Here is a 137,374-nt window from a genome sequence, read left to right as displayed (position 1 = left end):
GCAGTTATCAGATGCTCTTTCTTGGACTCAAGATTGTTGAACCCATGGCAGAAACAACAGCAAAGACTGAAAGATGTATACTGCAGGGATGGTGTGCCCTTCTCACTGTTCTGCTTTGTGACAAGGGCCAGGATTCCTAATGCCCAGCGCTCCACAACCCCCTTGATTCCTGCCCATTTCCAGGTCTTTGTCTACCAGCTCCCATTACTCTGTATGCTTCGTAACCATCTTCCAATAATTCCTTTCTCCTTAAGATAGCTCAAGTCAATATCTGTGGTCTTGTCTGCTTACAACTTTGTAAAACAGTTAAGTCAGACTAGCGTGGTGTCAGAAACAAAACTATACATCCTCCCATCCCATTACCAGAGAATAAACTTGAGCATTAAGGAGAAACACTTAAATCCTAGCTTTAGTTAGTCATGTGGCTTAAGCAGAGCGATGTGCAGTTAACCTGAGGGTCCTCGAAATGAAAACCAGAAAAAGAAAGGGGCAAATGTCAGTAGGAAGATTAGATGTTTCTAATGTGGATTAGATTGGGTAGTCCTAGAATAGAAATCAATCCTCATAATACCGTACTAATTTGAGGTATTTTAGGAGAAAACCAGCTGCAGCTGGGAAGCACTCAATGGATTCCCCTGCTCTTCCCCACTTTACAGAACCTCTCTGCCTGCAGAGACATGGTGGAGAAAAGTGGCACCACATGTATACACACAGTGAGTAGATTAAGCAAGAGAATTTATGAGACACAAAAGAAACTACGGCTTAAAACTTCTTTACTCTGGATTGTGCTGGGGAAGATGTAGCGGCCTCTTCTCCGAGCCATCCCTTTGCCTCCGGACTTCTCTGGGGCCAGCAGCCACCCGACCAGGGGCCCGGGGCCGCGGGCTCAGCCGACTACCATGGGCTCTGTGTCAAACCAGCAGTTTGCAGGTGGCTGCGCCAAGGTGCCGGAGGAGGCGCAGGAGGACGCCGCAGCTGCTGCACGGTGCCGGCATCTGTAAGTGGTTCAACGTGCGCATGGGGTTCGGCTTCCTATTGACCCCCCGGTGGATGTCTTTGTGCACCAGAGCAAGCTGCACATGGAGGGCTTCCGGAGCCTGAAGGAGGGTGAGGCAGTGGAGTTCACCTTTAAGAAGTCTGCTAAGGGCCTAGAATCGATCAGGGTCACCGGCCCTGGTGGGGTGTTTTGTATTGGGAGTGAGAGGCGGCCCAAAGGGAAGAACATGCAGAAGCGCAGATCAAAGGGAGACAGGTGCTACAACTGTGGAGGTCCAGACCACCATGCCAAGGAATGCAAGCTGCCACCTCAGCCCAAGAAGTGCCACTTCTGCCAAAGCATCAGCCATACGGTGGCCTCGTGTCCCCTGAAGGCCCAGCAGGCCCCCAGCTCACAGGGAAAGCCTGCCTACTTTCGGGAGGAAGAAGAAGAAGAGATCCATAGCCCTGCCCTGCTCCCAGAGGCCCAGAATTGAGCTACAGTGGGTGGGGGCAATTTTTTTTGCTATCAGGAAGTTTTGAGGAGGAGGCAGCAATCGGCAGAGTGGAGAAAGTGGGGGGCAGGGCGGGTAGGGGGCAGCTGGCTCTGCCGTGCATCTCAGGCCGGGGTCCACAGCATCACCCCCTCTTCCCTCTTGGCGCAGGGTAGGGGGGAAGGGGTGAGGCCAATGAACTCCAACCGCGCTCTATCCAGATGCTCTCGAGGGTTTTGGAGAAAATCCCTCCCTTGTGTGCTTTATCTGAGTGTCCACCCCCGGATCTCCAGCTTTTGAACATGGCCTGGAGAGGGAAATGGTTTTCCTTTTGAAGAAGGAGATGTAATAGTAATTTTTCCCATGCCAGAATGTAGAGATTAAGCATGAGACCAGATTGATGGGCCCAACCCACGAACCACTACATTCTGTGGGCAGGAGTCTCTCGGGGGTAAGGCAGGGTTTTTCCACATCTTGTCTCGTAACCCACTGTTGGGATATAGGGTGCTGAGGACTGTCTCAAGCAGTGGGTTGTGATAGTAGCCACAGGATGGTTGGGGGATCGGCTACAGACCTACTGTTCCTAAGCTGACTCCCGCCCCATTCTGGGCCAATAGAATTTTATTTATTTGCTCCCGTGGATAAGCGCACCTTGGGCCCCACTTTCTCCAGGATGCCAACTGCACTAGCTGTGTGCAAATGACGTATCTTGTGCATTTTAACTTTGTTTTCGTAATATAAATATTCTGGTTTTGTATTTTTGTGTATTTTAATCTTAAGGCCCTCATTCCTGCACTGTGTTCTCAGGTACATGAGCGATCTCAGGGATAAGTCGGCAGCAGCTCCGGGTCTACACAGCAGGAATGTTTGCTGTTTGAGTACCGGGGCGAACATCTAGTTGGAGTGCATAGCCTATTGAACTACCTCAGTTTTGGCAATTAAAGCTGGCTTTTCTGCCATAGTGTTCTCTTGAAACCCCTCTACCTTCAGTGATCCGTGGGAGACTAGGTTTTAACACCGTTTCCCCATGACTTGACCTCCTACTGAAAGATTGGGAAATTGGTCTGAACAGGAAAAGATGGTCCAGGAAGTAGTACTAGGAGAGGCTGCACCCGCTGAAAGGTGCCGAGGGGGAGCCCAGGTTAGTTGTCTATACGTGTAATAAGGGATTCCTGTTCCAGATTTCTAACCCCAGGGCACAGGACTCACTTTACATACCAGATCCATCCTCCACTGGATTGGGGCTAGGCCTACCATGCACAACAGGGTGTATGTGTGTGAGTGTGTGTGTGCATGTGCGTGTTTTAAAATGAGTTGGTAAGTTTGGGTTTAAGAAGAACAACTCTGGACCCATCTTGAGCTGCCCAGGGATGGGTGTATGAAACAAAGGCTAAATTTCTTAACCTTTATAAATTCTGGGCTTTTCTCGTTGGCTTCCAGAGAGTCCATAAGCCATGGCTTCTTCGAGGTGCCCAGAGCCAGTGCCCTGCTGTAGCAGTGATTAGTGTCGTGGTAGCTAAAGGAGAAACTTTCTATTTACATGCTGTGAGATCACCACAAACCTACCTCACTGTTCAAACGGGGCAAATGCAATAAAACGCATTGGGTGATGTGTGTCTGATCCTGGGTTCTTGTCTCCCCTGCTCGTTGCCCTCCCCTAGTTACCTTATCTGTCTGGGTTTCGTAGGACTTCACAAATAGCAGAATGGGCGATTGCTAGGTGGCCTGGTTTGTGTAAATAGAATGTGTTGGTCTTCTCCATGTTCTTTGGGGGTTTTATTGTTTACAAACTTCTCTTTGTATTGAGAAAAATAGCCAAAGCATCTTTGACAAAAGTTCTGCACCAGGAAAAGAATCTGGAACATTGCTTGGTGACCCTCTGCAAGTGTGGCAGTCTTGAGCCAGCCTTTCTTTTGTGTTCCCTTCCCCTATTTCCTATTTTGGGCCAGATCTTCTGTCCTAAAAACCTGACTCCTACCCTACCCCTCATTTATCTCCCCTCCCCGCAAAAAGCCTCCACACATACACATTTCCATCTGGTAGAAGTGAAGAACACTTTCTCCCTCGTTTCCAATCTCCTGTGCCAAAACCATTCCTTGATGTGATTCATATTAATATGCTTGTATTTGGTTGGAATAAACCTACTTGAATCTCCAGTCTTAGGGTAGAGAGCAGCAGAAGCAATGAAGGGTGGGGGCCTTCCATGTAGAAAGTAGGGTTGGGAGACCAAGAAAGGGAAGATGAATGTATATCCAAGTCACTCAGGAACTTTTATGCAGGTGCAAGAAACTAATGTCAAAGCGGCCACAAGATTGTTTAATAGGAGACGGACGAATGTAACTCCATGTTTACTGCTAGAAACCAAAGCTTTGTGTGAAATCTTGAATTTTGAATTTATGGGGGGGGTGGTAGGAAAGCTGTACCTATCTGTTCTTTCCCTGATCCCTTCCCCTCTTTCCTGAACTACAGGAGACTGAGCCCCCTGGGGCTTTAGTGACTCCATCTCTGGGGAGTGTTGATTTGATGGTTGATTTTGCTGTGCCAGGTAATTCCTTTCCCACTTGCTGTTGTTTTGTAACACACATGCTGACCCTTTTCCCTTCTCTCTTTACCCTGGGAAAATACAATGAATAAATAAAAACTTATTGGTACTGAAAAAAAAAAAACAAAAACAAAAACAAAAACTTCTTTACTCTGTGGATTGAAGAGTGGCTTGTTCAAAAGACAAAGAAACAAGGAGAATCTCTCAGATATTGTCACTTTATGGCTTATGCAGTTAGGTCTAGCTCTGCTTTTATATAGGGCAAGGGAAAGAGTTAACTAGACCAAAAGCCTAATGCTTGCTCCCTGCCTATGGACTCCATATGACTTTGAAACAGTAAATTAACCTGTTAGTAAAGAACAATGTAAAGTTCTGCAAAGATCTAATGTGTACTCGGAAAGAAGAGTATATTTAGTATAAGGAAACAGAACACTACTCCATGACTGCTGACAGCTTATCAAGGCTTTCTTTCATGGATCATGCTTTTGGTGTATCTAAAAATTTACTGCCATACCTAAGGTTATTGAGATTTTCTCCTATGTTGTCTTCTAGAAATTTCACAGTTTCATACTTCATATTCAGATCTATTATCCATTTTAGGTTAATTTTTGTATTGTGTATAAAGTCTGTGTCTAGATTATTTTTTGTGGGTGAAAGAGCAGTTGTTTTGGCACCATTTGCTGAAGGAACTATCTTTGCTACATTGTATTGCCTTCACTCCTTTGCCAAAGATCAGTTGACTGTATTTATGTGGGTCTATTTGTGGGCTCTCTATTCTGTCTCACTGATCTATTTGTCTGTTCTTTGCCCCATATCACACTGTCTTGATTGCTATAGCTTTATAGTTAAGTCTTGGAGTTGGACACTATTGGTCCTCCAACTTTGTTCTTTTTTTATATTGAATTGGCTCTTCTGGGTCTTTTGCCTCTTCATATGGACTTTAGAATCAGTTTGTTCATATCCATAAAATTACCTGTTAGTATTTTAATGGGATTGCATTAAATCAATAGATCAAGTTAGGAAGAACTGACATCTTGACAACATTGTATCATCCCATCCATGAATATCCTGTTCCCTTCCCATTTCCGTTTTTTTGTCTTACTGAAATAACTAGGACTTCCAGTATAATTGAAAGGAGTGGTGAGAGAAGACATCTTGTTTTATTCCTAATCTTAGCAGGAATACTTCTGGTTTTCTACCACCAAATACGATATTAACTGTAGGGTCCTTGTAGGTGTTCTTTATCAAGCTGAGGATGTTCCTCTCTATTCTTAGTTTGCTGAGAATTATTATTATGAATATGTGTCAAATTTTGTCAAATTTTTTTCTACTGAAATCATTATGTGATTTTTTTCTTCTTTAGCCTATTGATGTGATGGTTTATATCACCTGATTTTCAAATATTAACCAGCCTTAAATACCTGGCTTAAATCCCACATGGTCATGGCATATAATTCTTTTTATACATTGTTGAATTCATTTGCTAATATTTTTTGAGGATTTTTATATCTGTGTTCATGAGAGATGTTGATCTGTAGTGTCTTTTGATGTCTTTGTCTGGTGTTAGGATGATGCTGGCCTCAGAATGAGGAAGTATCCCCCTACTTCTATTTTCTTGAAGAGAGTGTAGATAATCAGTATAATTTCTTCATTAATTATTCTGTTGCAGTACTCACCAGTGAACTCAGTAGGCCTGGCACTTTCTGTTTTGGAAGATTATTAATAATTTACTTTCTTTAATAGATACAGACCTATCCAGACTGTCTTTTCTTCCTTCTTCTTTTTTCCAAATTAACTCCCAAGTTTTGAAGGGTTTTTATCTACCACTATCTTTTCCATTTTTCTCAAACCCCAAGTACACATACCACAGAAGGAAATAAAATTCCAAACAAGAAATACATATTATAGTTATCCTAAGCAACCTCATTATTTATGCAATTTTCCTTTAAAAGTACAATACATACCTAGTATTCAAATAGTTATTAGTCATTGCAGCATCCAAAAGAAGGCCAGAAGTATGACAATTTGATTGTTCTTTGAAGCTGTGATATGATGGTAGGTCACTTAACCGATGTGTGACCCTGGCTGATATTCCACCTGGTAGATTTTCATAATCTGATTCTGAAACTAAGTGAACATTTAGTATATGAGTTTTGTGTAAATTAACTCACTTGTACCTTGCAATGAGCCTCTAAGGTAGATACTGTTGTTAACTTCACTTTAGAGATGAGAAAACTAAGACACAGAGAGGCAAAGTAAGTTGATAAAATCACATCAGTAAGTAAATGGTAAATCCAGGTTTGGAACCCCAGTTATGTGGCTCTAGAGGCCTTACCTTGACCACTCTATGTGATTCAGTTTTACTCTTCTCTATACGCTCTTGCAAAAACAATACAAAAACCAAAAACACAACTTTGTGTCTTTGGGAAAATAAAGTCAACTGCTAATTGCGATCTAAGAAAAGTGTGGTTCCCGGTTGGAAAATATTAGGTTTTTTATCAACCAAATACAGAAAAGTTGAATCTGGTGATGGCTCAGACATCTAATACATTATTAGTCCACAATGGGTTCTAAATGGGAAAAAAGGAACGGTAGGTCCTGACACTGTTTCAATGAGTGTTTAAGCTAGAACATGTATATATGTAAGTGTATTTAATTTCACATTTAAACTTATTGCCTGACAGTGGCAATTAAATTTCTCTTTCATCTTTGCATTTGCCAAAGGGAAATTAAAATGGAGTTTTATAGTCAAATAATCTAGAAAAACATCAAGTTAAACAAATTTTAAAAGGTTTCTTTACTGAGGATTTTGCAGAGCCTTCAGTATGTAAATACATAGTACCATGAATTTTTAGAGGTGGGAAGATTATGCTGTGTTTCTTGAACTATTTGATCACAGAAGCTTTTCTTCACGGCATCTAGCAGACTTAGTGTTTTATGGCATGCATATTGAAAAACATATGATGACATATTCAATAAATTCATATTCATATTTCATATGATACTCATATATCATATCCAAGAAATTGGGAATAAACTGAGGTCTTAGAAAGTATCATTCCCTAGTAAAACAAAGCTCCAAACACCTCTCATACCTCAATTTCTTCCTTTGTGGATCCTCTAAAACTCTAACGTTGGAAGCTACAAGGAAAGCTTAATCAGGGAAGCACTTACATCTCCACAAAGTATAGTGCTCTCATATCTTGTTCAGCCTTTCAAAAAAAAAAAAAATTCTATTGAGCATCTACTATTTGCTAACAATTAAAAAGATAGTCCCTGCCCTCAGAAGTTGACTATCAGGCTAAAAAGACAAGTAAATTGGCAATAACAATTTAGCATGATTGGATGCCACAGAATGCAATAGGAGAAAAGAGAGGGAAAAACTCTCTGTTCTTCAGAGGGCTTCTCAGGGGGAAGGGAGTTCAAAGCTGAGACCTAAGGAGGGATTATAGGAACAAAGGGAATGGAAGAAGAGCATACCATGCAGAACAGAAAACACACACAAAGACCTCTTCAAACCACACAGACATGGAATATGAGCAGGTTGGTGTGGGGAAGATGAGTATTAGGAAATAAAGCTGAAGGGGTAAGGAGCATCTGTAAGGATTCCCTACTTCGTTCTGAAATCAAAAAATTGAAGTATATTAAGCCAGGGATTGAGATGATCAGATTTACATATCAAAAAGATCCCTCCAACTGCAGTATGGCAAAAAGATTAGAGCAAGGAAGGATTAAAAGCAGCAAAGGGACTCTTTCAGAGACTCTTTCAAGGAAGGACTAAACTCTTCTATTCAAAATGTTGTCAGCGGGGGCATCTGGGTGGCTCAGTGGGTTAAAGCCTCTGCTTTCAGTTCAGATCATGGTCCCAGGGTCCTGGGATCGAGCCCCACATCGGGCTCCCTGCTCAGTGGGGAGTCTGCTTCTCCCTCTCCCACTCTCCCTGCTTGTGTTCCATCTCTCACTGTGTCTCTCTCTGTCAAATAAATAAATAAAATCTTAAAAAAAAAAAGAAGGGTAAAGAAGCCTGATAGAAATTAATGGAATTTCCTAAGATAAGGGACACTGTGAACAGAGAGGCAGAGGGAAGAGATGAGTTCTTTTTTGTATATAGCTGATTCTTGAACAACATGGGTTTTAACTGTGCAGATCCATTTATATATGGGTTTTTAAAATAAAGAGTACAGTGCCACAAATCTAATTTCCCTATGATTTTTCTCATGATTTTCTTGATAAATTTTCTTTTCTCTAGCTTACTCTAAGAATATAGTATATAATACATATAATGAACAAAATATGTGTTAATCAATTGTTGACTGTAAGGCTTCCAGTCAATAGTAGGCTATTAGTAGTTAAGTTTTGGGGGAGTCAAAATTTATAAGTTTTTTACTTATATTTGACTGAAGGGAGGGGGTCTGACACCCCTTACCCCTGCATTATTCCAGGGTCAACTATCTACTGATTTTTAAGTTCATATAGGACATGAAGCTTTTCAGGAAATGGCTGAAAATAAAACTCTGGTGTTGAGAAAAGAGATCTGGAGTCATCAAAATGTGTTGAAATGATCTAATGATCTAATGATCTAATGATCTAATGATCTAAATGATCTAATGATCATTCTAGAGTGGCACTTTCTAATATGGCAGCCTCTAGCCTTATGTGAGGACATGAAATGGGATTACTGTGACTGAGAAACTGAATCTTAAACTTTTATTTATTTTAAATTAATTTAAATTTAAAAGTTGGGGCACCTGGGTAGCACAGTCAGTTAAGCATCTGACTCTTGGTTTCAGCTTAGGTCAAGATCTCAGTGTCATGAGATCAAGTCCCAAGTCAGGCTCCTTCCTCAGTGGGGAGCCTGCTTCTCCCTCTGTCTGCGGCTTGCCCTCTCTCTCCCTCTCAAATAAATAAATAAGATCTTTAAAAAATAAAAATAAATTTACATCCAAATTGAGATGAGCTGTAAGCATAAAAACCAGATTTTGAAGACTTAGTACAAAAAAAGTAGAGTATTTCTTTTTTATTTTTAAAGATTTTATTTACTTGAGAGAGAGAGTATAAGCAGGGGGAGCAGCAGAGGGAGAGGGAGAAGCAGACTCCCCTCTGAGTAAGGAGCTTGACGCTGGGCTTGATCCCAAGATCCTGAGATCATGACCTGAGCTGAAGGTAGACACTTAACTAACTGAGCCACCCAGGCTCCCCTAAAAGTAGAATATTTCATTATTTTTTATTAATTAAATGTTGAAATGATAATATTTTACATATATTGGGTTAAAACATATTATTAAAATTAGCTTTACCTGCTTTTTAAATTTTTTTAATGTGGCTACTAGAAAAAAATTTAATTATATATAGGGCTCACATTATACTTATACAGGAAAGCACTGCTTTAGTAGTATGCAGTGAGAAACATAGGGGGACTAGGATAACATTCATGGGATGCCATAGATAGACATGCCCTTAAAAAGAGAGACAGAGAAGGTCGTATGGCACATTATGGTAGTCAAGACAAAGCTTAGTCATTTTAAGAGGACTATGATTAAACATGCAATGCTAAGTAATAGAAAGATTGAAGTTCCAAAGAAGCCAAAGATGACTTCATAGATTAGTTTAAATTAAATGTGCAGACTCAAGTCAGATTGAGAAGGCTGAGGAGTCAATAAATTGTAAGGAAGTGGAGACAACAATTCCATCGAGAAATCTTTGAAGAAGAGTGGACCAAGAGAGGGCAGGGGCAAGTTATAGAGGGGCTTTTTGTTTAAGAGAGGAAAGACGTGGGGCACCTGGGCGGCTAAGTCAGTTAAGTGTCTGCCTTTGGCACAAGTTCATGATTCCAGGGTCCTGGGATTGAGTCCTACATTGGGCTCCCTGCCTAGTGGGGTTTCTGCTTCTCCCTCTCACTCTGCCTACTGCTCCCCTTGCTTGGGCTCATGCTAATAAATAAATCCTTTTAAAAAGGGGGGGGGGTGAGAGAGAGAGGAAAAATGTATCTATTTAATTATTACTGGGAAGAGGCCAAAAGAGGGATAAGATATGCTATTTAAAGGGAACTTTGATACAGGGAGAATCCCTGAGAAGTTAAATCAGGATGGGCTTTGGAATGAAGATGAGCCTTGGACAGGTAGAGAGAGTACCTCCATCCACAGTGATAGAAGAATGGAGAAAAGGATAGGTACAGACGTTGGGCTGCAGAAAGTAGCAACCATTCCCGTCTGATAACATCTACTTTCTCAGAAAAGTGAACAGTTGTCAGCTGATGAGAGGGATGTAATGAGTAGGAAATATACAAAGAGAGCAGGAGAATTTTAAAAATTGTCATGGGACTTCTGGTGTCCTTTTAGGGATGCAACCAAATTTACCATGAGCAAACAACAAACAATAAATTCAGAACTTTCTTTAATCCATCCAAGTGCTGAGGTTGCAGGGTAACCAACAGAGAGACAAGACATGGTACTGGCTTATCTAGACAAAGCTGAACAAGAAGAGAAGTTCAGCTAAGATGATTGGTTGGAAAGAGTGAAGCCTCTGGAGCTGCAAACACGGGGAGTCTCAATACTGTTACGAGCTTTGCCTCCATGAACTACACTGGGCGGTCACACAAAAGATTTGGAGAATACTGGGAAAGTCTCCTTATTGTGCAAAACTTGAGAGAGGGAACAGCAGCCCCTGCTGGAGGGCTTGTTGCAATAGCTTGATAGGACTTCCCACTCTCTTTGAGGGAACAAAAGCCTTAATTTATGGCAGACAAAAACTGTCACTCTTAGGACACTTGTAAAAGCCCACTGCAGCCAAGAGAGGAGAATAGGAGGGGGGGGGGAATCTGTCCCAGATACAGAGGCAGAAAAATGTGTTGGTCTCAGAACTATGCCAGTGGAGGCAGGAGCACTGAGAAAGTCACATACCTAAGAGTCAGGGATGGTGACTGCCTAAGAGTGAGTCTTAATTAGAACAGAGAACTTCTCCACCCCAACTCCCCATCCCCACTGTCAGTTAACTAGCCTCAAGCAATAAGTAACCTGTAAGACTTTCTTGGCAGTGCAACAGAAACTGAAAATCTAAATATAAGAATTGAGGAAAGTAAACCTCTGGTAAACTACCTCCCCCCCCGCCCCCATAACACAAAGTAGGGCCAGAGAAATTTTAAGCTTGTGGTACACTGACAGTAATCTCAAACCCAGCCCAACTACTAACTCTACACTAAATGCCTAGTAGAAGAACAGGTGTCCCTATTCCCAGGTTCACGAATTATTTATCTCAGTATCTAGTCCTACCGAAGATGCCTGGCTTTCAATAAAAAAATGACAAAGAATACAAAAGGTGAAGAAAAAAACAATACCTCCCTAAGAGACAAAGTAATCATTAGAACTAGTGTCAAGATAGAGGAATGGATAAAGAAAATGTGATATACAGATTAGATAGATAGATAATAGATGGAATATATATAAAGGGAATGATTGAGATATATACATATATATACATATATAGTGGAATATTATGCAGCCATCAAAAAAGAAATCTTGCCACTTGCAACGATGTGGACAAAAGTACAGGATATTATGCAAAGTGAAATAAGTCAATCAGAGAAGGACAATTATCTTGTGATTTCACTGATATGTGGAATTTAAGAAATAAGGCAGAGGATCGTTGGGGAGGAGAGGAAAAAATGAAACAAGAAGAAACCAGAGAGGGAGACAAATCATAAGCAATTCTTAATCTTAGGAAACAAACTGAGGGTTGCTGGAGAGGAAGGGGGTGGAGGGGTGGGTGATGGACACTGGGGAGGGTATGTGTTGTAATAAGCACTGGGTATTATGTAAGGCTGATGAATCAGACCTGTACCCCTGAAACAAATAATACATTATGTTAATTTTAAAAAAGAACTAGAGTCAGATATGACATATATGTTGGAACTGATAGAAAATTAAAAGTAAGTATGATTAGGGGCTCCTGGCTGGCTCAGTGGGTTAAAGCCTCTGCCTTTGGCTCAGGTCATGATCCCAGGGTCCTGGAATCAAGCCCCGTGTCGGGCTCTCTGCTCAGCAGTGAGCCTGCTTCCCTTCCTCTCTCTCTGCCTGCCTCTCTGCCTACTTGTGATCTCTGTCAAATAAATAAATAAAATCTTTTTAAAAAAAAAGTAAGTATGATTAATACGTTAAGTCTCCAACAGAAGAGATGGACAACACACAAGATCAGTTAGGTAATTTCAACAGAGAGATGGAAACTAAAGGAAAAAACTGAATGAAAATACTAGAGAGGGGCCCTGGATGGCATAGTTGGTTAAATGTCCAACTCTTGGTTTTGGCTCTAGTTGTGAGCTCAGAGTTGTGAGATTGAGCCATATGTTGGGCTCCATGCTCAGCAGGGAGTCCGCTTGAGATTCTTTCTCCCTCTCCCTTTGCCCCGACCATCTGCTCTCACACATGCTCTCTCTAAAACAAGTACATAAATCTTTAAAAAAGAAAATACTAGAAATTTAAAACTCAGTCATAGAGATGAAGAATGCCTTCACCAGCTTCCTTGACAAGCCAAGGAAAAATTTAGCAAACGTGAATACAGGTCTGTTGAAAATAACAAAATTGAAACACAAAGAGAGAAAAACGTGAAAATAAACAGAAACGGGCTATGAGACAGTATCAGTGGTCTAACACACACATAGCTAGAATCATAGAAAGAATGAGACAGGGACGTCTGGATGGCACAGATGCTTAAGCATCTGCCTTTGGTCATGATCCCACGGTCCTGGAATTGAGTCCCATATCCGGCTCCCTACTCAGCAGGAAGCCTGCTTCTCCCTCTGCCCACCATTCCCCCTGCCTGTGTTCTCTCTCTCTGACAAATAAATAAATAAAATCTTTTTTAAAAAAAGAAAAGAAAGAAAGAGCAAGACAGAAAAAATTGGAAACCAATAACAACAAGAATTTTCCAAAATTAATTACAAACATCAAATCACAGATTTAAGATGCTCAGAAAACACTAAGCAGGATGAAAAAAAAAAAAAAACAAAATAAAAAACAACTTAGGCAAACCATTTGAAAACTGTTGTAAACAAAAGACCAACAGAAAATCTTAAAAGCAGCCAGAGGATAAAATAATGGTTGTGGTGAATGAGATAAGAGTTTAACAAAAAATGCTAAGTTTAAGATTGTAGTTACAGGTTTTCTTATGCAACACTTTAAAAAAAAAAGAAAGAAAGAAAGACACATATATTGGACTTATTCAGAATTCAGGTTGATAGGTGATAGAAGGTGAGAGAAAAGGAATGGGACAACAGTACTGAGATACTGAATATGCCAAATGATCAGCTGAAGTAAAAACTGTCTGAAAATATCTAACTCTACAGGCTACAAATGCAATGCAAACTATTATCCCACTATACTTTCAAGAAACAGTATTTTTAGTGAGATTAATTTTTTTTATTTCCTTTTAATGCTGAACAAAAAAGGATGCAATACATGGTAAATAGTGAAGGAAGATCACAGTCTGTGGTTTTTCCAAAGACTAATTAAAGAGTTTAGAGTGATTTCAATATTTAAGTGATGAAAGGATCTTTTAAGCCATACAAAATTGGTAAGCAGCAGACATGACAATTCTGCCAGCATAATAAGCCTCTTTAAACATAGCCACCATTGAATAATAGTCCTTCTCTCCATGTCCATTAATGCAGGCCAGATATCAAGAAGATAAAGTACATAAGCCCAACAAATTTCACATGCTTTAGTCTAGATTTAATACATGACTCTTGTAATGATCACAGGAAAAGCCAGAAATCAACATGAACTAGCTTCAATAACAAAACCAATCTCAGTTAAGAAAAATATAATCTATAAAGGGAAAATTGCACATAATGAAACCAAACAAGGTATTTTCAAATGTCACCAACAAATGTTTACAATTCCAAGACCTGATGCATCATTAAGATACCACTAAAAATCCAAACTAAGACTAAAATAATACCCAACAAAATATGCTAAAGACAACCACCCTAACTTATGCAATAAATGTATTAGTCTATATATATCATCTTTTTAAACTATGGATATTTTCTTGGAACTACTGAGAATTCTAACAGAAACTTCAACTTGCAAAACATATATACATGATTCTCAAGAGATAAACTGTATCAAAACTTAACATGCAAAACAAACCATCTAAGCTTATACAGACCTATATATTCTAAGATAAGACCTCAAACAAACTGGTATAACATTAACTATAACTGTGTTCATGTGTTCTAAAGACCACTGACTTTTTCTTCCTCCAAATTTGTATTTGAATTCCAGTTAGTTAAGATACGGTATATTAGTTTCAGGGATAAAGTTTTGTGATTCATCACTTACATACAACATTCTAAAGACCACTGACTGTTTCAACAATGTGTTCTTGCCAAGAGAATCCAAGACTAACTCCAGCTACCAAAACCCCTTCCCAATTCTTCCCATTTGAGATGCACTACTGTTCTCTTAATGTGCACTCTTCCTTACTATGGCACCCTAATAAACCTAAGTTCGTTTGAATCAGAGTTTATGCCTAGTGGTCTTTGTATTATAGACTTTAATGGGTTTAGAGTTCCCCTGAGATCCTTGGTATCGTGATGTGGACTATCAACGGGATAATAGCAAATCCACTGAATCCTCTTTACCTTCCACTTGCTCAGAGTCAATCTTGTGCTGAAATTGCATTCCATTATTTCAGTGAGTTCTTCAGCGTTGGGTTTTTGGGGTTTGTGCTGGGAAGAAATTCTCCTGGGAATCCTTGGCTAGCTAAACAGGTATTTAATCATTTTTCTTGGTAGAGGTCTGACAAATCTTTGATTTACCATTAGCCATTTTGCCTGTCTATTGTCTATAGTTCTGCTGCATGTCCAAAATAGAAGTTTACAGAGGTCAGTTAAAGACCCATTAAATCTGTCTTCCAAACTTCCCTCCAAAGGACTCGTGAATTCACAAGGTCTTAATAATCTGGCATCATTTAGGCAAACTTTTTAAAATTTAACCCTTTTAAGCCCATATAAGAATGCCCTAATTAAGTCTTGTCTGTGTATGAAAAATTGGCTTTAGGAAAGAATTCTCTTAATATTCCATTGTCAGGAAGCTGCTGAGTAATGACCCTAGAGACTCACACAAGCAATACTTTCCCTTTCAACCTAAGTCAGCCTGGTTGTCTAATTGCTCATCTGCAAAACACTTGGGTAGGCTACCTCTTGGCAGAATTCTGACCTCTATTTTCTCATTTTTGCACATACCTTTCTCAAAGACAAATTCATATGCAATTTGGAATTATAAATGGCCACTTAGGGTTTTGACATGAATAAAATTGTTTCGGAAGCATCCTAAATCAGAAAAGGAATGAATCAGATAATAAGGGATTTTTTTAAATAATCTACAGAAGCTCCTGCGCTAATTGATTTATGAGTTAATAATATTCTAGTTGGGGGGGAGGCGCTGGGATGGCTCAGTTGGTTAAGGGACTGAGGTCATGGTCTCAGGATTCTGGGATGGAGTCCTGAGTTGAGCTCCCTCCTCAGCAGTGAGTCTGCTTCTCCCTCTGCTCCTCCCCCGCTCATGCTCGTTCTCACTCTCTCTCAAATAAATAAAATCTTTAAAAAATCTATTCTAGTTGGTACAAGCTTAGGATCCCCCCCATAGTTAAAAGTGCCTATTATATTTATTATATAGGCTTATTATTTATACATATTATTTATAAATTTATTAAATAGGTTATATGGGTTAACATTGCTTCCACAATTCACTTAAATTACAAAAAACTTAAGTTGTGACTAACAAAATGAAATTATATAAGTCTTTTTAGAGATTTTAAGTTTATGGAATTCTTACACTACAACCAAAGGGACTTCCTCCAGTAGCTTAAAATTTGTGATTTCCATGGTTAGTTAAGAGTATAAACATTTATTTAATAAGTAATCTTTAGCAACTAGGCAATATAATTATGCCAAACATGTGCTCTTGTTTATAAATTTATTTGTTTATTTACTTATTTGAAAGAGAGTACTCAAGCAGTGGGGTGGGGGGAGGAGTAGAGGAGTGAGGTTGGGGGGTAGAATATCAAGCAGACTCTGCACCAAGCATGGAGTCCAAAGCAGGGCTCAATCCCATGAAGCTGAGATCATGACCTGAGCCAAAACCAAGAGTCAGCCGCCCAACCAACTGAGCCACCCAGGTGCCCCACATGTGCCTTTATTTAATAAATGGAGTAGAAGCCTTTAGATTATGTTGGTATGCATGTTCATTGTGAAGGAATGTAATGGAATTTGTGTAGCAGGGATGCTCAGGTCATGATCCCAGGCTTGTGAATACATCCATTATATTTAACCAACTTTATCAAAAGTTTTAACACAGTCATTGATCCTTTCCAAACTATTACTTGTATCTTATTATAAACTCAGATTAAATTTACCCCTCAAATCTTCTGCACGTTCTGTACACTCTTAAATTTGTCTTTCAAAAAAGTATTTTTTTTCTTTAGATTTTTTTTTATTTTTTCATTTGAGAGAGAGGCGGGGAGAAAGCATGTAAGCAGGGAGACAAGGCAGAGGGAGAGGGAGAAGACTCCCTGCTGAGCAGGGAGCCCAATGTGGGGTTCAATCCCAAGACCTGGAGATCACGACCTGAGCCAAAAGGCAGACACTCAACCATCTAAGCCACCCTGGTGCCCAAAAAAGTACTTTTATAACCTCACACAACCAGACACTTTTTAAGATAAAGTAATTTTTTTATCTAGGTAGAAAAATTGTTCATTACTACTCTACATGTACATTCTCTTACCTACACAAATTCTTATGGTTTTTTAAAAGATTTTATTTGTCCAAGACAGAGAGAGCACAACAAGGGGAGTGGCGGCAGAGGGAGAAGCAGGCTCCCAGGAGCCTGATGCAGGACTGGATCCCAGGACCCTGGGATCATGACCTGAGCTGAAAGCAGATGTTCAACTGATGGAGCCACCCAGGCACCACCTCCCACAAAAATTCTTCACAACAAGCTCATGAAGCCATTACTAGGTGTTGTTAAAAAATAATAATAAAATGAGTAAAACTATAATTTGAATTATATTTCTTGTAAAACACCAAAGCTATCACTGTGCTGAGATTAATGAGGTTTCTTTTATCTAAATATTCTATAACCATTTTGATATACAGTTAAGTCATTTTTGGAAAAAGCTACCCACTTTTGAAAAGATTAAAAGTTCCTGATAATCCTAGTTACCTATTTTTTCCACCTTTTATGCTTGTGCACCAAAATTAGCAAAAGTAAACAGTGGTATTAGGACAAACGGATATCCACCTGCAAAAGAGCGAACTTGGAGCCCTAACCAACACCATTCATAAATATTAACTCAAAATGGGTTCAAAGACATAACTGAAGAGCTGAAACTATACAACAATTATAAGATAACAGAGGAATAAATCATTACAACTGTGGGTAAGGCACTGGTTTCTTCAATATTACACCAAAAGCGTAAGTGACAAAAGAAAAAAGAAAAATTGGTCTATATCAAAACTAAAAGCTTCTGTGCTACAACTAATATTCTCATCAAGAAAATGAAGACAATCCATAAAATGGGAGGTGATATATGCAAATCATATATCTGACAAGGGATTTGTGTCCAGAATATATAACTCAACAGTAAGAAAGCAAATAATCCAATTTAAAAATGGGATACCACTTCACACCCACTAGAATGGCCACAATCAAAAGCGATAATAACAGTGTTGACAGGATGTAGAGATATCAAAATCCTTATACATTTCTCATGGGAATGTAAAATGGTACAAATGCTCTGAAAAAAGGTCTTTTAAAAAAGGTCCTCAAAATAAAATTAAACAAAGTTACCATATAAGCCAGTAACTCCACTTTTTTTTTTAATCCACTCCTCCATATCCAAGAGAAATGAAAGCATAAATCCACATAAGAACTCTAGATGAGGGCACCTGGATGGCTCAACTGGTTAAATGTCTGCACTCAGGTTCCAATCTCAGGCTCTCTGCTCAGTGGGAAGACTGCTTCTCCCTCTGTCTCTGCCCCCTCTGTGTGCTCTCTCTCTCTCTCAAATAAATAAAATCTTAGAAAAGGAAAAAAACTTGGTAGATGAATGTTCATAGCAGCACTGTTCATAGCCAAAAAATGGAAGGGAGGGGGACGTGGCCGGTAATGTCCATCAATTGACATATGGATTAAATGTGTATATTCATACAATGGAGCAATATCAGCAATAAAATGGAAATAAATACTGACATACTGTAACATGGATGTATCTACTGATGGGTATGGAACTTCTAAGGAAGATGAAAATGTTCTAAAATTAGATTGATGGTGGTTGCACAAATATGCGAATATACTATAAAACACTGAATTGCATACTTTGAGTGAATCTGATGGTACATGAATTATATCTCGATAAAGCTTTTTTAAAATAGGCAAATGCTGAAAGTAAATGTATCCACAAAAGTAAAGAGAGAAATAGAAGAAACAGAATGAAAAATTATTTGATCATTCTAACATGTAGTTATAAATCTAAAAATGAAAATGTCTTACAGCTATGGAGCTAAGAAGACAGCCACTCTCTTTACAACAAAATTATTTGCTGTCAGTTTTCAATTAATTCTTCAAGTATTTGCATTTTGCAGATTTAAGTACAAGAACCAGAAAGTAATGTTAAAGTAGACCCTATTAGAGATGCATTTGAAATCTAAACTCAACATTTACAAGATGGACACGTTCCAGGTTCATACATGACAACTGATAATTACATTTAGAAGACAATGCTCTTGGGGCGCCTGGGTGGCTCAGTGGGTTAAAGCCTCCGCCTTTGGCTCAGGTCATGATCCCAGTGTCCCGAGGTCAAGCCCCACATCCGGGCTCTCTGCTCAGCGGGGGGCCTGCTTCCTCCTCTCTCTGCCTGCCTCTTTGCCTATGTGTGATCTCTGTCTGTCAAATAAATAAATAAAATCTTAAAAAAAAAAAAGACAATGCTCTTATCAGGTACATATGTCATCAAATCTATGAAAATGTGAAACATAGTTTGCTTTCTCATTACTTAAAATTCTGATTAAGTTGTTTACTATCCTTTTACTTGTTCACATGACTTAGAAGCATTTAGAAAAAACAGATCCATGGGGCACAGATGGTAAATGGTATTACTTTTTTTCCTAGTATACTGAATATAGATATTGGCTGAGATTATTTCTTGCCTTTGGATATTTTTGATTCATGTTTGTATCTTGTCTCCTCTGACATCTCTTTATGATTTTGCCCTTCCCAAATTGAGGCATAATAAGATTGTTAAGACGTCTTTTTTGTCTGAAATCTTTGGGTTTCCTTCACTTTATAGAAGAATAGGAAAAATTAAGTTTATTTGACATTCTCCAAATTTTAATTAACTCAAAACTATTGTTAGGAGTTTTTAAAAATCAAAAGAAAAAAACTTGGAAAATCAAAAGTTCAGCCTGCCTAGATTAAATTATGCATAAGTAAAATGTGTTAATAAAAACGTTTCAATGTTTCTTATGCCATTCAAGTTGCTGTAATAAAATACCAGAGTTTAGGTAGTTTATTACCAACAAAAATTTGTTTCTCACAGTTCTGGAGGCTGGAAGCCCAAGATCAAGTGCCCAGTGTGGTCAGATGAAGGCCCTCTTGCAGGTCACAGACTTTTCTACATATCCTCACACAGTGGATGGGGCATAGGAGCTCTCTGGGATCTTTCTTGTAAGGGCATTAATCTCATGACCTAAGCACTTGACAAAGGCCCTAATACTATCACACTGGGCATTAGGATTTCAACATAAATATTTTGCAAGAACATTCAGACCACAGCAAATGACTGTGTACATTTCAAGTAAAAAAGAAATATACTCTGCTTACATAAAGACTAGTAACTGTCTCCAAAAAATATATACTTTATGGGATAAATTACAGACCTAGAAAATTGTCACTGTCCATAATACCTTTGTCATCTAATAATAATTTATAATAATCTTATAATTGTGCTATACTTCGACAGTGAATTCAACTCTCCTCCATTCTACAAAAACATCAATGTTGGTAACATTCTCAATCTTAGGCAAATATAGTCTTTTGGAAGAGACATCAGAGAAATGAAAATTGCCTTCAATGAAAAATAAGCTTATCAGATACTGTAACTAGCATGGTGGTGAAAGTCCAAGACTCATGGATTCCTGTTTCCCAACTAAATGACAGATATCTTCTCCAAACAGCTGGACTACCACTCTTGTCAGGAGACTTTCAGCCAGTGATTCTCAGGGATTCTCCAAAAGCCATTACCTTTTTTTTCTTCCAAATTTTTATTTAAATTCTAGTTAGTTAACATATAGTGTAAAATTGGTTTCAGGAGCAGAATTTGGCGATTCATCATTTACAGATAAGACTCAGTGCTCATAACAAGTGTCCTCCTTACAGAAGCCATTATCTTTGAAGCTAATCAAACCCACAGGTTGAGCAGATGACAACAGAAAATGAACTGCCTCTGCCCAAGACAAAAAACATGATTTAGTTTTCTGATACCTTTGCTCTTTAACCCCCTTTTGTTTATCATAGATTAGCACCTCCTAGAGATAATCCTAAGGGTTTCTCAGTATGTTCTTACATATCTGTATCATTAAAGGATTTTATTCTTAATCCTCTATGGTCTTTTTTGGTCACCTTAAGAAATGCAAAACTTTTCCATTTTCTCAGACCACAGCTACCCTTTGAAACTGTCAAATTCCACTATAAAAGATGTAGTATCTGTCCCTTTAAACTCCTAAGACCAATTTCCTCCCAAATATCTCTTCTGATTTTTCCTTTTTTTTTTTTTAAAGATTTTATTTATTTATTCGACAGACAGAGATCACAAGTAGGCAGAGAGGCAGGCAGAGAGAGAGAGGAGGAAGCAGGCTCCCCGCAGAGCGGAGAGCCCGATGCGGGGCTCGATCCCAGGACCCTGGGATCATGACCTGAGCAGAAGGCAGAGGCTTTAACCCACTGAGCCACCCAGGCGCCCCACCCCAGCCTTCATTCGTGTAAAAACGGAAAAGTTTTCTCCAAGTCAACAAAATGCTTCTACTATAATCGTAACAGCATTGTCACCAGAACCAGATTCACCAGGGAAAAGAACAAATGCCAGAGCTATTCTCACTGCACTTGTCATTTTCTCCAAATATCTCCCAAACTTCTATGCAGGAACTAAACTCCACTGGCAATGTGTTCAGCTCAAGGAAACAATTGCTGGCTCATTTCTGTTGTAATATCATTTATATTCCTAATATTATCTATAACTCACCAGGGATTATTTAGGTCTACATCATGCTTTTACCTGCCTCCTAAACCCAAACCTATCTTGTGTACAGAATAATTGTTAAGAAGCTTTCAGATATTTAAAGCCTGTTTCTGGGACGCCTGGGTGGCTCAGTGGGTTAAGCCTCTGCCTTCAGCTCAGGTCATGGTCTCAGGGTCCTGGGATCGAGCCCCACATCCGGCTCTCTGCTCTGCAGGGAGCCTGCTTCCCCCTCTCTCTGCCTTCCTCTCTGCCTACTTGTGATCTCTCTCTGTCAAATAAATAAAAATTTAAAAAAAAAAAAGCCGTTTCTATTCCCTGTAGCATGTTTCCTTGGGAAGGATAACCAGAGACTTCCAAAATGAAGCAGGAATTGGCTACAAAGGAGAGTTCTCAAAAGTGTTAATTCTTGAATTCAAATTTTGAGGCATGCTGTGTAAGTCCAACAAACCAGTTTAAATTCACTACCCAGGATTGTCATGGCAATGGCATAGTCTTCTATATTCTCTTGGCAAGCCAAAGGGCAGTTCGCATTTATTATATGTAAAGGTCTATAAAAATCACTTGACAGGTACAACAGTCTTTGACCAAGCTAAAGTCTTTCACGGACTCTATAGAATAGACCCACCTGGACTTTGGGATATGTTTTTGTAGCTTGGGTTTTGTAACCTAGGCTCTCGGCTTTGCGTTCTAGTAGAATACTCATTTTGCTTGAGAATTTTATTACAGTTGGCAGAAGGTTTCTGTTCTGAGCCTTAAATCCTGTTGTATAGCCACTGTCAAGTCACATGATTCAACTACAGTCAACAATTATTAACATGAAGACCTGAGACTATGTTAGAACTACCACTGGATACTTGATATATAATTATAACCCAGTGAAGAGCAATACTAACCTGGCTTGATCACAACTCCAAAAGACAATGGCTGATCCTTCAACACAGACTAAGAAAGACCAGAAGAGAATTGAGAAGTGAAAAAGAAACTATAATTTGCAAAAACGTACAGCTTGCAAAATGCCAAAGTCTACCAAACTTTGACAACACAACAAATTGCCTAAGCTCAAACTCTTACTGCTAGCTCAATCAGATACGTTTCAAGATAAAACCATAAACTGATGCATTGATAATCCTGCATAGGCTCATGTGTTTTAATGACATTAACTGCACTAGCAACTCTCTAGTTTCCAAATTTTCACCAATCCTTGCCAAAATGTTTCAAAACTAATCAGAGGCCCCAAACTCCTATATGTACCCTTCCTTTGGAGATACCCCACAGTTCCTCCGGTATTTGTACTCACTTGGTGCAGCAAGCTAATAAGCCTAGCTTTGCTTACTTGGTTTTTTTGGTCAATGGATGTCACTAGTATAAATGAGTCAAGGACTCCCTTCTGAATGAGACACAATGGCTTCAACTTAATAAGCAAATGTACTAAATCCTATATTCTACACACAAATGCCTCAGAACATTACCACATTACCAGAATTAAATAAAACCGCATCAGTATTTAACCATGGCAATTTTGTCAAACAAGTAATTATGTACGAATTTGCAGATATAGAACTGACAGCCAACCTGTGTTAATGGAAAAACTTGTAATCTTAAGAAATACAAACTGAAAATAATCTTTCTGTACATAAAAATGTATATTTGATAAATAAAAATAAAAAAAATGTATATTTGATATGTTTTTCAAAAAGTCCCCAAATTTTGATATAGCTGATTTTAAGTTAATTACTCTAGCAAACCACTATAATACTAAACGAAATATTATGAATACAATGGCATTTGGCACACTATTGTTGTGAATATGCTTTATTTTTAAGTAAAAAATGAATCCTATCCAAAACAAAGTGTTTTGCCTCTGACTATTTTAAGCTTGAGGGAGAAAAACTCATTAATAAGGAACATATTTTCATTTTTCCATGTTTTTAATTTTTTATGAAGATTTTCATTAAGCTTCAGTCAATAAGCAGTTTTTAAACTTAGGCTTCATGATCCTTTTGACTTCGTACTTTTAAATGGAGGCATTTCTCTTCAAAACATGACAAATTTCAGAATCCATTAAAAATTATTTTATTCAAATTATGTTTTCCAAAAGAGAGGGTTCTGTGCTAGTCGTCTTTGAAAGTTTTCATACCTACAAAAGAAAAAAACATATTTTTACAAGAAAATTATATCTTTCATAATCTACCAAATGACTTAGCAAAAAGCAAACAACTTTAAGTATCACTTCTAAAAATCTCAGATGAAAAATTAAAAAGTTAATCTCATAGATGAGTAGATGAGAGAAATTTGCTCAAGGTCACATACCTACATTTTAACAAAGCTCAAACCTAATACCTTCCAGAGCTATCCATGCTACATCATGCTACCACTGCTCAACAAATTCTCATGTATCGCCCACCACTGGAATATTCAACGTGACAAGAATACCCATAAAACAGAATCATGGGAAAGCTAGGGAAATCAATTTTCTTAACCATTTAAGTATAGGGTGCAGTAAAAATCATCCTGACACCTTATGCATATCTACTTCAGACCAAGACTTTCTAAACTTACGAAAAAATTGCTTTGTATTTCAAGACTCATATATAGTTACTAATAAATAAAAATATTTTAAAATTTACAGCCTTAATTGTGGTCCCTACACATAGGCAATTGTATTTTCTTGTCTTTATAAATTCAAAATAGCTATTACATAACAGAGTATTTAGGGTAAAAACATTCCCTGATGTGAACTCCATAGTATACTTTTTAATGGCATGCCACTGTTAATGTATGCTGATGTTCACAATAAAAGAGTATGTTTAAATGTCAAAGAAATACATTTACCAGCAAAAAATATGCATGTTACTAAAAGCCTTAATATTAGAGATACAAAATGTCCCATACCATTTCAGAACCACATTTGCTGGAATGAACATTTCAGATGGACTTGGTGTCATCTGGGCCTGAGAGACAGCAAATGATGAAGCAAAATTGTAGAAGTTGTCCAACATCTTTTGTGTGAACTGGAAAGTTAATAATGAATAGAGTAATGAGTTATACTGAGTATTCCACTTACACCTTAGTATTTTAAATTAAAAATGTTCCTGCAGTGTACTTGGTTTTAAGTACTATGAGTTTTAAACAGTCTAATGCTGTAAGTTAAAGAAAGTCATAAAATGACACTGTGGCATAAAATCTTAACAAACTGCCTTTAGTACTTTCTTCATATCTCAAAGAATTTCTGTGGTTTTTAAATTTCAATTTCCTAAGATAATTCACTTTGGGGGGTGAAAAAAGAAGAAAATGTTTTTCCTTCAAATATTCTCTTTTCTCTCTCCCTCACCATCTACTATGCCCCTCTCCTCAAATTCCAGCCTACTTTCTCATATAAAATAGTAAGAAGCCTTTTTCTTGCCAGAAAGATAAAAGCCCAAATACAATGAGAGGAAATGTCTTATTAGCTTTTATCTTTTTGCTTAATAATATCAAGGTAGTTTAATCCAGGAGGCTACCATTAAGATACTTGGACTAAAATCCAGAGTTCAGTAAAATCACTAACTAAAAAATCAGTATCAGAAAGAACAAAAATCAACAGCAACCCTTAACATTAACAACAAAATTTTAAAATGCAACTTTTTATTTAAAAGATTTAATTCAGAGGGATGCGTGGGTGGCTCAGTTAAGTGTCTACCTTCGGCTCAGGTCATGATCCCAGGGTCCTGGGATGGAGCCCAGGGTCCTGAGATGGAGCCCTGCAACAGGCTCTCTGCTCAGCAGGGAGCCTGCTTCCCCCCTCTCTCTCTGCCTGCCTTTCTGCCTACTTGTGATCTCTTGTCTGTCAAATAAATAAAATCTTAAAAAAAAACAAAAAAAACAACTATAAGACTAATGTTATTTTCAACAAAATCCAATGAAGTTTTTCATAAAACTCAATAACCTGACACTAAAATTAGTATGCAGAATACATAAGCTTATGTTCGTAAGTAAGAGGAGGGACTTAGGCCTAGCAGATATCAGTAAGACTTTTACTGGCAAAGGGACAGGCAAACTAATTGGAATAGAAGAGAGAAACCAGAAACAAGTCTAAACATATGTGACAACATGATATATAACAAAGATGTTATTAACTCAGAGTTTAAAAAAGAAAAAAGGCTAGCTTTCAATTAAAGCTTTAGTAACTATGAGAACATAACACCTTCACACATTAGGTAACATAGGAACGACTTCGCCAATGCAAAAAATAGTAATAATAATAATAATAAAAGAAACAACTGATTGTCTACACAAAAATATAATGTCTGCATGCAAAAGATACCAAAAACAACATTAAAAGACAAGCAACATGCTAGGAGAATTACAACATCTGGAACAGAAGACTATTACCCAGAATACATAAAGGCCTCTTCCCAGAAAGTTAAAATTAAAAAGTGCCCAAAAATACAATAGAAAGTTGGACAAAATATATAAATGGTCAATTCCAATTAAAAAAAAAATACAAATGAGGTCCCAGAAAAGATGCTCAACTTCACCAGTCACCAAGAAATACAACCCAAAACAACAGTAACATTCAAATTTCACCCAACAGTTCAGCAAAAATTTAAGGTCTTAAAACAAATATTAGTGAGAATATCTATTAATATGGAAATGAAAAAACTCTCATTCATACAATGACATACTATACAACTATACAAGTCTATTAAAATAGACTAGATTTATTCTATGTATCAAGACAGGTAAGTCTTAAAAATAATGCTGAGTGAACAATACCAAGTTGTAGAAATCTGTACAGTATACCATTTATAAGCATTTTAAAAACATGCAAAGGGGTAGTAAGTCAACAAGAATGGAAAATAGAAGAAACAAAAAAAGGACTGCAACAGAGAAAAGTAATGAAAAGAATTTCTACAATAATGGTTAAAGAAAAGAATACCTTGACTACAATTATGCAAAAGACCCAGAAAATAATCAATCCACAGAAGAACAAAGAAGAGTTTCTAGAGCGATGTTTCCAAAACAAATTTAAAATTGCTTTTTAAAAAAAATTCAGTATGAACAGGAATTTATACTTGGCAGAGTTTGGGCATAAATGAGATGTGGATATAGCAATCGACACAAAGGAAAAAAATGAAGCATTTATTAACCAAGGAAAATAAAAAGTCATTCTAGAAAGGAAATGTAACCATAGTACTACACCTGGCTCAGTTCTGAAAAATATTTACCTGATCATAATACTGAAAACTCTAAATATTAATTTAGTGAAAATCTATAATAAAAAGGTGTGGGGACACCTGGCTGGCTCAGTGGGTAGAACATGCAACTCCAGGTTGTGAGCTCAAGCATCACAATGGGTGTAGAGGTTACTTAAAAATAAAACCTTTTAGGGGCACCTCGGTGGCACAGTCAGTCAGGTGTCCGAGTCTCGGTTTCAGCTCAGGTTGTGACCTTGGGATCATGGCACCGAGCTCCCCATCAAGCTCTGCCCTAGGCCTGCTTGAGATTCTGTCTCTCTCTTCCCTCTCCCTCCCTATCATTCCCTCTCTAAAATAAATAAAGAAAATCTTTTTAAAAAATAAGATCTTTAAAAAAAAAAGGTAGGGAGAAAAGACAACTCTGAATGCTGGAAAGCAGAGGAGTGAGAGCACTAAATCACATTAGGTATGGGGAAGTCGATGGAAAACATCTATAGCAAATAAACTGGTTAAAAAGAGATTAATAAGCAAGTTTCTTCTGACACATGGAAGTAAACACAAGAAGAAATGGGTAAAGAAAAAAAAAGTGGGAGAGGCTGAAAGTGACTGCTTTTGAGGAACAAAGAGCAGAATATACGAAGTATTAACAGGACAACTGTTCTGCATGTAAAACCATCTGATGTTTTAAGCCATGTACATGTACTATTAATAAAAACTAAATGAAGTAATGAGTAACTAAGAGTATATATTAGAAACATGTTTTAACAAATAATGCCATACATATTTTGTGGATACTTATGAATGTTTCTTTTAAAGTACTAACATAGGACGGCAAAGATAATTTGGTTAGAAGAGTAGCTAACTGGGGAAGAACTGGAAGAAGAGAAACACGCCAGCAAGCTGCATCAGAAATACTTTTTTTTTTCATTAGTAGCAAATATGGCAAGTATCAATTAAATCTATGTAGAAGACACTCAGAAGTCTTCATATATACTGCATTATAAAGAGGGCTCTACAAGGATAGCTATTATTTTGTCTAGCTATTTGTATTTGTTCATGCTTGGAAAACTCCTGGCACACAGTAGGCATACAATAAATACTGGAGGAATGTACTTTCCTACATATGTAAAATATTTCATAATAAAATGTTTAATAAAAATATGTATGATTTTAAAAGCTCAAATAGGGGGCGCCTGGGTGGCTCAGGTCATGATCCCAGGGTTCTGGGATGGAGCCCCACATCGGGCTCTCTGCTCTGCAGGGAGCCTGCTTCCTCCTCTCTCTCTGCTTGCCTCTCTGCCTACTTGTAATCTCTGTCTGTCAAATAAATAAATAAATCTAAAAAAAAAAAAAAAAGCTCAAATAGGGGCACCTGGGTGGCTCAGTGGGTTAAGCCTCTGCCTTCAGCTCAGGTCATGGTCTCAAAGTCCTGGGATCGAGCCCCACATCGGGCTCTCTGCTCGGCGGGGAGCCTGCTTCCCCCTCTCTCTCTGCCTGCCTCTCTGCCTACTTGTGATCTCTCTCTCTCTCTCTCTCTGTGTCAAATAAATAAATAAATACTTTAAAAAAATTGAAAAAAAAAATTAAAGCTCAAATAACTTACATATATAGAGAATTAAAAAGTCTCCTTGCCCCTTTCCAGGGATAACATCACTTTGACAGTCTATATGGGGTACTACTAACTCCTGCTTTACAACTTGCTTTTTCAGCATAGCAGTTTATTTTTTTAATTACTGGAGAGAAAAAAGAATTAAGACCCAGACTCTGTCATTCTTAACTCAGCCTGTTCTCAAGAAATCCATGTGAGAAGTCTGACTTCAAATTCATGGCCACCAACCCTCAAGAGTATGCTGCCCAGCAAACTCATAAGGGGTTCCCTAGTCCCTTCACCCTCCTACTCTCCTAGAGGACCTGGTTAATAATCCTTTTCTTTAAATTTCCAATACTCCTTTCCCCTCAACCTTAGCTAATGACCTTGTTTCCTGTTTCACTGAGCAAAGTGAAGGTATCAAGAGAAAACGTGCACAAGTTCTCATCACATTTAACAACCCTCCCGCATCTGTATTCATATAGCCATTAGCATGAATACTATGCATTATCCAATCTAATGTGCTCTCATTTCTATTTAAGGAGTTCAGCAACTCTCTCCACTCTCCTGTAACATCAGCTTTAATGTTTCATTCTCATCAAACATGATGTAATATCTCCCACTAAAAACAGTAAAAACAAAAACAAAAAAAAAATAGTAAAAACAAAAAAAAATCCTTGTCTACTGCCCCCTCAAGCAACCAAACCATTTATCTGCTACCCTCTGTAACCACACTCATCAAGAGTCATCTATATTCACTGTTCCCACTTCCTCCTTTCCAACTCACTCCAAACTCCCTTTCTACCCTCTGAACTCTTTTCTAACTTTTTAATGACTTCCATCTTGCTGAGTCCACTGGATACTTCTTAGCCCTCATCTTAATCAGCAGTGTGATACTATTGAGGCTTCTTGCTTCTTAAAAACCAGTCTTTGCTTGGCTTCCAAAACACCACCTTCTGGGTCTCCTACTTCAGGCTGCTCTTTTTCTTTGTCTCTTAAGCTTCTCAAATTTGAAATGGCCCCGGAGCTCAGTCAATAGCCAACTTTTCCATTTAATTACCTCCCTAGTAATCATATGCCCTTCAAAACTTTGGATATTACTGTTACACTGATGACTCCCAAATTTTTTTCCATATCCCAGAACTCTCTCTTGAACTCTACACTTGTCATCTCCAGCTGGGTATCTAACAGGTATCCAAACATAGTACAACCAAAATCCAACTCCTGATTCCACTCCCAGCCCATACTTGCTCTTTTCATAATATTCCTGTGTTCAAATTCCTCAAGCCAATATCCTTGGGCTATAATTGATGTGTCTCTTTAATCCCAGACTTTCAATGTGATCCACATCATGAAAACACTACTGGCTCCATCTTCACATTAGTTCCAGAAATCAATTACAGGCATACCTCGGACATATTGCAGTTCAGTTCCAGACCACTGCAATAGAGTGAGTCAAATGAATTTTTTGGTTTCCTAGTGTACATAAAAATTTTGTTTACACTATACTGTAGTCTACTAGGTGTGTAAATAGCATTATGTCTTTTAAAAATGTACATACCTTCATTAAAAAATACTTTATTGCTAAAAAATGCTATATATCATCTGAGCTTTCAGCGAGTCGTAATCTTTTTGCTGGTAGAGCGTCTTGCCTTGATGTTGATGGCTGCTGACTGATCAGGGTGGTAGTTTCTGAAGGTTGGGGTGGCTGTGGTAATTTCTTAAAATAAGACAACAATGAAATTTGCCTCATGGATTGACTCCTCCTTTTACTTGAACCCTTAGAGGCCATTATAGGATAATTAATTGGCCTAATTTCAATATTGTTGTGTCTCGGGAAAAAGGCCCAAGAAGAGGGAGAAAAACGCAGAACAGCTGGTAGGTGGAGCAGTCAGAAAACACACTTATCGATTAAGTTCTTCATCTTATATGGGCAGTCTGTGGTGCCCCAAAACAATCACAATAGTATTAAAAGATCACCGATCACAGATCACCGTACAAATACAATGAAGGAGTTTGAAATGTTCCAAGAATTACCAAAACATGACAAAGAGACACAAAGTGGGCAAATGCTGCTGGAAAAATGGCACCAACAGATTTGCTCCATGCAGGGTTGCCACAAACCTTCAGTATGTAAAAAACACAATACCAGCAACACGCAATAAAGTGAAGCGCAATAAAACGAGGTACGCCAGTACTTTTAATTACCTTCACTTCCACCTCCCCAAACTTCCCTGGTTCAAGTCATTATCATCTGTCATCTAATGTTCACAAGAGCCTCCTGACTTCTTCCTTCCTGCAACAGTGTCTACCCAAAATGCGAAAGTGATCTTTTAGAAATATAAGTTAGATCCTATTACTCTGCTCAAAACTCTCTTATTTCTTCTCTTCCAAACAGAATTTGAGTCGAAGTTCTTATAGGGGACCCTGGGTGGCTAAGTCATTTAAACGTCTGCCTTCGGCGCAGGTCATGATCCCAGGGTCCTGGGATCAAGCCTGGCATTTGGTTCCCTGCTTAGTGGGAAGGCTGCTTGTCTCTCTCCCTTTGCCCCTCCTGCTGCTTTCATGTGCACATGCTCGCTCATAAATAAATAAAATCTTTTTAAAAAATTAATTATCAGAATCCTTATAAAAGCCAATGAGAGGGGCGCCTGGGTGGCTCAGTGGATTAAGCCGCTGCCTTCGGCTCAGGTCATGATCTCAGGGTCCTGGGATCGAGCCCCGCATCGGGCTCTCTGCTCAGCAGGGAGCCTGCTTCCTCCTCTCTCTCTGCCTGCCTCTCTGCATACTTGTGATCTCTCTCTCTGTCAAATAAATAAATAAAATCTTTAAAAAAAAAAAAAAGCCAATGAGGTACCATATGATCTTATCCTGTAGCTCCCTCCCCATTATCTCCCATTTCTCACCCTTGCTCACTCTACTCCAGTCACAAAGACCTTCATATTATTCTTCAGATTTCTACCTTAGAGACTCTGCATTAGCTACACCTCTACCTCCATTATTCTCCTGTTCAGGCCTTTGCCTTAAAGAGGTTAAAAGTCAACCATCATGGAATTATGTCACTTTAAGCTCCATGAAGACAAGGATCTTGCTTATCTGGTTCACAACTGTATACCCACAGCCTAGCATACTAACTGGGAGGGAATAAAAAAAGGCTAATATTTAATCCCATTTTTAAATCACTTTGGACTATTTCATCAGTATAAAAACAAGTCTCATCAAAGCATTTACAAATTTTAAAATACCTATAGAAGAAAGCAGGCAAACTTAAATTATCCATGGAAGCCAATAATTTATATCATACATGTTTACCTTCATTTTTACATGTTTTCAACCACCAGGTTAGTTTTTAAAGTACAGAATTTGGAGGGCACCTGGGTAGCTCCACTGGTAGGTGTTTACCTTCAACTCAGGTCATGATCCCAGGGTCCTGAGATTAGTCCTGTATCAGGTTCCCTGCTCAGGGGGAGCCTGCTTCCTGCCCCTTCCCCCTGCTCGTGCTCTCTCTCGCTCAAATAAATTTAAAAAAGGTCTTTAAAAACTATATAGAATTTGGTTTAAAAATTTTTTTGGAAAATAATGTGTATTGCGTTACCTGAGTGAATGAGTCAACTGAGGATACAGCAGCATTGCCTACTGGAGTCTGCTGAGCCAAATTGTCCAATAATTCCACTGAAATTCCAATCTGAGCAACAGATGGAGTCCGGACAATATTCATGGCTCCAAAAGGGTGCTGGCTTCCTTCTCCTGAAAAGAATTAACATGTACCACAAATTTCAAATTTAACTTGTAGCCATAAAAATTCCTTTCTAAGTATGTGGAAAACCTCTGATCTACATTCACTAAAAAATTGTTATATGAACATTTGTCACTTTTCAAAAAAATGTAAAAGGCTAGTTTTTATCACATTAACAAAGAATAAGAAAACTAAAATTTTCCCCATCAGAAAAACAGCTGTTACTTTTCAAAAACATAATACAATTAATGTAGGTAGAAACAGAAAGTAACAGAATAAGAAAAATAAATGAATAAGCATTAATTACATTTAAAAATTATCAAGCTAACTCCAAAGAAAGGATATTTTTAAAGATTTTTTAAACTAGTTTTAGCATTTTCTCATTATTCCACTAAAGAAAGATCTTAAATTACTACTATTACTGATAAATAATATGGCATATCTTACTAAATGTCATGAATACCCCATATAACAACTGATGTTATCAAACAGGCAATAAAAAAGCTTATCACAGAAAATACTTAAGTAACTTTTTCCCTTTAAAAATCAGTGTGGGGCGCCTGGGTGGCTCAGTGGGGTTTCGGCTCAGGTCATGATCCCAGGGTCCTGGGATCGAGTCCCGCATGGGACTCTCTGCTCAGCATGAGCCTGCTTCCCTTCCTCTCGCTGCCCGCCTCTCTGCCTACTTGTGATCTCTGTCAAATAAATAAATCTTAAAAAAAAAAATAATAATAAAAATCAGTGTGTCATTAAGTATACACCTGAGCCTATAAATGCCATCTAATTTCTATGGGGAAATTAGAGGCCAATTTCTTTAATCTACATAACAATCAGAAAAGTTAGTCTGAAGGAAAAAAAAAAAATCATACAATAGATTTTTGCTTATCTGCTGTTTTCACAGGACTATAAAATGTTTAGCCAAATACAGAAGAATAAAAACCTGGAGCAACACATATTCCTAATAACTAGAATACTCCTTACAAATATCAAAACTCTCCTTAAACTTTCAAGCATATGAATAAAAACTTACTATTTATTCTTCTGTGATTTAAAAATACACACACACCTGTCACTAAATAGGACAAGTTTAAAATAGTTTTAATATTTTTTAAATTAACTGGGGCGCCTGGGTGTCTCAGTGGGATAAAGCCTCTGCCTTAGGCTCAGGTCATGATCTCAGGGTCCTAGGATCGAGCCCCACATCGGGCTCTCTGCTCAGCAGGGAGCCTGCTTCCTCCTCTCTCTCTGCCTGCGTCTCTGCCTACTTGTGATCTCTATCTGTCAAATAAATAAATAAATCTTTAAAATATATATATATATTTTTTAATTAACTGTTTTATTATATTTCCATATATTTATGAATTTTCCAGATTTGTTATTTCTATCATTGTGGTCAGAGAACATACTTTATATGATTTCAGTCTTTAAATAAACTGAGACTTGTTTTACAGTAACCTAACATATGTTCTATCCAAGAAAATGCTCCATGTGCACTTGAGTGCACTTGTGTTCTGTTGTTGGGTAGAAAGTTCTATGTAAGTCTGTTAGGTCTGGGTGGTTTATAGAGTTCAGGTCTTTTTTTTTTTTTTGGAAGATTGTGTTTATTTGATAGAGACAGAGCAAGAGAGGGAACACAAGCAGGGGTAGTGAGAGAGGGAAAAGCCTGGCAGGGAGCCCTATGCAGAGCTCAATCCCAGGACCCAGGGATCACCTGAGGCAAAGGCAGACACTTAACGACTGAGCCACCAGGTGCCCCTCTAGTCTTCTATTTCCTTGATGACCTTCTGTCTAGTCATTCTATCCATTACTGAAAGGAGGGAATTGAAGTTTCCAACAATTATTGTTCAACTATTTTCTTCCTTCAATTCTGCCAAGTTTTGCTTCATGTATTTTGAGGTTCTGTTGGTAGGTGCAAACAAGTTTATAACTGTTATTAACTTTCTGATAGACTGACCCTTTTATCATTATATAATGTCTTTATTGCACATAATTTTTGTCATACATCTATTTAGTCTGACTTTAGTCCATCCACTCAAGCTCTCTTTTAGTTACTGTTTGTATCTTTTTTCATCCTTTACTTTCAACTATTTTGTGTCTCAATCAATAGTTGGATTATGTTTTTTTATCCATTCTGCAAATTTCTGCCTTTTAATTGGCGAATTTAGTTTTGTGTTAAATAGACACTTGCTAGTGTACCATTTTAATTCTACCATTTCTTTTACTATATATTTTTTGTTATCCCCTTAATGGCTACAGTAGGGATTAGTACAAATTTCTTAATTATAACAACCTAGTTTGGATTAATGCTAACTTAGTATCAGTAGTAGACAAAAACTTTGCTATGTAATTTCTCTCCCTATGTGTTGCCATAAATTGTTTCTTTATACATAGCATGCCCATAAACATAGGTTTACAGTTTCCATTTTCTAAGGTTTTATTTGAGAGAGAACAGAGCCAGTGAGCGAGAGTGAGAGAGCAGGAGTGGGAGGAAGGGCAGAGGGAGAAGCAGACTTCCCACTGGGCAAGCAGGGAGCCCAATGCCGGGCTTGATCCCAGGATCCTGGCATCATTGACTTGAGCCAAAGGCAGATACTTAACCAACTGAGTCACCCAGGCACCCTACAGTTTCCATTTTACGAAGTTGTTTTTTACATCAAATAGGGAGGGAAAGAGTTACAAACAAAATGTACAATACTGATTTTTATGATTAACTAGTTACCTTTACCTGTGTTCCTTTTTCCTTCATGGGAATTCAAATACTGTCTCATACCCTCTCTTTTCAGTCTGAAGAGCTGTCTTTAGTCTCTCTTGTAGGCTAAGTCTTGGAGTAATGATTTTCACAGTTTATCTGAGAATGTCTTCGTTGTTTTTTTTTAAGATTTTATTTGAGAGAGAGCACATACACACATGTGGCAGGAGGGGCAGAGAGAGAGGGGGAAGGAGAATCTCAAGCAGACTCCGAGCTAAGCATGGAGCTCAATGCAGGGCTGGATCTCATGACCCTGAGATCATGACCTGAGCCAAAATCAAGAATTAGACGTTTAAATGACTGAGCCACCCAGGAACCCTTCTTCATTTCTGATGGATACTTTCAAAAGAGAATTCTTGACAGTTTTTCTTCCAGCGCTTTATACCATCCCACTGTTTTTGGACTCCACTGTTAATGGAAACCAGTTGTTAATCTTACTAAAAATCTTGTCATTTGATGAGTTGCTTCTCTTGCCATTTTCTCTTTATGATATGTTTTGGTATGGAGCTTATTCTACATGGAGTTTACTTAAATTCTTAAGTGTGTAATGTTTCTCATCAAATTCAGAAAGCTTTAGGGCACTGGTTCTTCAAGTACTCTTTCCACCCCATCTCTCTCCTCCTTCTGGGACTGCTAATGTGCTTATGTTAGTATACGTGACGGTGTCTCGTATTTCTTCTTTTTCTTTCAGCTTTTCAAGTTGAAAAGTTCAAGTTCTTCAAGTTCACGGATTCTTTCATCAGCCTACTCAAATCTATTGAAAACCTGCAGTGAACTCCATTTGCTACTGTACTTTTCAGCTCTATCACTTATGTTTAGTTCCTTTTTATAATTTCTCTATTAATATTTTCTATTTGATGGCATGTTATTCTCCTGGTTTCCTTTAACTCTCAGTAAATCCAATGTTATACGTTTCCTAGGGACAGATTCTGTTCATTTCTTCTCTGAAAGGGCCCTATATTCTTATTTCTTTGCATACTTCCTTTTTGTTGAAAACAGGATGCTGAATATTATAATTCAGCAAATCTAGAAATCAGGTTCCCCCCCCTCAGGGTTTATTGTTAATATTTGTTGTTTCCTTAATAACTTCTAAACCAATACTGCGAAGTCTGTATTTTTTGTCATGTGCAACAAGTGAGTGACATTTCTATTGGCTTAGTGGTCAGCTGGTGATTAGAAAGATAGTTCCTTAAAAGTGTGGAACCCTGGGCACCTGGGTGGCTCAGTGGGTTAAAGCCTCTGCCTTCAGCTCGGGTCATGATCCTAGGGTCCTGGGATCAAGCCTCACATCGGGCTCTCTGCTCAGCAGGGAGCCTGCTTCCTCCTCTCTCTCTGCCTGCCTCTCTGCCTACTTGTGATCTCTGTCTGTCAAATGAATAGGTAAGATCTTTAAAAAAAAAAAAAAAAAGTGTGGAACCCAAAAATTTTCCCAGTCTTTGCAGATGGGTTCTGTGTTTGGGACATCCCTTTAATACTAGCCAGGTAGTTTTTCAACTCTGCCTTAGCCTTCACTTCCTACTTATGTATAGCCCCAAAGTTAGCCAGAAGTGAAAACTTAGAACCTTTTTAGCTCTTTCCTGAGCATGTGCACAGCCCTAACTGTATACTGTCTTTGAGGTTTCCAAAAATTTCCAGGTCCAAGAACTCAAAGCCTTTATTCCAGGGTACCTGGGTGGCTCAGTCGGTTAGGCATCTGCCTTCAGCTCGGGTCATGATCTCAGGGTCCTGGGATCAAGTCCCCCATTGGGCTCCCTGCTCAGTGATGGGTCTGCTTCTCCCTCTGCCCCTCCTCCCTGCTCATGTACTCTCTCTCCCACTCTCAAATAAATAAATAACCTTAAAAAAAAAAAAAGCACAAAGTATTTTATTCCCAGCCTTTCCTCCCAAGCTTTGTAGTCAGCATATTTTTGCCTCATTCGTTGTCAGTGCATTAGGCAGCAAGGACAGGTACTTTTTTTTTTTTAAGATTTTATTTATTTATTTGACACAGAGAGACACAGAGAGAGGGGGAACACAAGCAGGAGGAGTGGAAGAGGGAGAAGCAGACTTCCTGCTTAGCAGGGAGCCCAATGTGGGGCTCGATCCCAGGACCCTGGGATCATGATCTGAGCCGAAGGCAGATGCCTAACGACTGAGCCACCCAGGAGCCCCAAGGACAGGTACTTTTGCAGGTAAATATTTTTGACAAATACTCCCAGACTGTCAACTCTACTGAGATAAAGTAAAGTCTTTTCAATTACTCTCCAAGGGACTGTGCTTCTCCCTCTCTTTGACCCTTCCCGTTCAAACTCCCCTCCACCCAGCTTATGCTCACTCTTTCTCAAATATTTTTTTTTAAGTGTGCCAACCTCTGCTCTAAGTAATTCCATCACTCTTCCATTTTATTATTTCAAATTTTTTTTTTTTTGCATGGTTGAGAGCAATTGATGAGTAATGATGAAATAATTCCTTGGATGAAAAAGCAAAATGCTTCACAATATAGGAAAAACAAGATCACCAGTATCATCAAATGCATCTTAGATTTGTAAGATGGTCCGGCAGATTCATATAGTAATTGCAAGATAGAATGACTTTTTAAAAATATACAAGCAAATGTGGTCTCTATTCTTTAGAGTACTTCTACAAAAGAATAAAACTAAAAAACTAAAAGGAAATCCACTGGTAAAGATATTGTATGTGTGCATGGCAACAGAGAAGACTAAAGAAAACACTATGACAAAAATAAGTATTCACTCTAAAGTGGCATTTGAACATGACATATGCTAAAAAGCATAAAACAGCTTAACTACGCCTGCATAAAAGGCTTCTTGGTATTAAATTAGAAATCAAATATATATTTCTAAAACCTCTTTACTTCATTTCTATTGATAGCATGACAAGCCTGAAATTACATTTTTCACTCATGCATAGTTCAAGAGCAATGTAACTACCAAAGGTTAATCAACAATAAATATTTTAAACCAGAGAAAGCTGCTAATGTATCTGACATTACACTATGTCTTGAATTTGAATGTCTAAAATGTACTTAAACAAGCAATATTTCCCAAGTATCTAAGTCTGTCACTGTGCTCTATACATTCTAAAGAACACACAGTAAAAGATACAAACAGTCCCTATCTCAAGGAGCTTAAATTCTAATGGGAAAAGTAACAGTTAAACTTTCTGAGTAGATTTCATTTTCTTCATTAGATCTTTCTATGATTTTTACAAAAACATACTAAATATTCCTTGAGTACAAACTATATGCCAGGCACTATTATACATTTTGCATTTGTTATTTCTAACGCTTGCAAAAACATTTGCACTATAGGAATGAAATCCATTTTACCTGAAATCCCAAGGTGAAATAACACAGCTAGTAACTGAGATTCAAAATGAGTCTATCAAGCTCTAAAGCTGAAGCTCATTCTAGTTCATTATCCCACCTGTTTATACCAAATTCCATGATATGAACTCTTCACTGATTTTTATGCATTACTTACTTCACAATAAGCCACTCAAGAAAGCAAGCCAAGAAATGTCAGGAAGTAAACGGTTCCCTCCCATTCTGGCTCACTAGCTCTATTTTCATGTGAATAGGCTGAGTAGCATTTTGAACTCTTGTTGTCCTTCCTAATTCCCTTGACAAGCTCAACCCAATTTTAAAACAAAAACTAGAGTAAGTTTAAAAATTTCTTCCTGGCAACTGAGTCACATGAAATTAGAGGAGACTATATATGTCATGTGCACAGAAAGCCGAAGTGATTACATTAAAATATGGCGGCAAGCCCGAAAAGAAAAGAGCAGAAGTATATAGAAGAAATTCAAATGATGATTTACAAGAAACTCTAATTTTAACATTTCTTAAAAATTCTTCTTGGGTGCTAAGTCTTTTTATATGGTTATTTTTAATGTCACTGTCATAACAAAGAAAGGCTAAGCAACTATGCCAGATTTAAAGACTAAAGACAGTTAAATGTAATGCACAATCCTAACAATCCTAGATGGAGGGAATAATGCCTGTTACTAATGGCATTATTAAGAAAATTGGCAAAATTTTAATGTATATTGTATATTAGACAAGAGTATTATATTAACACTAAGTTTGCTGAATTTGATAGTGATACTACGATTATATACGAGAATATCTTAGTTCAACAAACATTCTGATGTAGTTAGGAGTAATGGAGCATCATGTCTACAACTTATTCTCAAAGTTTCAGGAAAAAACATATACACACACATGCTCATAGACAGATCTCGGAGAGTAATAAATAAAATGTAGCAAAACTGATGAATGTGGGAGAATTTAAGAATTCTTCATACTATTCTTGTCATTTTTCTCTAATGTTAAAATTATTTCTAAATAAGTAAATAAAATTATTTCAAAGTAAAGTTGTTTTAAAGAGCATTTTTTAATATTTGAATAGGGATACTTCTAAAATTTCACTCCAAACTAACAATACCTCAAAGTATGGCCAGGGTAAGAGAAAGAAAAGAAAGGGGGAGAAGGAAAGAAAGAGGATAAAACCCTACCATACGGTGCCCAATTTACTCTGAAGGCCTGAAACATTAAACTACCTTTTTCCCTAACAAGAGTATTCTACGAAGTTCTACTACATTCAATACTCTGTTTTATTCATATAAATATATGATCTCTCTTCTTTATACCACAGGGGATTTGAACAACTATTTCTTATTCTTCTATTAAGTATAATCACATGTTAAAGTGCTACAAACACAATAAAAAAATACTTGTCAAGTTCCATGTAAGTTTTTATTATATCTGACCTAATGTCCTACTCCCCCACCTGCTCTTCCAATCTTGGCCTCTTCTGTTTCCCATTCTCCATATATTTCTCCACTGCAGATGTCACTGGAATTCTCCCTGACTGAGGCATTGAACCATTTCCTCATTGTCTCGTGAAACACTTTACAAATAGTTAACCTACAGAGAAAAGGAAGGTTTTAAGTTGAACTCTGTGTGTATGAGAGTATGTGGATGTGGCTAAACAAACTCTTCAAATAGATATGAGCGCCACAAATATTTACCTTTGACAGACATATGTATATAACTGTGCATAAATATGCATAATACAAGTTCAGTTACATATTTTTTGGTAAGAAAAACTGCTTTCACCTTCTAAATTTGGAATCAAAATTTTAAACCTTTATTTAAACACTGTACTCATGTTCCTTATATACTGTGAACCAAAACTTCTTAAAGTTAACATTACATGGCATCTCATTATTCACACTTTTAACAGGTTTTAACAGATGCTTAAATCATTATAAATGGACACAAGCACATACTACGTGAATGCTGAGTTTTCTTAGTCATCTTACGATTTAAGGATCCTATTAAGGCTACGCTTTCAGAATTCAAGTAAAACAATTTAAGAAAAAAAATTCTAAAAAGCACTGTAAAATCTGACAATATTAATACAGAACTAGAAAGAAATACTTTAGTATATGTGGAAAATGAGATTTCCAATGAAACGGACACACATCAAAAACATAAAAATTAAAACAGCCTATCTTTCAAAAGACTACACTGAGATGAAGTCTACTGAAAATTTTTCCAATATTGCATTATATGCTAACTACTAGAATTTTTTTTTTTAATTTGGAGGGGAAACAAAAAAAAGGAAAACTTCCCAGTGAAACCTAGATTTAATCATGAAATACTTTTCTCAACCAGATTAAGTCCAAGCAAAGGTGAGTAAATATCCTGTTTGCCTCTGCTATTTGACTCTGAAAAATGTGAAAATTCTGAACTCTGGGGGAAATGTACAGAGTATTTACAATAGACCTTTGGGTTTCCAATTATCCAGATCTGACTCACATGTTATTAAGAGCTGCAATGTTGGGGATGCCTGGGTGACTCAGTTGGTTAAGCGCCTGCCTTTGGCTCAGGTCATGATCCCGGGGTCCTGGGACTGAATTCCGCATCAGGCTCCCTACAGAGGGAGCCTGCTTCTCCCTGGGCCTGCCACTCGGCCCTGTTCCTGTTTTCTCTCTCTGACAAATAAATAAGTAAATCTTAAAAAAAAAAAAAAAAAAGTTATAATGTTGAACTGTGGTATGAAGATGATAAAAATGGGAGATAAATATCTTTAATTCAAAATAAACCACCAAGGGGCACCTGAGTGGCTCAGTCATTTAAGCTTCTGACTTGGGCTCAGGTCCTGATCTCATGGGTTGAGGGACTGAGCTCTGCTCAGCAGGAGTCTTCTTGTATATTCTCTCCCTCTGCTCCTTCCTTCCCTGAAATCCCTGCCCAAGTAAATAAAATCTTAAAAAAAAATCACCAGGGGGGCGCCTGGGTGGCTCAGCGGGTTAAAGCCTCTGCATTCGGCTCAGGTCATGATCCCAGGGTCCTGGGATCGAGCCCCACATCGGGCTCTCTGCTTGGCTAGGAGCCTGCTTCCTCCTCTTTCTCTCTCTGCCTGCCTCTCTGCCTACTTGTAATCTCTATCTGTCAAAAAAATAAATCTTTAAAAAAAAAAAAATCACCAAAATATGATTTTTGCCATATGCTTTTTATCATTATATTCAGAATTTCACTAATTAGACCAATATAGCAAGGAAAACTGGAGATGAAGCCCTATAAAAATGGCCAGATCCAGTTTCATAGTTGTCAAATTATAGATGTCAAATTATATTAACTGATGGTACACTGTGAAAAATTAACAACCTATATCATAATCCCTAAAGGAAGCACAAAGAAACTAATACACGTAGGGCACCTGGGTGGCTTAGTCAGTTAAGCATCTGCCTTCAGCTCAGGTCATGACCTTGGGGTCCTGGGACTAAGTCCATGCCCTGCTCCTTGCTCAGTGGGGAGTCTCTCCTCCCTCTGCTCTTCCCTGCCTCTCATGCTCTCTCTACCTCCCCCCAACAATAAGTAAATAAAATCTTTAAAAAAGAAAGAAACTAATACACCTTTGCAAAAAACCAACATAAGAAATATGGATTTAAAAAAAAAAAAAAAAAGGCCAAAAAAACTCCAAAGAGCAAGGTAAAAATTTAAACCTAGCATATCTGTAACATTAAATATTAATGGACGAAGCATCTCATTTTTTAAAAGATTTTATTTATTATTCTTTGACAGAGAGAAACATCAAGAGAGGGAACACAAGCAGGAGGAGTGGGAAAGGGAGAAGCAGGCTCTTTGTAGAGCAGGGAGCCCGATGCAGGGCTCAATCCCAGGACCCTGGGAATCATGACCTGACCCGAAGACAGATGCTTAATAACTGAGCCACCCAGGTGCCCCGTAAGCATCTCATTTTAAAGGCAGAGAGTGAAAGAACAAGTTTTCAAAAAGCAGCACCTAACTATATACTCTTTACAAGGGGCACACAGATGTATGTCAAAAAGTAAAAAATGTAGAAAAAATAAAGCATGTGAACACTAACCATGACAAAGTCAGGAAAGTTATATAAATTTTAGACAAAATAGACTTCAAGAGAGTAGCATTACTAGAGATAAAGGGTATTTTATATATATGAACCAATTCACCAATCTTACACACTCATAAAACAGAAGAAGAGAGAACAATTGTTATACCTTTTATTTCTTTCTCTTGTCTTGCTGCGCTCTTTACTGCCTGTATTTAACACGGTGCCTGGGAAATGCAGCAAGGCAATAAAAAGAAATAAAAGGTATCAAAATTGGAAGGAAAGAAATAAAAACTCTTTTTCAAAGGTATCATCTATACAGAAAATCCTGGGCAGCACTAGAATAAGGGAGTTTAGCAAGATAGTCGATATATGTTACCCTTTCCTTCCCCCTTCAGGATACAAAGTCAATGTACAAAAATCAGTTGTGTGACAACGTGAAATGCTGTTGAGTATGAGCAGCAACAGAAACTCATTCCTTGTTGGTGGGAATGTAAACACATAAAGCCACTTTGGAAGAGAGTTTAGCAGTTTCTTACAAAACTAAACACACTCTTACCACAAGATCCAGCAATCACACTCTTTGGTATTCATGCAAAAGAGATGGAAACTTCAATGCACATAAAAACCTACACATGGATGTTTAAAGCAGCTTTATGCATAACTGCCGAATATTGAAAGCACCAAGATATCCCTCAGTAGATAAATGAATAAAATGTGATACATCCAGACCATGGAGTATCATTCAGTACTACAAAGAAATGAGCTATTGGGCGCCTGGGTGGCTCAGTGGTTTAAGCCGCTGCCTTCGGCTCAGGTCATGATCTCGGGGTCCTGGGATCAAGTCCCACGTCCGGCTCTCTGCTCTGAAGGGAGCCTGCTTCCTCCTCTCTCTGCCTGCCTCTCTGCCTACCTGTGATCTCTCTCTGTCAAATAAATAAATAAAATCTTTAAAAAAAAAAAAAAAAGAAATGAGCTATTAAGTGAAAGAAGCCAATCTATATACTGTACTGATGCCAACTACATGACACTGAGGAAAAGGCAAAATCAGAGACACAATAAAAATTCAGTGGCTTCCCAAAATTGGGGGTTAAGGGGAGTGTAAGACGGCAGAGAAGAATAAGCAGATTTTCAAGGCAGTGAAATGTATGAAAGTATAACTATAGATACAGGTCATTAAACATTTATCCAAACCCAAAGAATGTACAACACCAAGAGTGAACCCTAAGGCAAACTGGACCTTGAGTGATTATGGTTGATTATCATTTGTCTGTGTAAGTTCATCCTTGGTTTTTTAAAAAAAAAAAAAAAAAAAAAAACATTCTGGTGAATGATGTTGAAATGGGATAGGCTACATCTGTGTGGGGACAGGGGTAGATGGGAAATCGGTGTACCTTCCTCTCAATTTTGTTGTAATCCTAGAACTGCTCTAAAAAATAAAGTCTTTTTAAAAAGTCAGCTGTACTTCCATATACTAGCAATAAAACAACTGAAAATTTACAGGATGTTCAGAGGCTTATAAAAAAAAAAAGCCAACATGTCCAACAAGGTATAAGTAATAATAAATAATCAAACCATAATTTATCAACAAAAAATAATACTATACTATCACTCAAAACACATAAAAAAAAAAACTCTACATCAGTGTTTCTGAGAGTCTTTTAACTCATGTCACCTTATCCCTTTAAAGAAACAAAAAATTTCATCTTGTTACCAGTCCAGCCCATCTGAAGATCAGAATATGTCTGTTTCTCACTTTACCTGGTTAATAGGGAAAAAAGAATGTAAAAGAAGGAAAAACTCGGGGCGCCTGTAAAATTTCTAAATCTCAAAATTTTCAACAGCAAAATTAAGTAGATTAATTTTTTTTTTTTAAGCAGGCTCCATGCCCAGTGTGGAGCCCAATAAGGAGCTTGAATTCACAACCCCGAGATTAAGACCTAAACTGAGATCGAGTCTGATGCTTACTGATTAAGCCACCTAGACGCCCCAAATTAAATTATTTTTAGGGCCTTCCATTCTAATACCCCATGGCTTACTCTGTTACGATACTTGACCAGGATATGTTCCCTTAGTTTTTTTATGTAGTACCAAGTACACTGTACCTTTATTATGACTTTCTAAAAACTGCCATGAAAATTATGATCCATTACCCACATTCAGTTCCCTTTCCCCAGGCCTCCTATCTCATTTGTTTTAAAGGCCATTCTAATCCAGGAATTCAGTTCCACTTCTAGGAGTTTCTTCTACAGAAATACAGTGCTAGAAAATATGTATAAAGATATGTGTAAGAATATATACTGTAGCAGTGGTAGTAAAACAACTTAAAACAATGGAAACAACCCATATTTCCATCCACTGAGAATTAAACAAACGATGGTATTGCCATGCAACACTCAACTGTTTCAAAGAAGCTGATCTACACATAATACATAAGTTAACAGACTCTCTTCTCTGAGCAAAATATTGTAACTTCTCCGAAATCCAGCCTCTTAAATACCAGACACTAATAAAACCCTCTTCTAGGCTTTCACGTGTACCAGCTATTTAAACACATCAAAGCCTAGTACAATGCACTGCACAAGCAGATATTCAGTATTCAGTATATGTTACCCTTTCCTTTATCTTTATCCTTCAATCATTATAAAATCCTCCTAACTGGATTCTCTGGCTCTAATCTTAACAGATTCTCCAAGCCATTCTGGACAATAATTTTCCTAAAACATCATTTTAAATAGTATCACTCTCTTGCTCAAACACTTGCCTACCAGGAAAAATTTTTAACCATCACACAACAGCTCCATTTAACTTTTAAAAACCTTACCCCTCCATAGCTCTCAAATAGGAGCCTATGATGCCGCCCTTAAAAGTCTGCCTCCTCACTGCCATTTAGAGACAGAATACACATTACCTTTATGACTCTGATCATTTCCAAATGCAATTCTCATCCTCCCACTGCCAACCCATCCAAATCTATTCATACTTCAAATACATACTGCAGACTAACCTTCCACAAAGCCATTTTAAAATATCTCAGTTTACTAATCTGTTCCCTTTGAATACTGTCTTGGAGTGACTTTAATATCCACATGTACGTACACATACACACACACACACACTCATCATCGACTTTGACACTCTGCTAAGAGTGAAGTCAATTTTCAGTAATTAGTTGAGAATGGGATAAACAACAAGGTCTAAACTACATAAGCAGGTACTTTTCTGTAATTCATTAATAGAAATACCTAAAATAACTCCCGGTATATTTCCCAAGCTTTCACAATGTAAACAGACAAGTTGAAAACTACGGTATAGAATTATTGACAATATAGTCCTTACCCTGTACTTTTCATCTCTGTGACCTACCTAATTTATAACCGGAAGTACGTACTCTTAATCCCTTTTATCCGTTTTGCATATCCCTCCACCCACCTCCTCTCTAGTAACCACCAGTTTGTTCTCTGTATTTAAGAAACCATTTTGTTTGTTCAGTTGTGTGCTTTTTTAAGATTCCACATACTAGTGAAATCATATTGTATTTGTCTTTCTCAATCTTACTTCACTTAGCAAAATACCCTCTAGGTTCATCCATGTTTTCACAAATGGCAAGATCTTTTTTTTTTTTATAGCTGAGCATTACTCCATTGTGTGTGTATACACACACACATCTTTATCTATTGATCGACACTTGGGCTGCTTCCATAAGAAGCTTCTAGATGAAAAGTACAGCACAGGAAATATAGTCAGTAATGTATGGTATAGTAACATTGTATTGTGATAGCTGGTGACTGCACTTATGGTGAGTACTGAGTAGTGTGTAGAATTGTCAAATCACTAAGTTGTACACCTAAAACAAGTACAGTATTCAATAAAAAGAAAAAAAAGAATATAAGACAGTCTCTGAAAAAGGAATTGAGAGCCACAGTGTGAAATGCAAAACAAAAGGAGCAGCAGCTATCTTAAGCCTAGACATCTATAGAATTTGAAGGGGAAGGGGGCAAAGATTGATTCAACCCCTAAGATGAATGAACAGTTTAGATTAGTTAGAACACTACTTCATTTGATGTTATACTTTGGTTTGATTTACAGTGTTTGGTTTCTGTTCACCAGGGAACTTCTGTTCACAATCTGAAATATTTTATTCAGTCAGTATTGCCGGTGGGATGGGGGGCATGATTAAAGAGATAGGAGGTGCCAAAGAGGAACAATAATAGAAAAAATAACACTAGGAAATGCTTTTTAAGTTTATACTGCACATATATAACCAACAGTTCATTGAACCCTCAAAGCAATATATGGAAATAGGGGAAAAAATCATGGCATAGGGGTGCCTGGGGGGCTCAGTGGGTTAAGCCTCTGCCATCAGCTCAGGTCATGATCCCGGGGTCCTGAGATGGAGCCCCGCACTGGGCTCCCCGCTCAGCAGGGAGGCTGATTCTCCCACACCGCCCCCACCCCCGCATCTGCCTGCTTGTTTGTGATCTCTCTTGTCAAATAAATAAAATCTTTAAAAAAAAAAAAATCATGGTATAGCAAAAGACTTTTATATCTATAGCTACCCACTTTTAATATAAGTTCCATAAAACAAGTTTTAATTTTGTTAATATTCCTTTGTGTTAATTTGAGTGGACATATACTTCCTACTAAAAAGAAGAATCTCTTTACACAGAACTCCCAGTATTTCATAATTTTTACTAACTGTTTGGTTAAATATCTCTTCCACATTATGAAGACCAAGGATAGGACCTGAAGACGAAATTTCAATAGACTCATTTAAATAAACTTCTTAAATTCTCCAATTCTTCAACCACCAACTTGTATCTCCTAAACCTGTGGGGTTTTTTTCAGGATTTCTGTTAACACATGTAGGTAGGAATGAAAGGAGGAAGAAAGAAAAGGAAGAACCTTTTTGTTTCTTAATACCAACCCTTCATTTCATATTTTCAAGTTTAGTCCTATCCTAATTGTTAACCATCATCCCCAGATTGTTCCAGCATCAGCTTAAAAATGTATTCACCATATAACTAACACCTTTCAGGTTCCAAAAGTCACAAAGCATCTTCTCTCAATCAAAATAAAACTCTCAGTAACTAGCTTCAAGACTCCCTATCAACTATGATTCTCCCAAAAGAGCTCTCTTAACCTTCCCCAACCAAAACTGTTCTTTGAAAGTAATCTCTCATCATCTAGCAGAGAACTGCTAAAACACTGCCAAAAGTTCTTAAAATGAAATCTGTTTCACTTGAACTAATTTTCTACCCTCCTTGCTTCCATACAATTCTACTTCTTCTCAGTTCAATCACAACTGCCCAGAGTTGCTTCAACAAGTCGTTCTCCCACCCTCAGGTGCTCCTTAGATAGGTTTGCCCAACATAATAAAACTTACATCCTTAAGGCTTCTCAAAGGTTCAAAAATATACACCCATTAAAAGTCAATCTATTCCGGGGCGCCTGGGTGGCTCAGTGGGTTAAAGCCTCTGCCTTCAGCTCAGGTCATGATCCCAGGGTCCTGGGATCGAGCCCCGCATTGGGCTCTCTGCTTGGCAGGGAACCTGCTTCCTCCTCTCTCTCTCTCTGCCTGCCTCTCTCCCTACTTGTGATCTCTATCTGTCAAATAAATAAATAAAATCTTTAAAAAAAAAAAAAGTCAATCTATTCCTATACTTTAATATTACACTATTCTCTAATATTAACATTTATATATATAAAGTAAGAATTCTAATACTTTAGGACTGACAAGAGTCCAAGATGGCAGAGGAGTGGGAGACCTTGATTTCATCTGGTCCCAGGAATTCAGCTAGACAGCTTATGAAAACATTCTGAACACCTGTGAACTCAACCAGAGACTGAAGGAAAGAATAGGTGCAACTCTATGAACAGAAAAGCAACCACATTCCACAAGGTAGGAAGTACAAAGAAGTGAATCCGAGGCGACAGACAGGAAGACAGACTGCAAAGCTGGGGGGCAGAACCTTCACTGGGACACCGTGGTCTCAGACCCCTCAGGGTCATAGGCAGACTGGGAGTGCCTGAGTGCCACAAAGCTCCCAGGTATCAGAGCAGGGAAGGTGGCTGTGAAGAGTGACCTGAGGAGTGGGCTCTCAGCACAGGACTGCCAAAAACTGTGACCCGCAGCAGTCCGACCACTGCTCTTCAAGCAGGGACCCAGCAAGCAGAAGCACAAAGACTCCCCTTCCTCTCCCAGGAGGAATGGAGTGGGTGCGCACAAGAAACTGCTGGGTTTGGAGACTCCAAACTGGGTCCTGTGTCTGAGAGAAACAGTCACAGGCTGGTAAGCACGGAGTGGGTGGAGACCACAAAGACCAGAGTGACTGACTGCTTTTCTCTGAGGGCACACTGCAGAGTGGGACCCCAAGCTATCAGCTCCGGGTCAGAGACTGGGAGGCCACCAATTTCATTCTCATCCTCTAAATCTGCTCAGGAAGCCTTCAGGGAACAAAAGATACATAGAGCAAACCCGAGCAGATTACTTAGCCTGACCCCCTGGCAAGGGCAATGCAATTTCACCAGGAGCAAAGACATCTGAGAATCAACCCAACATGCCTCTCCTCCAGAAGATCAACAAGAACATCCAGCCAAGATCAAATATCGATCAATGAGAACTGCAAAACTCCAGCACTAGAGAATTACAGCACACAGAATTCATGGCTTTTCAAAATATGGAAAGAGCCCAATGTCCATCGACAGATAAATGGATAAAAAAGAGGTGGGTGGGTGGGTGGGGGGTGTGTGTGTGTGTGTGTGTGTGCGCATACATACATACACAATGGAATATAATGCAGCCATCAAAAAATGAAATCTTGCCATCTGCAACGACATGGATGGAACTAGAGGTATTATACTAAGTGAAATAAGTCAATCAGAGAAAGACAATTATCATACCATCTCACTGGTAAGTGGAATTTAAGAAACAAGGCAGAAGGTCATAAGAGAAGAGAGGGAAAAATCAAACAAGACAAAACCACAGAAGGAGACAAACCATATGAGACTCTTAATCTCAGGAAACAAACTGAGGGTTGCTGGAGTGGAGGGGGTGGGATGGGGTAGCTGGGTGATAGACATTGGCGGGTATGCGTAGTGATGAGCGCTGGGTGTTTTGTAAGACTGATGAATCACAGACCTGTACCCGTGAATCAAATAATACATTATATGTTAATTTAAAAGAATAGTAATTAAAGAAATAAGAATTCTGGTACTTTAGACATCCAAAAAGTGCTTTTCCAAACTTACCACTAAAAAACCAACCAAAACATTTAACATTTTATCATTTGCTTAATGCTGATATGTACTAAGTCTCTAAACATTTTAAGCTGCTTTATTTTTCTTTAATAAAACATTGTGCTTCACCCATCATAAATACTGCCTTGAAAATGTTTTAATGGATAAAATTATCAATAGTCATATGTTATAATGGAAATGATGACAAATCATTTATTTTTAAAAAGGCAGGATGAATACAGAACTAATCTTATTATCATAATGGTAATACATCCATTTCCTTGTACTGAATCAGGTATTACTCTGGGATTGAGTTTTAGACTATTTTACCTAACGCCACAGAACAGAAAATATATCTCACTGAGTTATTATTGTTCCAGTTATAGCAAATGGATTAACCCATTTTGGACAGCTGAATATTCTCCAAATTCAATGAAATAACATATTAAGGAAATATCTGGGTTCTCATGACCCCAAATGCCAATCTCACCCCAAGCTCCAAACTACTGTGTATCACAAGAGAAAAGGGAAAAGAAAGTCAAAGGCAATGTGGAAAGGAAAGAAGAAATCACTCTTCACTATTCCCAAAACCATGTCCTGCAAGGAATATAGTGACGGTCACAAATGGAAAAAAAAAAACAACAGTATGTTGGCAAAATTGGGGCAAAGAGAAGAAACAAAAAGGTGGGCATTAAATTGACAAGATAATTGGTATGTCTCCAAAATAAACAATGTGTCCTGGTGTACTGGCTGGTGACTAAAATTTACCTTAATCGATGCCTAAGAGTCTGCATACAAAATAAACCTGCACTCTACAACTATGCAAACAGTTAACAGTTAGCTGGCTACTAGCCTATTGCTATACAAACAAAACCTACCACTTTATATTTGAGGCACTGCTATCATGCCCAGAGGCTCCTCAAACCCAAACCAAAAATATCACCTCTCTTCCCCCTCAATTAGCTGCTCCTCTTCCTATATTGCTAAATATTTACCAGCACCCATCTTATCTTCTAGCATGTCTTCAAACTAGTAATTTATTGTTAAAAAAAAAAAATAGTATATTTCCATCTCTTTATCTTTTTAAATCAATATAAAAATATTCATTTATATATGTTTATATTTTAAAATGGAGTACTTTGGGAGCCCCCAAATGAATACCAAAGTGAACGAGCTTGATAATAGATGCAGAAAAATGTGCCATTACTTTGTCTTTTCAACAAATGGTTTTAGAACAGCTGGCTATCCATTTGAAAACAAAAAACTGAACTCCAATCTGAACCTTGCACTAAATACAAAATTAATTCAAACTGGATCCCAGAGAGAAGCATAAAATCTGACACTAAAAAGGAAGAGAAAACCTTGCTGACCTTGGATAAGGCAAAGACTTCTTAGGCTTAGTACCAAAAGCATAATCCATAAAACAATAAATTGAAAAACTGTCGACTTTATCAAAATTAAAAACTTCTGCTCTATCAAAGATACTGTTACGAAAAAAGACTAGTCAAAGACTGGGAAAAAACATTTTCAAATAACGTATCTGATAAAGAACTTGTATCAAGAATATATACAGAACTCTCAAAACTCAATAATGAAACAACCCAGTAAAAAAACCAGACAAAAGACTTAAACAGACATTTCAACAAGGAACATACAGATATGCAAATAACCACATGAAAAAAATGCTCAACATCCTTAGTCACTAGGGAAATGCAAATTTAAAACACAGTGTATACCTCCACACACCTATTAGAATGCATAAACTGACCAAACTAAGCGTTAGCAAGGATGTGGAGAAACTAGAACTTTCAAACACGGCTGGTTGAATGTAAAATGGAACATCCATATTAGAAAATAAAACTGACAAATATAAGTTTGTCAGTTTTTTAAAAACTTCAACATACAAGTACCATATGATCCAGCCATTCCACTCCTAGACATCTACCCAAGAGAAAGGGGGGCATGTGTCCACACAAAGACTTGCATACAAATGTTTACACATCAGTTTTATTTTTAAGAATCAAAACCCCTGGGGCGCCTGGGTGGCTCAGTGGGTTAAGCCGCTGCCTTCGGCTCAGGTCATGATCTCAGGGTCCTGGGATCGAGTCCCGCATCGGGCTCTCTGCTCGGCAGTGAGCCTGCTTCCCTCCCTCTCTCTCTGCCTGCCTCTCTGTCTACTTGTGATCTCTCTCTGTCAAATAAATAAAAAATTTAAAAAAAAATTAAAAAAAAAAAAGAATCAAAACCCCTACACAACCCAGATATCCGTCAATAGGTGAATGGATGAACAAACAGTGGTACGTTCATACTATGGAATACTACACAGAAATAAAAAGGAATGAACTACTGATACATACTACAACATGATGATTCTACGAGACAGGCCCTACTAAACATGATGATTCTAAAAATAATAACTCAGCTGAATGAAAGAAGCTAGGCAAAAAAGCACGCTGTATGTTTTCATTTATATAAAACTCCAGAAACGCAAACTATTTTTTAGTGAAACAAACTAGATCAGTAGGTGCCTAGGGTAGGAGAGGAGACAAGAGGAAGGATTAAAACGAACACTAGGAAACTTGAGGGGTGGAAAGTTCATTATCTTCAGTATGGAGTTTCACAGGTGTGTATACATATATAAAAATTCATCAAACTGCACCTTTTAAATATGTGCAATTTATTGTATGTTAATTGTATCTCAATAAATTATTAAAATTGTTAACAAAAATTGTTAACAAATTTTCTGTTCTTTAGAAGATTTCTTAAGAAAGGATAAAAATTACAAAGTCAGCATTTGCCTAAAAAAGAAAATGAAAAATTAAAATTAGGGGCACTGAGCAGCCCAGCAGGTGCAGCATGCAACTCGATGCTGGAGTTCTAAGTTTAAGCCCCACACTGGATGTAGAGATTACTTTAAAAAAAAAAATCTTAAGGGCACTGGAGTGGCTCAGTCAGTTAAGTGTCTATCTTCGGCTCGGGTCTTGATCCCAGAGTCCTGGGATGGAGCCCCATGTGGGTCTGATTAGTGGGGAGTCTGCTTTTCCCTCTCACTCTTGCTGTGTTCTCCCTCTCTCTGTCTCAAATAAATAAAATCTTACAAAAAAATCTTTTGATTAGGTCCAGTGGATTCTGAGGGTATACAAATAGTTAGAACACATCAAATGTAAACAAATACATACAGACATAGCTCCAAGATTTTAGAATCCTTTAAAAAGAACTTACTACCTTATGCGAATGTTAGGAAATCAACTCTTTTCTGTACCTTGGTATATGAAGACGAACAATCAAGCATTATCATGCGTTTCCTATGACCCTACCTCTAGGTGACCAATAGTATATTCAAGAGTCTCTTTATAGCTAATAAATAACAATTAGAATGTGATCATTCAAACCCCTATTGAATTAACAAATATAACATGGCATATATATGGCTGCTAATTTCACAAAAAGAGACAAATATATACATATATTTCCTGATCAAAGAACATACCATTATCTGTAATAATCCCACCAAATTTTTTTTCAAAATAAACTCAAATGAAGTCTGACCAAATCTCTAAGTCCAACTAATTTACTGGAAATAGAACAGAGAATACACTATACCTTTAATTTTTATGAAAGATAACTTGAGACATCAATCAATTGCAATATTGACTGAAAGTACTTGAACTTTCAAATATATAAACAAAAAATTCAGATTACTGGAAATCTGAACACTAATCAGACATTCAATTCCTAAGGAATTGTTTGCTTTTTGATGTGATAACAACATTATAGTTATGTTTAAAAAAGCAGAGAGGGGTGCCTGGGTGGCTCAGTGGCTTAAAGCCTCTGCCTTCAGCTCAGGTCATGGTCTCAGAGTCCTGGGATCAAGTCCCCATCAGGCTCTCTGCTCAGCAGGGAGCTTGCTTCCTCCTCTCTCTCTGCCTGCCTCTCTGCCTACTTGTGATCTCTGTCAAATAAATAAATAAATAAATAACATCTTTTAAAAAAAGGCCTTGTCTTTTAAAGACACTAATGTATTTATGAATTACATGTTATGATTCTGGAATCTGTTTCCAAATAATACAAGAAGGGAGAAGTGAGTAGGAATATAAAAGAAGTAAAACTGGCATGCCTGGGTGGCTCAGTCAGTTAACTGTCCGACTCTTCATTTCAGCTCAGGTCATGATCTCAGGGTCGTGAGCCCTGCCCTGGGCTCCACAATAGCTCAAAGTTTCTTAGGATTCTCTCTCCCTCTGCCCCTCTCCTGCTTGTGCATATGCTCACTCTAAAATAAACAAACAGGGGTGCCTGGGCGGTTCAGTCAGTTAAGCCTCTGCCTTTGGCTCAGGTCATAATCTCAGAGTCCTGGGATGGAGCCCCACATCAGGCTCCCTGCTTCTCCCTCTCCCTCTCCCTCTGCCCCTCCCCAATGTGCTTTCTCTCGCTCTCTAATAAAATCTTTTACAAAGTAACAAATAAATAAAATTAAGGAGAGAAATAAAATGTCTTTAAAAAACAACACTATCCATGAGTTGGTAATTTTGAGTGATGAGTAGAGAACGGTTCAATATCCCATTTGGTCTGCTTTTGTATATACTTGAATTTTGTATAATGAAAAATAATAAAAAATAAGGTACCTTTTATTTACTTTGTAACTATTTCATGTACATCAATATAAAAATCTTAAATAAAATTGGCATGGGTCAACTTTCTTCTCTTATATTGTCCTTGTCCTTTCTGATATGAAGATTGTATTAATTTAGAAATATAATCTGGGTAACTGTCTTCCACTCTCTATAAATTTAGATAAGATATGAACAATTTGTTTCATAGAAGTTTAGTTGAGCTTTGTTAAACCATCTGGGCCTGACAGCTACACGTTGAAGGGAGGATTCCTACACAGAGTAACGTTTTATCTTTTGACTTTAAATTACACAGCACCAAAGGCTGCATATTGACTATTTGCCATTTACTGCAACTTGCTTCATGACTTGGTATGTGGTCAAATTTCATAAATGTTCTGTGTACTTAAAAATGTATATGATCAGGGCACCTGGGTGGCTCAGTGGCTTAAAGCCTGAGCCTGCCTTTGGCTCAGGTCATGATTCCAGGTCCTGGGATCGAACCCCACATCGGGCTCTCTGCTCAACGGGGAGCCTGCTTCCCCCTCTCTCTCTGCCTGCCTCTCTGCCTACTTGTGATCTCTGTCAAATAAATAAATAAAAAATCTTAAAAAAAAAATGTATATGATCTAGGGCGCCAGGGTGGCTCAGTTGGTTGAGCATCTGCCTTAGCTCAGATCATGATCCCAGGGTCCTCGATCAGGTCCTGCATCAGGTTCCCTGCTCAGCAGTTCCTTGCTTCTCCCTCTGCCTGCTGCTTCCCCTGCTTGTGTGCTGTCTCTCTCTCGCTGTCAAATAAATAAAAATCTGCCTGCGTGGCTCAGTGGGTTGGGCCGCTGCCTTTGGCTCGGGTCGTGGTCTCGGGGTCCTGGGATCGAGCCCCGCATCGGGCTCTCTGCTCGGCGGGGAGCCTGCTTCCCTCTCTCTCTCTTTGTCTGCCTGTCTGTCAAATAAATAAATAAAATCTCTAAAAATAAATAAATAAATAAATAAATAAAATAAATGTTTAAAAAATGTGTATGATCTAATAATTACATGCAGGTTCTCTAAATGTCCATTGGCTCAAGCTTGTTAACTCTTTTATCCAAATTCCATTTTACTAATATTTATTTAAGTGTATTATCAAGAGGTAAATAAAATATTAATTGCATTTATCATTCTAAATGTCAATTTTAAATATATGTTGAAGTTATATATACACACAAATTCATGACTTATCTTTTCCCAGAAATACTTGTTTTCCCAATGGATTATCTGAATGAATTTCTCAATCCCTGTTAATGTTTTTGTCTTAGTCTAAATTTTCTTAAAACTAATACCTATAACAGCTATTTTTTGGTTGCTTGTGTTAAAATGTTTTAGACCCTTACTCATAAGCAACAATGTAATTATTCATTTGCTCTCTTTTAAAGAAATCCTATCCTGGAGTTTTCTCTGGCAAATGTATTCTGTTTACATTTCTCCTGATAACTGATATAGTTGAAGTTATTTTCACCATTTTATTTTTAATATGCTATGCCTATATACTATGACTTCACTTTTCCTTTTTAACTCTTCCTTAAACTTTTAACAAGATTACCTGAAAGTAGAATCAGTATCACTATTCTCTTTCTAAATACTAAGACCTCAGAAAGCTTTAACTCTGATCAGTACCATTCCTGAATTATGCATTATTTTCTAGTACAATATTTAATTCTTGTGCATTTAAGTTATTTATTGTGTGCATTTAATTTATTTGTTGTGTTTTTTTATAAAGCAGATAGCCAGATTAGGATACATGTTGACTTTATTTATTTATTTTGAGAGAGAGCACAAGAAGGGGGAGAGGAAGAAGCAGGCTCCCCTCAACGAGGAGCTCAATCCCAGAACCCTGGAATCATGACCTAAGCCAAAGGCAGACGCTTCATTGACTGAGCCACCCAGGTGTCCCATGTTTACCAATTCTTTAACTTTGCATCTTGCATGCTCTTTCATATCCTGGGTTCAATTTCCTCTTACAAAGTATAACTACCGGGGCACCTGGGTGGCTCAGTGGGTTAAGCCGCTGCCTTCGGCTCAGGTCATGATCTCGGGGTCCTGGGATCGAGTCCCACATCGGGCTCTCTGCTCACCAGGGAGTCTGCTTCCCTCTCTCTCTCTCTCTCTGCCTGCCTCTCTATCTACTTGTGATCTCTCTCTGTCAAATAAATAAATAAAATCTTTAAAAAAAAAAAAACAAAAAAAAAACACAAAGTATAACTACCTTCAGTAGTTCTTTCAGTAATAGTCTATGAGTAGTAAACTTCCCATCTCCATCTGCAAAATATATTTATTTCTCCATCACTTTTTATTTTTCCTTGAAGATATTAATATATTGGTTTTGACCTCTATTCATCCTCATGCTATAGCTGCCACCAAGTTCTAATTGAGTTGTCTTTCTCTCTGGCTCCTTTATTACTCTCTCTTTACATTAAATGCCCAGCATTTTCACTAGAACGTATTGAATTGTCCATTTATATTCCTTTTACTTATAGATTGCTTATTTATTTATTTTTAGGCACAGTCACATAAAAGAGAAAACATGGTCTGAGAATGACTATTTTCTTAATTCTCTCAAAGATTATTCAAAACTAACTCCATACTAAATGTGTGAGACATTAATTCATTACATGCAGTGGATGCCCTAGGGTAGTGGCTGCCAAACCCGAGTACGCAAAACACCTGGGGAACTAGACTCCACCCACGGTTTCTGATCCAGTAAGTCTGGCGTCTTGCCATGAATCTGCATTTCTAACAAGTTCCCAGGGGATGCTAATGCTAATTCTGGTGGTCACATAATCATACTTTAAGAATCACTGTTGTGAGACACCTGGGTGGCTCAGCGGGTTGTGTCTGCCCTCGGCTCAGGTCATGATCCGGCTCAAGTCATGATGTGGTCCTACGATCAAGACCAGAATCAGGCTCCCTGCTCAGTGCGGAGTCTTCTCCCTCTCCCTCTGCTCTATCCCCAGTTGTGCTTGCTCTCTCTTCCTCATTTTCTCTCCCTCAAATGAATAAATTAAATCTTTAAAAAGAAAGAAAGAAACACTGTCTCAGGGATTAGGGATAATTACTTCATGGAACCCCAGTTGATAAGGACCACAGGGATCTGCCCTGCTTCTTAAATCTAGAGATTAGTATTTCTCATCAAGTCAAAACAGAATTTAGCTTTAAATACTACTCTCTTCTGTTTCTTCTTCTAGAATTCCAACTACATAACATAACAATGATTAACAGTCCATCATCCAGCCGGAACTGCTCCAGTTCATTCTTCACACAGCTCTCAGGCTAAAATCAAAACTTGTTCATATCACCTCCGCTACCCAGAACTGTTGTTTACTGGCTCCTCTACACCCACAGTTCTTTATGAGGAAGGATACATGGATGTGCTTTAGAGGACATGCAAACTTTTGAGTATTTACATTATGTTACACTTATTTTATTTTTTTTTTTTTAAGATTTTATTTATTTGACAGCGAGAGAGAGAGATTGCAAGTAGGCAGAGAAGCAGGCAGAGAGAAAGAGAGGGAAGCAGGCTCCCTGCCGAGCAGAGAGCAGAGAGCCCGATGTGGGACTCGATCCCAGGACCCTGAGATCATGACCTGAGCCGAAGGCAGAGGCTTAACCCACTGAGCCACCCAGGCGCCCCTGTTACACTTATTTTTTTATAATACCATCTAATAAGTCTGTGAACTCACTTATCTAAGTACATTAAAAATCACTAACTTAAATTCAAATGAGTCGGTATGGCACATTAACCTTTTCCTGATCCACGCCTGCCCTACCTTACACCATCCTATGGAGGCCATGCTTTCAAAATTTCTTCACTGTACACATACCACCTCCACCTAGAAAAGAATGCCCAATAGGCCTCTCACGGCCAAATTAACTTCTCTTCCCAAGAGTTCCAATATCACCTCCTCCAGGAAACCTCAACCTACTTGAGTTAGTTGCTCCCCTTTCTAGTCTCTCAGCATCTTGTACAAACATCCACTATGACCTTTCACCCTTGGAATTAGTGGTCTACAAAACTACCTTCCTTTATCAGAATATCAGTTATCTCCAACAAGAACTTAATCGTTATCTTTAAATCCTCATAGTAGATACATTATCATGTCTGTTTTCATGTAGATTTTCAAGGGAACCAGAGATTCATTGGCAGTAAATGGCCATCTATCTAGTTTTGTCTCACATTTCTCCACAAAATACTTCAAAGTATCAAAGCAAGGATTATGCCCCTGTAGGTCTGACGCCTGCACTATCAATACAACCAAGAGAAAAACATCAGAGGGATAATCAAATCTAAGAGTTCAAAAACACTGGAGGGGTAATCAAATCTGTTCAAAAACCTTCATTTAAAAAAAAAAAGGGCTCTCATTTTAATTCCTATACAAGTCTACTTGCTTTATATGATTACTTAATACACAAATGTGCACATTACAAATTCTGAGACGATTCCTTGTTATTATTTGTTAAAACACATAATAAAATCCCTTTACAAAAGTATACAAAATCCCTAAAGTAAATGGCTCTTTCCAGGGACAGAGGGTGGAAATGTGAGGAGCCAAGGAGGTCTTTTGCTTATTACTTTTCAAGTCTATCAGTTTATATCAGTTTACCATCTGCACTTTTTTAAAAATAATGTATCACTTTAGAAACCAGTAAAACAATGGAAAGTTAAAAAAAAAAAAAAGAGCTACATCCTATGTACGCTATTAAGAAAAGAGCTTAATTATGTAATCATTTTAATATTATTTCTTACCAGATTTCAGACCTGAAATTTTGAAGATGGCACTTGGTTTCCCATTTGTGACAAATCCTAGGAGTTGCCATACAGGCATTCCATTTGAATCAGGATAGGAAAAGTAGACAGATCCTCCCATTCCCTCAGGAAATGGGACTGTTCCCAGCATAAAAACCACAACATGGTTGATACTTTCATAATCAGGCAAGTCAAAAACAAATTTATCCTCTGCCACTTGCTGTGCAGCTGTTTGCACCTAGAAAATAAGAGATGCATCTTAGGTTAATAGTTTGAGGAGTTTCTACAACCCTTATAGTATTTCTGTAAGCTGTTATCAAGTCAATTATATATATTATAGTCAATTATAATGATTAAACACAGTATAACTTTGGGTTAATCTGATAGTCTATGCGGAATTTCCAAATATTTGAGTGTTAAATTTAAAAAAGAAAATCCAAATATATACATATTCAGCCTTAAAATAATCATTTAATGAATGCAACCTTTAAAAAATAGAACTAAATTATTTAAGAAGTGCCCTGAAAAGAATTTACTTACATAAGTAAATCACTACAGCTTTAGAATATTAAAGAAATTAAAGGTTGTTCAAAATACCACATCACCAAAGCCTTATCCTCTAGTATGCAAAGTACAGGAAATTAAAATGGGTAAGCAATCCAGAAAGAATTAGTTAATCCTCATTTGCAGATTCCCTATTTATTAATCTGCCTACTCACTAAAATTTATTTGTATGCACAAAATCAATATTCATTGAACTTTGGTGGTCATTCATGGGCATGTTCATGTGCAGAGTGGCAAAAACTTTAGGTTGCCTAATGTACACATTCCCAGCTGAGATGGAGAAAAGTTAGCTCTGCCTTCTTTCTTTCAGCTCTCATAGCGTAAACAAATGTGTTTTTCTGCAGTCAATTTAGTGCCATGTTTGTTTGTATTTTGTGCTTTTTGTTGGTGATTCCAATGTTTAAAATAGCCAAGGTGAAATGCTGGCTAGTAGTCCTAAGTCTGAAACGGTTGTTATGTGCCTTACTGAGAAAATATGTAAGTTTCATTCAGAAATGAGTTATGGTGTTATTGGTTGTTAAGTTCAATGTTAATGAATCAACAAAACATATTAAGTAAGATGTCCTTAAACAGAAACATACAGAAAACAAGGTTATGTATTGACAGGCTACTAAAAACTGTCATCAGAGGCTTGGAAAAAACCTAACTCTGTATTTCCCCTAAGAGCAATGATTCAGTATTTACTAAATAAGGAACTGAGTATTCACACTGACTTCACAAAACCAAACTACTATGAATAATGAGAATCAACTGTATATAAAAAGCAAAAATTCTACCTTGAATCTGCTAAGTGGGAACCTGTGAAAGTTTCCTCTTGACTCATTTCATAATCTAATTTTCTGTTCTAGAATTAAATGTCGGTTTCTAGAATAAGATCTTATCTTATTTTGAAGTTTGAGAAGTTTGAAAAATCTACTTCCAAAGAGAAAATTCTTTTTTCCACTTTCAGAAAATTACTGATCATTGCTGTATCACATCCATTAGCAAAAATGAAATATTACTTCTGAGGGGACTCAGGTCAAAAGGCTGTCAAGAGTTTACATCGCACAGTTTTCTGGTTTTCTTTTTATTTGCTATTGCCACTCCATTCACCAAAACACCAAATCTGAATTACTACCAGTACTTTAAGACTCTAAATGGTCAAATCTTATTACCTTGAATGCAATTTCTTTTCCTTTGCTAATAGTTGTTGTTGTTACTAAAATGCTTACTTTTTTCTTTTATAATATCCTAGCTGCTACTACAAAGAAACTTAAAGAATTTGGGGCGCCTGGGTGGTTCAGTGGGTTAAAGCCTCTGCCTTAGGCTCAGGTCATGATCCCAGAGTCCTGGGATGGAGCCCCGCATCGGGCTCTCTGCTCAGCAGGGAGCCTGCTTCCTCCTCTCCCTCTCTCTGCCTGCCTCTCTGCCTACTTGTGATCTGTCCAATAAATAGATAAAATCTTAAAAAAAAAAACTGTCCACTTTAAACAGAGAATAAAGCAAAAGAAAAACATAAATGTAAAACCAAACTGCCTATATTAGTATTAAATTCAGTTTCACCAGTTTGGGGCATGCACATAATCCTAAAAAACATATAAAATGGTGGTATTTAGTTTTGGATATCTCCAGGTCTATCTGCCCTTCATTTTGAACACGTTCTCTGATTAACGGAGTCCAGACACCTCCTAAAAGTCTTATCTTTAAAGAACTTCTACTGGATATCTATCACAGGAGGTTAGGTGTTAGGTAAGTAACCACGAGTATTGCTGTAATTAAATTTTCTTCCAAATTAGTTAACAACATGGGATACATGGAATCCATGTGGCCTTTTCTTTAAAAAACGCACACCAGGGCACCTGGCTGGCTCAGTTGTAAAATATGAGACTCTTCATCTTAGGGTCATGAGCTCAATCCCCACGTTGGGCACAGAGATTATTTAAAAATAAATAAATAAAGTAAAATAAAACACACACACACACACACACACACACACATTTTAAATGTCATTCATTGATGACACTCACTCATTCGAGTCCCACACTTATCCCCGGCTGGTCTTTTCATTTTCCCTGTCAACAGCAGGAGCAATCCAAAGTTATCTCACCAATATTATCATCAATTACCAATTACCACCATCACCAAAGCAGCCTCCCTGTCATTCAAGAGACAAACAGAATCTGAGGCTAGTAGTCTCCAATTTATCTTTGTGGTTTCTTAGAAGTGTGTACAGGATACATTACCAGAAGTTGATGAAAATTTAATTCAACAAATGGGCTGCAAAATTTAACAAACCAGGGAGCAAAAAGGAAAACTCTTGGTGAAAGGAGTTAAGTCTAAAAGGGATTTCTGGATGGTTTCTAAGGAGGCAAGAAAGATTTATCCTCTAAATCATTTCTAAACAATTCCAGGTGCTGATCCCATTTAACTCTAATAATCTGGCAAGGCTGATTATTATCTCTTCTGACCAACAAAGATTTTCGCAGCTCATACCCTTCTGGGGTATCTCGGCCATGACTCACACTTAAGTTTACGCGTTTCTATCAGCCAACTTCCGATTACTTTAAGCATATTTTTTACTGGGGTCCTTCCAAAAGGACCCCAAATGTATACACTACCCCAGCACCTTAACCTTTTAGAAACAGTACGTTACGCATGAGATTCAAATGCCAGGTTTACCTCTTAAGTTGCTGCATGAGCTAGCTCAGGCAAGTATTTAAACTGACGATTAAGCTTAAGTTCCTCAACTACAAAATGAGAATTATAATAACCATCTCACGAGTTAGGTTAAATTTGAGTTGCTAAATAACCGCTACCTAGAAGGCTCAAACTATCAGAAATGGACAAAAGGCGAGCACCACCTACATATACAGATAATGCACACTCGATAAAGAGTAGCTAATGTGGCTACTCTTCAAATGACTGAAAAGAGCCGAGAAAGAGATCACCCCAGCACCCACTCTCCACCCTCACATTTAGCTGGAAAGTACACGTACGGGGGTGTTTCCCCACCTCTCCTGCACCCAAGCACCCTCCCCTTCCCGGGGCCTCGCCCTCGGGCGTCCTGCCCCCTTCCTGATACCACCTGGCCCCATCCTCACCAGCCTCCCTGCCACCAAACAGCCAAACATGGCGGCGACTCCGCTCAGCCGGCAGGGACCCGAAGCCGGAGACTACAAGTCTTGGGGCTACTGCCCTAGTTGAACACAAGAACCTTCCAGAACATGCAGGAGGACGCCTGCCCCTCCGCTACATAGCTACCAGGCCAGCGGCAGGAACGCCTTCTGGCCCCACGACCTCTGCCTCTACTGCTTAACCAGCACGCTTCTCAGGTATTACTTCCGGGGCTTACACCAGCTTCCCCATCTAAGGGAGAAAGTCAGGCCGGAGCCAGAACAAGACTACAAGTCCCATATTGCCCTGCGCCGGCTTCCGGGAGGAGAGTCAAGAGGACTTTCGTTTCGGGATTGACTCTCCATACCTCAGATTTTCAAAGTCGGTACCGGTACGTGTTTCTCACATTTGTGTAACATTTTAGAAATTATAGTGCGCTTTACAATAATCACTTCTCTAGGTCCTGGCGAAAACCTTATGAGGTATGCAAAGAAATTGCCTAGAATGACCAGTTCCCTGTCTTTACCCAGCACTAAATGTTGGAACTTGAATCCAAGTCCTGATCCAAATCCAGGGCTCTTTCTCCTACACAATGTCTCAAAGTACTAATTTTTAACCAGCCATTTAGTACTTACTGACAACTTTATTGTAGTTCTTTTCAGCTTCACTTAACTTCCCCATTTATTTTCTGTAAAGGTAGATACTATGTAAGCAAGATACTATAATAGCTTTATAAATTTGTGGTTTAATGTTCACATTTGTAAAATAATAATAATAATTGTACCTATCTTATAGGGTTGCTGAGAGGATAAAATGAATTAGTATACATAAAACAGAATAGAGTGGCAGCAGTTAATTTATGGGGGTTTTAAATGTTTTACTTTTCTATATGTATTTGCAGTAAAGGTTCATAGGAAATAAAAAACAATAGCCCAAAGAAACTGACATCAGTTACTAACTGACATCAATATTCATTCTCCTTTCACAGCTTTATCTTCTTAGATAGAAAGGTAGGATATCCCCTCCCCAACGGTCTCTGTCCTGCACCAGTCATCAATCAGCAGGTCTGTCTTTCCAAACCCAGGTTATACATGGAGGATCAAAGAGTTTGTAACAATCCTCTGGCCTCCACTCTGGTTTCATAAACTGCGACCATTTATATCCTTTCAGATATTCCTTTTAGATAGCCAAGCCAAAGGTGAAGAGATAGAAGATGTTTCTGTTGATGTCTCCAACTTTCTACCTAAAAAGTCCTAGAACCTTCAAAATAGAAAGACATTTATGATAAGATCACTTCATGAGAAGCAGATACACTGCCTGGATTCGGAGCCCATCTCTGTCATTTATTAACTATATAACCTAACACTCCCATTTCTCCATTTCCCCATCTGTAAAATGGGATAATAGTACCTGCATCACAAGATTGTTATGAAGGTTCTTGCATGAAAAGTTCTAAATATTAGCCAGAATATGGTTTAATAAAAGGTTAGCATTTAGCATTATTACCTCTCCCAACAGATTTTTTATGTCCTCGTAGAAATAAAAATATTGAAATAAAAAATAAATATATTGGTCTCTGCTCCTTGTTCCTGACACAGGCACTGAAACCCTTGTAAATTCCCAAGTGGTAGGAGCACTAGGAACATCTTTTGTTCTAATGAGTTGACTTGGTAGACTCCTGCTTGGCGGCTGGTCATCAGAAGGACCCAGCCAGGATTAGAGGCTAGGAATTTTCAGCCCCACCTCCCCCATTCTCCAGAGAAGGAAGAAGGACTGGAAATGGAGTTAATACTTGATCATGTGAGGAAACCTCCATAAAACGCCAATAGTAAGGAGGGTGATCACCCCAATTCCTTAAGGACATTAGCTCCTGAACTTGGGACCCTCCCAGACCTTGTCCTTCATATTTCTCCATCTGCTGTTAATCTGTATCCTTTATCATATCCTTTTACAAACTGGTAAACATAAATAAGTGTTTGCCTGACGTCTGTGAGCTGTGGTAGCAAATAATAGAATCCAAGGAGGAGGAGGTCATGGGAACCTCCAGTTTGTAGCCATGTCAGACAGAAGTTGTGGGTAACCTGGACCTATTACTTGCAATTGGCATCTGAAGTCTGGGGCAGTCTAGACAGACTGAGTCTTATGGGTCTTAACCTGTGGGATCTGATGTTATCTCTAGGTTATCTCTAGGTAGTACTGGGATTGAGTTCATTGTTAGGACACCCAGCATATATCACAGAATGATGTGGTGTGGGGGAAAGAAAATAAAACCCCACACATTTGGTGTCAAAAATGTTGTGAGTGTGGTAGTAGTGTGAAAGTGGAGGAGAAACACAGAAGAAAGACTAGGTTTTTTCCTACACATACTCTTACTATGCATTTGATTATCTGAACAACTCATACTAACACACTTGTCTTATCTTTCTATAATAGACACTCGGCAACCTCCCCCTTGACTCAAAATATTTTTTTAAGATTTTATTCATTTGAGGAAGATAAAGTGAGCAAATGAGAGAGCATGAGCAGAAGGAGGTGCAGAGGGAGAGGGAGAAGCAGACTCCATGCTGAGCAGGGGACCTGACACATGACCTGAGCCAAAGGCAGATGCTTACCCAACTGAGCCACCCAAGTGCCCCAAAATATTTTCATCAGGATTTTTTCCATGATCTACCTGATTATTAGTCACACATTATTTTACACAACAATTTTATTTATTGGTTTGAGAGCTGGCTAGTTTAGAAATATTTTTATGAACTAAAGTTGTTATTTATTAATTATGCCAGTCTTTGTTATGAGGGATTTCAGCTTTTTCTTCATTTTGCTAGTAAATTGTGTAGTTCTAACATTGAACAAAGAATTAGAAGCAGTAAATTTAATACCTTTTCTCCAGATTATAAAATCCAGCCTTCTATTCATCAAATTCCATTATTTCTACATACAATTTTTTGTAACTAAAGAGGGCCAAACTAGGGGCACCTGGGTGGCTAAGTTGCTTAAGCATCTGACTTCAGCTCAGGTCATGGTCTTGGGGTCCTGGTCTAGAAGCCGGCATCAGGCTCCCCACTTAGTGGGGAGTCTGCTTGTCCCTCTCCCAGAGCCCCTCTCTCTGCTTATGCTCTCTCTCTCTATTTCAAATAAATAAGTGAAGTCTAAAAAAAAAAAATGACAAGTCACAGAATGGGAGAAAATATTTGCAAATTATATATCTGGTAATGGAGTCATAAACAAAATACAGAAAGAATTCTTACAGCTCAAAAAAAATTTTTAAAGCAATTTTAAAATGGACAAAGGATCTTTTATTAGTTTCCTAGGACTGCCAGAACAAATTACCAATAACTGAGTGGCCCTTTTTATCCTGCAAAACTGAAACTATGCCTATTAAACAATTCCATATCCCCCTCCCCCACAGACTTCTTTAGGTGATGAAGATGAGCTAAAATTGACAGTAGTGATAGTTGCTCATGTACTGAGTATACTAAAAACCTTTGAATTATACATCTTAAATAGGTAAATTGTATGATATGTGAATTATATTTCAATTAAACTTTTTAAAATTAGTACTATTTATAATAGCATCAAAAAATTTTTATGGGGGCGCCTGGGTGGCTCAGTGGGTTAAGCCTCTGCCTTCAGCTCCGGTCATGATCTCAGGGTCTCTGGGATCGAGCCCCGTATCGGGCTCTCTGCTTGGCAGGGAGCCTGCTTCCTCCCCTCTCTGGCTGCTGCTCTGCCTACTTGTAATCTCTCTCTCTCTCTCTCTCTCTCAATCTGTAAAAAAGAAAAAAAAAATTAAAAAAAAAATTTTTATGTAAAATTGCCTATGAGCAAATGGGCCATCCTGGAATGGGAGAGAGGAATTATAAGAAAGCCTTCCCACACCTAGCTCCTCAATACTGCTTTCAAGGCTCATATCCCCCAGATAGAAGACTGGAGGAAGAGCCTTCTCAGGAAAAACTGAACACTCGGAGATACCATTATCTTGAAATCTTTGTTGACAAAACTGACAGGCTACCTAATCCTACTGTAGTGAAACATTCCACTTAGCAGCTCTCCCCATATTTTTTGCTTATAAATAGAACATACCACTAAGAATCATCAGACATTTGAGGAAAATCACTATCAAGTAAGATAGTGACTGGGGAGAAGGGTTGGGGGATAGGGTAACTGGGTGATGGACATTGGGAAGGGTATGTGTTGTAATGAGCACTGGGTATTATATAAGACTGATGAATCACAGACCTGTACCCCAGAAACAAATAATACATTATATGTTAATTGATTGAATTTAAACTTTAAAAAAAAGAGAGTGACCAAAGTAAACAAATGGGGGGGGAGGAATTTAGTAAATACAAAAACAATACAAGATGCAGAAAAAAAATTAATAAAACTCTATGCTATTATCCAGGGAGAGAGAGAGAGAGAAATAGAGAGATTGTACCATTAACATAAAATTAGAATGCTATAAAAGCAGAAGGTCAAAGAGCAAGAAAGAACCCATGAAATTTGAAAGTATGAGAACTGAAGAAACAGTTTTTAGTTTTGTTGTAAGATAAGGTCAAGAAACTATCTCAGAGAAGAAAGCAAAAAGAAAGAAATGGAAATCAGGAGAGAATAAAATAAGAAGTTCAGCACAGGAGGTTCAATATGGGAATTCCTGGGAGAATAAAGAAAACAGCAGATGGTAAATTATCAAAGAAATACTATTTTAAGAAATTTCCTGGGGCATCTGGCTGGCTCAGTTGAAAGAACATGCAACCCTTGATCTCGAGTTCCTGAGTTTGAGCCTCACCTTGGGTATAACAATTACTAAAAATGTAAACAAATAAAGAAACTTTGTTTTAATTTAAAAGATTTTATTTATTTATTTGACAGACAGAGATCACAAGTAGGCAGAGAGGCAGGCAGAGAGAGAGGAATGGAAGCAGGCTCCCTGCTGGGCAGAGAACCCCACGTGGGGCTCGATGCCAGGACCCTGGGATCGAGCCCCACATCGGGCTCTCTGCTTGGCTGGGAGCCTGCTTCCTTCTCTCTCTCTGCCTGCCTCTCTGCCTACTTGTAATCTCTATCTGTCCAATAAATAAATCTTAAAAAAAAAAAAAAAATCCTGGGAGCACCTGGGTGGCTCAGTGGGTTAAAGCCTCTGCCTTCAGCTAGGTCATGATCCCAGAGTCCTGGGATCGAGCCCAGCATCGGGCTCTCTGCTCAGCAGGGAGCCTGCTTCTCCTTTTCTCTCTGCCTGCCTCTCTGCCTACTTGTGATCTCTGTCTGTCAAGTAAATAAACAAAAAATCTTAAAAAAAAAAAAATCCTGAACTGAAGGACATGGGTCTGCAGAAAGAAGATGCTCACTGAATACCCAGCAATATAAATCAAGACCCACCAAGGCTCATCCTTATGAATTTTCAGAATACACAAACTAGATTCCATAAAGCTAGAAGAGAAAGTTACATACAATGGTTGGGAGCCAAAGTGAATTGACCTCTGTATGGCAATAGTGAAAATCAGAATAAAAAGGAAAAGTGCCTTCAAAATTCTGAGCATAAATTATTTCCTGTCTCAAATTCAATATCCAGTCAAAATTCCACCGAAGTAAAGGATAGAATAGGTATTTTCAGACCTGCAAAGTTTAAAAAAAAAACAAAAAAACTTACCTCCTATTCTCAGGAAATTACTGGATGTGCTCCTGCCAATAAAAAACAAAAGAGGGGCACCTGGTGGCTCAGTTGGTTAGGCATCTGACTCTTGATCTCAGCTCAGGTCTTGATCTCAGGGTCATGAGTTCAAGCCCCATGTTGGGCTCCGTGCTGGGCACAGATCCTACTTAATTTTAAAAAAAAGGACAATAAAGACAAAGACATGAAATGAGATTCAGAGTACAGGATAGTCAACTAAAGGGAGTGATAAAGAGAATTTCAAAGGTGATGGCAAAAAGAAGTACCAGGATATAGGCAGAGAGCTACAATCCAGGGATTCTCTAGAGGGATTTGTTTTTTCAGGAGAAAAAAAATGGAATAGATTACTATTTGATACTTTTGACATGAAAAATGATACAGAGAGATGTATTATGGAGCTCATGGATGAATGAAGACTTAGCCTCAGTCAGATAGTCAAACTAAAATGGAAAAAGGAGCCATTTTTTAATACATAATTTTTTATACATAATTTTTTATTTTTTTATTAACATATAATGTATTATTAGCCCCAGGGGTACAGGTCTGTGAATTGCCAGGTTTACACACTTCACAGCACTCACCATAGCACATACCGTCCCCAATGTCCATAACCCAACCACCCTCTCCCTACTCCCCTCCCCTCAGCAACCCTCAGTTTGTTTTGCAAGATTAAGAGTCTCTTATGGTTTGTCTCCCTCCCTATCTCATCTTGTTTCATTTTTTCCTTCCCTACCCCCCAAACACCCCACGTTACTTCTGAAATTCTTCATATAAGAGAGATCATGTGATAATTGTCTTTCTCTGATTGACTTATTTCGCTTAGCATAATACCCTCTAGTTCTATCCACGTTGTTGCAAAAGGCAAGATTTCACTTCTTTTGATGGCTGCACAGTATTCTATTTTGTGTGTGTGTGTATGTATACACACAATCTCTTCTTTATCCATTCATCTGTTGATGGACATCTAGGTTCTTTCCATACTTTGGCTATTGTGGACATAGCTGCTATAAATATTTGGGTGCACATGCCCCTTCGGATCACTACATTTGTATCTTTAGGGAAATACCCAATAGTGCTATTGTCGGGTTGTAGGGTAGCTCTATTTCCAACTTTTTGAGGAACCTCCATGTTGTTTTCCAGCTTGCATTCCCACTGTTGGAGGGCTCCCTCTTCACATCCTCGCCAGCATGTCATTTCCTGACTTGTTAATTTTAGCCCTTCTGACTGGTGTGAGGTGGTATCTCCCTGTGGTTTTGATTTGTATTTCCCTGATGCTGAGTGATGTGGAGCACTTTTTCATGTGTCTGTTGGCCATCTGGATGTCTTCTTTGCAGAAATGTCTGTTCATGTCCTCTGCCCATTTTTTGATTGGATTATTTGGTTTTTGGGTGTTGAATTTGATAAGTTCTTTATAGATTTTGGATACTAGTCTTTTATCTGATATGTCGTTTGCAAATATCTTCTCCCATTCTGTCAGTTGTCTTTTGGTTTTGTTAACTGTTTCCTTTGCTGTGCAAAAGATTTTGATCTTGATGAAGCCCCAGTAGTTCATTTTTTGCTCTTGCTCCCCTTGCCTTTAGTGATGTTCCTAGGAAGAAGTTGCTGCGGCTGAGGTCAAAGAGGTGGCTGCCTGTGTTCTCCTCAACAATTTTGAGGGATCCCTGTCTCACATTGAGGTCCTTCATCCATTTTGAATCTATTTTCATGTGTGGTGTAAGGAAATGGTCCAATTTCATTTTTCTGCATGTGGCTGTCCAATTTTCCCAACACCATTTGTTGAAGAGACTGTCTTTTTTCCATTGGACATTCTTTCCTGCTTTGTCGAAGATTAGTTGACCATAGAGTTGAGGGTCCATTTCTGGGGTCTCTATTCTGTTCCATTGATCTATGTGTCTGTTTTTGTGCCAGTACCATGCTGTCTTGATGATGACAGCTTTGTAATAGAGCTTGAAGTCCGGAAATGTGATGCCACCAACTTTGGTTTTCTTTTTCAACATTCCTCTGGCTATTAGATGTCTTTTCTGGTTCCATATAAATTTTAGGATTATTTGTTCCATTTCTTCGAAAAAAATTGATGGGATTTTGATAGGGATGGCATTAAACATGTAGATTGCTTTAGGTAGCATAGACATTTTCACAATATTTTCTTCCAATCCATGAGCATGGAACATTTTTCCATTTCTTTGTGTCTTCCTCAATTTCTTTCATGAGTATTTTATAGTTTTCTGAGTACAGGTTATTTGCCTCTTGGTTAGGTTTATTCCTATGTATCTTATGGTTTTGGGTGCAATTGTAAATGGGATTGACTCCTTAATTTCTCTTTCTTCTGTCTTGTTGTTGGTGTATAGAAATGCAACTGATTTCTGTGCATTGATTTTATATCCTGACACTTTACGGAATTCCTGTACAAGTTCTAGCAGCTTTGGAGTAGAATCTTTTGGGTTTTTCACATAAAGTACCATATCTGCAAAGAGTGATAGTTTGACTTCTTCTTTGCCTATTTGGATGCCTTTAATTTCTTTTTGTTGTCTGATTGCTGAGGCTAGGACTTCTAGTACTATGTTGAATAGCAATGGTGATAATGGACATCCCTGCCGTGTTCCTGACCTTAGAGGAAAAGATCTCAGTTTCTCCATTAAGAACGATATTTGCGGTGGGTTTTTCATAGATGGCTTTGATGATATTGAGGTATATACCCTCTAGCCCTACACTTTGAAGAGTTTTGATATAGAAAGGATGCTGTACTTTGCCAAATGCTTTTTCAGCATCTATTAATAGTATCATATGGTTCTTGTTCTTTTTTTTTATTAATGTATTGTACCACATTGATTGATTTGCGGATGTTAAACCAACCTTGCAGCCTTGGAATAAATCCCACTTGGTCGTGGTGAATAATCAAAAGGGGCCATTATTTAGGCCAATAAAAATAAAATTGTTCAATAAAGTGACTTAGCACAAAGCCATGTACACATGAATGTATTGTTCCCTATGCCTGTCGTAAGAAATTGCCACAAATTTGGTCACTTAAAAGAACACACATTCTTTAACTGTTCTAGAGATCAGAAGGCAGAAATCATCAACTGGCCACAAACAAAATGTCAGCAGGGCCACAGTCTTTCCAGAGGGTCTGGAATAAATTATATTTTCTTGCCTTTTCAGATATTAGAGCTACATTCCTTAGGTTGTAGCCCCCTTCTTTCACCTTCAAAGTAAACAACATAACATCCTGCTCCAGACCTCACATTGCCTTCTTCTCTGTCAAATATCACTCTGCCTTCCTCTTATACAGATACTTGTGATTGTATTTAAGATCCACCAGAATAATTCAAAATAATCTCCCCACCTCAACAGCCTTAAAAATCATACCTGTAAAGCCTCTTTTTCCATAGAAAGTAACAGTCACAGGTCCCAGGGATGGGGGCTTATTTGGGGAGGGTATTATTCAGCCTACTACACTATCTTAATAAAATCTCCAAATGTGCATTAAATAAAAATCATTATTTAACTACACTAAGATGAGAGAAGAGGAAGACGAGGTATGGACAGCTGAAATCCTCCTCATAGTCAATATATATATGAATGAATGAATGAACCAAAAGACAACAGCAACTACATATTAGAATGATTAGGTAAACATAGGAAGAAATAACTAAAAACGTAGTGCTTGCTTCTGTGGTATAGAAAATGAGTAGAAAACTACTGTTTGTTCTTTGGTTTTGGTGGTTTGTTTGCTTGCTTGCTTGCTTGCTTAAAAGCCTTTTTTACTCGGTTTTACTTTTTAAACTATAAGCCTATATTATTTTGATAATAAAATCTAATTTTATAAAAGTAAATGAAGGAACTGGACTAATCTCTAAAATTCCTTGCATTGAATATGCCATGGTTTTATGTCTCTTTTAACATTGTTGTTTTAAATCACGCCCATCACAGCCTCCAAACTTTTGATGCCTAAAACAAACCCTATCAGGAAATCATCAGTAAAAATCACACCAGTATAAGAATTTCAGCTCAGAGACATATTGTTGATTTGATCCTCCCTTGAAGGGAGATCTGAGTGGCTTTCCCATTGCCTATCTTATCACAGATAGCAGATGCCACAAAAAGCCCAAATTCTTCTTCTCCCTGTGTCTAGGACTTTGCAGCTTGAGACTTTGCATCTTTTGACATGCAAAGATGAAATCTATTTCTTCACCCTCCTGGACTTCTTACCTGATTTGATGGAAAGAATGCAGAAGTTATGTGCCAGTTCCAAGCCTAGGCCTCAAAAAGATTTGCAAGCATCTGTTCTAGTTCTTGGAACTCTGTCAGTCTAACAATGGAACAAGCCAAGGATAGTTTGCTGGATAATGAAAGACACCTGGCACCCCCTGCCTCTGCCAACGACCAGTCAAACATTATGAACAGAGCTACAAAGCTGATTTGCGGCAGACCAGAAATTAATGAACCCAGTCAAGACCAGAAGAACCTCTTGGCCATGCTCAGCCAAAATAGAATCATAAGTTAAATAAAATTTGAAATGTTTTGTTATGCAGCAAAAACTAGCTTCCATGTAGTTCATTCACAATTTGTGATTGCATTTTATTCATTAAGTTTCCTTCCCTGTAACAATTACTGGTAGTTATCTATTTAACGGTCATTTCACCCTTCTTTAACAGAACCCCATTTTTGTTCAGGAATGCATCCCTTCCCCAGGAGGCTCAGAGCCCCAGAGGAAGGCCCTGCTTAATCTAACTATTTTCCTGCCCCTTTGCAGTAGGGTTAAGGTTTAGGATCAATCCCATAACCCAGTTCCAATCAGTGAAATCTGAAAGGAAATCTGCTGGTGGTTGCTGGGACAGGTTTCTTGGTCTTAAGAAAATCACATGAAGAGATGATCACTTTTTCGTTCTGTACATAGACATAACTGAAAATGACATCTGAAGTTGTGGCAACCAATCATCCTGAAACTTCAGAGAAAACAACCTGGCAAAAAATTTTATACAAGGGCGTCTGGGTGGCTCAGCGGGTTAAAGCCTCTGCCTTGGGCTCAGGTTATCATCACAGGGCCCTGGGTCCGAGCCCCACATCAGGCTCTCTGCTCAGCAGGGAGAATGTTTCCTTCCCTCTCTCTCTTCCTGCCTCTCTGCCTACTTGTGATCTCTGTCAAATAAATAAATAATATCTTTAAAAAATTAATTATACAAAATTTTGGCACCTTAAATTCTAAAATTTTAGTTTTAAAGCCTCAAATTAAAAAAAAATCAAATAATGGCCAATACTAAAAATCAATGACTTTCTGACAACCTACAATGTGATGGTTTTAGAATTAAACACATACACACTCCCTCAACTCATTGCAGACAATGTAACAGAAATCACCCAACTTGTCAAATTTCACATCAGCCTGGGGTTACTGAAGCAGGGAAAGTGAAATGAATCTGCTTTCATTCATCTAAAGTTTTGTTCTGTATCAGAAAAAAACCACAAAATACCAAGAATCTTTATAGAAATCCATCAGTTCAATAACAAAATGATAGTCATTTTCTACCTAACAGGGGAAACCCACAGGTAACAAATGAAAGTAGGCGAAGTTACAAATTTTATAGTGTTAGAGCTATATTTTATGGCTAAAGAGATCATCTAGCACTTTTTTTTTTGTTAATTTTAAGCTAAGCTCTACATCCAGCATGGGGCTTGCACTCATGATCCTGAAATCAAGAGTTCATGCTTTACCGACTGAGCCAGCCAGGAACCCCTAATATGAGTCTTGCTCCCAATTTCCTTGGTCATACATGGTAAGTGTACTGTTTCATGGAACTTTTTATTTTAGTTTGATATATATATATATATATGTATATATATCTGTGTGTGTATGTATATATACATATGTATATACATATATATACACATATATGTACATATATATACATATATATACATATACACACAGATATATATACATATATATATCAAACTAAAATAAAAATTATATATAATTATATATTAAATATATATAATTAAATTATATATTTAATTTTATTTATATTTATATTTATATAAATATATAATTTATATATAAATATATAAATTTATATAAATATTTTATATATTATATATAAATATATAAATTTATATAAATTAATATAAAATTTATATTTAAATTATATATTTAATTTTATATATAATTATATATATAATTATATATAATTAAAAATTATTATATAAAATAAAATAAATAAAATATTTTATTAAAAATAAAATATATATACATACATATATATGTAGGTATATATTTGTGTAATTGTGTAATTGGGATATTATAGTCTATTTTTTAAAGGATTTTATTTATTTGTCAGAGAGACACACAGCGAAAGAAGGAACACAGTGGGAGTGGGAGAGGGAAAAGCAGGCTTCCTGCCGAGCAGGGAGCCCAAGGTGAGGCTTGATCCCAGGACCGTGGGATCATGACCTGAGCAGAAGGCAGACGCTTAATGACTGAGCCACCCAGGTGCCCCTAGTCTATTTCTTACTGTGCATTTCATTAAAAAAAATTTTAACTACTGTCCTAGGGAATGCTTGGGTGACACAGACAGTTAAGCATCTGCCTTTGGCTCAGGTCATGAGCCCAGGGTCCTGGGATCAAGTTGTGCATCGTGTTCCTTGCTCAGCGGGGGGCCTGCTTCTCCCTCTTCCTGCCTCTCACTCTCTGACAAATAAATAAAATCTTTAAAAAAAAAATAAAATTACTGTCCTAGATGATGCGCTTAAGCAGAATGTCTATCGCCTTTGCCTCAAGTGAGAGTCTTAATTCTTTGAGCACTTTTGGACAACCGGACCACCAGTTCTTTTTACCTCTGCCCTTCTCAGGCATTTTCTTAAAAAACAACTTTAAAATCATTTAATTTCTATCCAGCCCCTTTCCAATATTCTGTAGGATGATACACCTAAAATGACATCCCAGTCCTTTTGTAGCCAATTTTGTTTTCCTTCTAAAGGCCCCAAGACTCCATTGTACTTGTCATCTCTGCAGCAGCGACCATCTACTCTGCATCATATATTTCTTTAAACTCAGGTCCCTGGGGGCGCCTGGGTGGCTCAGTGGTTTAAGCCTCTGCCTTCAGCTCAGGTCATGATCTCAGGGTCCTGGGATCGAGCCCCGCATCGGGCTCTCTGCTCAGTGGGGAGCCTGTTTCTCTCTCTCTGCCTGCCTCTCTGCCTGCTTGTGACCTCTCTCTCTGTCAAATAAATAAATAAAATATTAAAAAAAATAAAATAAAATAAACTCAGGTCCCTGCTCACAGAGCACAATATCGCTCCCAGTCTCTGCCTTCTTTCCTATAGCTGAATTTGTTATTTTTCTTTTGAGGGCAAAAGTGGGGAGAAGGGGAGAAGGTGGAAAATCATTCTATTTATTTTACTTCAAAGACCAACATAGAACCAGAAAGAGACGATAACAAGACTAAATAGTTTAGAAAAAAAATGAGAACCTATTTACAGAGTGGTCAGTGCCTGAAGGAGCTTCCTAGAAAAGGGGGGCACAGGACCTCAGGTCAGCCCCAGACAGGATCAGCTTCACAGGTGTGTGATCAATGCAGTAAGCAGTACAGGGCACTGGGTTCAGAAAGAACCCATGCATAGTTTATTATTTTTATAATTTTATTTTTTTAAAAGATTTTATTTATTTGACAGACAGAGATCACAAGTAGGCAGAGAGGCAGGCAGAGAGAGAAGGGAAGCAGGCTCCGTGCTTGAGGCTCCCTGCCAAGCAGAGAGCCCAATGCGGGACTCAATCCCAGGACCCTGAGACCGCGACCTTAGCCGAGGGCAGAGGCTTTAACCCACTGAGCCACCCAGGCGCCTCCCCCCCATGCGTAGTTTAATGCCTCCTCTGTTCCCATCTCAACATTCTTGTTTTCTTTGAACTTGCATTTTCTAAGTCCGGTGGAACAAGACAGCATGTATGTGAAGAGGAGATTCATGCAATATGCGTATCTCTCTTCCATTCCTTGCCTCTCTATTCATATGTAGCATTTTCAATTCTTCATGAGCAAAGAATTCCATTACTAGATTCAAAATGAGTGCAAGTGTGTTTCATCTAAAATTGAGTAGGCAGAGGTTCTGACAACCCCAAGAAGCTGTGCTTTCAGTTTGAACCAGAACTTGTTTGTTTTTTTTTTTTTTAATATTTTGTTTGACAGGGATCACAAGTAGGCAAAGAGGCAGGCGGGGGGCGGGGGCAAGCAGGCTCCCCGCTGAGCAGAGAGCCCCATGCTTTCTGCTCGATCCCAAGACCCTGAGACCATGACCTGAGCTGAGGGCAGAGGCTTAACCCACTGAGCCACCCAGGTGCCCCTTTTCCCTGCTTTTTAAGCAAGAGGCTTGCACCTATGAAAAACGCACAGCAAATATCATTCTCAATGGGGAAAAACTGAGAGTTTTTTCCCTAAGGTCAGTAGTGCAACAGGAACATCCAGTCTCACCACTTTTGTTTAACATAGTAGTAGAAGTCTTAGCCTCAGCAATCAGACAACAAAAAGAAATAAAAGGCATATGAATCGGCAAAGAAGTCAAACTCTCATTCTTTGCAGAGATATGATACTTTATACAGAAAACCCAAAAAGACTTCACCCCAAAACTGTTAGAACTCATACAGGAATTCAGTAAAGTGGAAGGATGTAAAATCAATGCACAGAAATCAGTTTCCTTTCTATACACCAAGACAGAAGAAAGAGAAATTAAGAAGCTGATCCCATTTATAATTACATCAAAACCCGTAAGATACCTAGGAATAAATCTAAACAAAGAGGAAAAGGATCTGTACTCAGAAAACTATAAAGTACTCAAGAAATTGAGGAAGACAAAAAGAAATGTAAAAATGAAAAGAAAAAAAAAAGAAATGGAAAAATGTTCCATGCTCATGGATTAGAAGAACAAATATTGTGAATATGTCTATGCAACGTAATCTACACATTCAATGCAATCCCTATCAAAATATCACCAACCTTTTTCACAGAAATGAAACAAATAATCGTAACATTTGTATGGAACCAGAAAAGAACCCGAATAGCCAGAGGAATGTTGAAAAAGAAAACCAAAACTTATGGCATCACAATTCTGGACTTCAAGCTCTACTACAAAAGCTGTAATCATCAAGACAGTATGGTACTCTCACACACACACACACAACACAACACATAAATCAATGGAACACAATAGATAACTCGAAATGGACGCTCAATTCTATGGTCAACTAATCTTTGACAAAGCAGGAAAAACTATCCAATGGAAAAAAGACATTATCTTCAACAAATGGTGTTGGGAAAATTTGGACAGCCACATGCAGAAGAATGGAACCATTTCCTTACATCATATACAAAAATACACTCAAAATGGAAGACCTAAATGTGAGACAGGAATCCATCAAAATCCGGCAAAGGAAATACGGCAAAGGAAACAGTCAACGAAACCGAAAGACAACTGACAGAATGGGAGAAGATATTTGCAAATGACATATCAGATAAAGGGCTTATGTCCAAGATTTATAAAGAACTTCTTAAATTCAATGCTCAAAAAACTAACAACCCAGTCAAAATATGGGCAGAAGACATGAACAGACACTTCCCTTAAAAAGACATACAAATGCCTAACTGAAACACGAAAAAATGTTCAGCATCACTAGCCATCGGGGAAATACAAATCAAAATCACAATGAGACACCACCTCACACCAGTCAGAATGGCTAAAATTAACAAGTCAGGAAAAGAACAGATGTTGGCAGGGGTGTGGAGAAAGGGGAACCCTCCTACACTGTTGGTGGGAATGCAAGCTGGTACAGCCACTCTGGAAAACAGCATGGAGGTTCCTCAAAAAGTTGAAAATAGAGCTACCCTACGACCCAGCAATGGCACTACTGAATATTCACCCTAAAGATACAAATGTAGTGATCCGAAGGGGCATGTGCACCCAAATATTTATAGCAGCAATGTCCACAATAGCCAAAGTATGGAAAGAACCTAGATATCCATCAACAGATGAATGGATAAAGATGTGGTGTATATATACACAATGGAATATTATACAGCCATCAAAAGAAATGAAATCTTGCCATTTGCAATGACATGGATAGAACTAGAGGGTATTATGGTGAGCGAAATAAGTCAATCAGAGAGACATTTATCATATGACCTCTCTGATATGAGGACTTTGAGAGGCAGGGCAGAGGGTTGTGGGGTTAGGGAAGGAAAAAATGAAAAGAAGATGGGATTGGGAGGGAGATAAACCATAGGAGCCTCTTAATTTCACAAAACAAACTGAAGGCTGCTAGGGGATAGCGGGGTAGGAAGAGGGTGGTTGGGTTATGGACATTGGGGAGGGTATGTGCTATGGTAACTGCTGTGAAATGTGTAAGCCTGATGATTCAAATACCTGTACCCCTGGGGCAAATAATACATTATGTTAATAAAAATAATTTAGAAAAGTAAAATTAGAAAATGGGAAAAAAAAGAACATGCCCAAAGCACCAACTCTCTCCCCACCCACTCATATCAAGTCAAATTATTACTTCTTCAAACATTGCCTTGCCTTGTTTGTTTTTTTTTTCGGATATGCAATTACCTCTGGACCTTTTCATTTTATGCACTATAGTTTTTAACTCCTCATATTCTCCATTTCTTTCTTTAACACATTGCAAGTAATTTCTCAGGATCTCTTCCAGTTCACTAACCTCTATTCAGTTGTGTCTAATCTAATTAACATTCACTTTTACTTCAAACATTTTTCACTTCTGAAAGTTCTACTTGTTTCTCTTATAAATTCTCCTGGTCAGTCTTAGTATTCTCTAACTGCTTGCTTATTTTTGTATTTTCAGCTTTTATTCATTTCATTCATTCAAGTACTTATGTGCAAGGCACTGTGCTAAATACTGGGGTTATACCAGCAAAACAAAGCAAAAAAAAAAAACAAACCACAAACCACCCTTATAAAGACTACATCCCCGTGGGAGGAGAAATAAAACCAACCAAAGTAAATTATGTAGTATATTAGATGATCATTGAAATGTTCACTAAGCAAGCCAGTAAAGGGTGGAACAAAGTGGGGAGTATAAGTGAAGAGAAGCAGTTTTAAATATGGCTTTTACATCTTTTGATTTACTCCAGTATCTGAAGTCCTTGGTGGTCTAAGTATATTATATACTGTTTCACCTATCAGTCATAGCATGATTCATTGCCTATCTGATGATCTTTGTGAGCTATTTGGCTGACCTAAATTTTCAGCCATCTTAGAGACCTCCTTTAGTGTTTAGTTTCAATATCTAGTATCCACAGCAAGAGTGGGCAAACCGTGGTTTATGAGCCAAAAAATGGCCCACTGCATGCTTTTGTTAATTTTATTGAACATAGCCAGGTCCATTCATCTACATATCATCTATAGTTGCTTTCACACTATGGTAGCAAAGTTGAGTGAATGTGACAGAGAATGCCTTCAAAGCCTGAAATATTTACTATCTAGCTGCTTATAAAAAAAAAGTTTGTTAACTGCTTATCTACAGATATACACAGGAATTTAAAAAAGTAAAATGGGTACCAACATACACTGCTGGAGCAAGTGAATCTGGTAGAACCTTAATAGAAATATTTTTCCATTGACTAATTCTGACAGATGAGTGTGGAAATAATCAGAGGTACACAAAGACTGGTATTCTGGGCTAGAAGTCTAAATATTATTTATAACAACAAACAACCAGAAATAATGAACACATCTAGAAAGGTATTAAATACTATTAGGAAATGCATGAAATTTATATGAATAAGGCTCATGTATCTGAGTATTTGATAAAATTCAGTGTTGTATTTTACCTGGCACCCCTCATTTTACTTTCTGCCTTCTCATTACTCAGGTTTTCCTTATTCCTTCTGCTTCAGGTTAACTTCTCCATGTCATGTTGGTTCTATCTCTTTGGGGATTTTCTGGTCTTTTGTATCGGTCTCATTCTTGGTGTTTCTTCTTGTTCATAAATATTTACAAAGCACCTTACGTTTGGAACAAAAAGATCAACTACCCTTAAGTCTGATTCCCACAAACCTAACACTGTACATATTCCCCATTTCTTTCATTTTCCAATCACCTACATTCAAGCTTCTATGTTCTCTCCTCACTTGCTCTTATGGTAGTATTTCAATTAAGATTTCTAGGGGCGCCTGGGTGGCTCAGTTGTTGGGTGTCTGCCTTGGGCTCGGGTCGTGATCCCAGGGTCCTGGGACTGAGCCCTTCATCGGGCTCCTTGCTCAGCGGGAAGCCTGCTTCTCCCTCTCCCACTCCCCCTGCTTCTGTTCCTTCTCTCGCTGTGTCTCTCCCTGTCAAATAAATAAATAAAATCTTAAAAAAAAAAAAAAAAAGGATTTCTAATGGTCTACCTGCAAACCAAATAGCAGTATTTTTTAAACTGTTCAATCATTATATATTTATATATATTTATAAAATTCTATAGAATTTTAAATGTAATTACTATGAAGTTATTACAGAAGAAATAAAAGACATAGTTAATACAATTTCCAGTAAAAATAAGTAACAATATTTAGGGTTTAGTGTATGTCAAGTACTGTTCCAGCTGCTTCACTTTGATCATTTGATCCTTAAAAACCCTATAAGGTAGGTATTCTTATCCCTGTTTCACACAGGAGGAAACTGAGGTAGATGTTAAGTTACTTAGCTCAGCTCATAGTTGCAGAGCCAAGAATTAAATTCAGCTTAGTTCTAGAACTTATACTTAATCACATTATAGAGCTTTCTTTAGTTAAAAGAACTACAAAAATGATCATTACAAAAAAGGGTGTACATTCTTTTTCTCACAATAAAAACAGACTAACACACAGCTTTACAAAAATAAATTTTTATTAAAAGCAGTAGAGTCTGAGCAGGAGACAGTACAAAGAATGTAAACAATGTAAACATCACTACATTCAGCTCAGCCTGATTGAATGCTGAAAGACAACTCTAAATGCTCTATGTGCCCTTACTAGCAAGATACAGTAATTCTATTATACACAGAAAACACACTCTAATTTTGATTAAGAAGAAGTATTTTATCGAAGTCGGTCCCAGCGCCAAATACTGGCATCATCACAAACAGCTATAAGAATACTGCTATCCCTGCTAAAACTGGTTTGTCTAATAGCAGCACCACATTTATGATGAGTCAGTGTTGTACATCTAGGAAAAAAACAAAACAATAGTTTAAACTCCATTCATAAAAAATGTTGTATCAAATTAAACCAGTGAATTAGAAAACAGATAGATGTTCTGAGTTATATGGAAAGCATTTAAAACATCACTAAGAGCTCAATCTCTAATTTCATAAAACTTGGGTATATTTTTAATTTTAATAAAAGTAACTTGTCACCACAGTACTTATGATAAACGGTCATTATGAGAACACAAAGTATTTTAAAATAAGTGAGTCATGTGAATGTTAAAAATGATTTAAGAATGGTAATTAAAGTATTAATTACTTCCTATCGGCATTTGAGTAAAAAGGCAGAAATTATCAGTAAAGGAACGCCTGGGTGGCTCAGTCGGTTGAGCATCTGCTTTCGTCTTGGGTCATGATCCTAGGTTCCTGGGCTTGAATCCTGCACCAGGCTCCCTGCTCAGTGGGGAGCCTGCTTATCCCTCTACCTGCCACTCCCCCTGCTGATGCTTGCTCTCAATCTCTCTCTGACAAATACGTAAAATCTTTAAAACAAAACAAAATAAAAAAATCCACTTTACTTTTCCCAGAGAGAGAATGCGCTCAAGCAGGGAAGTGGGGCATGCCAAAGGAGAACCAGACTCCCCACAGAGCAGGAGTCTGATGCAGGACTCTATCCCAGGACTCTGGGATTATGGTCTGAGCCGAAGGTAGATGCTTAACTAACTGAGCCACCCAGGCGCCCCTATCAATAAATAGTTCTAAATACTTACTTGGCTTTATGAGGATCTTCTACTTCTAAATCCCAAACATAAAGTTTGCCAACCTGATTGCCCAATGCAAGCATCTGTATAAACATATTTTTAAAAAATTCAAATTATTAAATAGGCTACAGGGCCTTCAAGCATTCCTAAGACATGTTCATATTTCAGAAAAACCTCAGCTTTAGCCTATGGCTATGCTCATGATTAGTTCTTCACATCTTGTATTTCTGATTTGTAAATGGGGATAAATAGCAACTAATACTTCAGAGATGTCCTGAGTAAATTAGAAGGCATTTTGCAAATTTATGAAGGACTTTACCATTTACATAGTTAGCATATACTCTTTATTCTGCCTTAAAGAATTATAGCAACAGCTACAGATAGCTTCTCCAGTTCTCTGAGAAATAAATACCCAAGATAATTTGTTACTACAAATTCCTAACACAAGTCTCTTAAATTTTAGATAACTATTATTTTGCCCCACCTTCCATGCTGATTTTTCTCCAAGCTTTTATATAAAAAAATCTCCTTAAAAAGTTTAACACTCCAATCACCAAATCATTAAATCTTAGTAACAAATGTTATAGAAAGTAAGCACCTCACTGACACCTGTTAGCTACATTTAAAATAAACATTGCAGATGGACAGCAGAACACAAAGATAGAATAAATAATATCAATGGCCAAAGTAATCAATATAAAAGATCAAGGCAGATTCTTAGAGGAAACTGAAGATGGATGCACAACAGAGAAAAGTGAAATTTAAAATGTAAAAATATGTTGCTACCTTTTGCCAGAAATCCATAGAAAACCTCATGTACCAAATGTCACACTGGCTGTAATCGAATCGCCCAAGAATAGTCACATTAGACTCACTGGGTTTAATTTTATCTATATCATCTTCCATTTTCCCAGGTTTCCAGCACACAATGGCATTTTCACAAGACTTTAAAAGAGAGAAATGAGAAAACAAGAAATGTTACATACAGAACTGAATTTTAAATATTAATAACAAAGCCCTTCTTTATTATCTTTTTAGAATTGACAGAATTAAAACCTGGTTACCCACCTACTAAATACAGTGATATACATTCATTTATATTTACAGAGTCAAGGTCCACACTTGAGGACAAGAAGTCATATTACAACAGAATTTAACAATATTCAAAAGCATTATGTTATCTGGAATATTTATTTTGAAGTCACAATTTCTCTTCCAAACCAAAATCAGCTCTACATACTGTGGCATCCAGACTTGAGTATTCTATAACAAAGGTAAAATTACAAAAACTCTATACAAATGCATGGCTCTTCAATATGGCCCCTGCTTAGAGGCCTTAGAGATCAGATTATACAGAAGGCAATAAACTCAGTAGTTTTAACATTAAGACATTGATATGGGGATAGGACTGAACTAGACTAAGTTATATCTTCCTCATTCTATAATATCATTATCTTTGCACACATTCTTATTAAGCAGCAAGTGATAAGGAATACAATGGAAGAAAAACTGCAACACGGTGGGCACTATTTATATTAAAGGCCAGCGGTGTGCCAAATGAGGGACATTTAGCAATGTCCCTGGCCTTTCGTGGGTGGATGAGGAAAGATGCTGCTGAGCATCCTATGATGGCCTCTCCCATTAAAAAAAAAAAAAAGAAAGAAAAAGAAAAAAAAGAATGATCTATCCCAATTACCTCAACAGAAACTGAACTGAGAAATGCCCATGCAGGGAAAGAGTGCCTGCTGGAGTGTTACAGGGCACACAGTCCCAGGCGATTCTGGTTTGGTCCCCAGCTATGTCTGGTTCACTGACATATGAACAGTTTAACAGCAGGGCCACAGGAAGATTAGGGAGGAGACAGTACCCCCTCTTTTTTCTTTCTCTGCCTTTTTAAGATTATATAAAATCCCAGGGCTATATATCTGATACATAAGTTTTTTACAAAGTACCTTAGATTAGAGATCACCTACTTTGATAACCTAACTAAATGCACAATTGGAGTGATAGCCCGTAGACTTCCCTCAAAAAACTCATCTTGGTCCCAACCCTACTGAATCAGAATCTCTACAAGGGAAGGCCGAAGCAGAACAATTGTGACACAGTTCTTGAAGTGCTTCACACCGATTACATTGGTAAAGGATCCTTAATTAGTTGAGTCCCCTCATGAACTAAAACTTGAGGTAAAGAGAATTTGTTCACTATAATGGATGACTGCATTTGAAAATCATCTAGATGGGTGCCTGGGTGGCTCAGTGGGTTAAGCCTCTGCCTTCAGCTCAGGTCATGTCTCAGGGTCCTAGGATCGAGCCCCGCACTGGGCTCTCTGCTCAGCGGGGAGCCTGCTCCCCACGCCCCCCCCCCCCGCCTCTCTCCCTACTTGTGATCTCTGTCTGTCAAATAAATGAAATCTTTAAAAAAGTCATCTAGAGAGCTTTTTAAAATTACAAATTCCCAGGTCCTTGTGCCAGATTTAGAATCTCTGGGACTGAGGCCTAAGAATCTATTTTTACAATTTTCTCCTAGTGATTCTGATGCAGAAATAGATTTGAGATCACCAATGTAGTTCATTCAGGTCAGCTTCCTGAAATCTAAAATGCAGAAATCCCTTCCTATTGTCTGATGAAGGTCTAAGAAAAGAAATTTTAGAGCTAGTGGCTTTTTACTTCTACTTCCATAACGATGGGGTAGGTGTACTTTTCCCCATTTATCCTCACTATAGCTTAAAAGACTTAGTATCAAATATAAAGCAAACATAAGACTTTGAAAGGTAGAGAGAAGGCAGACTGGTTAGGAACCTTGGGAAATGAAGGATGCTGAGTTCCTTGGTTTTCTTTTGCCTAATTTATGTATCCCAGACTGGATGCTAGAGAAGGCAGCAGCTCAGCGATCAATACCCATGGGTTAATTACAAAACACGCACAACAAAAGCCTGCTCTCTCTAACCAAAAAACCAGGAAAGTGACAACCTAGCAGGAGAGAAAATTTTCAAACATCCTATTCCAGGAAAACAACACAGAAAAAAACTGTGGGCTCACCCTCGCATGAACCACCAATGGCCCAGTGGGGAGCACTTCTCAGGTGGTACCTATGTACCTGAAAGGCATACCCAACCCTCCCTACTCCTGACTCTACCTGCCCCTCATCATAATGAGATAACTTTGGTCTCCTTCTCTTTGCCTGGGGTGGTATCAGAGGAGGCCCAGCAAGAGTCAGCTTGTTTACAATCATCCACAGCCCTCAGTGTCAGTGGAGACCACTTGGGAACAGTAATGAGATGCCATCATCTCAACCTCCCCACCACTTGCCAATGATGAAGCAGTGCTCCCCTTCTCCAGCTGAAAATTTATCAGAGGAAGACTGCTGCAAAAGATCTAAATAAAATAAGATGCGGTCTTGTAGTGTAACACTCAAAATACCTAGATCTCAATAAAAAAGTCACTTGTCATACCAAGACTCAGAAAAAAATCTCAACTTTAATGCTAAAAGACAATAAATGCCAACACTGGGATGCATAGATGTTCAAACTACCTGACAAGGATTTTAAAGCGGCCATAATAAAAATGCTTCAATGAAAAAAATGCTTCAATAAGCAATTACACACTTAAAATAAAAAGGTCTCAGCAAAGAAATAAAAAGAATCAAACTGAAAATTTAAAACTGAAAAATATCACAACCAAAATAAGAAAATCAACTGAAAGGCTCAATAAAAAAGAGTCAATTTAACGTCTGAAAAACAGAAACTACCCAATCCAAGTAAAATGAAACAAACCTAAAAAATGACAGTCCCAGGAGTCAAATGAAAGATCTAACATTTACATCATTAAAGTTCCAAAAGGAGAAGAAGAGAGGTCTAGAAATGAATTTGAATAATGGCTGTAAAATTTCCAAATTTGGGACAAACTATCTCCAAAAGTCATAAATCTATTACAAATATAAGGTGAGTAAACTCCAAAAGATAAACTCAAAGAAATCAAGGTACATCATATTCAAACTTCTGAAAACTAAAAAGACAAAGGAAAAAGCACTGAAAGCAAGTAAGACAGAACACCTTATGATTAGGAGAAAAATAATTCCAATGATGGCAGGTGTCATAAGAAACCACAGACCCTGGAGAGAGGAAACACAACATTTTTCAAATGTGTAAAGAAAATAACTGTCTATGTAAAATCCCATTTTGAATGAATATACCTTTCAGGAATGAAAGAGAAATGAAGACATTCTCAGATGAAGAAAAATGAAGAATTTGTCACCAGCAGACCTTTCCTAAAAGAATGGTTACAGGCAGTTTTATAAACACAAAGAAAATAGTATGAGAAGGAATCTTGGAACATCAGAAAGGAAGAAAGTACAATGGAAAAAGCAAAAATGAGTAAATACTCTTCTTTTCCTCTTGAGTTTTTAAATTACATTTGATGGTTGAAGCAGAAATAGTAACATTAAAAAAATAGTAACTTTAAAAAAAATTAAAAAAAATAGTAACTTTTTTTGATGTTCTCAATTATAAAGGGAATATTCAAGACAATCAAACTATAAATGGTGTATAAAGTAACATAAAGGAAAGTAAGATTGGTAAAATGTTGATACACAGTAGAGAGGCTACATAAATATAACTTTATATTTGTGTTTGCATGGTAGGCTTATCTTTGAGCAATTTTTATCTTTTTTTTTTAAGTGGGCTCCATGCTCACCATGGAGTCCAATGGGACTTGAACTCACAACCGTGAGATCAAGACCTGAGCTGAGATCAAGAGTCGAATGCTTAACTGACTGAGCCACAAGGCCCTCCGGCAATTTTTAATCTACACACATTTTATACTTAAAGTGACTTTCTTATAGATAAAGCATTAATAAAAATACATAATATATACATAACAAAAGGTAACAAAATAGTTAATATACATATATAACATCTAGAGGAAAAACCAAAAAGCTACATAAAGAAATGTACTTTGGGAGCCTGGGTGACTCAAATCAGTTAAGCACCTGCCTTTGGCTCAAGTCATGATCCCAGGGTCCTGAGATCGAGCCCCACATCAGGCTCCCTGCTCGCAGGATCCTGCTTCTTCCTCTCCACCCTGCTCGTGCTCTAATAAATAAAATATTTTTTTTTTAAATAAATAAAATCTTAAAAAAGAAAAAAAAAAAAGTATTTAACATCACAGATAAATCAAATGGAATTCCAGAGGTACCTGGGTGACTCAGTTGGTTAAGCATCTGCCTTTAGCACAGGTCATGATCTCAATCTGGCTCCCTGCTCAATGGGGAGTCTGCTTCTCTCTCTCCCTCTCACCCCCCTCCCCCCGACTGGTTATGCTCTGTTGTGTGCTCTCTCTAACAAATAAAAACTTAAAAAAAAAAAAAAAAAAAAAGTGGGATTCTAAAAAATGTTCACATAGGGGTACCTGGCTGGTTTAGTCAGTAGAACATGGGACCCTTGATCTAGGACTTGTGAGTTCAAGCCCTACATTGGGCATAGAACCTACTTAAAAAAAAAATGTTTGCATTACCTATAGGAAATTAGGGAAAAAGCCCAAATAAAAGATAAAGAAGAAAAAAAATGAAAAGATTCCAGTCACCAAAACACAGCAACAACAAGCAAACCACCATAAAACTGAAAGCAAAAAGGGAAAAAAATCCAAAAGTATAGCTGATAAAATACATAGACAGGGGGCGCCTGGGTGGCTCAGTGGGTTAGGGCCTCTGCCTTCCGCTCAGGTCATGATCCTGGGGTCCTGGGATTGAGCCCCACATTGGGCTCTCTGCTCTGTGGGGAGCCTGCTTCCTCCTCTCTCTCTCTGCCTGCCTCTCTGCCTACTTGTGATCTCTGTCTGTCAAATAAATAAATAAAATCTTTAAAAAAAAAAAAACATAGACAGAAAAATCAATGAAGCCATAAAGAATTCAAGCTCAACATCAACCAACAGTACCTAACAGACACTTACAGAACACTCCACACAAACAGAATTACACACTCCTTTCAAGCTCCCACAGAACATACCCAAGATAGTGTCATAAAACAAATCTCAAAAAAGTTTAAAAGAACCCAAATCACAAATAATATGCTCTGACCACAATGGAGTCAAACTAGGAATCATTTAAGAGAAAGATAACAAGAAAATCTCCAACACCTAGAAACTAAAATTCATATCTAAATTAGTGAGATGCAAAATAATAAAAAAATAAATTAGTGAGATGCAGCTGAAGAAGTGATAAGAGGAAAATTTACAGCATCTAATACTTATCTTAGAAAAGTCTCAACTCAATAATCTGAGCTCCCAACCTTAAGAAACTAGTAAAAGAGCAAAATACACCCAGGGCAAACAAATGGAAGGAGAGATAAAAAATTGAGGAGCCTTTACCAAGACTTACAAAAAAAAGAGAAGACATTAACTACCATCTCAGGAATGAAACAGGGCTATCAGAGACCTTACAGTTGTCAAAAGTAAAGTAAAGAGAATATTACAAACAACTCTACACATCAATTTTACCTTAGATGTAGTTGATCAATTCTTCATACAACACAAACTACCACAACTCACACAATATGAAATAGTTAATTTGAACAGCTCTTTTAACTATTAAGGAAATGGAATCTGTATCCTTAAAACTCTCAAAAATTTCTAGGCCTAGATGACTTAACCAGAATATTCTAACAACCATTTATGAAGAATTTCTATATTTCTTCCAGAAAATAGGGAGGGAAAACTTGCCAATTCATGTCAATAAGCCAGTGTTATCAATACCAAAACCAGACAAAGACATTACAAAAAACTTCAGACTAGTATCACAGCCTCATTAATACAAACAAACCTTTAACAAGATTATCAGCTATTAGCAACATATATAAAAAGTCACACACTATGAATAAATAAAATTTATTCCAGGGATACAGGACCAGATCTATTTTAAAAAAATTAAATACACTCCATACAGGCTAAGGAAGAAAAAGCCATCTGATCATATAAAAAAAAAGCATCTGACAAAATTCAACACCCATTCATGATAAAATTCTCAAAAAATTAATTAGTAAGGGGGACAGTTCTCAACTTGATAGAAAACATCTACAGAAACCATATAGCTAATATACATAATTGTGAAAGACAGAATTTTTCCCTTTTAGTACCAGAAATAAGTCAGGAATGTTTGTTTGATCTTAACACCACTATTCAACACAGAACTGGAAGTCTGCCAGTGAAATAAAGCAAGGTCAGAAAGGAAGACATAAAACTGTCCCTATATGCAGATGACAAGATGGTCTACATAAACACTCCCATGTATTAGACAAAAAAACCCAGGGGATTCAAGGTCAATATGAAAAATTAATTGTTTTCCTGTATACTAACTAGCAATAAACACACAGAAATAAGGAATACCATCTATAATCACTCAAAAAAGAGAAGTAGTTAGGTATAAATCTAACAAAGCATGTACAGGACTTGTATGCTAAAAGCTACAAAATGCTGATAATAAAATCAAAGATCTAAATAAATGGAGAGACATACTACGTTCATGGACTAGAGAGCAGAGCAAGGACATTAATTCCCCATCAAACTGATATACAAGTTTAACAAAATACCAGTCAAACTCTTCCCTGCCCAAAAAACCCCCAGCAAGATTTTTTATAAAATGTAGACAAGATTATTCTAAACAGAAAGGCAGGAATCAAAATAGCTAGAACAATTTTGAAAAAGAATAATAAAGTGGAAGAAAACACCTAACCAATTCCAAGACTTATTACAGAGCTACATTAATCAAGACTGTGTATATATATCAGTGGTAGAGGTAACAGAACAGAAAAACCAGAAACAGCCTCACACAAGTAGGCCAAACAATTTGACCAAGGTACAAAGTAATTCAAAGGAGAAAGAATAGTCTTTCAACAAATGGTGCTGAATAACTGGATATCCAAAGGCAAAAAATGAACTACTACCTAAACCTGATACAAAAATTAACTCAAAATAGATCATACATTTAACAAAACATAACACTAGAACACTTTTAGAAGAAAACATAGAAAAAAACCTTTAGGAACATCAAAAGCATAATCCATAAAATTTTTTCAAACAAAAATCAATAAACTGAAATTCAACAAAAATTAAAATGTTTGCTCTGCAAAAGACCCTGTTAAGAGGATGAAAAGATAAGCTACAGTCTTGAAGAAAATATTTGCAAACTATGTATCTGACATAGGATTTATATTTAGAATATATTAAGAACTCTCAAAACTCAACAATAAAAAAACAAAACCAATCCAATTAGAAAATGAGCAAAAGATATAGAGACATCATCGAAAAGGATATATGGATGGTAAATAAGCATATGAAAAAGATGTTCATCACTAGCCATCAGGGAAATGCAAATTAAGACCACGATGAGATATCACTACACACCTATCAGAACAGCTAAAATAAAAAATAGTGACAATACCAAATGCCGGCGAAGATTCGGAGACACTGGATCTTTCATACATTGCTGGTGGGAATGTAAAATGGCACGGCCACTCTGGAAAATAGTTTGGCAGTTTCTTAAAAAACTAAACAAACTTAACCATGACCCAGCAATTGCCATTCTAGGCATTTATCCCAGAGAAATGAAAACTTAAGTCCACACAAAAACCTATACACGATTGTTTATTAGCAGCTTTATCTGTAATAGCTCCAAACTGCAAAAGGACCAAAATGTCCTACAATAGATGGTTAAATAAACAGTGGCACATCCATACCATGGACTACTACTCAGCAATAAAAAAGGAAAGCTATTGATACACACAACAACCTGGATGGCATACTGAGTGGAAAAAAAAACAATCTTAAAAGGTCCCATACTGTAACATTCTTGAAATGACAAAATTCACATGTAATAAAATGACAACATAGAACTATATGCACACATTGTACAAGGTCAATTTCCTAAATTTGATACTATACTGCAGTTATGTGAGATGTATGTAGAAGAAATTGGGTGAAGTGCCATATGGGACCTCTCTGTACTTTCTTTGAAACTTACTGAGAATCTATTATTTCAAGATCAAAAGTTAAAAAAAGAAAAAAAAAGGTAAAACTATACCTGTAAAGCCAAGAAAAAAAATAAGTCAGGCTCTGCCCAAGAAAATATGAAATGCCCTGAAATCCACATCAAGAAAAGAAACTGGACAGCAATTTTTCCAAATATGACAATCCTAAACGTTCAGATACCATCACCAACAACTACTCTAAATTATCAGCAAAAAAGTCAACACATTAGAGAGCAGGGGTTGGCAAACTGCAGCCACAGCCAACTCCAGCTATCTGTTTTTATAAATACAAATTTACTGAAATGGACACAAACATAACAAAAACCCATTACTGACTTTAGATATTCGTTATTATATAACATCGGATATCAGAGAAGAATCTCATCTTACAAGTTAACATTTTTTTCCTGTTATTGCAGAACAAGTTATAATAATTCATCAGGATGTTATATGCCTAAAACAAGTTTCCAAATCTGAGACTTCAAGGAAAAAAAAAAGGACTTTCCCATCTGCCATCCAATTTACCAAACTATAAAAAAACTGTGCTCCCTGCAAGGTTCCAACTCACACAAACACAAACAACAGAAGTACAGCTTAACAGCAGTTAGCATACCTTGGAAAGTATCAAATCACCTAACCATCGTACACAATCGACATAATTCCTATGTATGTCTCTGGTGGAAAAGTCAGGAAAGTGAATTTTCTGAGAAATAAATGGCCTGCAATGGAAATGTCAAAAGTTAAAAGAAAAAAGAATGTAGAATCACACTCATTTTCACTTTCAGGTTTATGACTATTAATTTTATGTTCCTAGAAAACTGCAAAGCTTCTCAGGTGTTTATTGAGACCTGAACTCTCATTTCATGTATTTGTTTCTATAATTTTTCCACTATCAGCTCTCAATTCAATTTCATCTTATGAAATTTCATTTATAAGAACCATAGCTTTCTTACTATGGTGACCAAAATTAATCACTTCAATTCTGGCTATCCTAACCAATGATAAGCAAGGTCTGCAGCACTAAAAGATTCTCATAGAAAACATTACTCTATCTATTCAATCCTTTATATTTAAGCATTGACATATCTAGATTATTTCAAAAGATAGTCACCTTTCTAGGAACAATGACATCATTCCAAAGGTTGCTAAAGACAAGGTTAAAGGAGAGTCCTGCCTTGAGCAACAATTTCTAAAAATGTTATCTGACAGGAATTTGACATTTATTAAAAAGACTTTTCCCATATTTAGGCAAGTAAAACATAGTGCTACTTTTTTCCTAAAAGATGTTTTTGAGAAGACCAAGCAGAGAAGTTGCTACCAATGCTATAGTTACTTAAAAGTATACCTAACATTTCTAATCTAGTGATTCAGATTTATACTGAAATAACTGTAGAAGAATGATATGATGCCACGAATTAGTTGTGTCTTGGGCAACTCACATGTCCTCTCTTTACTTTTTTCTCATATGCAAAAAGGATGGTGGGCTGAATCATCTCAAACATTCTTTCCAGTTCAAATTCTGGGAGCTTTTCTTTATTAAAACATTAAAATGTTATTAATGACCTGACACAAATTCTTAATTCTTTTATAATTATGTTAATTACTTTTTTAGCCAAATATATATGTTAGTGCATTGAAATATTTGTTGGTTATAAATTTAACTGAATACCTATTAATAATCTGGTTTGATAACCAGAAAATAAATGCTTTTTGTTAAAACAGAAGTACAAAGTTAATATAGAGACATACCATAGTTACAATGAAAGTGTTAATAGCCTGATGAGATTCTGAAAAGACAGTTACTGATTTAAGAATTGAAGCATTTCAAAGCTATATTAAGGGGTATCAGGCTGGCTTAGCATGTGGAATGTGTAACTCTTGATCTTTGGGGTTCTAAGTTTGAGCCCCATGCTAGAGACAGCGATTACTTAAAAAAAATAAGAATCTTCAGATATATATATTTTTTAAGAAAACTGCAAGTTCCCACTCATAGTCAGTCCCATGAGGCAAGGCTCCTGCTTCTGAATTTTCTCCATCTAAAAAAGGGATCATCATTTAAAGGAAAGCATTACATTACCATGAAATAAAGCCAAGAAACTCATTTAAAAAAAATTCATGATCTACTACCCTTGACTTTGGAATTTAAAGTGCTCACAAATAATACAAGTAATCTTATTCTGAAGGGTCCTTTACCCTACCCCACAGCAAGTTTTAAGCAGCTTTTAAAACTATTATAATGTAAATAGTCAAGCATATGCATACCTAAATAAAAGTGTTACATGCTACTAAATTAAAAAACACAAATCAAAGGGGATTTTCCACAAACATTAAACTAAAAACAAAGGGCTTTAATTTTAAAAATCTTATGGTATATAAACTGGTACCTAAAACTTATTCAAAGAAGGGCTTCTAAACGCGATGTTGGGACATTATGTAAAAATTTTGGAAAAAGTAAAATGCCTCTATACAACAGCATGAAAAAACAAATTGTTTTCAATAGCACAATTGTTACCTGTTAGTTTTATTTGGGTTATAATCATAAGATTCCTTAATTGCATTCATCATTCTCTTTGAGTTGATCCTCCAAAGTTTAAGAGAGTGATCCATACCACAGGACATTATTTTTTCACCCAAAAGATCATAATCCTGTATGTAAAACAGAAAAGTTTAAATATATAAAATTGCCCAAATTAAGACTACCCAATTTTCTTTTTTCTTTTTTTAAGATTTTATTTATTTATTTGACAGACAGAGATCAAGAGGAGGCAGAGGGGCAGGCAGAGAGAGGAAGGGAAGCAGGCTCCCCGCCAAGCAGAGAACCAGACTCGGGGCTCTCGGGGCTCGATCCCAGGACCCTGGGATCATGACCCGAGCTGAAGGCAGAGGCCCCAACCCACTGAGCCACCCAGGCGCCCCAAGACTACCCAATTTTCATCTGATACACAGCATAATGAAAAATCTTTTTCAAGTCACACACAAACATTCTGAGTTTATCTATGTAGCCCATAAATCAGTTATTACTTCCAAGACTTATTTTTTCAAGATTTAGTTTTAACTGATTTGTCATGACTATAGTATATGAGCTTACACAATATATAAGAAAATAAATGGTTTGAACTTAGTTTTATCTATCCAATTATCTTTAAATATTTTCTTTGCTTGATTCTGAAGGTAAAATGAAGTAAAACAATTATTCTATGACACAAAGATCTGAGTAAGTTTGTTAGAGTTCTTTGTCCAACCCTGATTAAAAAATGACATCAATAGCTAAAAACGATAGTCAGTCCCTGAACAATTGAAATTTTACTTTATCTGTGTATCTAAGTCAAAATACTTGTTATATTGGTTTTAACTTCAATTTTTTTTTAAGAGTTTATTTACTTGGCAGAGGGAGACACAGTGAGAGAGGGAACACTAGCAAGGGGAGTGGGAGAGGGAGCCTGATGCGGCCCAATCCCAGGACTCCAGGATCATGACCTGAGCCAAAGGCAGTTGCTTAACCAAATGAGCCACCCAGGCGCCCCTAATTTATAATTCTTAAAGGATGGTAGTCATGGCTCTTAGAACACATAAAACCAGATGGGAGAATGCTGCTGCAAGTTTTAGAAAATCCAAGGTGACAAGGTACCTGAAGGTAGGTGTGATTATCAAAAAAAAGCATAAAAACTCCAACAACAGAAATATTTAGTACCTCCAAATAAAATGCTACTGACTTCAAAACATGGTGCCCCCTGCATAGCTTAATATGGAAGAGCTGTAAAACCACTACATAAGCTATAAATGGAAAGTAAATAAAGCTAAAATAATGTAAAAATACTAGCTGACTAAAAATACCAATATCATATCACTAAATGGATAAACATAATAATACATAAATATAACACCACAACAAAGAATTATCTAAGACTCAGCACAACAAAACAACTTCCTAAAAATGGATTTTATATTTCAACTTCAAATAAAAGATGAAAGTTGATCTCAACTGCTAACTAGCTTAACCTTTTTCTTTAATAACTGAAAACCAGCAAAACAAGAGTTGGCTTGGTGTTGTATGACTGAACAAGTTCATGGTATTCTTTCATGAGAATCGAAGCGCTGGTATAAATTACAAAAGTAGAGATAAAGCACAAAAAGCCTTACTTGCTTAATTCCTTCATCTGTAAAGTAAAAACCTTGTTATATCACAAGTAAATAAACTGAGTGCCTAGCAGGCTATGTCAAATAAACAATATACTTTCTTGTAAGAGTTCCATGGGGATTGTTCAGAGCTCTATACACCTGAAGGTCATTGCCCTGCAGCTTTCAACTTACAGCACTTAGAACTTCATCTCTGTGCCCTTCTACGCCTCCAAATATTGCCACCAGAGTGTCTGTCTGGATATTCCACAATCGTAAAGCATGATCTAGTAAAGACATAAAAAAAATTTTAAATGGACTTTTTTTTTTTAAGGTTTTTATTTATTTATTTGACAGAGAGAGAGAGATCACAAGTAGGCAGAGAGGCAGGCAAAGAGAGAGGGGGGAGTAGGCTCCCCACTGAGCAGAGAGCCTGATGTGGGGCTCAATCCCAGGACTCTGAGATCATGACCTGAGCTGAAGGCAGAGGCCTAACCCACTGAGACACCCAGGCACCCCTTAAATGGACTTTCATCATTCATTCACTCTGGACTCTCAAAACCTCTTTAAAGAAGTAAAAACTACAAAACTTCGGACTCAAGTAATGCACAGTGAGAACTAAGAATGGAAGCTACATTTTCTAACAAAGTTTGAGCTCAAACTTTCCAGATGGAAAAAAAGTACTTATGTGATCTTAAAATATGTTTAGCTTATTTGCCTCCAATAATTTCCTTTAAATAATATCCTAATTTGATGGAGTTATGCTCCTGAGAAAACAAATACTTAGGGATTTGACAGAGAAAAAGATACTTAAGTTTTTCCTCCACAGAATCCACATTTACAAATTGAAAGGGTGAGCCTGGTGGTGGGTATTATGGAGGGCACATATTACATGGAGCACTGAGTGTAGTGCATAAACAATGAATTCTGGAACACTGAAAAGAAATTTAAAAAAAATAAAAATTTAAAAAATACATTGTCCATTTTTAAAAGGGTTGTCTTTATTATTGAATTGTTAAGATCTTTTGATATAAATGTCTTATTAGATACATAATTTGCAAAATATTTTCTTATATTCTGTAGGTTATCTTTGTACTTACTGACCCAAAAGGGGAAGAGTACGGCTAGGGAGTTGTGATAATCAGAGAGTGTGGCATTATGACCTATATGACTTGTAGAGAAATACCTGGGCCCAGCTACTATCAAGAAAACAGAAAAAGTTATCAGCTCTTCTTAGTTATTGATTTCCAAACTTAAGCCTTGGTAGGTAAAGGAAAATCACAATGAAGCATTTTCATGGAAGAGTTTTAATCTGAGGACATCTTTTAGTATGAGCAGATTGTGGGGGAAGGTTATAGGTTTGAGAAGCCTTTAAGAAGAATAAACTTGACTAGAATAATAATGTAGAGGTAAAAAGAGAACAATCAAGAACAGAATGCAGAAATAACACAGCTGATTTCAGAGAGCTCAGAAATTATTAAGAGGCTTGTCTGAACCCTGAATAAACTTATAATGCCAATTTAAGCATACAGAGGAAGACAAGGCTTTCTTTATGCATATGGGAAATATTTCGAAGAGCTTATGCTGGAGAACTTAGCATTTTAAGGAATTCTATTAGGGACTCCTTTATAAAATATAAAACTTTATGTATGAAAAAGCAATACAGATTCTCAGATGCATTATTTCTTATTACACGGCTGATCAGTGATAAGATTTGCAATATTATTTTTTAAATTCTTAAAAATGTCGTAACTGGTGATCTGCCACTTAAAATTAATAAAGCTTACTAAAATAATTCAACTGAGGATACATACACTACCTAATACTAGTGTATTAGTGTCATAATACACTACCGTTAATAAGGGTTACACATACTTAACCTTCAGTACAAATTATTTATGTCTGATGTTAACTATTTCACAGCTCTTTTACCTAATTCTTGGTCTGGAGATGCTACTGTAGCCTGAGATTTTTCTACTAAAAACATACTTTATAAATTCTTTTTAAATTTGGCTTTTTAATACCTTAGGACTCTTTGTCCCTTAAAAAATAAAAATAATTCCCAAATAGGACTAAAGAAACATTTGCTTCTCTTACCTTTACTTACTGACAGGAGAAGATTTGGATCTCTTGGGTGGAATTTCAGTTCATTGATCGCATTTCCATGGCCAACATAATGCTACAATAAATTTAGAACATTCAACTTTCATATTAAAAATCAATAAATTCTTTCATTAATCTTAAAAGAATGGAAAAATAGTTTCACTTAAATTAGTGGTTCCCAACCCTGGCTGCATATTAAAATCACCCAACAAAATTGAAGGGAAAAAAAAAATGCTCAAGTCCTACCTGCAGATATTTTGATTTGACTGGATCAGCTGAGACCCAAGGAAGGATTTAAAATATCCTTAGATGATTCTAATGTGCCCCAGGGTTAAAAACTTCTGATTAAAGTAATTTGCAAAACTTAGTATCAAATTCCCAGGCTTTACATTTCGGTTCTTTACAAGTCCTTGACTCTATATCCCTAATTAGGATGTTTAGAAAAAGTACTAACTCTTTCCCTATAGTTCATTTAGAACACCTCAGAATAAGGCAAGTGAGGAGGGAAATTATTTTTTAAAAATTGCAAATAGAAACTTCCCGCTTATTCCGTAATTTGTATTATCATGTGTGACAAAGGTCTCAAAGACTAGTCTAAAGGAAGCAAAAAGCCAAGTACAAATCAAATTAGAAATTGTACAGATATTGATTCTACTGGTTTTAAATTAAAAATGACAAGTTTTCACAAGTGTGTATTCAAAAAAGGGCAGATCTACAATTTAACCAAAAACCCACCTTTATGCACTGCATTGTTATGGGATTAATTATCCTAATTATGCCTCTAGATCCAGCCACAGCCAGCAAAGGATGGCTTGTATTGCTATCATATGTCCATGCACAAGTGTAAAAATTTTCATCAGCCTAAGAAATGCCAGTTAAGAATTGTAATTTGTTTTTGAAAAGTAAACACATCAATGATTATGGTATATACTACACGGAAACCTCTAAAGAAGTGCTCAAGTTTCTGACACAGAAGTTCTCATTTCTCCTTATATTACCATATTTAAAAAGTGACCATATTAGGTCTACAATCTAAACCAAATGGTCAAACAAAACCAATCCTTCCACTCAATTTTGATTACTATTTCGATGCATAATTATTCAACTCTGTCATTCGAAAGCAACTGTAGACAATGTAAATGAATGGGTATAGTTGTGTCCCAGTAAAACTATTTACAACAACAGGTGGCTAGGCCCACAGACTATAAATTGCTGACCCTTCTTTTATCCCAATATGTCTGACTATGCATGTCTATTCAGTTTGAATAGTGTTAACTATGAGTTTTCCACCTTTTCCTGTGAGACTTGCTCAATATGGCTACAGGTCACTTCCTTCCATAACCTACTAAAGACTGAATATCCTTGCCTTTTCTTGTCTGCTAGGTTTTTGAAATAAGCTGAAAGAAACACCATTATCACCAACCTTTGTTTAACCTTTTGGCTTTTTAAGCCTTTCTTTTTCTTTATGTGTTCATGTTTTGCAATATTTTATTTCCTAAACAAACTGTGTGTGTTTACTTTTCCCCTATAAGCTTTGTTGTTCAAATACTTGGTATGACTGCCAGTCATAGCTTCTGATCAACCTCAATTCACTAATATTAACTACCCTCAAGTGATAAAATTCTAAGCAAGGTCAAAGAAACAGGAGGTTGTAGCTACTCTTTGCTAGCATTTCTATTACTAGATTTCCAATGCTCATCTCTAGCCACTTCTCCCCACTCTCTCATATCCACCTTACAATGCATTTCTAGATCAGGAAAATTAAATAAACTAGATATGAGGAATCTCTTGGGTGATAATAAAGGAAGAGCACTGGTTAAAGGACAGTATAGCTTAAGGGAACTAATTAATTTAGAAAAGTTTTGATGTACTTATTGAAAGTAAATTTCTTTATCAAAGATATTAAAAACTCAAGAAAGGATACATCAGCATCCACATAAGATTGCAACAACCGGATTTCTCCTTGTGAGTGACATTCATATAGGGTAACCTAATAAAAACAAAAATATAGTAAATTTAATCTCAAACACAGAAACCACATTCTTTTCACCTCTGCAACATATTTTAGTCACAAATGTGTCTTAAAGATACTACAGAAACTGTTTTAAAATAGCTTCTTTAAACTTAAGGAAGCATTATAAAGCCTAACGTATTAGATAACTTCCTGAGTATATTAAATATTGTAGTAATAATAATGGTTTCTAATTCCAATGTTTTAATTTTAGGTCTCATTCATGTAACTGCCCAACTCTTCAAAGTGAATACATCTGAACATCTCAAAGTAAAGTTGTAATTTATCACTTTTTAATTAAGCTTTTAAAGTCTTTGAGTAGTTTAAGAATATTTACATATTAATTACATTTAAGAAAGCTTGTAACTTGCCTAAATAATGTTTTTCTCATGGACACAGCTCATTAAATATTAACTTTCTGATGTATGGTGGTCCTTTTTATTTGCCATATATTCTTAAGTTAATATATATACTATGTAAAATTAAACTTTAATAAATTTCTTTCCTTTTTCTTAGAGCTTATAGTCATGTTAGCAATTACTTGTTAATTTTAATATAAGTATCTAAGAACTCCATAAAGATACTATAAATTATCACTATTAAATTAATAAAATCGCTACAATAGTTTAAAAATATTCCTTATGACTGCTAAAATAGGTTATGTTCTAGAAGATAATTTTTCTTTTCTTAAAAAAAGAGTCCAAACAGCAGAACTTTTTACAATTCAATGAACTATGTAATGCCCTTCCATGTCATTTTAAATGAAACTAGGGATACTTTTTATTACAATGCCTGAATATTTAAATAAACACACTGAAGCACAAATTATAACTAATTCTGGTATTATCATGGCCAAGTTAGTGAAGTATAATCTTAGGTTTATAGTGACATCTTAAAAGTAGATTCAAAGTAATTAATGCACTATGTTCCCAACTAGGAAAAAATAACCTGATCTTTTCTTGAGCCTGTTATCTTTCCCCATGAATTTTTTTTTCCGAAGAATTCAGTAACCAGACAACTATAAGCAGGCTACATGTCACAAGCCACATTTGGCTGAACACCAAAAAAAGCTGTTATTCCACGTTACCAAATGCAGTAGCCAAGTTTCAAATTTTCAGGATTTCAATGACCTAGTAAAAGCACCAGAGCCTTAAATGTAACAAAACCTTCCTTAAAAGAAGTTTTATAGGAAATTACCTAAAGCCAAATTTTACTTTTTAGAAAACAGGAATAGAAAGGATTTAGCCCAGAATGGATGCATGTGTGCTTGTTATGATTCTCGAACTTGCAGGAAAAAAGCCTGGAAATATGCTGACATTTGAAAAATACTGAGTTAATAACTCCCTTGTTACCAAGTTAACTTTGTTTGAGAACAGAATACCAACACTGAGAAACAAAAAACAAATACAGAAAACAGTATGCATTAAAACCATGCTTTTATTGCCTAAGAAACTTAATACAACCAGTAAAGAAGCATAAAATTTTATTTTACTCAAAGTAACAACTTACATACCATCTCTCAGATTCACTCCTCTTCACCTCTTAGGTTAAAAGCAGAGGAAGCAACTTGTATTTGTTGCCAACCTGTATCTAATTAGTCAATTGCCTCCGTTTTTTATTTTCCCCCAAATACAACAATAAATTTCTATGTTGTTCCTCATAACTCCTAGTACAGTATTAATGGATAACCAGAATGTTAGCTAATGTAAACTTAGTAAGAGGACAATTTCTCCCTGAGGTGATTTCAATTTAGTAACTAATTCCAAAGCACTCCCTGGAAAGCACCAAGGACTCTTCCTGTTCTCCATTTATTTAGAACTGAAAAGAATAGTAAGTCTTTGCAGTCCACCAAGTCAGCCCCCGGTTTAATTAAAAAGTTAAATAATGGTTGATGTTAAAATGTGCCAACATGCTTCTTCCCTACACTTCTCTCAGCTCAAGATACTTTTGGCTTCCTTAAATAAAAACAAATCTAACAGATATTTATGGCAAACAGTTAAAGTACTTTCAATAAATAATATATAAAGCCACTGGATTTATCCTTTGCATTTACAGAGAACCACTAAGTAAGTTTATTATTTTTAAGAAACTACAGACTTTATATCCTAATTTGCATGATATACAACTATTAAAACTGCATCCAAAAACAGGAGTTAATTCTTTCAGTCACACACACAAAAATATTAACAAGGACAAAATATAAACAAAAACAACTGATAGTAATATATGAACTCTGAGAACTGAGAGTAATATATGAAAGATGTATTTTCAGTAGTGAATACTAGGTTTTAAAAACTTTAGTTTTGTGACAGTATCTAGAATATTACATAAGGATTACTGTTAAACCAACTATGCCAAATTTACTTCAAAATCATTACACTTCAATACTATAGTAACACCAGAGTCAAATAACCAAGCCAAATGCCAAACAGACCCCTGAACACTCACTCTGTTGCTTCCTACGGTTGCAAACACTAATGGATCTCCTTCTTTACTGTGCCAGTTAAATTGTACTCCAAACAATGGCTGATTATGATCTTCCTGAAAAATAACAGTAAAATAGAAAAGTTACTAAAATGTAGAAACAAACGAATGGTGAACCCACCATTTCTCCTTACAACTTTTTTTCCCAAATGTAGACCACTATTTAAATCAGAGGTCAGGTAACAAGTTCTCATCTATGAAAACACTCTGATATTTGCCTCCTATTTTCTGAAACCAAATCATTGGTTTAAGAAGAATCACTGATTCGAGCGCCTGGGTGGCTCAGCGGGTTAAAGCCTCTCTGCCTTCGGCTCAGGTCATGATCCCATCATCCTGGGATCGATCCCTGCATCTGAGTCTCTGCTCAGAAGGGAGCCTGCTTCCTCCTCTCTCTGCCTGCCTCTCTGCCTACTTGTGATCTCTGTCAAATAAATAAATAAAAATAAAATCTTTAAAAAAAAAAAAAAAGAAGAATCACTGATTCTTCTGATTCAAAATTAAACTGGATAATTGTTATAGCTGCATTTAATCTCTTGGGACATAAGTACATAATTTATGTTTCTCAAATATGAAAAGAACAAATACACCAAGAGTTAGTAAAGCTTCTCTAACACTCACTAAACTTTATTAGGTTTAATTTTTCCTTTGTAAAGTGAACCATATCATACTCCATTCAAATCTCCGCTTTCTATTACTCCTATAGAAACAATTTCAAATAATCTTGAATTTGGATCCTTAAAAAAAAAAACCCCAAGAAGTTTTATAATGAACAAGAGTACCTGAGCACTGGGGACCAGGGAAGGCAAAGGACTGTAACGTCAGTTCCAGGATGCTATAATGAGGTGTATAAAAAACAAGTACAGATGACCCTTGAACAACAGGTTGGAACTGCACGGGTCCAATTAAGCATGGATTTTTGGGATACCTTTCTTTTCTTTTCTTTTTAAAGATTTTATTTATTTGACAGAGAGTGAGTTTAAGTAGGCAGAGCGATAGGCAGAGGGAAAGGGAGAGAGAGAACCAGGCTCCCTGCTGAGCAGACCCTGTGATCACAACCTGAGCTGAAGGTAGATGCTTACTTGACTGAGCCAACCAGGTGCCCCTGCAAATGTATTTTCTGCCCCTGCAGACGTATTTTCTTTATGTATATGTATATATATATATATATTATACATATATTATATATATATTTTAAAAGATTTTATTTATTTATTTGACAGACAGAGATCACAAGTAGGCAGAGAGGCAGGCGGGGGTGGGGGGTGGGGAGCAGGCTCCCCACTGAGCAGAAAGCCTGATGTGGGGCTGGATCCCAGCACCCTAGGATCATGACCCGAGCGGAAGGCAGAGACTTAACCCACTGAGCCACCCAAGCGCCCCGCAAACGTATTTTCTTAACATTTTCTTTGCTATACCTTACTTTAGTGTAATAATGCAGTATATAATATATACAACACACAAAACGTGTTAATCGACTTTATGTTATTGGTAAAGTATGTTACTGACTTCTGATCAACAGGTTATTAGTAGTTAGGTTCTGAGGGAATCAAAAGTTAAACTTGGATTTTCAGCTGCACAGGAGTGGGGGGTGGCGGCACCTTCAAGTTGTTCAAGGATCAACAGTATTCACTTTATTCAAAGTTACTTTTCAGCCTTAGAATTTTACTGGCAATCTCCTGGCACTGAACATTAACTTTCATATTCACTTTTAAAGTGTAAAACTTTCATTTTTTATCCTTTGAAAAGCCATAGCTTTAGGCTTCTCAAATACTTAATCAAATTATTTAAACAGTTTAAACCAATACCTCCCAAGTATATTATCTAAAAAACAGGTGAAAATAACTAAATATTAACACAAAACTATAATGGACACTTTGCCTTTTTTTTTTTTTTAATATACTAAGATTAATTTCCCTCTTTTTTTTTTTTTTTTTTTTTTTTTTTTAAAGATTTTTATTTATTTATTTGACACACAGAGAGAGATCACAAGTAGGCAGAGAGGCAGGCAGAGAGAGAGAGGAGGAAGCAGGCTTCCCGCTAAGCAGAGAGCCCGATGCGGGGCTCGATCCCAGGACCCTGAGATCATGACCTGAGCCGAAGGCAGCAGCTTAACCCACTGAGCCACCCAGGCGCCCCAATTTCCCTCTTTTTAAAAGAATTTAATTTGGCACACTGAGCAATGTATTTTGCTACACAGACAGGAAAATAATTTCCATACAGCCAGAGCTTCTAATGCTTTCTGAATACTTTACCTAAAAGTATATTCAGATACTTAAAAAAAGATTCTAACTTACATATGTATAAAATAATGCAATGCATACTTTTGCTCTTTTTTAAGAAAAATACTCCCAAATTTAAAAAACAGAAAATACATAATATGTAAAGGAAAACATTTTGAATAAATATCACTGATCCTTCTTAAAATAAAAATGTTATTGAAGAAGGAGTAATTTAAATAACTCCAAAACCTTGCCTTCCCCAAATACTGAATAGTAAGAAAATGTTAATGTACACCTTTTCCCGTGAAAACAATGTCAAGTAACACAAATGATAAGGATTAAACTTATTTTTTAATTTTTTTTTAAAGATTTCGTTCATTTATTTATTTGACAGACAGAGACCACAAGTAGGCAGAGAGGCAGGCAGAGCGAGAGGAGGAAGCAGGCTCCCTGCTGAACAGACAGCCCGATGCGGAACTCGATCCCAGGACCCTGAGATCATGACCCGAGCTGAAGGCAGAGGCTTAACCCACTGAGCCATCCAGGCGCCCAAGGATTAAATATTTAAAAACTGCACAAGGACATCTGTTTCAATTTATGCTGACTGAAAGTTAATGGGTCACATTCAGTTCTTTTTATGAAGAGGTATCAGAAAGTGGCTTTGTTTTTATACTTTTATCAAAATAGGAAGAATAACATATCCCAAATCTTTTTTTTCTGAATGCAGATAATAAAGAAAACCTAGTCTGTAGTACTAGGCATTACCCACTGAAATTAGTCTATGCTACAAAACAAAAGAACTTTCAAAGTACTCTAATTTTAAAGTATTTTAAATGTGACAAAATATCTGAGCATAAAATGTTTACCACTGAGAAATAATTCTGAAGCCTGGCATTCAGCCCACAGGATCTTTCTGCACATACCTTGAGACTATTTACACACTTGAAAGAATATTTGCATTTCTTGGACTTCCATTTTCCCTTCCCCCAACTTTTCCTTCCGGGAGCATTTGGTGTATTTGTAGGTGTATCAGGGCGTTCAGTGTTTGTGCCACTTTCTATACTGACCGCATCGTCCTGTAAGCAATAAATCAGGAAAAATTCCATGAAACAAGAACACTGTATGTATAGCAGAAAATGACTTTGTTGTGCTCGCTTCGGCAGCACATATAGAAAATGACTTTGTTGCTGGGCAGCTGCTGACTGATCTTAAAGTAGTGATTAATAAATTCTGCAAGAAATGGAAAAATGTATTCCTGTCTCCAAAGAGGATAAAAAGCAAACCAGCTAAACATTAGGATTTGTGGACTTGTATTATTTCAGCAACAATATAGTCAAAAAAGCTAATCAGAATATTGGCAAGAATAATATTGCCTTTAATAACAAAGCACTGGTCTGTGCCAGCCACCTTAGCACACTGGCTTATTTCATCTTTACAGCTCTTCACAGAAGGTACTGTTAGATAAGGAAGTGTTGTTTAGAGAGCGTTAAGTGGTCTCTTGCTACTTAGGGCTGCTGGGATTCAAACCAAAGCTGTGACTCCTAAATCTGACTGAACTACATGTCTTCGTAATTCATTTGACAACTGCTCAGCTTGGAGTACAGCGGTTAATGGGCCTCTTAGGATGACGGAATGCTGGTGCCTCTTATTTTAGATGTAGTTTCTGAAAATCCTGTTATTGTTCAAACTCCGCTTAATTAGAATACAAACCATTTAGAATTTTTAAAAAATCCTACATATTCTGTGCTATTTACAAGTGACATTTACCTCACAGCTCTTATGTAATAAGGATACTTATATAGAATTCCAGAAACTCTCCATAATTAAAGTAAAATCCTTTCAAATGTAGAAAGGACTGCAGGAAACCATGAAAAGTCACTTAATTTATACCCTATCTCCAGTCCACAAGATACATTCTTGGCCCTCTAATCTAAGATTTAACTACCTCCTTTGATTACATATTCCAATGTGTTCTCTGGAATAAAGAGATTTATTTAAACCTATCACCTTAGGGCAATAGTTCCTAAATTCATTCCAGAGGAAGGCTTTTTTCGTTGAATGCCTATTAATATCTATTAGAACAAGTCTAGGAAACACAGCCTTAGGGGCTATTTCTAAATGACTGCTTCCTAGTTTTATGTTTACAGAAGGTAAAAAATTAACTGAAGTGTCAAAAAGCATATAAAAAATTCATACAAATTCACCTAAAAACAGTGTGGTATTACACAACTGTTCTTGGGTGATTTTCAAAATTTCAAATGGTTTCTACCTTTTAAAAAACTATAATTGTTGTTCTCCAATATTATCAATTAGGATGAAAAAAACCAGATAGATAATACACACTAGGTGTTCAATATCTGAACTGTAATTTAATGTAAATATAATCAGACATTTGAAAATGTAAAATTCTAAAAGTTCAGTTCCTAGGCTGAAATCATGGTTTATATCTCTCTCTCTTGCCCTCTTCACAATTTCACACAGTAATACCCAGTGTAGAAAATTAACCGTCTTTCAGTGAAAAACTATGCACTATCTTATGCACACCTTTCCACATTACCAGATTCCAGTCCTCTTTATTGCCTTTGAACAATCTTATAACTCTTGTTATACTTTGAGTAACTGACAGTTGTATAAATTCTGTCTCCAAAGGTAGAGGCTTAAAATGTCTTCCCTTGCACAATGGAAAAAACTTTGGTCTCCATCTGCAATTTCACGTCTACATTCCTTTAATGTATAAATGTATATTGTTTGTTTCACACGTGCCCCGTTCCCACAAATGAGTGTAAAATAAAAATTTAACATGTTTTACTTACCTTTTTCTGAAAACTGTCCTTTAACACTAAAGAAGTAAAATAATAAAACTTGACATTTATTCACCACTTCTTTACTTTCTGGCACAAAATTCAATTGCTAATCAAGAAAACACAAAAAACACTGTTTTGTTTTTTAACTCTGACCACTTACCCATCTCCTCCAAAGGAAAATCACAAAAGAATCAAATGGAAATGCAATGCAGTCACAACGCTTTAACTTTATCTTTAAATTAAAATCAAACCTTTGCTGAGTATCTGTGTACAGGCTGACTTCCACCTTGGCCCCTTCTCAAGGTACAGAATGATGAAATGGCACTACCATCTTCATTGGCCAAACAAGGAAAAAGGGAGAGTAATTTGTCCCTAATTTGCCATGGGTTACTTAAGCAAAGTTTAAGTCTTCAGATTCAGTTCTCTACTAGGCAACCATTAATACTCTTCAAGAAGCTACATACCCTGCAAGTCATGAGACCTTTTAAAAATTCAATAAAATGGTATATACACATACAAAAAACTTAAAATATGTCCTTTCAATTCTCTGATTCATACACACAGTTGTAACTGCTCAGATTACCTTAATTCCCAACTCAAACACCCCATTCTTTCCTCACTTGCTTTTGGCCTTCTCATCACTATTCAGTTCCTCAAGGGTAAGACCACTGCCCATTTAGCTTTCTCTGAACTCATTTTCCTAGAGTTCTCTACTATCTCTCCTTACTGCTTCCTTCTAACCTAAGTCCTGGATCTGGGGTCTTTCAGTGGAATTCTGAGGGCCTGTGAATTTAAATCGCCACACAAACCCACCTAATTTTCACCATCTTTAACTGAAATTTAGCACTTCCTTCTATTAAATAAAGGTAATATACATGAGACTACTACTGTAGTTGTCACTTTCTCATCACGGAAATCAAGTATTTTCATATATTCTATTAGCTGCAGATCTCAAAAAACTGCCTTATGTTCATCATTACTACCAGACCCCCTGCTAGATCTAGTTACTTAATGTGCTAATACAGAAGCACTGGCCGGCTGGGTCCGAGAAACACATAACTTTTAATCTCCAGCCTTTGAGTTTGAGGCCCATGCTGGATGTACAAATTAGCACTTGACCATTTTATTATTAAAGCACTCTATTAAAACAAATCTTAAATTTGTTTTGAGAAATTTTTATGACATATTTCATAATTTTATTATTTTGTTTGTAACTTTATACATTATATTTTATAAATTTAAAAATGTTGTTCTGAGAAGGCTACCCAAGATTCATTGAGGTGTTCAAGGCACTAAAAAGGCTTAAAGTCTCTATATAAATGAGGGAACCAAAATAAAGGCTTCATCTACTGTTTGTTTCTGAGTAGCTTCAGAATGCAAAGAATATATCCTCCTTAAGGGTCTACCAAAAAGGCTTTCAATTTATTTGGTCCCCTGAAATCTTCCTCAGTCTAAATAGATGATTGACATTTTCATTACATTTCTGCTTGATTATTTATTTAGTATGCGCTGGGGCCAGGAGCGAAAGTCTTCACAGTAATTCCTCTTCAGATCGCATAAATAACTCTTGTATAGTATTTCTGGGGCAGAGACTCTCTTAAGCCCTTTACCTGTATTATTTCATTTAGTCCTCACAAATACTATGTGAGGTAAATACCATTATTATCCCCATTTCTAAGAAATTAAGGAAACTAGATCAAGTACCTTGCTCAAGGTCAGGCAACCAGTAAGGAGCAGAATGGGAATTTTAACCTAACATGTGGATCCAATCTGTACTCCTAACCGCTAACCTAATCTGCACAGAAAAACTTCTATTTTTATGGTTTTTAAGATTTTATTTTATTTCTTTATTTGACAGAGAGTGCACCCACGAGCAAGGGGGTAGCAGGCAGGGGGAGAAGGAGAAGCAGACTCCCTGCTGAGCAAGGAGCCCTGCAGCACTAGCTCCCAGGACCCTGGGATCATAACCCCAGCTGAAGGCAGATATTTAAGGACTGTGCCACTCAAGTGCCCAGAAAATATTTTTAAGAAGCAGGAATAAAACAAGCTCCAAGGACTGAAATGAAGAGGATCAAAAATGTTAGAAGTACAAACCAGAAAAAGATTTTTTTTTATTTTCTTATTTTTTTAAGATTTTTTGAATTTATTTGACAGAGAAAGAGAGAGATCACAAGCAGGGAGGCAGGCAGAGGGAGAGGGGGAAGCAGGCTCCCTGCTGAGCAGGGAGCCCTGCAGCACTAGCTCCCAGGACCCTGAGATCATGCCCTGAGCCCACGGGAGAGGCTTAACCCACTGAGCCACCCAGAGCCCCCGGAAAAAGGTTTAAAGTAACATTCAACACCTAAACTTTCCAGAAACTTCAAGTCCAAATCCCCAAAACTGACAAACCCCCGAATATCTTACTTCTATCTACAAAAATTCTTTCCCATCTCTTCAGTGAAAATTTTGATTATGACACCATTCTATATATATGCTTGTTAGTTAAGTAATGATGTAGAATTTAGTAACTGGGTGTGTAAGATAGCATTTATTCCTAAAACTAGCCCAATTGAGAAAATGAAAAACTGACATCACCCCCCAACAACACTTCATAAAGATTTAAAAAATATATTCAGATATCACAGGAGGTTCACATTTGGATAACTGCCAAGACACTTTGCTGACCTTATTCGATATAAACTTAAAACTGAAAATTAACATCGCTTCACTTATTACTGGCAACTTACCTAAACACTAGATGATTACCGAGATCTATTTCAGAGTATTTTTTTTAAATATCTGATTCCAAAAATCTTACATTTGCAAAGCCACGAGCCCACACCTAAAGACATCGTCTTTACCACTGTTGCTTAAATCTTCCAAGTCATCCCCTTCATTTTAGTAAAAACTTTAAAAACAGTAACCGACTCTTCTTATTACATCAAAGGTGGTTTCCCCCTCCGACTTATAAGACGACCCTCTTCAATTCTGCTCCTCCGGAAGAAAAGCCGACTGTCAGGCATACCCCAACTCCACCCGCAGGACAGGAGCTGACATAAAATCCCACCTTTAGAAGAGTCACCCAAGCCCCCTAAGTCGAAGATCTAACTGCTCTTTCCATCCTGAAGAGTCTGTAAGGGTCGAAAAGTGACACAAACCCTAAATTCCTTAAGAGTCGCTAATTCACGCTGGCTCCTCCTTCCAACTTTCTCAGAAAAACCTCTAACTTGCCTTTTAAACTACTGGAATCTCAGATCCGCACTCTCCCCCAAATCTCCCAAAGGCCCAAACACTCCCCAACTACGCAAAAGGATCTCAGAGCGGACCCCTTCAAACCCTCCGCCCACCACGCTCTCTCTAAAACCACTCTCCTTCGCCAAGTTTTCTACTTGCTCTCGGCCCCTGCTCAAAATCCCCATAGACACAAGTTCGATTTTTTCTCCTCCACGCCCGCGTTTTCCTGAGGGTGACACCTCTCCCTCCCCCCCACAGCAGCCCGCCCGCCCCCACGCCGAGTTTAAAAAGAATTTAAAACTTTCATTCCAGAGTCCCGTCCGCACTGCTCTGGGCTGCACTCACATTCTCGTCTCCAGAGAGGTCCGGGTTGCTGTTCTCGTCGCTACTCAGCTTCTGCTTCTTGGCCGCAGGCATGTCTGTTCCCGCCGGCGCTGTCGACACTTCCCTCTCGGACATATTCCTCCGCCTCCCTCCAGGTTCCTGCCGCCTAGGGCGGGGCCTCCGCCACACCGCCGTCAAGCAAGCCCGGCCGGAGCCTGCCGCAAAGTTGCCGCTGCCGCCGCCACCTCCACCGCTCCCCCCACTGTCGCAAACCGCGCCCAGCCGCCGAGGCGGGCGTGCGTGCGACCCCGCCACACTGCTGAAAAAGGGGCGCGCGTGCGCGCCCTCCCGCGCAGCTTCCTGGCTCTTTCCCTTTCCCTGCTCCCGTTTTGCCCTTTTCCCGCCGCCCTCCCGGCAGTTTGCACGGAGAGGTGAGATCCGTTAGCTATCAAGAGCAGTATTTCGTACGTCCCCTTTCCCTACTGCCGTCTCGATAAAGATGAGGCGGAACTCAAAGGGATGCCCCCTCACCCCCTTCCTCCTTCCAAAGACGTTTCAGCCGCAATCGGCCCAATCCTTCGATCCCCGACCCGCTGCAAGGACTCGAAAGTCTGTGGAATGGACTAGACCACCGATGTTCCAGGGGATGGGGGAAGATACGAGAAGTCACCTCTTGCTTTAGCGAGTATGCCAAGTGTCCTTAATCTTGAACTCGGAGAACAAAACTCTCACATTAATCATTGGAACTGCTGAAGATCTAGTGTTTCGTTGTGAATAGGCGTTCGAAAACTGTAGAGTGCCTCTCACTTGCCTCCCCCATCTAGGAAGTGGAAGTTGCCAGTTAAGACGTGCGCATGCGCCGGGGCGTATTCTCGCGCTGGGTCGTCCAGACCCGCCTCCCCGTGCCCCTCCTCTTCGAAGTCTTGTTTGCTGAACCAGGTAGTCTTCCACCGGGTTTCCGTAGCCCGGGATGAATCTCAAAGCACGACCGAGTCATAGCGTCTGGACGCGTTCTTGATTCGTAATGGGTATTTAATATGGTGAATATTTATTTCATCAATGATTATTCTCACCCCGTTGTGCCAATATTGAGTATCATTTAATATAGGAATATCCTGCAGTTAGCATTCTAGACTCCTATGAGTTGCGGCCCAAAGTGCTCGTTTTAACTGTTAAAAATATTGTCACGGCGCTGAACAATGCCATGGCCTAAAAATCAGTGGTTAGCTCCAACTTTGTATAAGAATGTGAGACTTAAATAGCGGACAGGATTTGGGGACATACCAGATACAATGAAATTTTAGGGAAAGGCAACAAAACTGTGACTTCACCAAAATACTTGTTTTTGTTAACTATATCTGTGCGCTTGACAGGTGTCAAGTAATACTGGCGAATCTTGTGGGTTTGTTAGATGGTTCATAAGTCCCATAGTAAGCAAGAAAAGGAGAATCATGACGAGAAATAAAAGCCAGGCCCTCATCCCCTTTTTGGTAGATCTTAGTTATGACTACTTCCTGGGCTTCATTGTCCTCATGTAAAAATGAGGAAATTGGAAGCGACCTGACATTTCTCGAACACCTACTTGATAACATAAATTTTTTCAGTTAGACCTTATCACCCAATGTATAACCTGATAGAGCACCCCATCCAATAAAATTACGTGTACTTGAATTACTTCTGCATGACGCCTTAAGAGGGAGACTATCTGTTTCATTATCTGCAGATTGCAAGTCACTTTTCTTTTGGAAACCAGGAGATAACTCAGTTGAGAATGAAAAAAAGAAAGGTAAATCAGAGGAAGGGCAGAATAAGAGGTCTCTGCAATGCAGACTCGGGAAAAATAAGGAAGTTGAAAAAAATTAAAGTTCAGGTCTTAATAATAATTGCAGTTATTTATTGAACTCTTCTAATGTGCCAGACATTCCTCAGTTGGTGAGAAAGAGATGAGACTGGTATGGAGTCAGCCACTGAGAAAGTAACATGTACTTAGTATGATATATTCATGTGCAGAGACAAACTTCCCCTGTCAAGAAGATTGTGAAATTTTGCTCTACAATTACAGGATAGTTAACTAAAGCATTTCCAACCGATATTACTCTGTGTGTGTGGGATCTGTGGGAACTAGAAAATGGGAGCCAAATTCAGGTCATAAAATTAGGACAGTTGTCCAATATTTGAATAAAGGACATACATGGAAAGAAAATGCCTCTAAGCATGCATGTTATCTGTAACAAAGCAAAAATGTTTTTAAAGAATTTTATTAAAACTTTGAGGGATATTTAAAATTTTTTTCTGATGAGACAGGAATAAATGGATATTAGTTAATGCTCATTATTACCAATGTTAAAAAATTATTCTGACACTTGTTAAAATAGTAAGTAACTTTATTTAGGACTATAGGAATAGGTATCAAGACTACTGCAAAAAACATAAAACAGGGGCGCCTGGGTGGCTCAGTGGGTTAAAGCCTCTGCCTTCCGCTCAGGTCATGATCCCAGGGTCCTGGGATCGAGCCCCGCATCGGGCTCTCTGCTCCGCGGGGAGCCTGCTTCCTCCTCTCTCTCTGCCTGCCTCTCTGCCTACTTGTGATTTCTCTCTGTCAAATAAATAAAATATTTAAAAAAAAAAACAAAAAACAAAACAAAAAACGAAGAAACAAGAAAAGACTATTGTCGACAGGAAAGAGATAGGGCTCAACTCCAAAATGCAGCAAGGACAAGTGGCGATTTATAATCAAGGAGGAGAGATGGGGGTGAAGGAGCTTAAGGACGTACCACCCACAATATGCTTTTTGGGTTATATCGGTTATTTTGAGCTGAAGTCACTTGAACAAAAGGCTTTCTCTGAACTCCTCTTAACTGCCTAAAGACAGATCATCCAAAAAGAGTGCAATTGTCATAAATACCCTCTCCAGGAGTTTCATCAACCAGAGAAGATTGACTCTTACCACAGAAGAGGAGACTAGAAGTCACACCACATCCAGACACACTTTGTCATGAACTCTCGGATCTCCCATTGATTGTAAGGGCCTATTCATCTTCAAAAAAAATCATTTACTCTCCCCTGTGTGACATACATCTCCCATCCCCTTCCCCTACTGAGACGGTATAAGCTCAAATCTCAGTTTTGGGTATTCACTTTTTGTTCCCTATGGTGACCCTGTGCATGTTATATTAAAAATTAATAAATTTGTATACCTTCTCTACTAACTTTGATATGCACAGCTATCCAACCTGGGAGGGTAGAGGGAAAGGCTTTCCTCCCCTGTGGGAAGGAAGAGGGTAGATGAAAACTTCATAGAAAGAAACATTCAGAGTAGGAGGATTCTTTTTTTTTTTTTTTAAGACTTTATCTATTTGACACAGAGAGAGAGGTCACAAGTAGGCAGAGAGGCAGGCAGAGAGAGAGGAGGAAGCAGGCTCCCCGCTGAGCAGAGAGCCCTGTGCGGGGCTTGATCCCCAGACCCAGAGATCATGACCTGAGGCGAAGGCAGAGGCTTAACCCACTGAGCCACCCAGGTGCCCCTCTTTATAACTTTTTTGATGAACGTGCCATGGTAATAAAAATGTTAACAATGAGGGAAACTGAGTAAGGGGTATACAGGAAGTCTCTGTGCTATCTTTGCAACTTTTCTGTAAAATTATCCCTCACATGCCAAAAATCCTGTTTTTTCTTTCAAAACTTTGTTTAAATTCTAATTAGTTAACATATAGTGTAATTTTGGCTTCAGGAGCAGAATTTATAAATAACACCCAGTGCTCATCACAAATGCCCTCCTTAATGCCCATCACCCATTTAGCTCATCCCCCACCCAATACCCTCCATCAACCCAGTTTGTTCTCTATAATTAAGAGTCTCTTACCGTTTGCTTCCCTCTCTCTTTTTTCAAAAACCCTATTTTAAAAAAAAAATCTATCTCATTGGACTATGGCAAATGCTAGTCAGAAATACCCTTAGCCTTCAAATAAAGGGTTCATTTATTTTGGAAAAACTTTCAAAGATCATTTATTTATAAAGAAAAGAAACTTAACAGCCTCCCTTCGTATTGTCTCCTAGTATCATGCAAGCTTCAAATCAGGAAATGAGTTTCAAAAGCTAAATTAAATCCTTCCCATTTCAGTTGAAGTCTATTTCTCATTCATTCAACATTTTTTCTGTCTCCTCTGCTTCATAAATAGCAGCTGTTCATCATCACTCAGGCACTGTGTAATCATACGCTTGCAGATCCAGTTTTCTATGAACTGAACATCATATGGCTTCTTTGAACACTTTAAAATCAATCAGGAGGAATTTACTGAATGCCATTTATGTGCAAAACATTATGGTAATTGGGTGTGGGGGTAGGGATTAAAAAGGGAAAAGTAAGGCACAGTCCCTGCCTTCAAAAAGCCTAATATTCCTCCAGCATTAAAAAAATGTCTCATGCAGACTTTCTGCCTGCATTTTGAGACTAGCTCTTCCCAAGAAGGTGCCGGGGCTGGAGGAAAGCCATCAGAGTCATGGATTCTTGTCAGCCCTGACATTCTAATCCTTGGGACCTTGCCTGGCTCAGTGTAATCCTGTCCCCAGAATGCGTCTTCTAAAGCTCTCCAGCTGAGGGAGGGTGTCCCCCCCCAACTTCTCTCTTGGGGGTGTTAATAACCTCAGCATACCCAGGCTCAACAGCACACTTCAAGGCTCTTTCCAAATACAGGAGGTAGATGGGGTTTTGCTACCTCATCCCAGCTTTGCAGGTGAATGAAGGAAGTCAGGAAGATGGAGTGAGGAGTGTAGAGCATGTCCCCAGGGGTGAGATATTCCTAGACTGCAATTCAACTTCTCATCAGTATCTTACCTGGCATTCTTCTCTCCAAATGTCCCAAATGTGATCTTAATATCTTTGCCTCAATGAAAGCCTCTGAAGGGAGATGCCAGTTATTAATGAGAGCTGTTGAGTCCCCTCGTTTCCTGATTTGGATAAGCTGCCCCTTGCCTCAGTTGGCTACGTGAAACCAAATGGAGCTGCCTGGTTATATTAATATCATTTTTTCCTCCTCACACTCCCTTTTTGATTTTCCTAATGTTTTCTTTCCTTCAGCCTGATTCATCCTCTTTTTTGGTCACTATGGATCTGTAAAATATTTCCCTTTTCATCTGTTAGGAATACTGACCAACTACAATATAAGCCAAAATATTCTCTGATTGCCCCGTACTTTCCCAAGATTTTAGATTAAAAGTTGAAAGATTGTGTTCCTATACCACTGAGGAAAAACAGGTTAACCCTTCAGAAGTGAACTTATACTCTAAAATTTAGGTGATTTGCATGTAAATTATAACCTACCCATTATCTAGGTGCTTTTGGGGAAGGCTTAAACCATAAAAGCAGAGGTTGAGAAATTACAGCTTGTAGAGGCTGCTTTCAGGCAACCAACGCAAGCAATGGAAACCCGAGTATGGTAAAAGGGCCCACACTGACCACCAGGCCATTGGGCAAATCGCCCCAAAATAACCATAAGCCCTAGCTGACCAATGGGTTACTTACACCTAGGCACAGATACGAAAAAAGGAAAATTCATAGATTCCCATACCTCCTCACCTTGCCCCTTCACTAAGCTCCCCACCACTGGTCAACAGTCTCACCTCTGCTGCTTGGCCTGTGTTCCCTTGCAATATATTCAATAAACTTTTGTCTCCTTCATTCTGGTCGATTCTTTCACCCCCTGAGCTGCTGGCCTCCACCTCATCAGGTCACCCCACATCTGGTGGACCCTGCATTTGGTGGGGAGCCTTTGTCGGCCGCCGCCCTCCCCAGATTCTCCAGAAATTTCTCAGGACTTTCCTTTTGTTGACCAATTCTAGTACTTTTCCTGGAATTGACAACCTCTGGCCGAAGTTGTCAGCAAGGGTCTGAAGCCCCAGGGGGAACCAGCGGGACTGATCTTGCTGGAAATGGTGAGGGATTTCCCCTCCTGTCCTTTGGAGGGATCCTTCCCTCCCTCTCCTTTGCCGCCCATCAGCAGTCTAATCCTGCTTATGGGTCAAATGTTTGACGGCCACCTATTTTTGTAAATAAAATTCTAATGGAACACAGCCATGTCGGTTGCGTATTATTTATGGCTTCTTTTGTGCCACAACAGCAGAGCTGACAGAAATTATATGGTCCTTGAAGCCTGAAACATTTGATACCTGGTCTTGAACTGAGGAAGTTGGCTGACATATGACTTAGGCAGAGGTCAGAGTTTTCTACTTCTGAATAATTACCCGAGTGGAGAGGTGGTCATCTTTAAATCTCTGTGACATCTCCAGAGGCCCTGTGACATGAATGCCCTGCAGTCCATGACAGAGGGATCACAGTCCTTAGAGCTTTGTTGGGGGCAGGGGTGAATCCATCTACCATTGAGCTGCTACATGATTTGAGGCAATTGTTTCTAGCTTCCCTGGAGCGTCTTGGAGAAAGGCACCAAATGCTTTGAGTAGAAAAGGATTATCTGATACAGGCATTAAATTAGGATAATTCACCCTCAGACTAGTTCTCTGATCTCTGGCTCCTTGCACCATCTTCACTGGTTGGTTCTTCTAGCTGAATGTGGAGGTGATCTCTAGCACCTGCATTTCAGGAATGCTCCCTGCAGGGGGCAGTAAAGGCCACTAGTGAGCAAAGCAGACCGCTGGAGAGCTAGGAGTATTCACTGACAAGGGCAGGAGAAGAGTACAAATGGAAGTAGCCGCCCTAGAGGCAGGTTGTCAGCTCAGTACCCCCAACCATGGGACCCGTGGGGCCCGGGGCGGAAAATGAACATTTCCAATACTTGGTTACTTCATCTCTGAAATAAGGTAATAGTACTACCTAATTCATAATATATTTAATGCCCCTAGTACTCTACCTGGCATAATACATGGGATCCTTTAATATTATTTATGTAATCATTTAAAAAGCATATTGAGAAAAAAAACCCACAGGAAACTGCCTTTAAAAAAAAAAAAAGCATATTACAACACTGTATAGACTTTGGCCCTAATCCTGTTAAACATATGTACACACCCATATAGACAGTGGAAAAGATACATGAAGATACTCAGAAGCCATCTTAGGATAATGGGGGTTATGAGTCATTGATAGATTTTCTTGTACCTTCCTGCCATTTTGCAATTTTCTGCACAGAGCCTAGGTTTTATTATCAGAAAAGAAAAACCGAAAGGATAATCGTGACCTAGTTTTTTCAAGAACTTCCTAGAGGACAGGACAGTGAGACTGGGGAAGCACCTCCAGGCCAGAACCACCAGACAAATCACCATCTTGGGTTGTGCTCTGCGGTGCAGGGACTGGGACAACTTGGCATTATGTGCAGTGATCTCCCAGAGCAAGGGACTCGATCTTCTTGCTTAGTTTCTTCATAGTTCTCCCTGTAGGAAATACATGGCCCTCCCAAGGCAGGCACAGTTCTGCTCTGGCTCTCCGGGGCCTGGGTCTCTGAGACCAGACCCATCTTCTTGCCTTGCAAGACAGACATGGTGACAGGTTTATTTTCTGGCTTCTCTCCAGGACTCAGCAAGGAGACCCACCTGGCCCTTCTTGCAGGAGTGCTAATGAGGTTCCAGAAGCATTTCTGACCCCTCATTAAGCCTCTTCCCCAGGAATATGACAATTGAAAGAACCAGGGGAGGAAAAGAAAAAGGAACTTGGGTGCTTTTCATGAGGGAATGCAGCAAGCCCAAGGGAAGTGTTGTTGCTGACAGGTGACAGGCGGGGTAGCCTTTCATGACTTTGTCCTGCTTGATCCCATGGAACCTGCTCCCTGGGTCACTGTACTGGAACAGGAAAGGCATCTCTCGGGGCAGCCCAGAGCCCAGTGTCAGGGCCTTCTTAGCCCGAGGCTGAGCTCTAGCAGTCCCTCTTTGGCTTTGAGGATATGGGGAGAACAGGACACATCAACTTCCTAAGGTGACTGGGCATGTCTGGGTCCCCACCTGTATTTACCACTATGGTGACCTACACTAGGAAGTCTCTGCCCTGTGCCTCTCTTCACTGGACCACTCAGATCATGCATGCATTTTTTTTTTCTTTCCTGGCTGATCATTTGTATTCCCCCAAACAAAATAACTTTATTGTTTTTCTAGTTAAAAAAAAAAAAAATGATGCTACGAGAAGCCTGGGTGGCTCAGTTGGTTAAGCATCTGACTCTTGATCTCAGCTTGATCTCAGCCTTCATTTCAGGGTCATGAGTTCAAGCGCTGCATTGGTCTCCATGCTGGGTGTGGAGCCTACTTTAAAAAATAATAATAAAATAAATTTTATAAAATTATGTTTAAAAAATCCAACTATTGATGAAAATGTGAAAAAGGCAAGTCACAGAACAATAAGGAGAGTGGGGTTGCATTTAAAAAAATAAGAAAAAATAATGAATTTGATTACATATGCTTAGAAGAAAATCTTAAAGAATGCACGTCAAATATTAACAGTAGTTATACCTGAAAAATAGGACTGGTGGGGAAAGAGAGTTTCATTTTTGTCTTTATATGCTTCTCTGTTGTTTGAATATCTTATAATAAGCCTGTTTTACTTTGCAAGTTAAGTAAGTATATAATTAAAAATGAAAAATAAACATTGTCTAACCTCCCCACCAAATGTCTCATGCATTTAATAGACATTTACTGATTACCCACTATGTGTCAGTCACTATTCTCAGTGTGGGGAATACATGATAATAAGAAAACCAGACACTTTTCTACTGTCACAGAGTTTACTGCCTAGTGGGGGAAACAAACATTAACAAAATAATCACACAGATAAATGTAAAATTACAGCTGTGATAAATATTATGAAGGGGAAGTATAAGGTCAGGACTGCTGCTAGCCCATATCATTCCGTGTGTTATTTTTTAAAAGGTGTCTCCTTGGACAAAAACAGCCCAAAGTAGGCAGAGCTTAGCAAGCACAGTATGCCTCTGATGAATTAGAAAAAGGCACCCCTTCTAGACTGACACAGCCCTGCTCCACATGCAGCTTTGTGAGTGGAGTGAAAACTGGATTTCATCTACTAGCATTTCAGCTGGGAAACCTTATTTAGATGAACATCCTGCACAACTGTACCCAGCAGCCCTACAAAAGGTTCCATGGACATCTATAATGAAATGGGATTTGAGAGGATTTCTTTGAGAAACAGACAGAAGAGTGAGAGCTGAAAGAAGAATGGGAGCTAACCAGGTGAAAGGGAAGAAAGAGAAACATTCTTAGGGAGTGGTAATATCATGTGCAAAGGCCCTGGGGTGGGATAGGAATATATGCCTTTGGGGAACTGAAAGGTAATTGCTGGTGAAGGACTGAAAAAGTGACAGGAGTGGTGGTAACAGTTTATTCTAGAAAAGTAGGTGGGAGATCAGATCCACAAGGGCCTTATAGAGATCTTAAGATTGATAGGCAAAAACACTTCTGCTGATAAGACATATACAGAAGGAATTAAAATAGCAATACTTTACTTTAATTTCCTGTTGGTATTTCATTTATATAGTGAAATGCACTGGTCTTAAGTATACAGTTTGGGCACCTGGGTGGCTCAGGCATTAAGCGTCTGCCTTTGGCTCAGGTCATTATCCCAGCGTCCTGGGATCAAGCCCCATATTGGGCTTGAGCCCCACGTTGGGCTCCCTCTTCTGTGGGAAGCCTGCTTCTCCCTCTCCCACTCCCCCTGCTTGTGTTGCCTCTCTCGCTATGTCTCTCTGTCAAATTAAAAAAAAAAAAAGTCTTTAAATATACAGTTTGATGAGGTTTTGTTTTATTTTTTTAAATGGGCTCCAAAACAGGATTGAACTCATAACCCTGAGTTCAAGACCTGAGTCAAGATCAAGAGTCGGATGCTTAGCCCACGGAGCCACCCAGGCATCCCCAGGTTTATGAGTTTGACATAGGCATAAACTCCTGTAATCTGTTTCCAATCAAGACATAGAACTCCATGTGTGTTTCTAACAAACTCAATGTGATGTCTGTGCTGCAGATCCAGGGTGCATACTTTGAGAACTACTGGTCTAGAGGATAAAATAAAAAATGTGTCATAAATAGTTTCTAGAAGTTTATTCATTCAGTAAACATTTCCTTTAATTACCTACCTGCTGTTTGCCAGGCATTTTCTAGGTGCTGGTGATCCAAAAAGAATTAAAACCTTCCACCTCTTCTCTAGTAACTTATAGTCTGGTAAGGATGACCTAGGTAAGTCAACTGGGTATTTCTAGTTGTCTGAGAAAGTCTGCTCCCTAAATAATGGACAAGATATTTTTTTTTTAATTTTTTTATTTATTTGACAGAGAGAAATCACAACTAGGCAGAGAGGTAGGCAGAGAGAGAGGAGGAAGCAGGCTCCCCGCGGAGCAGAGAGCCCGACGTGGGGCTCGATCCCAGGACCCTGGGATCATGACCTGAGCCGAAGGCAGAGGCTTTAACCCACTGAGCCACCCAGGCGCCCCTGGACAAGATATTTTAAAAGAGAAAATATTCTTGGTTTCCAAAGTAGATAAACCACTAAGTAGAAAACAAGGCTGTATAATGGATCCTATCCTAGTCATGGGATTCCTCACTGCCACACTGAATGAACAGATGATCAGTAAGATCTACTTTACCGAGTGTTTTCCATGTGTCCAGTACAAAGTGCAAAGTACTTTCCATGTAGCTTGACATTGAATCTTCTCAATAACTCTGTGAAGCAAGGACTGTCTTGTCTATATTTTATGGGTAAGGCAACTATATAGTCCAGAGAAGTTAAGGGACTAGACAAAGGCCACTCAATGAGTAGGTGAAGGAATCAGAATTCAAACTCAGATCTGGTTGACCCAAGTGCTGGTCCACTTGCAGCCTTCTAGCAGAAAGCAACCTTCACGAATCATTTCAGTGCTAAAATTCTAACAAGTCCTATAGTAGAAATAGTCAATACAGAACACAGTACTATGATAGGACAGCTAGGGCAGGAAATAACTTTAACTGGGTGGAAATGCAAGAAGTCCTCATGAAAAGATGGGAATTAGCTTGGAAAATAAATTTTTGTCAGTGTTTCCCTAATGAAGTCTGAGAGGCAGAGATAATCTAGTGGAAGCAAATGCTGTATTCTGAACATTAGAAAAGCACACCGTTGTAGACAAAGGAGAGATTATTGGGATCACCTCTAGTCTGCATGAAATTTCCCTAGTGATTATACAGTGCTTCTGCTTACTAAGTACTACCTTACCTTTGTCACTTCAGCTTTCTGGTTTCCTTGCTAACAGGAAGAAAGGGCCCTAAAGAGCAGATATTTGAATTTTAGTCACTGCAGAGGAATATTCCACAGCATTACTTTGACACTTGGGTACATGGTTTGTAAATAGGTATCTTGTTCATTTGGGAGGGGCCGGATTGTGAAAAGCCTTATGCCACTGGTCTGGAAGTAATGGTGGCCAAAGAGTTTTCTCTGTGGCAGACATCAGGGAGTAAGGTTGGAGGCAGTGAGGTGAGCTCCAAGGCGATTGCAACACTACAGACCTGGGATAAGGCAGTGCCAATGAAGATGGATGGGAAGTAAGGGGCTGTTTCCAGATGCATTTAAAGAAATATACCCAGGACGCCTGGATGGCTCAGTCAGTTGAGCGTCTGACTCTTAATTTCAGCTCAGGTCATGATCTCAGGGTCGTCTGATCAAGCCCCGCATTGGACTCCTCACTCAGTGCGGAGCCTGCTTGTTCCTCTCCCTTGGCCCCTCCAACTCCCACCCCCTGCCGCCCCTGCACTCATGTGCTCTCGCTTTCAAATAAATAAATAAATAAATAAATAAAATATTTTAAGAAGATTTTTAAAAATCTTTTTTAAAAAGATTTTATTCATTTATTTGACAAAAGAGAGAGAAAAAAAGAGAGCACAAGCAGGGGGAGAGGGAGAAGTAGACTTCTTGCTGAGCCAGGAGCCTGATGTGGGACTCAGTCCCAGAACCCGCAGATCATGACCTGAGCCGAAGACAGATCCTTAACTGACTGGCCCACCCAGGCGCCCCTGAATAAATAAAATCTTAAAAAAAAAAAAGGAACTATAACCAACAGGACTCAGTAATTCATGGAATGTAATGGTGGAGAGACATAGCATGACTCAGGTTTAGAGTCTGGCTGACTTCCTGGTTGATGATATCTCTAAATAAGACAGGGAACATAGGAGGAGAAGCAGGTGGAATTTTTAGCTTTAAGCATTGAGCAGATAGACATGTAATTTTATTTCTCCCAAATCTAAATATAGTCTCCAAGGGCAAATGCAAATGACAATGGTATTATTAGTGTAAGGGAAGAGTTAGTTCAAAAAATGGAGATAATTCTAATGTTTTGTTCTTTCAAAAGAGTCTTGTGTGAGCATTAAATAAGACAGTATGTGTGGAAGATCTTGAAACATTATTGCATGGAAAATTACAAAATGATATATTAATTTTGATTAGTGAAATAAAAGATTGCTCTTGCTTTAAAAACCAGCCTTGGTTTTAAAAATAGTATCATTTTATATGCAATTTCCCCCTTATACAATTTTGAAAAAAAAAAGTATGAAGTGTGAAGAAAAAGATAATTGGGATTATAAATGACTATCTTCTGAGACTCTCAGTGCCCTTTTCGAATGTAAATCAAAACCAGCAATGTCCCAGGTGCCTGGACTCAGTGGGTTAAGCAGGTATCTTCGGCTCGGGTCATGATCCCTGGGTCCTGGGATGGAGCCCCACATCGGGGTCCCTGCTCAGCAGGCGTCTGCTTCTCTCTCTCTCTCTCTCTGCCTCTGCCCCCCCCCCCCCGCTCCTGCTCTCTTTCAAATAAATAAACAAAATCTTTAAAACAAAAAACAAAACAAAAAAACAGTGATGTCCCTACTTGAAAACACTAAGACAAAAAGAATCAAGAAAGTTGAACTAATAATCACTATTCATCAAAGGCTTGCTATATACAAGACACACTGCAGGATATGTTTCATTTAATCTTCACAACATCCTTGCTCCTCTATTTTACAGATGAGGAAGATGGGATGGAGAAATGAAATTACTAGCTCAACACAGAGGTGGCGAGTGGTGAAGTTAGGTGTGAACGCACACAGCCTAGCCATGTGTACTGAGCTCTTCAACCCTGTGCCATGTGGCTTCCTACTGTGTCAAGAGCATGTTTATCCCTGGGGGAGATGGACCTGAGTAATATTCTTTATTTCTCTCTTTCTGCTTCTCTGTATTTGGTAGTAAGCATACATTCCTTTGAGGTTATGAGAAAAGGGATATTTTAATTTAAAAAGCAGTCAGATAAATGAAATTTATTTTAAATAGCCCAATTCTCATGCAGTTCCTGAAAAGAACACCACTCTATCTAATTCTGATTTGAAGCATAGGTACACTGCTGTTTAAAGACCGAGTTTTGTCTGGTGTGTGGTTCATGGTGTGTGCTTAATTCTCTGAAAAATAGACGACGGTTATTGCCAGGTTAATTAACTGTCATTATCTTAGGGTCTGGACTATTACAGATAAATGTGCAATTCTGAAATAAAACTTAAGCTGTCAAAGCCAGAGAAAAAGGAGTGTGGGTTTGTTTTGTTGTTTTTTAACATTTGTAACCTTTAAATTGTCTGAAAAATTGTTAATCAAGCTTAAGAATTCTCTATTATCTACAAGTTAAAGCCAGCCCTCAGATCGGATGTTTAAAAGAAATGAGAGGTTAGCCTCTTCGAAGTGCAAAACTGCCTTCTAATTCTCTTTGTGAGTATTCGGTTTTTCTCTTTCCCCTGTTCATCTTGGTTTGTTATTGTATGATGTCTCAGGGGCATTACTTTGTTGGATCAGATAGTGCTGTTTTTGTTGGAATAAGGCAACATCAGGGATGTTTTTCTGTTGAAAGGATAATTAGATAGATTAAATTACGTGGACTTTGCAAAACAACATGAGGCACTTAAAGGGAAACAAAAAACAAAACAAAAAAACCCCTTTAATACAGGTTACGCCTGGATCCCCTGAACTTGACACAATCCTCCATTGGTACATACAACCAAGGCACAGAAAGAAATAGACTTTAATGCAAATACGCTTTATACAAAATTACGTGCTGCTTTTGGTTTGAAGATATGTATGTATTTAAAAGTGTCTGAGAGAGTGTAAACCTGGCGATTCACAGACCTGTACCCCTGGGGATAAAAATACATTATATGTTTAAAAAATAAGAAATAAATAAAAAAATTTTTTTAAAAGTGTCTGAGAGAACATTGAATAGGTTTAAGGTACACAGCAGGTTTTTTTTCAAGTGAATATGAGTAAAAATAAATGTGTTTAAAAAGGGAATAGGAACTGAATCAGAAACTGTACCTTCTGAATTTACTCCAAATTGGATCCTTTATTTTATTTCTTCAATAGAACAAAAAGTGACTTCTGGTTCTTAGGACAAAAACTTGTTGGAGCTAAGTTCAAGCATCCAGAAGGCTCAGAGTGAAGACTGCGAGTTGAGGTTTTGATGAGTAAATGAATCAGAAGCACAGGGATTATGTGCACATGAGTTTAAATGTGCAGAGGAAAGACATTCAGTTAAAAGCTCAGGGGCATTCTAGGGGCACCTGGGTGGCTCAGTGGGTTAAACCTCTGCCTTCGGCTCAGGTCAAAATCTCAGGGTCCTGGGATTTGGGTCCTGGGATCGAGCCTTGCTTCAGGCTCTCTGTTCAGTGGGGAGCCTGTTCTCCCCTCTCTCTTTGCCTGCCTCTCTACCAACTTGTGATCTTTCTCTCTGTCAAATAAATAAATAAAATATTAAAAAAAAAAAAAGCTCGGGGGCATTCTAAAACTCAAATACTTGAAATATTTGAGATTTGAGGTATGCATTAATGAAACCATGGCTATCCATCTCCAGGGTAAATGTGATAATATGGCAAATGTGGAAATGTCGATAAATTTGTTTTTATGCCCATGACTAAGGATGCTAGAGGGGCGCCTGCATGGCTCAGTTAGTTAAGCATCTGCCTTCCACTCAGGTCATGATCCCAAAGTCCTGGGATCGATGGAGTCCTCTGCTCTCCAGGGAGTCTGCTTCTCTCTCTGCCCCTTTTCTCACTTGTTCTCTTAATCTCACCCCCCACCTCTCTCACTCAAATAAATAAATAAAAATCTTAAAAAAAAAAAAAAAAGAATAAGGACACTGTGTTAGTCAAGGTTCTCCAGCGAAATGAAACCAATATAGAGAGAAATAGAAAGAATTTGGGGGAGAGTTAAGGAATTGGTTCACTCAGTTATGGAGACTGGAAAGTTTAGTCTGCAGTTCAAGTTCAAAGGCCATCAGCTAGCAGAATATCCTCTCACTTCCTGGAGGAAAATCTTTTGTTCTACTCAGGCCTTCAGGTGATTGGTTGAGGCCCACCCACATTATGGTGGGCATTCTCCTTTATTCAAAATCCATTGATTTAAATGTTAATGTCATCCAAAACACCCTTACACAAGCATCCAGAATTTTGTTTGATCATATATCTGAGCACCGTAGCCCGGCCAGATTGATACATAAAATTAATCATCACAGATGTCGAGTTGGCTGATTTTTGTCTTCTTGATAAATCAATGCCATTTCAGGTGAATGGATAAAATCCACCAGCAAACTTTTAGAGCTGGAAAGGGCACAGGAGACCTTCCAATGGTATTTCTCAGTGGGGATGCAATTAGCATTGGGGGGCCAGAGTAATTTTTGTATGTGTGCCGTTGTCCCAATCATGGAAAAGCATTTACCACCCCTGACCCTAACCTCTGGTTGTAAATACCTCTCCCAATCAATGCACCAGCTACAAAACCATCCCAAAGGTTTCCAAACACTCTAAGGTGGGCATAACACTCTTCATGAAGGATTATCCTCTACTCTCTTTTAGAGTAGGAAATATATTTGACAAGGTTACCTTTTTAGTATATCTCATATGTGGACTATTCCTCTTATTTCTGACTTGACAGTATAATTAATTGTATCAGATTATTTCATAGTAAATAATGTGTGACTCTATAATTACACTACCTAAAATAGGTTTAAAATGAAAACTCTCATTAGTATAACAAGTTATACTGTGCAAAAATGGGTAAGGATTTCAGTCATAAAACTACCAGGATTTGAATAACAAATGTATGTATTTTTGGTATTAAGCTAAATGTATGGATAAGTTTTTTTAAAAATGTGGCTTTGAAAAATTTTTGAAAAACCGATTAGTTGGGGAAGTATTAATTCAAAGCTTGTATACATACTGAATGTGACCATCCGTTCTGTGTCCCTTCTGAAAGGGAGCATTTCTGGAGTGACAGCTTTATTTTGGTTAACTAAACCTCACTCTTTAGATATGAACTTAGATGTTACTTGCTTCAGGAAGTGGTCACAAGGCAAATGTACTTCGTTGACATCTCCTATTCTTCTGCTCACAGAAATCATCTTCATAAACTATAGCTGGCCTTTCCACTTCCCTCACTGAACTGAATGAAGGCTCTGTGAGGTCAGGAACTGTGTGAAGATTGTTTGCCTGCCTTTGTACTCTCAACATGGAGTCAAATGTCTGGCACATAGTAGAAGCTCAATAAATATGTGTTGGATCAGTGAATGAGAAGCAGCACAAAGAAAGCAAACTTCTAACTTTATTGAAAATTATGCACATTATTTTCCACTGTGAAGCCTAGGGAACAGTAATATTTTATCATCTGTGCGTTCTACCACTCCTCAGCATTGCACCTGGCATGCCTAGTGTCTCTCATGTTTTATAGAGGTACAATTTATATACAATAAAGTGCCTTCATTTAAAGTACACAGTGAGTTTTGACGCCACCAAGACATAGAACACTTCCATCATCCCAAAAGTTCCCTTTAAACACATCTTCCCCTCTCCACCTCCAACCTAGGTAAACAGACTTGCTTCCTATCAGTATAGATTAGTTTGTCTTTTCTAGAATTTTATATAAATGCATATGTCGCTTGCTCCTTTTTATTGCTGAGTATTTTATTAAATGAATATGTAATAATGTGTTTACCCATTTCCTGTTGATGGACAATTGGGTTGTTTATATTTGGGGGCTATTATATGAATAAAGCTGCTATGGACATTCATGGACAAGTCTTTATATGGACATATTTTTAAATTTCTCATGGACAAATTGCCTAGGAGTGGAATTCTAGGTTATATGGCAAGTATATGTCTAACTTAATAAGGGACTATCAAACCATTTTCAAAAGTGGCTGTAGCGTATTTTCATTACCACCATCCACATATGAGAGTTCTATTTGTTTTATATACTTCCCAGCAGTTGGTATTGTCAGTCTTTTAAATTTTAGCCATTTTGGTGGTTATGTGGTAGTATCTTACTATGGTTTTAATGTCCATTTCCCTGAAGACTAATGATGTTGAAAATTCATTGATTATCCATATATCTTCTTTGATGAAGTGTCTATTCAAGTCTTCAGATTTTTAAAAGCTGTTTGCCCTTTCTTTTATTGAGTTGTAAGAGTTCTTTACACAGTCTAGATACAAATCTATTGGCTGATATACAAAAAAATGTTTTCCCTAGTCTATGACAGTTTTTTCACTTTGCTAATGATGTCTCTTAAGTAGCAAAAGTTTTTTAACTTTGATTAAGTTCAAATTATCAATTCTTTTTTTTTTTTTTTTAAGATTTTATCTACCCACTTGACAGACAGAGATCACAAGTAGGCAGAGAGGCTGGCAGAGAGAGGGAGAGGGAAGCAGGCTCCCCACTGAGCAGAGAGCCCAATGCGGGGCTGGATCCCAGGACCCTGAGATCATGACTGTTATGCCCCAATAATGGGTCCATGATTAAAGGAGCGAGACTGATATAAAGCGAAGGTCAAGCAAAGCTCTGTTTCGCGCCAAGCATCAAGAATCTAACCGAACATTCGGGGCCGCACCTCTTACAAGAGAGGGCAATACTTCTCTGTTTCACAGACTAGCTTTTAAAGGCAAAGGCCATGCACTCGGGCCTGGCCACGCACAGGTGGCCAATGAAAATGTAACACACACAGGAAACTCCACAGTGATGCTAGATGACCAATTGAGTTACAATTTACCCTGTTAGACATTTGAACCAGCCTATTACACCTTGATTAGGATTGGCGCCAAAAAGGCTCCCAGAGGGCGGGGGTCCCTACTCCTTGGTAGCTAAGGAGACAGTATGCAACCCCCAACTGATCGGATGTCTCCACCAGGCCTGACCCATCCTTGTATTTGAGCTTTGTTACCTTAGGCTGGTTTCCAGGACTTGTCTCCAAGTAAATCCCCTTGGGGAAGGGGAGCAGGGACAGTTTCTAAATAGGTCCTTACAATGACCTGAGCCGAAGGCAGAGGCTTAACCCACTGAGCCACCCAGGTGTCCCCAAATTATCAATTCTAAAATGATTTCTTCTTTTTTTGGTTCTGTCTGAAGTCACAAAGATTTTTCTCCTATTTCCTTCTAAAAGTTTTATTGTTTTAGCTTTTATATTTAGATCTACATGACATTTTGAGTTAATCTTTACATATGATGTAAGATGAAGACTGGGGTTTGATTTTTTTTTTTTTTTTTTTTTTTGCGTATGTATATCTAGTGGTTCCAACACAATTTATTGGAAAGACTTCTCTTTCCCCATTGAATGCCTCTGCACCTTTGTCATAAATTAACTGATGACTAATGTGTGGTTCTTCTTCCAGGCTTTCTATTTCATTGCATTGGTCTGTGTAAGGACCTATTTATCCAGAGCGACTCCATCTTGGTTAAAAGCCATTTTGTTGTTTATGCAGTAAAACTTAAACTGACCCTGCCCCCCTCCCCTCAGAGAAACGTATTTAGAAGCAAGTCTGGGAAACCAGTAAAATATGGTCAGCTAGTTCCTGATAATAGAGCCCAGAATACAAGGACGAGTCGGGCCAGGTGGAGACATCCAATCAGTAAGAAACACACATACTTTTTCCCTAACCACCCAAAAATGTAAACCCTGCCATTTGGGTGCCAACCTTGAGCGCCAATTCTGACCAGAGTAATAGGTTAGGTCAAACAGCTACTATAGGGTAAATTGTAATTTAATTGGCCACCTGAGTGTGACCTAACATGACTACAATCTCATTGGCCACCTATGTGTGGCCAGGTTTTTGCTCTATAAAAGTTAATCTGTGAGACTGGGAGAGGTCGCTCTCTTCCGAGATGGCCCTGACTGGTCAGTTAGTTGATTCATGAGCCTGTAAAATGGGGGTGGTCGCTCTCTTCGGAGACGGCCCTGACCTGTCAGTCAATCAATTCTTGAGGATGTAAGATGGGGCGGGGTCGCCCTTTTCGGAGGCAGCCCTGACCAGTCAGTCAGTCAATTCTTAAATCTGTAAGATGAGGGGGTGGCCGCTGCCTTCGGAGGCGGCCCTGACCGGTCAGTCAGTCGATTCTTGAGCCTGTAAGCTGGGGGTGGTCGCTCTCTTCGGAGACGGTCCTGGCCAGTCAGTCTGACTTCTAATGCTTAGCATAGAATAGAGCTTTGCATAACTTTCACTTTGTCTCAGTCTCGTTCCCCTGGCCAATCAGTCTGACTTCTAATACTTGGCATAAAATAAAGCTTTAAATAACTTTTACTTTGTCTCAGTCTCGTTTCGTTTAATAATGGACCTAACAGTCTGTATGTCTATCCGTTCACCAGTACAACACTATCTTCATTACTCAAGCTTTACAGTAAATCTTGAAATCGGGTATTGTTTATCCTGAACTTTGTTCTTTTCTTCATATGTTTCTTTTGTCATTTTAACGTTTATCCCAAAGATGATCTTACTTAACAGGACCAAGCATAATCCTGCTTCCTTTCATATCCCCTGATGCCTTAAAGCATCTATAGAGCTACAGAAAAAAAGGATCATGCTTTCCTTACTCTGTTATATCCAGCTTCTTCCCTGCCCCAGGAGAAGACTCTATGCTTCGACTAGGAGATTTTTTTGACTTACCAATGGCTAAAATGTGTGGGTTTTCTTTATGATTTTATTTTTTTAAGCAATCTTTACACATAATATGGGGCTTGAACTCATAACCCTGAGAACAAGAGTCACATGTTCTACTAACTGAGTCAGTGTGGCACCCCTAAAATTTATTTGTTTTTAAAAAAAAAGATTTTAGGGGTGCCTGGGTGGCTGCCTTCAGCTCAGGTCATGATCCTGCAGGATCGTATCCCACATTGGGCTCCCAGCTCAGCAGGGAGTCTGCGTCTCCCTCTGACCTCTCCCTATCATTCTCACTCTCTCTCTCAAATAAAGAAATAAAATATTTAAAAATTAAAAAAATAAAAAAATTTTAAAACATTTTATTAATTTATTTGGGAGACGGGGGAGATAGAGAGAAAGAGAGCATTCACGTGCATTTGAGTTGGATGAAGGGCGGAGGGAAAGAGAATCTCAAGCACACTCCACCCTGAGCCTGGAGTCTGATGCAGAGCTTGATCCCAGGTCCCTGAGATCACGACCTCAGCTGAAATCAAAATTGGACACTCAACCGATTGAGTGTTGAGTTTAGGTGGTGCCCCCCTAAAACCTGGTTTTAGGGGGGCACCTGGGTGGCTCAGTGGGTTAAAGCCTCTGCTTTCACCTCAGGTCATGACCCCAGGGTCTTGGGATCGAGCTCCGCGTTGGGCTCTCTGCTCTGCAGGGAGCCTGCTTCCTCCTCTCTCTCTCTGCCTGTCTCTCTGCCTACTTGTGATCTCTGTCTGTCAAATAAATAAATAGAATCTTTAAAAAAAATAAAAAATAAAACTTGGTTTTAATAGAGAACGTGGTAGGTCATGAGATGGATAAAATAACAAAAGGAATCCTGTGCAATGTTACAAAAATTATTTTGGGATGAAAATCAAAATAAATGGGCACTCCTGGGTGGCTCAGTCAGTTAAGTGTCTGCCTTCAGCTCAGGTCATGATCTCAAGGTCCTGGGATTGAGTCCTGCATCTGGGCTCCTTACTCAGTGGGGAGCCTGCTTCCCCCTCTGCCTGCAGCTCCCCCTGCTTGTGCTGCCTCTCTCTCTCCCCCTCTGACAAATAAATAAATAAATAATCTTTAAAAAAAAGAAAATTATAATAGATGAAACATGTCCTTATTACCCATAAGCTTAAGTCTAAACTTGTTTACCCAGCATTCTTGTCTCATGAAGACTTCATATGCGTGATGCTCCGGGAAAACTGTTCAACACCTGTGTTCTATAGCTTCCTCATCTGTATGCTCTGAGGCTGCCATCTCCTGAATGCCTTTACCCTCATCTCAGAATATCTCAATTTTCTCCTTCTACAACGTTTTTTGCAGTCTTCTCAACCAAAAGTAATTGTGCCCTCTCTAGATCTCTCATAACACTAATTTTTATCTCCATATTGTATTTATCTTAGGAATACAATAGCTTACATTTATTGATTACTATGTGCCAGACATTGTGCTTAGTCCTTAACATACATTGTCATTTTTAATCATCACAGAAACATGATAAGGTAGACATTATTATCAAATTAACAGATGAGAAAATTGAGTTGCAAAGAGATTAAGTAACGTACTCCAGGCCACATGATTAGTAAATTTTAGTGTTAAGATTCTAAGTTCTGGGGCGCCTGGGTGGCTCAGTGGGTTAAAGCCTCTGCCTTCGGCTCAGGTCATGATCCCAGAGTCCTGGGATCGAGCCCCACATCGGGCTCTCTTCTCGGCAGGGAGCCTGCTTCCCTTCCTCTCTCTCTGCCTGCCTCTCTACCTACTTGCGATCTCTGCCTGTCAAATAAATAAACAAAATCTTAAATAAATAAATAAATAAATAAATAAATAAATAAAGATTCTAAGTTCTGACCCCAGGGTCGATGTTCCTAACTAATATGCTGTTCTATTCCAGATAGTGCCTATTTGAGGGTGGGTTAAGCCTCTGCCTTCGGCTCAGGTCATGATCCCAGGGTCCTGAGATCAAGTCCCACATTCAGCTCCCTGGTCAGTGGGGAGTCTCCCTCTCTCCCTCCATCTGCTTCTCTCCCTGCTTACGCTGTCTGTCTCTCTCTGTCAAATAGACAAATAAAATCTTAAGAAAAAAAAAAGGAAACAACAAATAGTGCCTATATTGCTGGCCTTTCAGAAACTCTGGTACACTACCAAAGGCTATCAATAGTCCTATTTGCACATGGCCAACTAGAATACTGGAAGAAATGCTGAAGACTTTAACATTACTTTGAGGCCCCACAGATATCATAAATTAAAAACCCTTGAGCATAAAAAGATGTAGGAAGACAACCTTCAGTTCCTGAAGAGGATGCCCCAGACAGGATGGGAAGTGATGCTTTTCTTTGCCCCTTGGTACAAGTTCTGTAAGTTTTGAGTTGGCACAGTTGGTGTTACTAAAATAGCCTTCCGTTCCAGTCCTTGGGGAATTTGGTAAAACTTCTTTGTCAAGAAAAGCTACAAAATAGGAAGAGCTAGACTACATTTTGGTCTTTCTTTTTAAAAATATAATTTGTTTTGAATAATGAAAGTAACACATGTACATTTTGTATAATTTGGAAAATAACAAGAAAACCACAAAGAAGAAAACTCTTCTGTAATTCTACCACCCGGAGGGAACCACCATTAATATTTGAGTCTTCTATTCTTATAGTCTTTTTTTTTTAACATACAACATGAATATACACATACTTGGGAAATGTAATGATACCATGTTATGGTTTTGTAGGCAATTTTTATAACAGCATATGGTGAATATTTTCCTAAAACATCATTTTAATGGATCCAAAGTAATAAACCATAGGGATAGCCATAATTTAATTAACCACACCTCAATTGTTCAGCATTTAAATTGTTTCCGATCTTTTCATATTTATGCAAATATATGTTTATATCAGTCTGTGATTATTTCCTGAAGTGGGGGAGAGGATAAATCATTCATGCAAAGTTACATTTCACTCTGGTAAAGTTGTATAAGTTAACACATGTGGATTTGGGTTCCTATTTGATGACTAAAAGATCTGTAATTCCGGGGTACCTGAGTGGCTCAGTTGGTTAAACAACATCTGCCTTCGGCTCAGGTCATGATCCCAGGGTCCTGGGATTGAGTCCCACATCAGGCTCTCTGCTCAGCGGGGAGCCTGCTTCTCCCTCTCCCACTTCCCCCTGCTTGTGCTCTCTCTCTCTCTGACAAATACATAGATAGAATTTTAAAAAAAAGTCTGTAATCCCTTAGGGCCAGATCCTAAAAGTGTTGCCAGAATTGCAGGGGCAGTTCCTCCCGCTGGGAGCTGGAAGAGTAGGGGTTCCAAGCAACAATGAGAAAATACCAACCAAGCTTTTCAACTTTCATACCAGAACACTAACTTTGGGGACAAAAAAATAGTAACACTAACTTTGCCATATGCCACCCGTTTCTTGGTCTACACCTCAAAGTCCATGGATCAACAACACAAAATACATGTACTTCAAGTTCTCAACAGTGATGTTAGTCCTAACGCAGCTAATTAGCTGTGCCATACCCCCACCTTGGGCTGGATGATTTGTGGGCAGAACCCATTTCTGATTCATCCTGATATCCCCCGTGCCTTCACACTCAATATTTTCTGAATGAATGAAATCAATTCTATTTTCTGTTTACTACCTTAATTTAATTGACTTTTTGAGGACCTTTCAAGAAGGTAAGCTCCAGGAGTTATCACAGGGATTGAGACTTTACCTGCAGTGAGAATAGAATTGGACCAAATGAAACCATTTTGACAGGTTGGAGCTTCTGGGCAGAGATCTCTTGCCTACACCCACTAATTTACCTAAGTAAAGAAATCTTGAAATAATCATGCTCAAACCGCATTTGAAATCTATTCGATTGCAACACACTTGTATAACTTTGTGGGGTTTTTTAAAGATTTTTATTTATTTGACAGGGAGAGAGAGATGACAAGTAGGCAGAGAGGCAGGCAGAGAGAGAGGAGGAAGCAGGCTCCCTGCTGAGCAGAGAGCCCAATGCAGGGCTCCATCCATGACCCTGAGATCATGACCTGAGCTGAAGGCAGAGGCTTTAACCCACTGAGCCACCCAGGCGCCCCTATAACTTGTTTTTATAGTATATACATCACAGTCTTAACAAAAAAAATCCCTGTTCGTATCAGCAGGAGGAATGTACTATTTCAAAAAGATTGGGGTTGAAATTTGGTGACCAAGTTCTATTCTTTCAGGTCAAATTCCAGTAAAAGTTTTCACTATCACAAGATGGATTATAGTGAAAAATTTTCCAAGCTTTTGAAGACCCATAATAACAATGTTTTGCCAACATCCACTATAAGAAATGTTTTGTCAGTATGTACTTATCTCTAGCACTCATTTATGCCACGCTCCTGAGAACCACATGGAATCTCTGTCACAGCCAGTATATTTGCATAAAGAAAGAAGATTATGTGGGGTAGAGCAAGGCCTTAAGATGTCCCATAGTTTTCTCTCTAATGATTATAGTACAGAAAAGATACTATATCATTTCTGATGCCTTTTTTTTTTTAAGATTTCATTTATTTATTAGAGACAGTGTGTGTGAGCAAGAGAGCACAAGCAGAGGGAGCAGCAGAGGGAGAGGGAGAAGCAGACTCCCTACTGAGCAGAGGGCCCGATGTGGGGCTCAATCCCAGACCCTGGGGTCATAACCTGAGTAGAAGGCAGAGGCCTAACCCACTGAGCTACCCAAGTGCGCCATCTGATGCCTTTACTATGAAAGTCCCGAGTGCTTGTACCCTTAATGCAAGCAAAGAGTTAATATTTCTTTGCCTGTGAATACTAAAGGATGGGCTTGGGGTTTTAGGTTAAGTGTTAATAAAGATCAGAATTTTAAGGTGATGGGTTTTTTTTAAACTTCTCTGAGCCAGTGTTTCCTACTGTGTCAAAAGCAGGGGAAAAGGGAGAGTTGCAGGAGGCTGATTGTACTGGCATCATTTCTTTCCTACTTCTGTTTTCCTGGCTTTGCTAGTCGTCAATCATAAGAAATTTGGAGCCAGCATGATGGAATGAAGATCTGTGGTATTTGGGGAAGACTAGCATGTAAATCCTATTTCTGCTATTTAAAAACTGTGAAATCGGGCACCTGGGTGGCTCAGTGGGTTAAGCCTCTGTCTTCGGCTCAGTCATGATCTCAGGGTCCTGGGATAGAGGCCCACATTGTGCTCACTGCTCAGTGGGGAGCCTGCTTCCCCCTCTCTCTCTGCCTACTGCTCTGCCTACTTGTGATCTCCGCCTGTCAAATAAATAAATTTTTTTAAAAATCTTTAAAAAAAATAAAAACTGTGGGGGCGCCTGGGTGGCTCAGTGGGTTAAGCCGCTGCCTTCGGCTCAGGTCATGATCTCGGGGTCCTGGGATCAAGTCCCGCATCGGGCTCTCTGCTCAGCAGGGAGCCTGCTTCCCTCTCTTTCTCTCTGCCTGCCTCTCTCTCTACTTGTGATCTCTGTCTGTCAAATAAATAAATAAAATCTTAAAAAAATAAAAATAAAAACTGTGAAAGATTGGGTTAAGTCATCTAAATGAGCTTAAGTTACCGATACTATGGAACTCTGATAACATCTGCCTTAAATAGCTTGTATGAGTTGCAAATAAGATGAAATTACTTGAATCCTTGTTGTCCAGTTTATTTAATTTTCAAATATTCATGAAAGGCCTTTTCTTCTTTGCTTGGCTCCTTTTCCTCCACCTATTACATATCTGCCCCCATTTCTTAGAGTTCTGCCATACCTTGCTTTTGTTGTACCAGTGAATATGTAAACCTCAGATGACCTATTCTCTTCTCATAGCTTCAGCTATTAAATATATGTTGATGTCTGCTATTGGTGTGTACCACTCTTGTTGAACTTTAGATCTACATATTATACTGCCTATTGGAGATGACCATCTCAGAAGGTCAAGGTCAAGTTTGGCCTGCATATAATTTTAAAACTTTGAATTAGTTCTCAACATTTCAAAATTGAAGGAGGTCTCTGGTTTGCCTGGAGAGAGCAAAGGCATAGCGCATTGAGGCCATGTTCTGACAAAGTAAAATCAACCAGTGCCTGGGGTCGCTCATCCCCATGGCTGGACACAGGTCACCTCACACCTCACACTCCAGTTCACCTCGGGCCCTACCCAGCCAGCTCTACTCATGGTAGGTATTTGAGTTTGCCACCCTGCAAGTCAAGGAAGTAATTAAATGGATGAAAGAATAACCAAATGGAATAATTAAATGGATTAAGGAATAACTCAATGATCATGTGACCAGGACCGAAATTACCTCACCTGACCACGAACTCTTTCGGGCATGTCTGAAAGAGTTGATGTGCCTTTGCTTGGATGCAGAGCTCTGTATTTATGAATGTCCATAAGTAGAAAGTATTTGCCTAAAGACCTGCAGTGAATTCCTTGTAGTTTACTGATTAGGTTGTGAGCTTTTTCATACATATGTTTCCTTTTGCTTAAAATACCCCCTTCTTCCTAATTCATCCTTTTCTCTTAGCTCATCCTTCAAAATTTAGCTTCCCGGGAAAACTTCCCTCATCCTCCAAACTGGTTTGGTTGCACTTTCCCCCACATTTCTGTAGAATGCTTCTTTTATCGTAGTCTCCAATTATAGATTTTGTTCTAAAATGTGTTCTGTGATCTTTTATTCGAACACGATTGGGAACTTCTTGAGGGCAGATTACATGTTGAGTTTTATTCCGATCCTATAGACCTCTTTTCACTTCCTCATAGGGGTCTCCTTGTATACGTAGTGTCAGGCAAGCAGAAGGCTTGCAACAAATACTGGAAGGATCAATGACTGAAATTCTCATTAACAGACTGTATATGATTTGCTTTCTGTTGCCCTGTCAGCAATAATTTTGTCAGTGGTGGTATATAGATGGACCAGGTTTGATTTATTACCTTAACTGATCAATTTATTTACAGCTTGTGCTGGAAAGTGTTTTTTTGACATGCTAAGTGTTGGAGAATAGGAGAAACAAAGAAAATGCAGGTCTAAACTCTTAAGTCTTAAGTGGGGCCCAAAGTTGTTAAAAGGCATCCACTTCTCTCTTCTGGGAAAACACAGTGCCAGAATATTTAATTTAGCTACACATTCTCATGAACATCTGTAACACCTGATTATCAAATAAATGACTGAGAGTAAGATGGTATTGGGCTTACATAAAGTGGGGAGGGGACTGCCGTAATTACTAAGTGAAGACATACTGATGTCATTAATTTGCCCATGTAAGAAGTTAGTGGGAAATAAATTGAGATGAAATGCAAGGGAAACCTAATAATTTATTATTACCTTTGAAACCTCAGTTAATATCATCATTACAATCTACTTATTAACTGTATATACCCC

At 38.1% G+C, this 137,374-nt stretch overlaps 2 protein-coding genes, 1 long non-coding RNA gene and 1 pseudogene across 5 annotated transcripts; 2 read left to right on the top strand and 2 right to left on the bottom strand.

Annotated features, from left to right (window-relative positions):
• Positions 1 to 899: 899 nt before the first annotated feature.
• LOC123947924 lies at positions 900 to 1,472 on the top strand (annotated as a pseudogene).
• Positions 1,473 to 23,084: 21,612 nt separating this feature from the next.
• Positions 23,085 to 62,431, bottom strand: HIKESHI (heat shock protein nuclear import factor hikeshi). Of its 2 annotated transcripts, none has more exons than XM_046017321.1 (5): positions 62,200 to 62,431; positions 58,556 to 58,793; positions 31,661 to 31,812; positions 24,193 to 24,311; positions 23,085 to 23,437 (listed from the first exon to the last, which is right to left on the bottom strand). In XM_046017321.1, the coding sequence occupies exons 1-5, from the start codon at positions 62,227 to 62,229 to the stop codon at positions 23,383 to 23,385; spliced, it is 594 nt and encodes a 197-aa protein (XP_045873277.1). In that variant the 5' UTR covers positions 62,230 to 62,431; the 3' UTR covers positions 23,085 to 23,382. The 2 variants fall into 2 exon arrangements, with proteins under 2 accessions (XP_045873277.1, XP_045873278.1); XM_046017322.1 differs by lacking the exon at positions 62,200 to 62,431 and adding an exon at positions 39,341 to 39,477 and having other exon boundaries at positions 58,556 to 58,689.
• Positions 62,432 to 62,531: 100 nt separating this feature from the next.
• On the top strand, positions 62,532 to 110,221 carry LOC123948900. Its single transcript, XR_006820000.1, has 3 exons — positions 62,532 to 62,603; positions 73,532 to 73,657; positions 110,091 to 110,221. It is a non-coding gene; the product is annotated as an uncharacterized LOC123948900 (long non-coding RNA).
• EED (embryonic ectoderm development) lies at positions 80,736 to 111,097 on the bottom strand. Of its 2 annotated transcripts, XM_046016065.1 has the most exons (13): positions 110,124 to 111,097; positions 104,685 to 104,837; positions 101,507 to 101,599; positions 98,972 to 99,037; positions 97,783 to 97,908; positions 97,042 to 97,123; positions 95,140 to 95,231; positions 93,341 to 93,474; positions 91,442 to 91,547; positions 90,243 to 90,317; positions 82,599 to 82,757; positions 81,822 to 81,895; positions 80,736 to 81,071 (listed from the first exon to the last, which is right to left on the bottom strand). In XM_046016065.1, the coding sequence occupies exons 1-13, from the start codon at positions 110,235 to 110,237 to the stop codon at positions 80,945 to 80,947; spliced, it is 1,401 nt and encodes a 466-aa protein (XP_045872021.1). In that variant the 5' UTR covers positions 110,238 to 111,097; the 3' UTR covers positions 80,736 to 80,944. The 2 variants fall into 2 exon arrangements, with proteins under 2 accessions (XP_045872021.1, XP_045872023.1); XM_046016067.1 differs by lacking the exon at positions 90,243 to 90,317 and having other exon boundaries at positions 110,124 to 111,071.
• Positions 111,098 to 137,374: the final 26,277 nt, after the last annotated feature.

Source organism: Meles meles, chromosome 8 (genome assembly GCF_922984935.1).
Source record: "Meles meles chromosome 8, mMelMel3.1 paternal haplotype, whole genome shotgun sequence".
NCBI lineage: Eukaryota > Metazoa > Chordata > Mammalia > Carnivora > Mustelidae > Meles > Meles meles.
Note: the sequence above shows the minus strand (reverse complement) of the source record. Positions and strands in the feature narration are given on the sequence as shown.

Excerpts from the sequence above, each read along its gene's own strand:
- HIKESHI (XM_046017321.1), bottom strand. The coding sequence starts at position 62,229 with ATGTTTGGCTGTTTGGTGGCAGGGAGGCTG. Across the intron at positions 31,813-58,555 it reads AATTTCAGGTCTGAAATCTG|GAGAAGGAAGCCAGCACCCT; the intron begins GTAAGAAATAAT and ends AATTCTTTTCAG. Across the intron at positions 23,438-24,192 it reads GCAAATGTGGTTCTGAAATG|GTATGAAAACTTTCAAAGAC; the intron begins GTATGGGACATT and ends TTTCTTTTGTAG.
- EED (XM_046016065.1), bottom strand. The coding sequence starts at position 110,237 with ATGTCCGAGAGGGAAGTGTCGACAGCGCCGGCGGGAACAGACATGCCT. Across the intron at positions 97,909-98,971 it reads AATCTTATGTGGATGCTGAT|GCTGATGAAAATTTTTACAC; the intron begins GTATCCTTTCTT and ends GGCATTTCTTAG. Across the intron at positions 90,318-91,441 it reads GTGATTTGATACTTTCCAAG|AGTGGCCGTGCCATTTTACA; the intron begins GTATGCTAACTG and ends ACTATTTTCCAG.